At 43.0% G+C, this 121,896-nt stretch overlaps 3 protein-coding genes across 5 annotated transcripts in view; 1 reads left to right on the forward strand and 2 right to left on the reverse strand.

Annotated features, from left to right (window-relative positions):
- CCNYL1 (cyclin Y like 1) overlaps positions 1-26,945 on the forward strand; it is a 33,591-nt gene extending 6,646 nt beyond the window's left edge. For both annotated transcript variants that reach the window (XM_041403187.1, XM_041403185.1), the window contains exons 2-10: positions 6,183-6,257; positions 8,492-8,526; positions 9,909-10,009; positions 11,453-11,488; positions 12,221-12,272; positions 15,623-15,742; positions 17,745-17,911; positions 22,284-22,446; positions 25,204-26,945. In XM_041403187.1, coding sequence (XP_041259121.1) covers positions 6,183-6,257; positions 8,492-8,526; positions 9,909-10,009; positions 11,453-11,488; positions 12,221-12,272; positions 15,623-15,742; positions 17,745-17,911; positions 22,284-22,446; positions 25,204-25,320 — 866 coding nt within the window. In that variant the 3' untranslated portion in view covers positions 25,321-26,945. The remainder of the gene's footprint in view (positions 1-6,182; positions 6,258-8,491; positions 8,527-9,908; positions 10,010-11,452; positions 11,489-12,220; positions 12,273-15,622; positions 15,743-17,744; positions 17,912-22,283; positions 22,447-25,203) is intronic.
- A 5,331-nt stretch (positions 26,946-32,276) lies between these two features.
- FZD5 (frizzled class receptor 5) lies at positions 32,277-34,658 on the reverse strand. The gene has a single exon (XM_041403342.1). It carries the CDS (start codon positions 34,574-34,576, stop codon positions 32,846-32,848), a length of 1,731 nt encoding a protein of 576 aa, XP_041259276.1. The 5' UTR covers positions 34,577-34,658; the 3' UTR covers positions 32,277-32,845.
- A 2,402-nt stretch (positions 34,659-37,060) lies between these two features.
- PLEKHM3 (pleckstrin homology domain containing M3) lies at positions 37,061-120,890 on the reverse strand. 2 transcript variants are annotated; one of them, XR_005952549.1, is made up of 9 exons: positions 120,036-120,890; positions 112,100-113,035; positions 99,799-99,944; positions 94,752-94,945; positions 83,146-83,209; positions 66,172-66,329; positions 56,303-56,365; positions 49,054-49,182; positions 37,061-37,199 (listed from the first exon to the last, which is right to left on the reverse strand). XR_005952549.1 is itself a non-coding variant. In XM_041403341.1 (7 exons), exons 1-7 carry the CDS (start codon positions 120,691-120,693, stop codon positions 56,188-56,190), a joined length of 2,334 nt encoding a protein of 777 aa, XP_041259275.1. In that variant the 5' UTR covers positions 120,694-120,890; the 3' UTR covers positions 49,995-56,187. The 2 variants fall into 2 exon arrangements, 1 of the variants encoding a protein (XP_041259275.1); XM_041403341.1 differs by lacking the exons at positions 37,061-37,199; positions 49,054-49,182 and having other exon boundaries at positions 49,995-56,365.
- Between the last annotated feature and the right edge of the window lie 1,006 nt (positions 120,891-121,896).

The raw sequence follows: 121,896 nt of genomic DNA on the forward strand, positions 1-121,896 counted from the left end.
AGACACAACCTGAGACTGGAATTTGTGGTACTCACCTGTTCTGCTTTCTGAACCATGGCTTGGAAGCGAGGCAGAGAACGTGTGAGGAGTGTTATGGGAAGGCTTTCCTTACACCTGCTGTTGTCAGCATGGATCTAAGATTCTAAAATTTGGTTACTCTTTAATGTATACCAAATTTTTTTTTTTTTTGTTTTGGTGGGGTATTTTTTGTTTTGGTTTGGGTTTTTTGTTTTGTTTCATTTTGGGGGAGGTGTGTGTGTGTTTGTTTTTTTGTTTTGGCTTATCAGTTAGAAAATTAGAGCTATGGACTTTGAGTTTAACCTCTGATGATAGTGAGTTGTGTTATGTGTGAAGGTCAGTGTGGGGAATAAAGAGTGACAGCATAGAACTAATTCTTTCTTCTTGTCCTTTAAATGGCCCTAAATTAAATGCAGTACAGGAACACATCCCTAACAAAACATTAGTTACTTCTGCGATCTAGCTTGTGAGCTACTGTCTTCCTTCTAGTTCAGAGATAAAATCTTAGGGGCATCTTGTTTACCACTGTTTTAACTTGTCCTGCTTTTGCTGTGGAATTTGGGGCACTCCTGATACCCTGTCTTAGCTAAAATCTGCAGAAGTGCTTATAACCCTGGCAGGTCCATCAGGAAACGTGTGGAAGCCTTCTGGGCTCTGTTTGGTCCCAGAAAGGGAGGGTGGGTGTTGTGTTGTGTTGTGTTGTGCTGAACAGATCTTGGGCGTGTTTCCCCAACGGGGGCTGTGAATGGGGTCCAATAGGATCATGTTGGGATGTCCTGTGGAGGCTCTGCAGAGTAGTGTGGATACTCCTGCACTTTGAGAAATGAAAGAAAACATATTAATATGGTATTGATTTTTTTTTTAATCCACAGAAATTAACAAATTACTTAAATCCTCGGTAGTCTCCAGTATTTAATAAATATCTGTACTTCTGCTTTTTAAAGTCTTCTGATTTTAATAGTAAATTTGAAATGTTTCCTGTGTCAGTTTCTCCAGCCCAGCTCTGGAGTGTGGTGTAAAAGAGCAAATAATTCCTTTCTAATTAAGAGAGCTCGTTGTGTATTGAAGTGATTTCTGCATCCTTCGAAAACATCAGTGTGTACCCAGATATGTGCTGGGTATTGGTAATGATATTACTGTTTCTGTAGTAGTGCCATAAAAATTAACTGGCAGCTATTAAATAGCTTTAAAATGTCTCTCTGTGTCTATTGTGTAAATTCACAATATTTAGAAATAATCTTTTAACAGTCTTTCAACAAGGAGGGTTGCAAATAGAAAGCAGCCTATGCGTGCCAGGCTCTCTGGTGCATTTGGAGTGGCTGGGACAAATAAAGCAGGTTAAATACAGAAACCAGAGTTGTAACTTTCCTAAAACGTTTTGGAAAAAGAATTAGAGTAACATAATTTGAAGGAGAAATAATTTAATATGAAATTATTGTTAGGAATAACAGACTTTTGAAATGGATTGGCAGATTTGCTTATCTAATTTGTTACAGTCTTTACATCTTTATTGGCAGGGTTAAGTGGCTTGCATCTTTATAGCATAAGGTAATGAAATATAAGGGAACTCAAGCATTAGTCACAGCTAGTAAGTCATTGAGCAAGTGACAAAACACAGTTTACAGCAAAGAGATTATTGTATTGTTTAATGCTTTAAATGTGTGCTGTAACAAAATGTTAGTGCTGTCCAGCAGAGCAAAGGATGGGGCTAAAACTGTTGAAGGAAATGCAATAGTTTGTTCTGAAGTAGTGAAATTGTCAAAGGGCTGCTACTTAGTCTCATCTTTGACTGTCAGCTTTATTCACAGGATAATACATGTAGCACGATGCAATGTGTAAAATGTGTTTGTAATAATTAGAAGTCACCCGTGGAGGTGTGTAAACCATAGATAAGTAGCTAGCGTAATAAATTCCTAAAACCTACACACATTCTTACATGACATGGATAAAAGTAAAGTCGTCATGTGGATTTTGTGTTGTGGAAAGGATGCAAGATCCTGAGCTAGGGCAGAGGATTGCCTTTAAAGTTGATGTGATCTGCCCTGTGGGGGTCTGTGTGTGCACAGCAGCAGCCGAGGTGGCTGAGATTGTCTGAGTGCAGGTGAGCTGCAAGGGATTCCTCTAAGGGGCAACGGTGGCGCAGGGAAGCAAGTTCAGGCTTCTCTCTGCTCCACCTGGAGGCAGGGTTGATCTGACAAGCTTGGTAGTACACATGAGTAAATGGCTCTGAGAGATGCAGAGAAATACGGGGGAAGGTTGTTTCTAACATGCTGTTCTCAGACTGGTGAAGGGCCCTTGTGTAGCACCATTATTTTCCTGCTCTCATAGACCTGATTTCTGGTGGGAATCTTCCCTTCTCACCTCTTTATCACTTAAGTGTGAGGGTCTGATAGAAAGTGTTTTGATTTCTATTGAGTTAATAGCCTCTAGAACAAAAGTGTTCTGGAGCTGTTTTCTTGCTTTTTATATCATCCTGTTGTTCCTCTCATTTCTCTCATTCTTGTTTCTGCATGTTTTAATTCCTATTATTCCTGTTTATCCTGTGGCATACATGCTTTCTTTTTCACATATTAGCTTACTGTGAAGCTTGAGTTTTCTGTCATACAACTTGTGATGCAGCTCCTGCTCAAGACTTACCCTTACTATCTTGGCTTTGGACTATGGAGTGCTACCAGGATGAAGTATTAGGAGTTATGCTTGGTTGTGAGTCAGATTGTTTGCAGACAGATTTATCTCTTCCTCTGCCTTTTCTTTTGCTGTTTCCCATTAAATTTTACCTCTGCTCATGCCCTTATCTGCCTCTTGCCTTATGTTTCCTTCAGCTGTATTGCTGTTGCCTTTTGGTATTTCATGAACAACATTGGCAGTTTAGGACGAGTAAATCACATAACTGCTTTTTCCATTGCTTAGAAAAAAAAGCATTGTCCAGGGAAAATGGCACAGACAGGATGGTTAAAGTTCTCTGGCAGCTTCTAAGGGGAAAGCTACAGGGAGGTGGTCTGTGAAATGCATCTTTCTTTGCAGACTCTTGCTAGGCCAAAGCAGGTACACTGTGTGTGCTCAGGCCATGTTACCCTGGAATACCAAACCCAGCTGCAGTGTGCTGATCATTTCTGGTGGGATTGCTTACTGGGAGCCGTGTGATGTGTCTTGGACTATTAGTATCTTAGTATTAGTAACTCTGGTTGTATAATCTGTGCTGTGGGTGCTGATACACCTGGTTTCATCCAGCAGAAAGTGTCTGGCAGAGCCAGTACGGAACTGGAGCCAGTGAAGTCTATGATCCTTTCCGTTCTGTTCCTCTCCTTAAATGTGTGGGTCTGCTTGGCTCAGGGGTTGACTCATGTGGCCTTGTCAATTTTGTGTCACTCAGTGCACGCTGCAGTGCTGTGGATCTTCTTGCCTGGAATTACAAGAAGACATTGCACACACTTTTTGTCTGGGATGAAAGTTGGTTATTCTTGTGCTTTTAGTCCTAGACCTGATTTCTAACATGTAAGAGGCATGGATATAGGGACTGGCAGAGCACAGGGAGAGGCAGAAACAATGTAAGTGAGCATTAACAAGTCACATGGTTTCAAAGTAAATCAAAACCATAGGGAAGTCAAGATAGTAGTGTATTTTTTTTTTATGAGGTGAGGGAGGATGGGTGTTATCCTGTGTTGTCTCTTCCCTGGGGAAAAAAAGCATCTGTCCATCTATCAGTGACCTGGAGGAGGTGATGGAGGATGCCCAAATTGCAGATGACAGCCAGCAGTCAATGTGCTAGAGGCTGCTTATTCAGAGGGACCTGGACAGCACTGGGCCCTATGAAATTCAGCAAGGAGAAACATGGAGTCCTGTGTTAGGAGTTACTCACTTCAGTGCCCTTTTCCTTCAGTTTTCCTGTGCTTTTTCCTCCCCAGTTTTCCTTGCTGCCTTTCCCTAAATATGGCCCAAGATTTATCCAGTCCTACAAGTTCTTCCCTACGATTCCACAGTGAGTCTCACAGCCCTGTAGGCATTAATCCCCCAAATGGGAAAGGTGATCTAGGCTCTATGGATCCTCATTGGAAGTTTTCAAGGCTCAGCTCAGTAAAGCCTTGAGCAGCCTCATGTTCTACCAAAAGCTGACTCTGTTTTCAGCAAGAGGTTGAACTGGAGACCTCTGAGGTCCGTTCTAACCTGACTTTCCCAGTTATTCTAAAAGTTGCTGCTGAGCTGTAAATAAGTTCTGAATCATTTGCTCTGTTTGCATCATAACTTGCTGATAACAATCTGTATTTTAAGTCTGCACATTACAGTCTTGTTTGGCCTGTTGATGATACTTCAGATACTTACAGGCTGGCAAAATACTTCCACTTCTGAACACTGTTCGTGTTGAGTTTGTTAATGCAGTGCTAGCATTAGAAGCTGTATAATGTCTCTTAAACGTGATTTTGTTAAATCAGTGTTAGAAACTTGTCAGACTTGTGGACAAGTTTTAAGCAAGTTATACTATTCTGTTAAGATGCTACAAGTGGTACTTAAATTGTGGCAGTATGGCATGCTATTGCATGCTGGGGTTTTTTGTTTTTTTCAGAGAATCAACTGTGTATCAGAAGTACTTGAGGTAAATTCCACTCTAGGGCATCTAAGCCAGGACTTCTTACATTTTACTGCATGAATAAATTCAGATATCTGTTCACTGTGTGCTGTGAATGAGTACAGTAAGGTGACAATGGAAATACTGGTTTTGTAAATTAACTTTTTAAAACTTAACAAGATGGTCAGCTTTCATGGCTGACTCTGGCTTTTTGACAGGAGGGGGGAATTGCCTTTTGAACAGTCTTGGTGTTCCTAAACAGATGTTGGCTACTTAAACAGTAGAGATTCAAAATTACAGTGGTCCACATCCTGGACCAGTGCCAGAGCAACAGGGCTGGACTAAGATCAGCAGGGTTGTAAAGCCCAGTACTTGGCAAACATGGAGCTCTGGACAGCAGTGTTGTGCTCCAGTGGGAATCTGGAATGAGGAGTTTTGGGCTGTCATGCACTTTGGCAGTGACGTTCCCTTGCTGGTGCATGGGGCTGGGGCTGTTGTGGGGAGGTGCAGTAGCACAAACATTCACACAGTTAAAGCCGCAGCACCCAGGCAGCTTGTGGTTTGGCAGAGTTCTGTTGGTTTGGTGCATAAAGATTATGTTGTTTTTTTTTTTTTAATTAAAAGGTGATGACAATTCTTAGATGGCTTTTCTTTTTAGGGGTGTGTCAGCTGTGTTGGTGGCCCACGTTGAACACTTCAGAGTGCAAGTGCTCGTGTACGAGTGTGTGTGCTTGTATGGCTGGCATGGCATGACAGTGACAACTGTAAATGGATGCAGAATTGCTCTTTCCAGGACTTAGAGGGTCACAGTGCTACAGTATTCTGTTCATGTGTTCACATAACTCACTGTGTCTGTAGCACGACTTCCTTGGAGCAGCTGTTTCTTCTGTCAAAGCTAAGGCAGCTCAGAATTTCATCATGATGGTCACAATTTCATCAACAAACTTTTGTGATCACTTCCATCTTAATCTAAGGCAGGAATATATCCTCTTCTAAAGCCATCACTGCTCTGTTGTGGCGAAGGACTAAAGCAGTCATTTGGTTATTCAATAACTCTATTTTAGCTTTACATGGTTTTATTTGAAATTCCAGAAGAACTCAAGAGTGTAAGCTTCATGTTTTAATATTTATCAGCACCATAAATGTTACTTATTAGGTTCTTTTGTAAGACCACAGAGGTTGTTTCCTGCTGTATTTGGTACATAAAGCGTAGACAGAAAGATCAGCAGTGATAATTTTTTGTTAGTTAGTTTGGTATGTTTTTTTTAAATTATTCTCTTGGTAAAGTTCTAGCTTTCTGCTCACTTCTGAGCACCTGCCCCACAGCCAGCTCCCCTAACATGCAGGGACACAGACTGACTTTTGAAGATAAATGGGTTTATCTGTCCGGTTTTGGTTGGTTTTTTTTCTCAGAGGGAAAAATATAAAATTTTTATTCATTTTGGCAAAAGTACAGTTCTGTTTCAGAGAGACAACCCATTCTGTGTGAGTTTGATCTTGTTTCCTTCACTGTGCTTGAGCACTTTGAGGATGGGTGGGAATTGTTGCAGTTATCATCTTTTATTAAAGGTATCTCCTTTTTTTGTCCTTCCTATTTCAGATTTAGCCTTGGAATCTAATCCATCTGATCATCCCAGAGCAAGCACAATTTTCCTGAGCAAGTCACAAACAGATGGTAAGCTACGGTTTTTTTCCAGTTTAACAAAAAAACAGAAAAAAATGGGAAAAGTAACCAAAAGTAACAGCTCAAGAACAGTGCTTCAGTTCTTTCAAAGCATAGGGATTAGTAATTTAGGTTTTTACACAGAAACGTGTTTGTAGACCATTTTACTTAACACTTAAAATCACTTGATCTTTAAAGGCTTAAGTATCAGATTTCAGAGTGCAGATCCTAGAGTAGTCTGAAGGAGAAAGGCTCTCTTCATTAGTGTAATTCAAGTTTCAAGCAATGTTGGGTTTTTTAATGACCAAGGACTGTTTGAAAAATTGTTTTAAAGTAAAAAAAATGTAGTTGAAAAAACCCTAAGTTTTCTGTAATAAATAATAAGCCTAAGCCATTAGTCTATACCAGTTGCTTTTGAATGTGTTGTTTTAAATTATTTGAATAGTTTCAGAGGATAAATATTCTCCAGTCCTGGTTTTAATTATATAGATGTATTTGGATTCTCAGTTTCTTTGCAGATCCTGTATTTACCTCATAACTCAATTTTGAAACAATTGCTATAGCTTGTGCATTCCAAAAGGCTATTGAAAAGTGGAGGCATTTCTGTAATGCACATATAAAAATTCTGTTGTCAAATTCTGACAGTAGGACATTTTGAAGTTGCAACTAAAAAAAAGTTTAAGATAATCTTTTTAAAATGCTTCTGTTTCTTTTATAGTTGGTTCTTGTTTGAAGAACTGTTTTGCTAAGAAAGTGATGCACTTGTGGTTGCATGTGCTGATGGAAAGCTGCAGTGTGTCTTTTAACTTGGCACAGCTTTGCCACAGAAAAGAATTATTTTGACAGGTCTGTCAGTTGCTGTCCTGCTATTCATTCTTGTGGCAAGTGGTAGAATTGTCAGTTTTATCAACTTTGCAGTGCTCAGATAATCTGTGAGCAGCGGGAACAAGCACTAGCCCGCTTCTCCACAAGAGATGATACCAAGGAAGTGTAAAGACCTCTTGTTTTGGGGCCTCTGAGGTCAGTCTTCAAACAGCCAGAGGGCCTGGCCTGCTCATTTGAGACAGCTCTGAGACGAGCAGTGCTGAAGGTGCAGCTCACACACTGACAGGGCTCATGAGCAGTCACTGTGCAGCCTTCCAGCCTTGCTGCAGAAATGCTCAAACTATGAACCGCCTTGGTGGGGGTGGTATTGCTTCTAAATGTCATTTGGATTTCTTCAAATGTATTGAATTGTGTAGACTTGTGTTCACGTAGAAAAAGGGTCCTCTAGGTGAGCTAGTAACTGTTAAACTATTCTCTGAAGTTTGTATTAAATTAATCAATTTTAATGGAGAAGTCAGGCAGAATAATTTATTTTCTAATTTCCCTTGTTCTTCTTTAGTTGACCTTCCATAGAATTAGCAGAATTAATAATCTATAAATTCTCTCTCAGTGAGATGTTATCAGGGTTATGAGTTTTGATTTATGAAGAAAGACTAAAAGAATGTGGATACTCTTTTCCAATTGTCAATTTTTCTAAAAATGTAAGAGAATGTGTGCTGCTAAGGAGTGGTAATGATGTGAGGTTAGAACTTTGGAGAGGTGTCTGTCCATGCTGTCCCATTTGAATACTCTGTGCATGTGTGCAGCTCTCCCTAGCACACTGTTGTGTTGCTGCTGTCACAGCTGGAAGTTTAACCTTGCAGTCTCTTTTGAAAGACTAACACAGTTTAAAATGAGCAAATGGCATGGCTGCAGTTACATGATAAATAGGTGCACAGCTTGTGCCAGCATCCTCTGTATAGTGAAATTCCCTTTTGCCTTCTGCTAACAGGAGCAGAGAGAACACCTAAATAATGCTGGGCACCTCACTTACTCCTTGTGTGCCTTTGGCAGGCTCAGGGTGGTTTTGCTGGTTTTGCTTCTGTTTGCTGTTGGATGTTGGACATTGTCTGTTTGAACTATCTGAAATCATCCTGGTTTTTTGATACACAGCATCTTTTCAAAGCTGAGATGTTTTTCCCCTTAGTGTGATGGGAAGTAGTGGTTGCTAAATGTACATGTGGGTAGACAGGAGTATGTCTTACTAGATAAAACTTTTGATAAAACATGGTATTTTTTCCTCAAACTACTTTCCCAGACACCTAAAATAAAATTTGAAACTTTTAATACTCCCATACTTTAGAAAACTAGGTTAATAGAATTACTTTATTGAATGTAAATTGGGAAACCTTTCAGTTCACATTATTTTTCCTTTTTTCTAGTGCGAGAGAAGAGGAAGAGTAACCATATAAATCATGTAAGTAAACTGGATTTTATGTAAATAATATTAGGATATTGGGACAAAAATTCAAGGAAACAACTGTAGTAGTTCTAGGTACATAGTCTTACACATGTTCCAAGTCTTCCTTGGAAGGGTAAAACTGAATTAACTTTGCCTGTCTCTAAGCAATAATATCCAATATCACAAAGCATAGAATGGCTGATGTCAAAAGAATAAATTTTTTTTGTTGTTGTCAGTTTTAAATATTTCAGAACAGTAAGAAAGAAAATATAAGCCAACCTGTCTGTATTTTTTGAAACAAAAAATAAAACTGCATTAATTTCTCAGCCAAGATGGCAGGTCTTAAATGGCTTGCTGATTGAGTCTTGCTACAGGGCTTATTTTAAAAAGTGTATCCAGTGTGAAAAGAGAATAAGGAACAAATAACATCAGTATGATAACCAAGTGATACTCCATTAGTTTTAAAATCTGAAAATATGCTCTGAGCTTCTTCCACAAATATTAGTTAGTTTGGACACTTCACTTACCAAAAAAAACCAGCCAAACCAAAAAAGATGCAATGTCATTAATAGGTGGATAAAAAAAAAATCATTGTCTAGTAAAAGTAAGAATGGAAGTTAGTTTTGAAGGGTGTCAGCATTTTCATATTGTAGACTTCAAAGTTTTAGACAAGGCATTTAAAAAATTCTGGTGAAAACTAATGAATCTTGAATTGTTTGATTGAAATTCCTCCCTCAATTCCGATGTCCTATCTCTAGTGCAAGGCATTCTCTGAATGTGCTCAGGGAAGCCTGGGTAGGGTTATATTGGAAGGTTTCTTACAGTACAGAATGGACAGAGTTAGGATGGATGATGGAGCATATTGGTAGCTCTAAATAGTAATAGTAAAAGTAAGGGTAATAGCAGTACTCTGCTTCCAGATTCCAGATGCTAAACAGGACATGTGTGAAGTGAGCCATGTCAGGAAAAGGTTTCTTTCTTTTGAAAGACATGACAAACCCCCAAATGTTAAACTGGATAACCAGAAACTGTAAAGGTGTAGGGTGTAAAAGAAGGGAGAAGGTGATTATGGAGTCACAGGGAAATCTAATAGAGTACATCACAGAGAGCAGACTGGGACACAAACTGACAAGAATGGAATAGGAGAGAACTGAGAAAATCAGGACTTGATGCTTTGGCTCAGCTATTTCTACTGTTAGTTAGCTAAAATCATGTTGTGTATTACAAGGGATGGTTTATAAATTTATCTTACACAAAGGAACTAGATGGCTGCAGGATAGCTTACGCTGCAGCAGCAACCACTGGAGGTGTAAAGCCAGTATTCAGCGTGCTAAACAATGTTCTTGAATGTATTTCAGTTCTTTTTTCTTTTTTTTTTCTTTTTTTTCTCCCCCAAGGTTTCTCCTGGGCAGCTTACGAAAAAATACAGCTCATGCTCAACAATATTTATAGATGACAGCACCGTCAGTCAGCCTAACCTTAGAAGCACAATAAAGTGGTAAGGACCCTTGTCACCAACGAGGGCTTGTAAGGGTGGCATTGTAAGGGTTATTTGGGATTTTCTGGGCGTCTTGTCTGTCCCGAGGCCAACTGCACTCTTGAATGGGAGAAGCACAGCACTGCTTCTGCAGGTTGGTCATGGAAGGGGTGTAGAGCTCTGGGTAATTGACTGCTGGAGGGAGCTCTTGTTTCCCTCACAGAGCTCGTGGACTCTCTTGCAAAGTCGTTCTCATCCTGCACTCGAGGCAGTGCAGAGGTGTGTCAGCACTGTGGGCTTGAAAGTATGTGTTGAGAGGGGAGTTTAGGTCACACTGAAAGCCAAATCAAGAAATTCTTGACCTGGGAAAATTGGAAATGGATTTTGTGTGGAGTTGCAGGAAAACTTGTAGGGCTGTGTTTGATACTTTCCAGTGATATTAGTCTGCCCTCTAGTTGTGGAAAACCAGCATGTTGCTGACTTAGGGTTTAGTTCTGGCCTTTCTGCCTTTTCTTCACGTACTTGTTATTTTAGGTAGGTGATACTTATGTTCTCCAATGTAAATGGCTGCTGGAACTATTTTTCTGGGTACCAGAAAGTCAATTATTTGCACTTACATGATACCAGCTGAGAATTGAGAAGAGAGTTTTATCAAGTAGATTGAGGCCCAGAAGGCTTTACTGATTTAATAGTGTAGTAGAGTTTGGAAATGTCTGCATTGATTTGTTACTTTAAAATTTGGTTTCACACAAAGGTATGCAGCATGTCACTTCTCCTTTTCTAGAGAAAAAAAAAACAATAGCCTAAAAAAATAATGCTTGTGCCCATTTGAAGTGACAGTGCACATTTTGTACAGCTGACAGCAGATCAGAACTTCTCGTGATAGGTTCCCATGATGTCAGTTATCCTGTTAGCACCATGAATAATTTGCCACAGTAGACGAATGTTAATGTATGAAACCTGTTGCCTCACTTAGCAGAGACTAAAAACTGTTCTTGTCCACTTCTTGGATTATGCTGGTATAGTGCCATCTTTATTATTCTCTTTCTTAGACAGTTCCTAAATTAGGCAACTAGACAGGGTTAAAACATCTGCAGAATCTCTGCGATGGGATATGTAACAGCAAGAACTTACATTTCAGTTGGGAATTAGTCTACATTTTCACTAAATATCACCTAATCAGGAAATGAAGGTATATGTTGAAAATGTCACTTAACACTTATTTTGTTGCACAAATATCTGTGCAATGAATGTAAAAGTAGTTTGGCAGGCAGATCTGATTTGGCCAGATTCTGTTCAGACAGTTAGACATCAGAAATGAGATGTGTAGTGCTTGGGGATGGGAGAGGAGGTCACTGCAAAATGGATTTGTAACATTCCACTGAATGACAGCTTTTGCAATGGAATAGTGTGCATGGAAAATGCTTTGTTAAATCTTTTTTTTATTTTCTTTTTTTTTTTTAGTGTAACATTAGCAATATTCTACCATATAAAGAACAGGTGAGTGAACTCTTCCTTTGCTGAAATATAATGACTTTCTTTTGGAACTAGGGATATAAAATCATAGAATCACTAAGACTAGAAAAAAAACTCTCAAGATCATAGAGTCAGATGTGGTCTTGGTCACTTCAGTGACAGCTGGTGAAACTTAAAAGAGCTGAAAATCTGGCACTGTATGCTGTATGTGTTTTCTCTTTGTACCCCTCTTGAGCAGCTGTGGAAGGGTCAGTAATGCACCCATCCAATGGCACATACAACTCCAAAACAGAGCGGGAGGAAAACATGCTTAACTCACCACAAATCAGCCTTTGGACTTTGTTCAACTTTTCCTGAGTACAGGGGTATGGATTAGTTTTGAAGGGTGAAGGAACACTCTGTCCATGTACAAGTCACTCTTGCCATTACAGCTAGTTCCAGCATATGCTTCTGAATTACAGCTGACCTTTTGAGGTAATGCTGTTGATGAGTTTCACCTAGTTTCACATTTTGGGGAGAACTTCAGTAGGCATAATACAAGAACATGGAAAGCTATTCATTGTTTAGCATCTTAAATATTTAGTAGTAAGGACTCATCATTAAATGTTTTGCAAAAATACAAGGTAGCTCCATACCATTTTCTAGGAAAAGCTGAACTATAAAATCCTTAATCCTTTTTAATGAACAATGATTTTTAGTAGAGCACAGTATTACCAATTAAGTCTTATTGCTAAACCAATGACTTTTGTTTTGTAGAGATTCTGACAGATCATTGGATATTTTTGATGAAAAATCTCACCCTCTCACAGTAAGTAATTTTTTGTTCTCTGAGTGTATATCAGTAACATACTGGTTTATAAGTCATAAAAATGTATTAGCACAAGGCCACAATCAAATTGATCTTAAATTGTGTCTTTATATATAACACAAACAGGGACTTTTGAGATCAGCTAGATCAGGAATAGAGCCCAGTCTAAATGTTACAAACTATGTTTGATTTTTATGCTTTGACTATAAATAGAAACAATCATGTGCCCAATTCTTTGGTATTCCATGTCTGAAGTTTCTTGCCAGTCTCTTTTCTCCCCCTCTTTAATAACTGCTTTATTAGAAGTGTTTTCTGTTTCTTTAGGAAGACATGGTTAGTAGGTATGTGCCTAACCTTTTAAATGACTGCAGACAGGAGAATATAATACATGAAGCATCACACAGAGTAGGCAGCAGTGAGTTTGGCCTTTAAAACACTGGAAAGGCAACATTTTAAGGCAAATATGCATGAGACTGCTTGCAGTAACAGCAAGGAGCATTCAGGATGTGATTTTAATGTGACTGGGCGTGGTACACCTTTTTAGACACCCTTAAAGATGCAAAACTCATAGTACAGGGAAGCTCAAGAGTGGAGTGTGTGCTTTTCACATCCAGTTTGAGCACTCCTAGCTTAATGCCTGTCCTACAGAACCACTTACTTTGTTTTTCATGTGAAATCAATTTAGCAAAGATCCAGCAGCTTTAAAAATTGAATTTGCTCTGGGACCTACCTGACTGAATGCAGTATAACCCGTTCCGTGGATCTCAGTTGGTAATAAACAGATTTTAATAAACAAGTTAATATTTTAAGTTTGCTAAAGTTTCATCCCTAAATATGACCAATTGTGCTAGGAATTGTGCAGTGCAATATAAATAAATACAACTTTTTTCTCAATTAAAAAAAACCAAAAATTTAGGACAAGAGCTATATTCAAGATTTCTTGTATGGATTGTAGCACTTAGGAGCAAAAAGGGCAGGCCAAAACTATTTTATGTTGTGGCTGAGATGGTCTCAATGCAAAGCAACACTCCATTTTCCAAAGGCTTCAAATCCTTTTTTATTCTAGCATGCATGCTTTTTATATATTCTTTAAAAACTCCTAAGTTTACACTTCACTCATTGGTCAGAAGAGACAAAGTGCTTATTGGAATAGAAAGTTGCAGGTTTCTCTTACTTATCCTTCTCTCTTTCTTGGTTTCTGTGTCAACAACCTTGGTAGGAAATTCTTCCAGGGATAAACATGGATCCTCTTATCAAACTTCTCTCTTGCTCAGAGAAGTTGCTGTAAAACCTCTTCCACAATTTTAAATGCCTGAATCTGTTGTTTCCCATTCAAAATTATTTATGTAAGATGAACTCCATCAGACAATTTCTTTATGTAACAACCTGGCATCCTTTGATCCTTTCATGCAGCCTCCCTCCTGTTTAATGAGAAGAAAATCATTGTGTCCTCTGGGGAACACGTAAAGGTCTCTTCTATCTCACTGCAGCATACAGACAGAAACAGAGTTAGGGCTGATTTCACACTTCTGAGGGAAAGGCACACATGGCTTCTTCGTTTCTATAGCAGTGGTGTTTTGCCTGGGTACCTACTGTTCCTTCAGAAAGGTTAATCAGCAGGAAGAAATCTCTGAACACCTTGTCTTCTAAAGATGCGGTCACAAGGAGTCCAAACCCGGCTCTGTTGGCCCTGATGGGACCCAGGTACCGGCATCATGGATTTAGTCACAAATACAGTCTTGGTGCTTCCTTTCTCACCTCCAGTGTCTTGATTTAAGACAATTTAAAAGGAGAACATTCTGGAATAAGTTGCCTCCTTATATAGGTTCAACCAATCCCTTTCCACCAATAAGGAATGAACACAAGTAGATGTAAGTGAAAAAAGCCAGTTTACTGACAAACAAAACAGCAACAGGCAAAATCTAACAGTAAATAGCTGCTAAATACCAAACTGCTGAATCTCACATCCTGGGGGACCAAGGAGAGCCCCAAAATGCCAGAAATACCCTTCCCAAGATGAGAAAGCCACTAACAGCAGTCTCTCTGAGACCAGGGAAAAAAAACACCAAAAAGAGAACCCAAAATGGGCAAATCTTGTGCTCAAGGCAAGACCAAGAAGCCGGGAAAGCCAAGACCACACAGCAGCAGGGCCCAGCTGCCTTCAGAGCCAAGTTTAAAAGCACCCACCCATCCCCAGCTTCCCACAGCAGGGTCCTAGAGACAGTGACAGGTTTTGGGCACAGACAGATGAGGAATACAATACCATTTTGGGTTACCTCAGCACATCCATTCAGCAAAAATGTACTTCCAGATGTGCTTTTGTACCATGTGTAGCACAGGAATGAGCTCATGCTGTTCCTGATGCTGCATGTCCCCCTTGCAGAGTAACCTCTGTTGGTTAGTGGTGTATTAGAAGGCTGTGTGGGCAGTACTAAGTTAACTTACCTCTGCATTTTACTTGACAATGCTCCCTGGCTATTTTAAACTACAAAACCACAGGAAAACGCTGCTTTGCTTACCTTACAACTACTAGGCTCGTATCAAGCAGGTACGCTGTTCTCAGCTGCTGTCCTGACCATGCTGTAGGTCTGACTTGGACTGTAGACAGAAATCTGTTCAGTCTTGCAGAACCAGTGTGCAGAGTTGGAGCTCTTGAAGTTTCATCCCTCCAGAAAAAGTGCTAAATATCAGAACGTATCAAACACTTACTTTAGGATTGCTTTTGCAGACTGTTTATTTCTGAGCTTTTCTTCTCCCCTGTGTTTAGAAACAGTTTAGCACTGTGTTTAGTGTCACAGTTAAGTCTTACAGTTCATTAGCTTTGTTGTCTTTCTGGAGTCCCTCAAGAATGAGTCCTATGAAGACAGTGTAAATTACCTTCTAGTTCTACCTGTGACAGAATTATTGCCATGTGTTCTTCAGCACTTCCTCAGCTGGAAGAGGAATCTCATGAAGTCTGTTTATTTTGGCTTTTGAAGAGCCATTGTTTCTCTGGTGTGTATATACCTGTGATTTTCTTGCAGGGAGAAGCTTTTTTTTTTACGTCTCTTTCAGTCTGAAGAATGTTCCATGGACAGTAGTTAGCACCTAGCAGTGATGATAGTGGTTCATGCTCTTTCCTGTTGGCCCTACAGATCAAACAAGTGTTCAGAAGAGAGATACCAGCTAAAGCTACTGTGTTTTGTTCGGAATGTTTGCAGCATTGCAAGGCTGCTTCTTTCAGGGTGTAATTCTGTTCTGCCTCTGTGACAGGAAATGGGTGTATACACCTCAGTGAGAAGAAACAACCTGTGCTTTAGAGTCAGTGTTAAGTAGACAGCTTTTCAGTAATTCCAAGAACTTTGTTTCAGCGGGAGGAAGTCCCAGATGACTACTACAAGCACGACCCTGACCACAAGCACATCTACCGGTTTGTGCGGACGCTCTTCAGCGCAGCGCAGCTGACAGCCGAATGTGCAATAGTCACACTGGTAAGGGCAGCTCCAGCCTTTGGAGCACTTTCCCTCTCCTCGTTAAGAGATCTGGGCTGAACTGGCATTTAAATAGTTAAGAGTATCTCATGAAACCCTATTAATGAAGGCACAGTACAAGTGAGTTCATTATAGATTTCTAAGCAGTCACAGAAGTGATTAAAAAAAGGGCAATTCCCTTTTCTGTATATAAATATGTAATGCTTAATTACTTGCCCAATAAAACCTTGTTTGTTTCATTATACATAACTCGCTGGAGAAGCTTGAGAAGAGCAGAACAGTGGGATGCTGTAAACAGTGGGGTGTGCTTAGATCATGCACAAAGACATTTTTTATTTCAGCTACGTGCAAGGGAGGGTGTTAGTTTTGAGTTCATATTAACCACAACTGTCTCAAGAGACCAAGAGTCAATCCTATAGGAACTCTAGGAGAGGATCTTTCTCATTATTATCTCCTTCAATCATTGCCACTTTTCTACCAAACTTTTTTTTTCAATCAAGCTGAAGAGGCTATAACTTTTTTCCCCAGGTAAGATGGAGGTGCTTAGAATTTAAGAAAAATATTAAGATCATAATCTCATTACAGTTCTTTGTTTGATTTCAGCAAGCATGATGGATTAAAAAATTTATCAATGACAATGATTTTTTATTTACATATATGTATTTGTGTGTGTGTGCATATTATGTATATGAAAGGAAATTTAAATATCACAGCGTGTATAATTGCTACTTCAGACTGTTTGTCAAACTGCACTTTGTTGCACACTAAACTTCAGTCTTCATTGTGGCTTCTTTCTGAAAAACAGTGTGAAAGAACAGAACTGTCACCAAAAAGACAGTATAGCAATTAAGCAAACTTAGCTTGAAGGACTCTCTTTAATAAGAAAATGAGTAATTAAAAAAGCTGAACATTTACAAGCTGTTGAAACTCTGAAAGTAGTTGGAGGTTTTGATTTTTCAAAGACAGGCAAACAATTTTGACAGAACAAGATGACAGGTAACCCAGGGCAAACTATGGGAAGTGTTTACAAAAAATGGAGTTACTTTTTAAAGTGAATTTTACCGCTAGATGGCCCTGTTATTATAGGAACACCTTTGGGCTATTTGAAGGCTACAAGCCAAGGATGGGAAGAAAGCATGGAGAGAACTCAGTGACAAAGATTAATCCTTCCCTTAGACCTTAATAGGTCAAGTTTCCCTTACCCACTAATTTATTTGAAGATACATTAGAAATTTGGATTTGGATGAGGGAATATAAAATTAAAAACAATTTCTATTCAAATTTGAAAGTGCATATTTCTTATTACATGGATCATTATAGGAGTGTGAATAGTAGAGAACTTTCAAGGAAGAGAGAGATTCAACATCCTGGAGTTGGTTTGAGGTCTCATGGGAGGAAAAGACCATGGCACACTTTTGGACTTGGGCATGTCTCACTGCCTAAGCAGTGGGTGATGGAAATGAAGGGATTGAAGTCTGTTCTATAGAGAGTGAGACAGAAATAGCACTAAAGGCCTTTCACTGTGGAAAGACAGCGATTAACACATCTTTGTCCCATCACTAGAGATCAAATGCAGGTTTTAGCACTTCCTGTTAAGCTACAAGTGCTGAACCTTAACCAGGATGAAAGGCTAATGTGATGGGATCTGCTGTCCAGGTGGGCCCTAATGAGAACCTGCCGGTGCTTGTGGCTGGGTGACAGAGCTGTGGCAGTGTCTCCTGAAGGAGCAGTGCTCGTTGCTCAGAACTCTCACCTCACTACCTATTGTGTACCCTGGTGCTCCAGCTCTTGGGAGAAAATAAAAAATGGAACCTGTAGCTCCTGAAAATTTTGATTCTTAAGTGTAAATAATAATCACTGATACTTTGTTGACACACTTAACAGTAATAAATAATCCTATTGGACTGGCATGTTTGCTGCTCAGCTCTGCTCCAGGTCTTAATTACACACATATCATTGTGGGGTTTTGTTGTTTGGTTATTTTCCCTTCTTCTTTGTATAGGTTTATTTGGAAAGGCTTTTAACCTATGCAGAGATTGACATATGCCCTAGTAACTGGAAGAGGATAGTCCTTGGAGCTATTCTGCTGGCTTCTAAAGTCTGGGATGATCAAGCTGTGTGGAATGTGGATTATTGCCAAATACTGAAGGACATTACTGTTGAGGACATGTAAGTTGCAAGGTTTGGGTAGTCTACAGTGGTGGGGTTTTTGGGGTTTTGTTGTATGTGATTTTTTTGTTGTTGTTTATTTATGGTTTTTCAAATAGCACGTGATCATGCTGAAAAAAATCTCTCTGTTGCTATGATATATATATATATATATATAAGGTGTATATTTAGTGTCTGGCCTCATTCTCTTTTCTACCTGAAGAAACTGTGGATAATTACCCTACATTGAGACAAGTCTCCATTAATAATTTTAATGACTTGCGTGAGTGACTTCGAAGTTAGTTCTTAATCTCAGTGATGAGCCATGGAACTAAACTGCCCAATTTATAGTCTTATCAGAAGGTTTTTTAGAAGGAAAAAAAAAGTGAACTAAATTTGTCCCCTGCCTTTTCTGTTTTAGAATTTGCAGAATTGCAAGGTAAACCATAACCTGGGACTTTCATGTGTGCTTGTGTATCCAGTTAAGGCCTAAACATCTCAAGTCTGAACTCTAGTGCTGCTGCTGGCCAGCAGGTGTTTCTATGGGTAGCTGTGGTTGCCTGTGTTACTCACAGCCACTGCTGCAGTTTATCCTCTCTGGGTAGGTTCTTTGATGTGCTTACAGTGCTGAAAACAAAGTCCTCAGTCTTATTACTGCTTGTTTTGTAAGGCTGTTCCTTAGATGTATTTTTGACTTAGATGTCCATTTCAGTTTTCCAGAAATTTTGAATCTGCTGTCTTTTCTTGCTGCACTCAGCTTTAAGGCAGATTCTGCAGTATGGGAAGATATTCTTCCTCATGGCTCCAGGCTCATACTCTGGGCTGGAGGTGTGTTTATGTGAACTGTAGTTGGCCCATTAGGTTTTCTGTTAAATTCCTTCCCACAAAGTTCTATCTCAGAGCTTTAAAATGTCATTATTTTTGTTTTAATTCTGTTTGCTAGCTTGTTCTCCTATCACAGGTAGAAATTATACAAGTCCAGCTTGAAACACCAGGCTTTCTAGCCTTGCTTTCATGAGATGCTTTGTATGTGAGTTAATCACAGTGCTTGCCCTGAGCATGTGTCCAGGGCTGTGCAGTGGCAGCCACTTCTAGCACAGGAGCAGACTGAGCTGGCAGAGCTCTGCACACAGCACTGGGAGGCTGCCTGTGTCATGGGGCAGTGTTCTTGCCCCAAGCTTTCTTCCCTGGATTCAGCCCAAACTAATGTTTCAAATACAGTAAGTAATTATTCATTTGAGACTCTTTAGGAAGAGGAATATCTAGTTTTCTTCCTTTTAGGTAGGGGACTGTATTTCTAAAAATGAGGGAGTTTTCTGCACCAAAATAATTTTTATTATTCAAATTAATTCACATCTCAGACAGCAACCACTGTCACTTGTTTTATACATACCCCTTGCCTGGGAGTTCTTTGTCTCAAAATGCAGGACACTGCCAGCCCTTCTTTCAGGAAAGCACAATTAGTGATTTTATACAATGTACATCTCCACTTAGCCTGGCCCCGAGCACTCATCTATCTGAGGAACATGCTTTAAGCATTGCTGCAAGTAACTCTGAGATGGCTGAAGTGGGGTCAGCAAAGCCAGAAGTGCTGGAGTGTACATCTTGCTCTTTTTGATGTCTCTTCTTCTAGCCCTATTTGGGACGAATCAAATTGATAGCACAGAAAATATCTTTAACAAGCAGGATATTAATGCTCTATTGCCAATGCTGGGTCTCTTGAAATTGTCAGTACTTGCATTTTCAAAGCAGTAATGGTGGTAAGGAAAATAGATGGAATTTAGGCTTTTTTTCCCCCTCCAATTTGAGGATGGGATTTTTGTAATCCCATCTCATTTGAGATTATTTAGACCTTTGAATTTAGGTATGGGCAGACACTGTACTATCCCCTTCCTTACAGTGGCACAGGATGTTCATCCCAGGCTCTGCAGCTGGGCAGACTTCACCACTCCTTGGCTGGATAACATCACCATTATAGAGACCTTGGAAAACTGCTTCAAATACTTGGCAAAGTTGTTTTAAGTTTACAAGCCTACTTACAATTCATGGTTGGTACATAGTTACTGTGAGTTTTAGCAGTTGCAGTATTTTTAAACCAGTCATTTGATAATGAGTATTCCAAATACAAGAGTTAGTGAGAGAAAATAATTGGCAAAGGATTTTAGTCGCAGTTGCATTCTGATGTTGGAGATGGCTGGTGATGCTGCCAAAAAATCCACCCAAAATCCCAGCAGCTCTGCAGCTAAAGACAGCTTGGCAGGACTCTACCAGGTGTCACTACCTGGGTGGGCCATCCTTGTGCAGGAACAGCCCATCTACAGGAACTGGTGGCAGGTTTGGTTTATGGGCTCCTCTGAACTCTCCTCTTGGCTCTCTGTATCTAGAATGACCTCACTAACCTGACAGATGCTCTTGTTGACCCACTGCAAGCCAAGCACAGGGGCTGCACCACTCTGGAACTGGCAGAAGGTTTTAGATCTGATTTAGTTCACCAGTTTGCATATCTCTTGCCAGGCAGCCCTTGTGAAGCACCTCCTCCCCACCAAACTCTCCCCTTGCTGCTCGGAGTTGTGCTGGCAGTGCCCCCAACAGCTTTGGGATTTTTTAGGAGCTGGGGGCTCTCAGGTTCTGAAGGGATACAAGATCCAGGCCTGGCAACAGCCACATGTGATCATTTGCCTTTGCCTCATCCTACTCAACATAGCTGAAGTGTTTATCTTAATTTTTCTATCACAAGCCCTTTTCTGTTTGCCCAAGGCAAAGGTGGGATTTTACAATGAAAGACATTTTTCTTTCGGGTTTTGGGGGATAGTTTTTTTGTTTGTTTTACTTATTTCTAATGGGAAAGAAAAATCAAAGGAAATTCAGTTGACATTTGGAAGTCATCCTTTGTCAGAACTTGCTAGCTTTGATGAGACCGAATCCATAATTGCTGAAAAATTAACAGTACAGCTGCTAATCTTGCCATGATTGTTTGTAAGGGGACACATGCTGTTCATTCTTTAGGCTACATGTATTTGTAAATAAGGCACAGAAAAAACATGGGCATTATCCTTTCCCAGGTTTTAAACCACTGTTAATAGACTTGTTAATCCAATGAAGAATTGAATTTTTACAGAATTAAAATGTATTAGCCTAGTGAATACAAAAGGGGCAGTGAAGAGCATTTACTCACAGGGTAAATCAAGCTCTGATCAGCTGATCATCAAAACATTATCTGATTTACATTTCTATAGCTTATGACCAAATGAACAGGAAATTAATTTTGGCACTAGGTTCAATGATACTCAAGTCTGCTATGCTAGGAAGAAACACAAAGCTGCTATTCATATTGAGATCCACCACCCAATACAGGACAACACAGATGATTCCTTGATTTATTTGCCCCTGCACTGATCAGTAAAGCATCCATTTTAAAAGCTCCCAAAAAAGCAGTAACAACCTTGGCACTGACTTTGTGCAACTCATCCTCTGGTGTATTTGCAGTTGGCCTGTACAGCTGCTAAATTCTGTTGGAACAGATTTGCTACCTGCAGGGGCTGTTGTTGAGTTGTTGTTGAACTGAATTGCTGGGTTTGAGTACCACCGGTTTCTTTTTAGGTTAATTTGTAAAACATTGGTTTTCCTCTGTAGAACATCTCTGCTTTAGCTGACCACATTACAGTAGCTGAAGCAGTTTTTTTCATGTCATGGCACTCTCCACACTTTCCTCCGAGTATTTTGCCCAGTGAAAACAGACAAGAGTAAAAACTGGACAGTGCCCTTTGACATAGTACTTTGTTATCCTGCCTAATGCTATTGAGGAGAAAATTCCTTCTCCCACCTAATGCTGCTTATTTATTTATTTATTGGAGATGAATCCATGTTGCTTCAAGAGGCTTTTTTCTGTGAGATAATAGCAGCAGCTCTTCATAGATCCATTTGTTGCCGTGGTGATCTGCCTACTCCTTTTGTTAGTCCGCCTCTGCTTCAATAAACCCCCTTCCTGTTATCAGCCTGGTGAAAATGCCTGCAAGTTCTTCAGAGCTAATAAACAGCATACATCATTCCTTTCATCTGATCACTATAGTGTGGGGCCGTATGAGAGTGAGAATGGCGCATGAATTGTACAGCTGCACTAATGGAACTCCGAAGAATGACCCTCCCCGCTCAGCCGAGCGAGTGCGCGACAGGGCACTGCCTTCCGAGCCGAGCCGGAGGTGCCCGGCCTCAAAAGCTGCACCTTGTTTTGAGCACCAGGGAATGACCTGTCTCTCGAAACTAATAATGCAGAGCTCTCGGTGACCTGTTTCAAAGTTGCTGGGTTTAAAACAAGCTTGAGGTCTCTTCAGTGTTTTCAGCCAGCTAAAACAATCTTTTTTTTCCTTTGTCTCCTGTCCCTTATGCCTCCTAGGAACGAGATGGAAAGACACTTCTTGGAGCTACTGCAGTTTAATATCAATGTTCCTGCCAGTGTTTACGCCAAATACTACTTTGATCTTCGCTCCCTAGCAGATGACAATAACCTGAGCTTTCTGCTGGAGCCTCTCAGTAAAGAGAGAGCACAGAAGCTGGAGGTAAATGGTCTGAGAGTGGGTGAGCAGGGGACTCCTCTCTCTTGTATGAGTAGTAAGAGCATCTGTTGCTAATCATGTTAAGTGGCAGTTAGAAAAACTAAAAAGCTTTTAGATTAGCGTATTACAGGGTAATTTAACCCTTTTATAAATACAGTTAGCACTTCTAAAACCATGCATAGGCTAAGCTAGAATTCTGAGGAAAGGAAGGGTTTTGGAAGAGATTACAAAAGTCTGGCAGATAGCAAAATAAAATGGATGTTATTTTGGGAACCGTAGTTCAGCTAGGCTACTTAAGATTGAAAGGATTAGTGTCATATGTAATGGATTGTCTTTCCTTGCTTGGTCACAGTCTGTATTCCAAGCACCTAGAGACAGTCACACTCAGACCCTTCTAAATACTACCAGCTGAAGGTTTCCCACTGCATCCCACTGCACAGCCGCTTTTAGATTTAGCGGGAGCGCTCTTACTGCTCTCATGGTTTAAGAAACAATTTGTCTGGGGGCAGCTGCAGAAATAAGTTGTGGCTTCCCACCTTTACAGAGAAACGTTGCTTTAAGATAAACTTTTGGAATAGCCCCTTGTTGGGAGCCCTTCAGAATGCCCAGAGGAGTGTAAGCACAGGTTACTGTCCCCCAGAGGCTGCCCTCGTGGGGAGGCCCCGCAGCCTTCTTGGCGCGAAGGCTCATTTTGAAAAGCTTTAACTTCCACAGAGTCAAGTTGCTGGAGATACGTAAGACATTTTGAAAATATACAAATTACCTGGGTTCCAGGGAAATTTCTTGTTGGATCAATGCAACCTTTCATCTGTCCAGGTTTAATTGATGACTCTGCATGTTGTTCTGTTGACCTTTCAACAAAAGCATTACCACAGGCCCTGTACACACTGATACCACAGTCCCTTTCAGAGAGGGGTGTGCTGCAGATTCTTGGCTTATATTGTTCCATTGTCCACCCCCAATAATTCTGCCAGGGGCCAGGGATTTTGTTTTGTCCCATAAGTGCCTGAACTTCAGGAGTAAGTGGGATCCCTCCTCGTCCTTTGGAATGAGAAGTATGATATGCCTATGAATTCCTCTATTTAAAGTTAAGCAATGCAGCTCTTCTGCTTTGTCTCACCCTTGTTACTTGCACTTTAAGCTAACACTGTCACTAATTGTAAATGTGGTTGTAGGGCAGTTCATAGTCCACAGGAAATTGTTTACTGAACTGCTCAGTGCCAGGGCATAAGTGGATGATTTACAGATTGTGAGCCTGTTTTGTTTCTTCTTTCTTAGTATTTGGGGGCTTGGTATTTAAAACCAGAGTAATTTTCAGACCACTATGTAATTTGCTATCATGCACTTACTAATGCATGTATATTGGACATTTTGGGGTTTAATTCTAAAATGTGATAAATATTTAGACTATTTGCTAAAATTTTTAATTCTACTTTTTCGTTAGAAGCATATAAGCAGCTGATAGGAGCCTGTATAAAGCAATGAATTAGTGAATTCCAGAAACTGAAAACTGATTTACACCATATGGGCAACTGGGGCTAAATATATGTCAACACAGGTTGCTGTGTGATTGATGTGCTAGCATTAAAGCAGGATGGAGAGTCTGTCTGGTCTTGCACCAGGAGCTCATGCCGCCAGTGTCTCAAAGAATGCCACTCTTGAGCCAAATGCATGCCTCCAGAAGGTCGGCAGAAATAAATGTAAATAATTATTTTAAAATACACTTAGAACTTTATTCATGCTCAGAGTGCTGTTCACCTTTTGAACTTGCAGAACACTGGGCTGTGCTGAATGGGTGCTGCCTTAAAGGGAAGGTGTAGGCTTGTGGCTGATCACAGGACTCTGAAAGTTCATCTGGTGATAGGTGGTAAATTATTAATGGAAGTAAATGTTCAGGGCTGAAATTCAGTTTGACTTTTTTATTACAGGTATCCTTATTAATTTGCATTGATAATGCCTGAAGGCTCCAATCAGAAACAGGCCTTGCAGGGGAGGAGACACAGTATTTTTTTTGACAATTGTGTTATTAGAATTTAAATAATTAGGCTTGTTACTAGAATAGCTAGATAAGCAGGGCAAAGGCAAGCCAATAAATGGATGAAAAAGCAATTTAACACCAGATTGTCTACACGTGCTAATATTTAATTGCTATAATAAAGTACCATGGCTGCCCTCCCATCTCAGATCATGGGGGTGATCCTGGTAAGAAAGAATATGTTGGGAGTGAGGGTGTAGAGAAGGTAAAGGCAAAACAGACACCCTAATAGAAATTCATTTCCTTGGCTTGCTTGCCCTGAGTGGCCAAGGGTACAATGCCCGAGGGAGCACAGAAACCTTTTCTCTCAGAGAAATACCTATGTGTGTTTCTGAACTGTTAAAATAAAATTTTTGTGCTGCTGCGTGCACCAGACCCAGCTACTGGGGTGATTTTCAACGTAACTTACACAAACTTAAGTCTGCAATGGATCCAAGTTTTTCATTAGATAGTGAGACTAGTAAAATAAAGAAGATACTTGCATGTGGAAACCACTCATCTGCTTTTGGTCTACCCTTCTGATGGCTCGTGTTTACTTGGGGACAGACCCCATTACTATTTTCCCTCCAGAGTAGTCCTTATTTATTGTCATTCGGGATAAAAGCCAGAAGTGTCACTGCTGCAGAGCACCTGTGCTGTTGGAATTGCACTTGTAAAACCTCCCTTGGAGCGGTCAAACTTTCCTAATGCAGGCTTTCCATTTTGTGTCTGTCTGTGGTGTCCAGGCAATCTCCCGGCTGTGTGAAGACAAATACAAAGACTTGTCAAAAGCTGCTATGAGACGATCTTTCAGTGCTGATAACTTAGTTGGTATCCGCCGTTCCAATGCCATCCTCTCCTGAGGAGAGAGCAAGGTGCAGCACCAGGAACCAGCATGCACAGGAGCCGGAGGAATGCGCCACTCCCTGCACGCAGCCAGCGGTGATGGTGTCTTCCAGCAAGGGCAAGCCAGAGTCAGCCAGCCAAGGGAGCCCAGGGCTTGAGGAACACACTTGGTGCAAAAGACAAGACCTTTGTCAAACCAACTCTCTCCTCCTTCTAATGTATCCAGAGGTGCAAAAACAAACTTATCTCCTTCTCTCCCCCACAGACGTTTGCTTACTATGTAGGCCTATAGCTGTGAACTCTTGAGGTTTTTAATAATAAGTAGTTTTAAATTTTAGAATTTAAACACTAACCACATGACTATAGTTACAATGTTCTTCCCTCCTCTCCCCTGTCATCCAGAGTCTTCACTGCATTTCTATTTCAGGTCAATGCAGTGTTAACAAAAACAACACATGGGACTCTTAAAGTATAAAGCCACTCTGGAGCTGAAAACAGTAGCATAGACACGTGTTGATGGCTTTTCCCTGGTTTGGCTACTAAAAGCTGCTATTATTGGTGATGTGTTCATACCAAGAAGCTGCCCAGCAGGAAGGAATTCCATCTCTGCACCCACAACTTCACTCCAGTAAAGATTGTCAAAAGACTTTGAATGTTTTGACTGGGGGCAGAGATAGGGTTTTATGTATTGTTAAAATGTATAGGGTCCATGCTGCATTTCTTGTGAATTATGGTGCTTCTCTCATTTTCTAATACTTATATTGCTCTGGAAGAGATGTAATCTGTGTATTTTTCTGAGGCATTGAATGAAAAAGTTGGTCTGGAAACATCATCACCATCCCAAACAGTGTAGCAATCCAGTGGTGAATGGCGTGTGTGCAGCACTGCTTCTCTGAGTTCTACTGCAGATCTCTTGTGCTATATACAGTGAGTTCCTAAAGCTGATATTGTGCATCCATCTGGCTCTCCTTGGGTTTCAGTTTCCTGGGAGGAAGTTACATTCATAATGAGACAATAATGAGTTTGAGAATCCTGGACTATCTATCAAGGTAGATGGAAAAATATTGTGTTCAACTGAGAATTATCAAAAAGCTTTCTATAAACCTTTTTTTTTTTCCCAAAGTGAATTTTATCTTGTGCAACTGCTCTAGAGGCTTGGGGTTTGCTCTTTCTGAGACTTTAGAACAGAGCTTACTTTCAAGCTCTGAAACTGAACTCTAAACAGGATAAGTATTATTGTAGACTCTTCCTGTTACAAGTCTTTGTAGTATCTTCCTTTCTTGGATCCAGATAGGTTCTAGGCAATGTCCTAGGAGCAATCTCCTTCCAAATGACACGGGTTTTGTGCACTTCCTCTTACGGCCAAGGCCCAGAAACTTACACTGAACAACAAGTCCATCTGCCTTTGGGAGTGGGGCTGTGTGAGTGCCACCAGCAGTGTGGCTGCACTCAGCTGTTCAGAGGATGCATACAGCCTTTTGCAGTATGCAAATGTGCCAGCTCCTGGCTCCCAAACCCACGGGACTTGGCACTTCAGGTATTGATCACAATTCAATACTGAAAATAACACTACATCTTCAGGTGGTTTTCCTTTCTCATGTTTGTATTAAAAGAAAAGCTAATAAACTCTATTTTAATTAAAGTTAAAGGTGAAGGGTGTGTTCTGTACAGCTGTTGGATTCCACTGCCCCTCAAAAAAGGAGGGGAAAAAAAAGAGAGAGAAACCGCAGTGGTGTGTGTTAAGGCCTCTCCATTCCCCACACCAGCCTGTCACCTTCATTTGGTCCCCATGGGCTGGCAGTGTCTGCGAGGAGGCAGCAGACTCCTGGGAAGGGTGCAGCCCTGCATGGCTGCCCAGATCTTCCCACATGCTCTTTGGATTTAGAACTTGCCTTGGGCTGCTCAACTAAAACCACTCACTGACAGTTTCTTTGCACTTCAATGGGCTTTAAGTAGGGCCAGTCTCTCTGGAGGCGATTTGATGGTTTTTAAGTCCTCCCTTGAGGAGCACTCAATTGGAAGCTACAAGTGACCAGCTCCTGGATTGACTTGTGACCTAATTGCTAAGGAGCTTTGCTTCCCTCAGCACGGCCAGGTGCCTTCAGCTGTGTGGAATCAGTCTGGTGCTCTCTGCTGTGGGGCTGCTCCAAAAGCAGCCACTCACTGTGAGCTGCTCAGCAGAGACTGGGGCCACTCGCTTCCCTTTTTTGCCAGATGAGATGGAGACTCTTCCTGATGATCTGGATGGCAGGTGAATGACATCTCAAGCTTGCTTCTGCAATACATCCTGCAGGACGCAGCTACTATGAACCTAATTTTGATTTGAATATTACCTGGCTTTAGTTTTGCTGTAGCCCAAAGCACACTGTCAATGGGATTTTGATCTGTTCAGCAGATACTAAGCAGGCCTGAACTCCAGCTCAGCTTCTTGAGGAAAAAAAATAGCAATTCTGTTTACCATTCTTGTACCCCTAAAAGAGTTAGATTCTGGAAAACAAAGTTAGTGTATTTCTTAGCTAAACAATAAAAAGTAAACCATACAACTCCCTTTTGAAGTGCTGGGCAGTGTTTCAGAAGGAATTGCATAGAGGTGGTTCTGCTGGACAATGAACTGTGAAGGGGAAATACCCTCCAATTTGCACTACTCTACATGCTGGCAACACTTTTCTCAAGGAGGCAAAAGAAAAATTACAATCATGATAAGAATACTGAAATTACAGAGACTGTTACCAATCTCTGCTCCCAGGGGAGAGCAACTGGCTATGGGATCAGTGTACCTTGTTTTTCTTAATCCAATAGCTGAATAATATTTAATCTATGTTGAGGTGACCTCTGCCTGCTTTCAGTTCCAGGGTAACACTCCCCATCTGGCAGTAAATGCTGTTTGCAGAGACAATAGCTATGTTATTGCCCAGCAAGAGTGATGTGAGCACCAGCCAGACCAGCAGGAGCAGGGTGTGTTAGCAGTCAGCACGGGCAGGAGGGCATGGAGGTGTTAGTGGGCTACAACCCTACCCCTTCCCTTTGTGTACAGGGACTGTGTATTTTGTTTCCAAGGGAATTTTATGAGAACTACTTCAGTTTGGGTTTGGCAGTTAAGAGGACAGGCACTTGAGGGATGGAATAAATGTCAAGACCACTGCTCCTGGATAAGAGTATAAGTGTCAAGCATACCCTGAGCAAGCAGAATTGGACAGAAGAGCCATTGAGGCAAGAGCTTGCACAGGAGGTTGGCAGGAGTGCTCAGGGCAGGGTGAGCTGCTCTGTTCACAGCGCAGCACTGGGCAGGCTGCAGCCCCCATCCTGTCCTGGGATTTCCCACAGCACCATAGTGCAGGACTATGACACACCTGATATTCCATATTATTACCTGGGAAAACTGTCCTTGCACCAAATAAGTTGTTTGTCAGCATAGAGTGAATTACAGGGTGCTGCCAAAGTGACTGTAGTGCCCTTACTAACACCCACCCCCCAATGGACTGGCAAAAGAGCACTTAAATGGCAGAGCATGGGCCTGTTTGTCTTAGCATTAGGCAAGTCTCAGGCTGCCTTCACAGACAAGGCATTTTCTAGGTGAAATATCCACTTTGGCTTTTGATCAATATTAAAACCTATTTGAAGAGCCACATGGTCCCCATGCCATCAGACACTGCCATTCCCCATGCCACCCAGCCTGAACTTGTGCTGCATTTGCACTATTCAGCCCTAGGGAAGCCAGTGACTGCCTCGAGGGTGACTTAAGTTGACCAAGTGGAACCTGGAGAGCACAGGAGCACAAGCATTAGGCCAGCTGTGTGGGATCACCTGTGTGCTCACGGGGACACAGTCCTGCAGGTGATTCACACACTGCCTGCAGGAGAGACCCTTCCCTTGCTCAGAAACGGTGGCTTGAGGTAGGCGGTGCATGGCAGTGCTGCCAAGCTCCTGTTTACCGAGGAGCTGAGGACACAACAGCTTCCTGGCAGGCAAGAATGACAAGGCTGCCAGCGAGGTGCTTGGGTTACTTCCCAGAGCCGGCAGTGAGTGTCCACAGCTCCCTGAGAAGAACCTGATGCTGAAACGGTTCATGTCCCTTCCACACCCCAAAACTGCTGCCCTTCAAGCGATAGGATCAGCCCAAATGGTGTGCTTTGCCTGTACTTGAGCATGGGGGGCAGATCCCTGCAGAATCAGGTGAGTCAGGCCCTGGGACTGTCAGGTTTATCACTGGGTGCTGGAATGCTGCTTCCAGGTAAGAGATCCTATCTGCTGGGACCTGGTGTGTGCCTACACACCTAACTAGATAGCAGAGTCCTGCACCATTAGTCACCACGGAGCCAGCCTTAACCCCTTGCTGTCCCTCCCCAAGTGCTCCTGGCAGATGGAAACACGGCCACCCAAACGGGCCGGCGTGCAGCATCCTGCTTGGCTAGGAGCTGTCATCTGCTTGGCCGTAGCAGTATCAAAGGGCAGCTCCTCAGGGCCTGATCTCAGCACAGGGCAAGGGACATGTACTGTGCAAACCAGAACGCCAATAAAAGTTGATAGTTAACCCTCTTTTAGCAGCGAGGCGTGACCTTGGCCCGTCAGGGAAGTCGCTGTCAGCGCGGTCACGGGCACAGCCAGCGCGGCCGCCCCCGAGCACAGAACCCAGCCCAGGGCAGAGCCTGGCACTGAGGGCACGGATGTGTGGCATCCTCCGTGCCAGGGCCAGCGCTGCGTGGGGCTCGTGCACACGGAACATGCTATTCCTGTGCCACGCAAGTGCAGTTGCCTCACCAGTTCCCCACGATCCCCAGCGATAAGAGTCCTGCTTGGCCCTCCAGCACACGCCTCCCCCTCCCCCCACAGGTAAGCTTTTCAGGTAATAAACACTCTAACAGAAGCAGAAGAAAACAACACACACTATTTTTTATCCTCATAAATAACTAATCTTGATACTTCTCTTTGAATAAAATTTCTTCAGCTTTTCACATAATATAGTACAGTTATTTAAGCAACATTGAACAGCATCGGTAACGGAAGAGGCAAAACCCAACATGTAAATTGGCTACAGCAGACAGGGCACACGGCAACGGCTCCTTCCCCCCTCCTGCCACTTGTTGCTGAGAAGCCAGGCTCAAACACGAGTTGATTGTATTACCCTACCATTACATCAAAGCTGAAAATGCTCTTGCATTTTTCAATAGGCAACGGTTTGTAGCTAGTCTTGCATTTCTTTACACAGTCAGTTGCACTTTGGAAAAAACAAAAACAGCAAAATACCACCTGTGACATGGTTTTGTTCATTGTATTGCATGATGTGTGTTTAGCTGTATCTACAAAAGGCACTATAGGGAGAGAGGAGTCCAGCAAGGTGTGGACTGGAGGAGGTTGGAATAATTTAATGCCCTGGATTACAGCACGAGACTACCCACGGTGTCTCTGCGCCTGACCTGCCTCACTGCTGAGGCACCTGTCCCTAACCTGTATCAAAGGTCACTACGGCTTCTTTATGTACAAATTAGGCTATAATACAACTATTTACAGTGTGTAACACAATATGGTGCAATTCTGTCCACAATAAAGCACTCCAACATGCTGGAGGGGGTGAGCCCTATTGCAAGAGTGCAGATGGGTACAGCTGAACAGTCCCTGGTGAGCCCTCCATCCTTGCATCTCTGTCTCCTCTATCCAGGACTCCCCAGAGACACCCATGCGGTACCTTTATCCGGTGATGACCTTCAGAATTCCCTCACTTCCCATGTTTTGGTTTTAAAATGAGGTGGAAACCTTTTTAACTGAAGTGGTCCAAAGGTGTTAAGAACAATTTCAGATCCTTGCAGTCCTGCAGGAGCAAAGCCAGCAGTTGTTCTCCAGTGCTTGAGCAGCTGGGTCACAGTGCCACGCTTGAAGGAGGGCAAAAAGGACTCTAGTAATGGCTGGGTAGTTACATACATCACCTGCTTAGGGCAGGTGGAAAAAAAAATTAAAACCCAGGTGCTTTCACAAGTGGCCAGAGGCAGCCAGCCTCATTCCGTGCCACAGCTGGAGCCCCTTGCTCTGGCTGCATTTAGTGACTTTGACAACAGGGCCCCCCCACCATTATTCTACTTACTGAAACCCAGCTGTCACCACTGCTTAATGCCAGGCAATGGTTTTGTCAGTGCTCAGCTGCTGTCTGATCCAGGGAAGTGAAAAAGGCTTGGGAAGTTGGAGGAAAAGACATATGAGTGCTCAGCTAAGTTTTCCTAAATTAACTGCTCCCTCTCAAACCTGGTACTCTCTCTAGCTGAGGCAGAGCTTTGAGAAAAGCAGCAACAAGTATTGAAGCCGATTGACTGGAAAACCCGGCTGCTGCTCCGGAGAGACAGCCTGCCACCTGGCTGGGACACCCCCGTGCAGTCACTGCTCACTGCAGGTGTGAAATCACCCTTTTAGGGCTGGTTGTGCCACGCTCAGCTGCTGTGCCACATGTCACAGCTGCCGGGCAGGACACAGGGCCTGCCTCACTCACCCCAGGTAACCCACAAGGGACAGGGGGACCGAGGAACTCACCCAATGCAGAGGCGAGGGGCGCGAGCCCTTCCCAGGGCACAGGAGAGCCCCGCTCTCGGTCCGGAGCCAAACCCGTGCTGGGCTGGCAGCCTCACCGCCCGCACGGCCCCTTGTGCAGCCCCCCGGGCTGAGTGGCTCCATAGCAGAGCAGGGAGCCGGTGACACCCAGCTGAGCCCACCCAGGCAGCTCCTGCCCGGTCTGAGCTCCTGACTGAAGGGAGCCAGATGTGCTTGCCCAGGGCAGAAGGGACCGCAGGGAGTCACCTGGTCCCTGCCTGCCCTGCAGACAGCTGGGACCCTGTCCCTGCGGCACATGCTCTCCACGGCCCCTTCCTCCTGCACTGCCACCACCCATGAAGCCCCCGGCCTGCACAGCTCCTCCCCTCCTGCTCAGTGTGCTGCTGCCTGAGCAGGGACAGCGGCTGCCTCACACCAGGGCCCCCAGGCTTCTCCTCCTCAATATGTGGTGTGCCTGGGGGCTCTGGGGGCACTGAGGGCAGTCTGCTCTGCCCAGGGCACCCAGGGAAGCAGCACCTCCTGCTAGCTCTCCCCGACCCACTCTCTGGGCTTTAATGAGGGGCTCAGTGGCAGTGCCAGCCCCCACCTGAGGTTGGGGGCCACCATCTGCCCTGCCTGCTACAGCTCTGCCTTTCACCCTGGAACCAGCAAGACCTGCCCAGAGGCTCATTGTGGGACACAAATCAGTGCTTGAGGACCGACGGCCACCTGACTGGCCCACAGGCAACAGCATCCCAGGACCCCAACCAGGATGTGGGACCCCAAATGGGGCATACATGGCAGTGCCAGGCTCCAGACCACCCTGTCCCTCTGCCTCCACATAGTTGGCAGCACCTCTTCCTGCCCTGCCTGGCACTGCAGATGCTCTGTGCCCGTGGTCCCAGGCAGCACCACCACGTTGGGACTGAAGATGCCAGGGGTGGCCCAGCTGTCACCCCCGTCTTCTGTGGCCCAGGGTCTTCTCAACCCTCTCCTCGCTGTGGCTGGGGTCACCGAGGCTCCCTCTGGTCACACATGGGACAGTGGGACCTGCTTGTGGTAGGAGGCCATACTGGGCAGCACCGTCCTGCCCACCAGTGCTGGGCTGGCCTCACCGTACACAGAGGCGCCCACGGGCTTCCTGGCCCGGCAGCAGCGGGTGCTGAAGCGCCTCCAGGACTCGAGTGTCTTGCCAGACCAGATCCAAACGCCAGAGGTGATCCCCACCACAAGGCACATGAAGTACTTGAGCATGAAGACAGCATAGTCAGGCTTGGGGCGGTGAGCGTCCCCCGGGCAGGAGCAGTTCTGCGCCTGCTCCCAGGCCTCCCGGTTGTGCTGCTCGTAGATGTAGCAGGCGATGACAATGGTGGCAGGCACGGTGTAAAGCACGGTGAAGATGCCGATGCGGATCATCAGCTTCTCCAGCTTGTCAGTTTTGGTGCCGCCCTGCTTGATCACGCTGCGGATGCGAAAGAGCGAGATGAAGCCAGCCAGCAGGAAGAGGCTGCCGGTGAAGAGATAAACCACTAGTGGAGCCAGCACAAAGCCCCGCAGATTCTCCAGGCTCTGGTTGCCCACATAGCAAACCCCAGCCACTGGGTCACCGTCCACAGAGCTCAGTGCCAGTACAGCAATGGATTTGGCACTGGGGATGAGCCAGGCAGCCAGGTGGAAGTACTGCGAATAGCTGGCAATGGCCTCATTGCCCCACTTCATGCCAGCTGCCAGGAACCAGGTGAGGGACAGGATGACCCACCAGATGGAGCTGGCCATGCCGAAGAAGTAGAGGAGAAGGAAAACCACGGTGCAGAGAGCAGGGCCTGTGGTCTCGTAATGGATGTGGTGGTGCTCCGGGTTGCAAGCCACATTGGCATGCCCTGCCACCAGCCGCACGATGTAGCCCAAGGAGACGAAGAGGTAGCAGGCAGAGAGGAAGATGATGGGGCGCTCAGGGTACTTGAAGCGCTCCATGTCAATGAGGAAGGTGGCCACAGTTGTTGAGGTGGAGAGGAAGCAGAGGATGGACCAGAGGCCGATCCAGAAGGTAGCGAAGGTCTTCTCATCCTGGGTAAAGTAGGGCTGGTAGCAGGGGATGGCACAGTTGAGTACCTTCCCAGTCCTGATGCGGTTGTACAGCGGATGGGACTCCTTGGAGATGGGGATCAGGGGTGCCTTGCACTTGCAGGTCTGACCACAGTCCAGCCCTGAGAGGCGCTGCCCATCGAGTGGCGTCAGGTTTTTGGCCATGTCCTTGGCAGGGCGCGTGGGCTTCCCGAAGAAAGGCGGCAGGGTGGTGGCTTCCGTGTGGTTGTATCCCATGCAAAGCACCTCGGTGTCCCCCAGCACCGGCAGGCTGTCACAGCTCATCCTCTCGGGCCAGGCAAAGCCGTACTGCTGCATGATGGGCGAGCAGCCGGCCTTGGCCCGCTCGCAGACGGAGCGGCAGGGGGGCAGCGGCTTCGAGTAGTCGGACAGGCAGATGGGGGTGTACATGCTGCAGAGGAAAAAGCGCAGGTCCGGGGAGCACTGGATCTCCACCAGCGGCCAGAACTGGTGCACCTCCAGCCCAGCCTCGTCCTGCGTGTCGTGGTTGAACTGGTTGGGCATGTAGGTGAGGTTGTAGCCGATGCCCTTGCACATCGGCACCGTGATCTCCTGGCACACCGGCGCCTTGGAGGCGGCGCGCCCCGCCGCCGGCAGCCCCAGCAGCAGCGGCAGCCCCAGCAGCAGCGGCACCGGCAGCCCCCGGCCGCCCATCGCCGCCGCGCGTCCTACCGCCGCCGCATGTCCCGGGCACCTGCCGCCTCCGCGCCGGGAGCGGGGCCCCGCCGGGAGCGAGAACGGGATCCCCGGCGGAACGCCGCGCTGCCCCGGGCCCGCTGCTGCAGGCGTCCCGCTGGGTCCCCTCCGCCGGCGCTCGGAGTCCCGCGGCGGCCCCGGGGGCAGGCGGCGAAGTGAGAAGATGACGATGCTGCCAAACCACTGACTGCTCCGCATCTGTGCATCGCCTTCCCCTCCTGCCCGCCGGGCCCCTCCCGAGACCCGGGACCCTCCGCCCTCCCAGCGCCGCCACGGCCCGGCCCGGCTTCCCTCGCTCGGCGCGAAGAGCCAAGCGGCTGGAGGAGGAGGGCAGGCGGTGCCCGCGGCGCTGCTGCCGCTTCTCCCCTTCCTCCTCGGGCCCTTCAGCCCCTCTTCGCGGGAGGGGGCCGGGGCCTCGCCCGCCGTAACGGGACTGGGACGAACGGGGGAAACCCTGGGTAGGGGAAGGGGAGACGTGAAGGGGTTCCGACTGCTTTGCCCTGCTTCGGCCATGGCACATCAGCCCGGGTACAAGGGGCACTGTAGCATCTACCGGCGCTGCCCGTGCCCGAGCTGCCCCGTGGGGCAGCGCTCCCGACTCCTGGAACGCTGAGCCTCGGCGGGAAGGAAAACCGCCCCTGCCCGAATGCAGGCGCTACCACATTCCTGGCCCGGATTCCTGTCGCCATCCGCGCCGCCAGCGCTTTTCTTCCCGCCCGGGCGAGTGGCCTGCGCTGCAGCGCTGCGCGAACCAACGACGAGACCGTGCCGGGGCACAGGGCTCTGCCCAGCGCCCTGGGACCGCGGGCTCTTGCCAGAGCCACCGAGGTGGTCACGCTCAGTTGCCGGCAATTCCAATCCTCCAGTCCATGCATTCATAAACACCGAAAATGCCAGCCTGATTTTCAAGCGCTTCCCTGAAAGCCCTGAAGTCCACGGCATGTTCAGGGCACACAGGGCAACAGACCTGCTTCGGAAGCCACATTCGGGGGTCCAGACTGCAGCTGCTATGGCAGAGCCTTATTCTGGCCAAGGTAGAAGGCTGCTCCTAAGTCCTTGCACAGGAGCTACTCACTCCACCTCAGTAGATGTGGATGGAAGGGCATTTTAGACCGGAGTAGTTGCATCCAGCCCTGCATCTACTAGTCAAGACATACCTACAGCACATCAGATACAGACACCTTGCATTCAAGGCCTGGTGCTGGGGAACACCAGCACCCAAAATACCCCTAACTGCACCCAAAGCTCACAAAGGAAATACTCAAAGCATGACTTAGCTCCTGCCTTCCTCCCAGAAGTAAAACCTGACTTGCTTATTGCTCCGAGGCCAGTGGCTGCTGTACCCACAGGCAGAGCACTGACTGCTGATGACCAGTCATCAGTCATTTTAAGGCGAGAGACCTGACAATCACCTCTGAAATCCACATCCACCCAGACTAGGCATGCATATTACTCGGCACTGTCAACTTTGATGATTAACATTTTTTTTAAAAAAAGGAAAAAAAAAGAAATCTCACATCCCTATACCTCTTTGCTTTACACTGTAAGTTTTTTCTGTAATAGAGCTATACAGAAGAAAATTATAAGTCACATGTTCCTTTGGAAGACAGTGGCATATCCTTGTAGCAGGAGTCATAACTTTTAATTCTCCTCAACAATGACTTCTGTGAACTAGCAGCCCAGCAGAAAGCAATCACAGACAGTTTCATTATGGCTGTCAGTTGATTATCCAAATTATAGCTGAGAGAAGAGGGCAGCCTTTTTATTATCATCATTGCTGTACAATTAGAAAATGCTGATGAAGCTCCATAAGAGCAGAAACTGTCTTTTTTTGTTGGCATTTTTCGTTTTTATAAGCATTCTCTTGGGCAACATCTTCGTTTGATTTGACATACAATGGGGAATGGGTACATAAGTGGGAAGGGAGAAGATAAGAAAGGGAAAATGGTGCAGCTCTTCATTTCAGTTAATCTATCAACTCTTGCAGCCTGGTTCAGGTTTTGCCACTCCTCCAGATGTATCTAATTCTTAGAGCCTGGCTGTAAATAATGCTGTATTTGCTACACTGGGGACACATAAAATCCAATTAAGAGCCAGGTAGACATCTGTTGGCTTGCTCTGTGCTTCTGTTTCCTTTTTGGTTTTTATGAATATGTAGCAGAACAACCAGAGCAGGATTAAATATGGGGTATGTGCAAGTGCAGTTGATAGGTTTGTTACTCATCTCTTCAGTACAGTGTGAGAGTACAGTGCTAATGCATCCAGCATTATTAGTAACAGAAGATGCGTCTGCACAAAATTTACCGTGTCAAACACTACAGACAAAAAAGGAAGTGTTTCCTGGCCCTAAGAAAATGCTTTTGTAGCTAAAAAACTCTTAAATTATTAAAAATTGCTTTACCTTTTATCCATGTGCAGAAGTGTCCACGAAGCTCCACCGTGCTAGACTGGTCTGCTTGGGAGTACATCCAACCCCTGTTCCTGGCTGCAGCCCAGAGGATTCAGGCATGGACTGGCAATAGTGTCCTCACAGACATACCTTCCACCCACTGAGGCATTTTCAGCTGGGATGCAGTGGTTCCTGGTAGGAGCAGAAAGTAAAAGGGTGGTAAATATTTCTGCATTTGGTTCTTTCATTGCTGATTGTCAGTGTACACTGTTTACCTGGACAAATTGCTTTTGTGAAGGATACCATGACTTTTAAAAGACTTTAGAAAAGGACTGAGTTTCCTTTGTAAAGACTGGCTATTGCCCTTGCCCTTGTTAGAGGACTCAGCAGACTTTTGCAAAGAGCTTTTCAGCCCAGGCTTTGGGCAGGGACAAAGCCAGAGAGCACTGATCTCGCTCTTGGCTTTGCCGGCACCAAAGCAGGGCAGGAACCTCCTGCCCCTCTTGTCACAGGATCAGCACACCCCTTGGTCCTCGACCCTTCTTGCTTGAAGCAGCAAATCGTGGTTTTGTCTGCACTGCTGACAGGTCTCCAGCTCCCAGGAAGGGAGCAGTGGGGGCCCAGAACAGGTGACTCCAGTCTCCCGGTGCTGGTGGGCAGCCTGCCAGTCACCCCAGCTGGAGGCTGTGCTGGCTCAGGCATTGCTCAAATTAGCAGTGACCTCTGATAACAAACTGCTTGAGTGAGGGGGTGCTGGGGACCATAAGGTGGTTTGCAGCAGCACAAGACTGTGCCTTACTGCCCGTCACGAGTACAGGAACAGACATCACTTTTGGCAGCACCAGCACAGCAGACCACTGTATACTGGTACAAAAGGATATCAGTGTTTGCCCCACACTGAGGACATGGCTGCATGCTGCACCAAGGCAGGTGTGCTTCTGCTTCCAACTGTGGCAAGTGTTTGCCTTCCCACCTGAGAGCTGCAGCTCCAGGCTGCCTGTGCTGCAAACCCCAGCACCAAGACTGACCTCGTGTAACAGCACCTGGAGCTCCTAAATGAGACCAAGGTTCTTGCTGCACTGCAGGCAGGAGGGACCTGACAGGCAGGGAGACAGAGGGACTCTTGGCCCTTTGCAAACAGGCAGAGCAGAGTGAGAATCACTGCCAGCATTTGCAGAAGGACCCTGGCACCCAAATCCTACTGAAGTGTAACAGCAGCGGGGGTGAACATATCTCATGTGCCCGGATGAATTAAAGGCTGTGGCCTGGGGACAGGAATTCAGATTTAAATCACTTGAATGCTTTTCACCATGCATTGCTGAAATTCCCTTTAAAATCCTAGCTTACATCAATACAATTTGGTTTTATATACACCTGTGCAATTACACACCTTAGCATATTGCAGGAAAACAAAACTATACCAAACTGTAGCCATATCCAAAAAGTTACATGGAACTTGAAAACTTCTGAATGAATTAATCCAAAACTTAATTTCAAACAGTGACACAGACTTTAGCAACACCTAGCTAACACAAGTGCTGCAGTTTGAAAAATGCCACCAGAAGTTCAGGTAAGTAAGACGAAAGTAAAATCAGGAAGAGTGGCTGCACATAAAACTAATCTTGCCAAACTCATCACTTATTAATTAACTATACTTATACATATAAGTGCACATAAAATAGTGTAATAAGCTTTCTTTGGCCTCCCCAGGTAGTGGGAACCTTCCCATGAGCCACTGTTGGAATACTGAAAGGATGTTCCTGTCCTGAGGTGCCACTATCCACAGCATGGAGAGGCAGGATCAGGGCCCTGGCCCAGAGCTGCAGGAAGGTTGGTGGTGATGAGGATGGGCCTCTGCCATGCTACAGCCATGTCTGATCTTCAAATCTCCTTGCTGTGACTCACAACGCTGAGATAAACAGGAAACAGTGAAGTTCCTTACATCTAATTTTCTTGGGGGGTATAGTGCAGCCTGAAATGTCTGAAACTTTTCAGATATGTAGTTTTCTAAACACAGCACATTATGCTTTTTTTTTTTTTTTTTTGTCTTTTTCTCTCAAAAGAAAACAGTCTCATAGTGAAGTTGACATGATAAATTAGTATGGCCCTGGCAAAGCCCTCACTCTTCATTTGGCAAATACTTATTTATGGACTTTCAATTTGTGGCTTATGTAACAACAGGGTGAGTGACTTTCAAAAAAAGCTCCGCCATGTATTGACCTGATACAGCCTAATGGGTCCTTCAGAGCAATTAGGATTTATTGTGTTAGCGTCTATTGTGTGTAGAGACCATTTTAAAAACATGTGTTATTTACCCAGAAAGCAGTAATGACTGTTTAAATACAGTGAGATCGTTCCTTAAACTCTTGTTGCTCTATACATTGCAAAGAAGTTACTCCAAATATTTTTCAGTTAAATACTTTGCTCCAGTGGGATTTCCAAGCCGGATTATTGTATGGCACATATATTTGTATGCCTATAGCTGTAAGTGAACGGAGCTCCCAGGAAAGCTGCAAAATGAGCAGCCTTGAAGCATGGAATCTGAGATTTTTTTTCTGAACCAAGGGGCCAGTGCTTGCCACTCTAGTGGTCTGAGCACCTCAGGCCTCTTCCTAACTTAGAGAGCAGAGCATTTCTCATGAACCACATGAGTTTTGCCTTGTCTACCCTGAAAGTCCAGCAAAAGTGACCTTATGAGCCATGAAACTGTGGTTTGCATCACAGCACATCTAACCCTCTACAAGCACATGAGGTAGGACCATCACCACTTCCCTGTAACCTCCTGGGGGCCAGCATGCAAGAACTCAAGTGTTGGTTTCTGAAGACCCATGCAGCTGTGAGAAGCCAAACTCCTGGCTAGGTCCCTCAGCAGTCCTGAAGGAGCCCAGCTTTGCAGCCCAGCAAAGATCAGCACTGGCTTAACCAGCTCTGACTGACCACAGAGTAAAACAAACCCCCAGCTCATACATGGGAGCCATCAAGCACCTCTATGAAACAGTAACAATATAGACTAATTACTGCTTGACTTGTCTTCAAACCAATGCTGTTTTGATCAGCACTATCTCAAAAGTAGTTCTTTCCCCTTCTGCCTTTTTCCTGCCCTCTACTTTGCTGTGTGAGACCTTCAGGGTGAAACTGCTCAAAACAGTTCTTCTTTGGCAAAATGCTTTGCCTGCCCTGCTTCAGATCACAGCCTTTGGAGACTTATTTCTATCTGCTTGTTTTACACCAAAATTGACATATTATCTGTTACAGCTGCAGAGACAGAAGTACTAAGTAGTTTTTTTATTCCAGCAAAAAGAGGGACAGGTTTTTGTCTGAAAAAATTGTGGCAAGTATTTCAGAGTTAGGATGCAAGTTTGTAATGGCCAATCCTCTGGAGAGCAGTCAGGCAGCCTAGACTGAAGCTGGCTATAACTTATGATTTCTGTTTTGTGGAAAATTCCAACATTAAAAAAACAATGTAAAACACACCAGTTTGTTCCAAACAGGGCAAGCTGCCCATATTTCTGAGCAATCCTGCAGCACCAGGAAAAGCTAGAAGGTTTCCTCTCAAAACATGGAGAATTCCTAGAAGCCCCCTACCCAGGAAAGCTTTAGCAGCAAAGGATGGGGGAGGAGCTGGAGTGGGGGACATGGAAATCCTGGAGTGATGGTGATGGATCTTGCTGGCAAACTGGGCAGACTTCAGGCAGGAATCTGCCTGGTGAGCATTTGATTCTTAGGTCCTGCCTGATTGTCAGAGAAAGTTGGTCAGTGAAACCAGATAAGTTTCCAAGAAATTTTCTGTCTCTGCCGAACTGACACTTTACAAAGAAACTGCTCTCAGTATGAACATCTGCAGTTATGGGTGGTCTCTCCTGGCCTTAAAATTCTATGAATTGGTGCAAAACATATGATAACAACTGTTGCTGTTATAGCAACTCCAGTCTGTATTCAGAATAGTTCTAGTTCAGTCTGTCTTTTCCTGAAAATACAGAGTTTACTTAAAATAGATCTCAAACATATAAGCCAGTTTGACTGCATTTCTCCACTAACATCTCAAGATGTTGTGATCAAGACCTTCCAGATGCAGTGATTCTGGATGCTCTTGAGGCAACATTTAGAGATAGTTATTTCCAGAAACTGGACTCCTTTACAACATGCCATATTGCTCACTTAAGATAAAAAGCAATTAAAAATTAAGCATTTGAAAGCGTTATCCTGTATGTGTACTTGCGTACATTACCCTAGAGGGAGAACATTCACAAACATTTTGTGTTTCTACAAACCAGAAAGTGTCAAAGCCAGAGACCTCCTGAAACAATGTCTTCCACCTGACCTTTTAGGCATTCTTGCTAAGATCAGGCGCTTCAGATTTCCTCTATCTGCTTTTGACATCCTTGAAGTGCTTGACACAGAGCTAGAAGAATATTAGAACTAAGATTTATTAAGTCATGTCATTCAATCACATGAAGGAAACTATGTTGAAATACAGATTTAAATCCCTGCATAATCAACATTTATTGGACACAATAAAAAGAGCCAGAAACAGATGAAAAGGCAATTAGCACTAGCTAGAACTATACACATTTTGATTACTTCCTTCTGTAAGTCATTCATGACATAATATAATACACAGGTCAAAGTGATTTTGGAAAGGATGTTGCTAGCAACCTTCCCGTTCAGGTATTAGTCAGATGTGAAGAATTAACACATGCAAGTGACCTTTACATGCTGTAGTGGAAAGGAAACAGGGAGCAGAGTCTGCAGCAGGAGCCAGAATGGTCTTTTTCCAGCTCAAGGCTGAATGGTTGATTTTCCAGCTCTCTGTGGCCATAAGGGCAGGGACTAATGTTAACAGAATTGGAGCAAACCAAGAGATTTTCTGGGCAAAAGCAGGAATCCATTCTCTAAATCCTGCACCTCACTGCCACGTACAGCAACACTGAGCATGCAATTATGTTATCCAGCTTGGGATATGTCCTGGTGAGGCAAGAAAGTGCTCCAAAATATTCCATAATTGTTAGCATAGAGTTGTCAAAAATATTGATGACAAGGTTGTGTAGTCCTCTTACAGGCCTTTTTTTTTATCAAACTGATACAATCAAACTAATTTTGTAAAAGCAACAAGCTGACACAAAGGGAAGCACAATTGCTGCAAAGATGGGGCTCGTGTAGGTCAGCACCTTCCTTATGGCATGAAAATACTGAAGTAGCTTGGTTCAGCTTTTAGCTCAGAGAAGTCTGTCTGACTGCAGGAGAATTCATGCTGGATATGTATTTCCCTTATGCTGGTGAATTAACTGTCTCACTATTTGTGACAAAGGAGAAGCTAAGCTCTCCTCCATGTCTCCTTCAGGCTGGCAGTGCCAGACCCTCAGCCATTACACCATCACGAGGCAGACAGAATTCTACTGGGTGCACTCACAGAAATTCCTGCGCAAGCTTCCACCTGTGCCTGCAGTTCAAACTGCTCTTGAGCTGAGCAGACAGGAAACACAAAAAACAGGAGAAAGGAAAGGTAATTCTCCTTGTTTTTGCAGACACAAGATGTTTGTGGTTTGTCTGTATGGCCAGAGAGAGCTGTGAAATCAACTCCACGGTGCTAAGCTGGAAAAATACCATTCTGGCTCCTGCTGCAGATGCTGTTCCCCTTGAGCACACGAGACTGAGAACCTCTGCTCTCTGCTGCAGGGAGGCAAGGCTGCACCTCCCTTCAGTCAGGGCCAGGCTTAGAGTCCTGAAGATAAAATCCATCTGGTAGATGAGCAGTCTGGAGGAAAACAAGGCAGATTCCTTACCTGGGCCAGCCAGCTGCATCCTGACAGGACCAAACATTCCTTTTTCAGAGAGGAAGGGATAGAGCAAGGTGAGAAGACAGTGTAATCCTTTCAGCTGAGACTTTGCCAAGGATGTTGCTAATTAGCAGAGAGAGGATGTACTGTGGCTGGTGAGAGACAGACACGTTCTGTGTTGTGAGACACTGCCTTCAACCAGCTCTATCTGTGAGACAGTGAGCTCCCTGATTGTGTTTGTACTGCAGGAGCCATCCCAGCAACACCAGCTGAGCCCTTGATGCCCGCTGTGCTACCCACAGCCTCATACGAAACCCTTGATGGGATTCCAGACAGACAAAAAGTCTTGGTTGTAAATCTTATTTTCACTGTTCTAATACAACCAGACCTATTTTGTATAGACACACAGAGCGGCTGTGGCTTCCAGGTCATGGAAAAAGACTGGTACTGGAGCAACATCTGTATTTCCTAGGCTTACTTGGATATCTAGGAGACAGGAGAGTGTTGTAACTACCAGAGCAAACAGGGAGGAATTTTCAATCTCTACCAGCACTGAGATGGTGATCCAGAACTGTGTGTGTGTGTATCTCACACACTGCAGTTTGGAAAATTTCCAGCTGAGACTACTAAATTTGGTCAGTTGGTGTCTGGTCCAACCACACTGAGATTAATCTGCAAGAGCCCAGTTTAAACTTGTGGGACTGTATGTGGTTGTGCTTGAGATGAGCACCAGCAGCCCTGTATTCAAGGACAGCTGAAACATACATCCATTAGCTAAGAAGAGCCAATAAACTAACCATCAGACCCCACATATTTCTTCCACAGATTATATTTAGATTCCCTGACAACATAAAAGGAATGATTCTTAATTTTGTGCCTCTGTGTACTTTTCATCAGGGCTAAGATGCCCTGAATTTCTCCTCAATACTTAACCACATTTATTTATGTAGGGTCAAACCTGCCTTGTGGCTCTTTTAACCTGGCCTATTACCAAGACACAGCTAACTGGATGGACACATAGGCTCCTGACCAAACCTAGTACAAGAAGTTCAGGAGATGAGCTGAGACTGATAACAGCAGCAACCTAATCTCTACAGTAGTAGGGATTAAACACATTCAGCTGCACCCTAATGCAGCTGTTTAAGACAATCCCAAGGTGTGCTGGGCCAAAATGTTCTTTAAGAATTTCTGTATGTACTGATGAAGGCCTCAGTGTGACTGAGAGCTGGCAGAGATATGAGAGATCTGAGGGGAGAGGTGGAGGCAAGTGCTGTTTGCACTGTGCAGACTTTTAAAAGGATGGGCCAGGTTTGGTCTTCAGCCTGAGCAGATTCCTCACCTTTACTAAGCTGACTGAGGTGTTATCAGGCCTTGCCCTAAATAGATCATAAAACCCCGTGCAGGTGATTACTTTATGAACAGAGGGGAGAAACAACAGCAACAAAACAACAGCAGTGGCCTCCAAGTCTCTGCTGGGGAAAGGGGGACAGGCCACAGGCAAACAGCCGAGCCTCAAGGTGTGTCGTGGCAGCTGCAGGAAGGGACAGGGCTGTTTAAAGGTCCTTGACACGGGCACGGTGCTGACTCTGAAACCACCCCCCTGCCCTGGCTGTAAAGTACCTCCTGTAACCGGCTCTGAGCTGTAGAGGATGAAATCCAATTTACCTGCCACAAAGAAGAGCTTGGCGAGGCCTCCCCAGAGCCGGTGGGTAAAGGAGGGCTGCCAGTTCCCACCCCCGAGCTGCCCCCTCCCAGGCGGACCGGAGGGAAGGGGGAAGGGGCAGCTATGGCAGTAAGTGCAGGAACAATTCACTGGAGAGCCACGGTGCGCTTTGCAGTTTGCCCACTAATTACTATTAAGCCCCGGTTCTTTTTTGTGTTCCAAGGGGCGTCTTCAATGTGGCACTGCTTCTTGGGCCTTTCATGCGGCTGGGCTAACCCCTGAATAGCGGGCTGCCCCCGCCCCTCCTCGCTACCTCTCCCTTTTTCTTTCCCCCTTTTGCTTTTCTGATAGTATTTTCTGTCCATGTTGTGTAAGGCCCTAAATGAATCTTGACTGCCCCTACAGCCGACTGGAGACGCACAAAAGCGGCCCATTCCAGCGGCCACGGCGCCATTGTGTGCCCTAACAATGCACTAATTGGCGGCGACAATTGTGCGGCTGGGGAAGAAGAGGGGGCCGCGGGGGGGTGGGGTGGAACACGGGACATGGGTCCTTTCCAATCACTGAGGCGGGTCACAAAAAAAGAAAAGTGTGAGGAGCGAGAAACGCGCTCTGCTCCGCGTCCCCCCGCGGGCACGTCCGTGCCCGTCCCAGGCAGCTTGCTCCAAGGCCCCCCCCGCATTCCTACGTGGAAGTGTAAGGCGAAAAATTGTAACGCGTGGCTATGCAGAGCGAGAGATGTGCAATCTGAAAGGGTCGTCACAATCTCCCAGGCTGTCTCACCATGCCAGAGGCTGAAGAACTAGTGTGATGACACCACTGAGATATTCATGGGAAAAGGTCACACACACACAGCCAAGATGCTGGTGCTGCGGCAGTCTGTCCTGGGTACACACGGGAGACTGCTCACCTCTTTCTAAACTGAGCTTAACATATCTGTATTTTGCAGCAGACAGTGGGATGCAAGGACAGGGTGTCCTACAGCACTCTGCTGGGGTAGGTGCTGGTCCTGTGGAGTAGAAGCCTGTGGTGCTGTTGGGAGTAGGGGAATGAATCTGGGCCACATCTCCAGCACCGGCGAAGCTGAGGGCTGGAGGGATGAAAGGGACAACAGGTGCCATGGGACTGAAGATGCTCATTGCCACTGCGACACCACCCAGGACTCAGGAGGGACTAACTCAGTCTCACACTGAAATATGAGCCCATGATTTTTGAAAGCTGTCCCAGTATGAAGTTAGGCCTGGAGTTTTAAAGCTGATGTAGCTGACAAGTGAGGGACAGATTTCAGCTCTACTCATTAGCTTTTAAGATAAAATATGAGACAGGAAATGGCATGGCCAGTGCTTTTGAGAAAGAAGTATGTAAGGCTCATCCAGTTGCGTTGGCTCAAAATTAATTCAGACAGTTGAGAAACATGGGGTCAGATGCTGAAGTGCTCAACACCCACCCATCTGTTTTCCAAACAGCTCCTATCAACTCCCTCAGAGAACAGTGAAGACCAGCAGGTGTGGAACACTGTGGTTCCTGACAGAGAAAGCAAGGCTGGCAGCAATACTCAAGTTTATGAAGGGCTCTGAAATAGCTTCTGGGCAAAGATGTTTCTCTTATTTGAAGCTGACTGACTTTTGAGAAGCATTGTCCACAGCAGGGTCAGGAAGCAGGTAATTCTCCTGCCCATCTCAGGACAGCTGTGGGACTGCTGCGGTGGGGGAGACTTCACCAGATGTTTTGATAAAGAATTACTTCCTGCATCTGGAAAGAAGCAAGAAAACACTGTCCCATACAGTGGCATCTAAACAGGGAACAACTCCATAGGAAGCACCTCTAGTGGAAGAGCAATACATTTCTAGTAAGTCCCATGTATTGACATGGCTTAGAGAAGCAATCTTGCCATAACTCATGAAGGGCAGACACAACAAGCAGAGAGGACACACTGGAGCTACAGACCCATGGACAGGCAGGCACCATGCCTGGACCTAAACTCCCTGGTGCTCTGAGTGATTGGAACTGGCGTTTCAGTTTGGTCCACTACATGTAAACACTAAACTCAGATGAGAAGTCTGGTCCTGCAGCCAAAATGCTGAGGGGAAGCCTACTGTGAGCCCAGTGTGAGTAGCAGAGTTGCAACAGCCAGAGTGCAGGGTACACTGTGTAGGGACACTGGACTCTTGTTCTTTTCACCCCACGGCCACATGGAGCACAGTAGTTCTCTTATTGTAATCTCTCAGATTTTATGGTTCAGCATTTCTATGAAACACTGAAGGACATCCCTGCTGCCAGGAGGAACCCTAATCTCTCCACTTACTGCAAGGTAGATTTATCAGCTGTGTTAGCTCCTAGAATTTGGTGGTGGCAACATCCTCCCCTAGACAAAATCATTAGTTACCTGCTCTAAACATAGTAAATGTGCTTCTGCTTGCACTCCTCTAGCAGGCCTCCACACAACTCCTGCTGACAACTATGGAAACATTCCCATGGATTACCACAGATGCAGGAGGAGGGCCTTATATAGTGAGACTTCTCTGCCTCCCCTTTGCCCTAAGCCCTTCACAGAAGTACTTTATTGTTTTATGACAGTGCAGTTAACACTTGACATAAATCTCTAAGCACAGCTAACAATGCTGATACTGTGTAAATACCTACAGCAGAGACCTGTATTTTATTATACTTTTGCCCTCTTTTACCTATTATCACCCAGGGTTAACTCTGTGCTAGATGCACTTGTATTTCACAATGAACCTGCCAATTTTATACACTGCTACAGTTCCTGCCTCTAAATACTGAGAGCCCAACTCTGGTTCTTTGACAAACAGCAGTTTTCATTGGAGCCAGCAGATCTTGGATCTGCTTAAAGGATCAAACATGCTGTCTGTCAAATCCAAAACAAGTGTCCTTCAGAAGTGCAGAGTCCAAGGCAGAACAGGACATTTTGCAATATGTACACAAGAAAATATCCACCAATGTCACAAACCATTGCGTGACAATGTCTGATGACAGGATGGTGCTGGCATTTGTTTTCCACCCTAGCCTTGCTTTTGTGGGCATTTGTACCCTGGCTCTCAGAAATCATTGCAGGGGAAGACACAAACTGAGGGAGAGACAACGGAGCACAGAATAGCTGATCTGGAAGGGACCACACAAGGACTAGGGACTTGAACTCCTGGCCCTGCCCAGCACCATCCCCAAGAGTCACACCTGTGCCTGAGAGCATTGTCCAAAGACTTCTTGAATTCTGCCAGGCTTAGAGCTGTGACCACTTCCTTGGGGAGCCCATTCCAGGGCCCAACCACCCTTTCCCTAATATCCAACCTAAATCCCCCCTGACACAATTTTAGGCCATTTCCTCAGGTCCTGTTGCTGGCCACCACAGAGATCAGTGCCTGCCCCTCCTCTTCCCTTCACAAGGAAGCTGTAACTACAGTGAGGTCTCCCCTCAGTGTCCTCTTCTCCAGGCTGAACAGACCAAAAGACCTCAGCTGCTCCTCATATGGCTTCTCCTCAAGGCCCTTCACCATCTTTGCTGCCCTCCTCTAATATAGCCTAACCTCTTACTTGTATTGTGGTGCCCAAAACTGCACACTCCTCCTGTTTCATTACTTTGTTGCTGCACTTCAGATATTTGCCTGCAGTGTCAGAAATGAGATTAATTTATAATCTTAAATGTTAGGAAAGCACTTTAGACTGAACTGCTCCATCCATGCTGATTACATCTATTACTTTCTTACACTGATTCAGTAATTTGCACCTTCTTATTTTTAATAACTTTAATAATAATTCCTTCTTATTTACCTCTAATGCTTCATATTGTACCTACGTGATAAACACCTGAGAATGTTCAAGTAAATTAAAGTTCAGTCTTTTAACACAAGCTCTTATGTGACTTGTCTTGCTTTTCACACCTTCTTTTTTAATATCTAAATGAATGCTAATACCTTGAAACTAAACAATAGAAAATTGAAACTCACTATAAACAATGGACTGTCTTTTTTAAAGCATGTTTGCAGCTTCAATGCCAGGTTTTATATTTGTCTATGCTTAAAATGGATGGAATTTACTCCTGCTTGCCTTGGAGACTTTGTCTGGTTTTAATTGTAACACTTGATTATCTGAGATGCTTTTCACCACCTTCTCATAGTGGTAATACTCAGGCCTTTAAATGGGACCACTATTTTGGAGAGTATTTAGTTAAACAAGAACAAGACAGTCCAGAGCTATGTACACAGACTCCCAGAGTATTTTCATTTGCCCTCAGCATGCTTTCACTGAAAAGGTATGGTGAGCCTCACAGCCAGAAGGACCCCCTCAGTCCCTAAGGAAAGGAGGAGGTTGCTAGCTCCAATCTTTCAGAAAACCAGTCAACTTCACATATTAACCCAAATATTCTTCATTTTGGTCTGAGAGCTAGAAGGGTAGCTCTCTTAAAATGAATTATCCTGACTTTAAAAGAAGAGCTAGAGCTTGGACTGGCATGCTCTTCCCAGGCCTCCACAGACCCCGTGGTCTCTGCTCTGTGTGGATGCTTTTTCACACCACCTCTTACAGGGTGAAGTGAGGAGGGGAGGTGGCAGTGAAAGGGAAAGGAGATGTCATAACAGAATTTACTCACCTTGTAAAGCAAATAAGGAGGAAGAGAAGGTCTTGCACATTGTTTCCTTGTGCAGCTTGTGTGGTCCTGGTCAAACATTAACTCATTGCTTGTAGCTGGTTTCATCACAGGGATGAATTCCAAAGGTTCCTGCAAGAGAGAGGATTGACATTCCTGATGGACTTCTGGTCTTTCTGAGGAGGAGCAGGAAGATAGTGAAGGAGGGGATATATCCTTCTCTTTGAAAGCTACCAGAGCACAGGGCTGGGTGTGGAATGCTCAGGGGAGTCTCAGGCAGGGGTTTTAGGCCCATGAGCTCCACAACAGCTCTGTGCTGCAATCTTTAGTCATCGAATCCAGACTCAAGGAGCTGCAGAAACTCCTTAGCTGGTGCACTGGAAGAAACAACCAAGAAGAACAAGAATCTTACCTGCTCCTACATCCATAGGTATAAGAACCCTCATAACATGGGCAAAATCCTGCCCTTCCAGCCCCTAAGTCCACCTGGGAGATGCCTCCCTTACTTAGAATTCAAGGCCCTGACCTTGGACCCTCCTGGCAGAGGACACGTGGCAGCCATACAGTAAACAGCTGGCTGCTGCAAGCTTCCCAGGAGCTCTGTTTCCAAGAGCTCTGTTTTCTGCGCCTCAAAGCCACAGTAAGCTCCCCTGGGAGCTTGTGGAGGGGTCAGCACCATCAAAAATCTAGGAATTTGTGGCTTTCCAAAAACGCAAGATTTAACTGGGAATCCAAACCCCCAGAGCCTGATGCAGACATCAGCGGTACTTCCAGAGGCCCTCGTGGCTAAGATCTGGGAACAGGAACTATCATATTTTCTTAGTTTCAGAAGACTTTAACCAGCAGAGAGGCATTTCTAAGGAAACTATCACTCTTTCAGAGCTTGCCCTACCCATGGTACAGTATCCACCAGAAGGCAAATTCAAATGGACGAGTAACATTTTTTAGTGTTTATTGAGAGTTGCCTTTATACAGGAGGGACTGGTGCTCCGATGCAGTCACAAGTGAACCCAAATAAACCCTGCTCAAGTGTCAACAAGCAATTCAACTCAATGGATTTAAATTATAACATCATTACACATCAATAATAAATTAAGACTATTGCCCAGTAGTTGCAGATAATTTAAAAAAATATCCTTGTCAAAAGTAAAAAACCAAACCAACAATGCAAACAATGAAACACATATTACAATGTTGCAAATAAGTTAACACAGTAGCATACACACATAAGGGTATTCAAAAAAACTCAGGGTGCACTGCCAGCAATGCTAAAATTCATGTAAGTGGTGCAGGTGAGCTGGTGCTCTGGCAGGAAGGAAAGCCCAGGGACCACATCAGCCGCTGTGCTCTGCTGCTCACACCAGGCTTTCCCTGGCTTTTAACTGCATTGACTGAACTAAAGTTGATTTGGAAGCTGCCTTTATCACTTAATACCTATGAAACACACATTTTGCTCAGGAATTTACTTTTGCTTACCTCAAGTATAGCAGGGACTCATGTAAGGTAACTTGGTATCACAGGTATTAATTAAAAATCAGAACTGAAAGCCCAGTTTAGTTTAAGCAAAATCAACTTGGTGGACAAGTGCATAAGCAAACTGAAAGAAATCCTTTTTCCACCAAAACAATGCTGTGTATTCAAGGATTCATAATGGTTTAACATGTGGATTAGACAGGAATAAATAAATAATTGAGCCACTTGTGCACAAAGTCTAACACACATTGGTCCTAGACAGTTGATAGCTCTCCACATCTAGATATCTCTGATGCTGACCACAAGTGGCACATTTGCAATTTGGATTAATGGTCACCCTAAGGAATTTGGGTGAAATTGGCATTTTAACATATGACTCAAGCCATCACGGTCACACCAGGGTTTTCAAGTAAAGAAGGACTTTGCACATTGTTATCCATGCTGTCTCCTCACTGTACTGCCAAAATGCAGTAACAGCACCGCTGCTGTTAAGGGGATTCCTGCTACTGGTGTCAAATGTGGACTTACAAAATCACAGGTAGTATGGGCTTGTGCCCCAGGCTCACACATGCCACATACATTAGCAAATACTGCTAAAATTTCAGTGGGTTAACCCTCTACGGTGAGGCTGACCAAACCGTTAATGGGTCAGGCTTCAGGGAGCCAGGCTGCATTAAAATTGAGCTTTGAGGAACACCTTCACTCCCACAGCACTGGACCCAGCTGTGCAAGCGAGCAGGGGGCTTGGTATGGGAGTCCATGGCCGCATTGTGTGGACCGGCCAGGGGTTCCAGGAGGAGCAAAACTGCATGTGACCTGACCCTGTTTTACTTCTCTGTACCTGACATTATTATATATGCACGGCTTCTGAAGGTCTTGCACAACTGCATCTCAGGCTAAGCAGCCCAGCAAGTCTCAAAAATACACTTAATAAGAACCAACACCATCTCCATGCTATCCTCTCTCACAATGGCCTCACAAAGCATAGACAGTAAACAAATTTTATGGTTACCGTTCCTAGCACGATGGAAACTGTCACAAGCAAGGATTTTAAGCTCCAATGCCAAACACACTGCATCATGGCAGAGCATTTCTAAAAAAATCATTCACTTCTCAAAATTTAAGGCACCAAAATGAGCAAAAATGAGGAGTTCCCACACAGCTTGGTGTCTCCAGAGCTGGTATATGAAGCCTGTAGAGCTAACTTCATGAGAGCAGAACAAGCAAAATGATTTACTCAGCTGCTCCTGCAAAAGAGCAGGCCCAGCCACAGAAGCGTTTCAGTTTAAGTCTACAAGTTAATACAACAGCAGATGCAATCAGGAAATCCAAAACAGGAAGAGAGACACTAATATACTGTACTGTAAGGCACTCCTACTGGGAAGGGAAAATTGGAAGGCAAATTACAAAGGAGAGAATGACTGGACTCAACTGGTTCAAAAGCAACACGACCTATGAAGCTCCAAGCCTGGCTGTAGGCTCAGTACTGTGAGTAAGGAGAGGGACAGAGACAGTGGAGAGAGATGGGAGACTGGCTTGCAACTCAGTGGCAGGAAAAAAAAAATAGAAGATTATGATGATTATTAAATTACTTTTTTTTATACAGATCAACAGTCAGCTGCAATCCAGGCAGTGACCTTTGGGAAGCTCAGGAAACTCAGTGGCTTCTGATCTGCAAGGAAAAAGCAAAACTCAACTGGGCAGCTTCCCCATTTCATTGTAAACAGACATTCTCTGCTCATTTAAAAAATCTTTCAAGACATTATTATCAATCTATTATAATACACACACTATCCTAATAATAAGAGAAGCCTTGACAGGAGGAGCTCTAGAGATACCCTGATGATTCATTCCTAACAGGGCCATCAGAGCCTGTGCAGTACTACAAAAAACTTAAATTCCTCTCAAAAGAGTACCTTCCCTCATACCTAAAAATTCCTATGGATCCCAGCAGTGAGCTCATATTGGCATGTGCCAGCCAAGATATTTCGTCACATCAGGAACACATCATTTTCCACCACATAAGACAGACAAAAACCAAGAAAAGCAGTAGGAGGATTCCTACACAAGAAATACAAATTTATCTTTTTATAGATTGATAATACAAAAAGAGCTGCAGTTTGCATCCCCTAAGTAGGCCCATCTTCCCATTAAAGGAAAGAGGAAAAGAAACTTGAATAAGGGTCTCAATAGTGTCCTAGATTAAAATAATATCAGACTAACAAGTGTAAGTACCTGTAGAGAGTGAAGCCATGGTCCACTGCAGTTAAGCATCCTATTTTTACACTGACAACAAGTTCTGTACAAAGCAAAAGCAGTAACTGGATTACAGATCAATTCCTTCTTAGTCAGTTATGAAAACATCTTCTCTTTGAAGAAGACAAACAGCATATTTTATTCTTGATTCACAATGAAATGGCATCATTCAAATTTATTTCATGCGTGCGTAGGACAAGACTGAAGTACTAATGCATAATTTCACCTGGGGTGGGGAGAGGGTGCAGGCAGAGTCGTGCAACCTGCAAAGCCCCCAGGAACTTCCCCAGCTGATGCTCATCCAGAAATCTGCAGAGCAGAGCCACATGCAGGCTGTGGGCTGCAGAATGGGCAGACAGTAGCAGTGGGGACCAGCACAGAGCACTGGTCATACAGCAGAGACAACTATGTGAGGGTACAGCGCTGTCTGAAACCCAAACCACCTGCAGAACCCCAGGCTGAGGCTTCTGCTTGCAGATGGCTCCTGCAAGAAAACCAACTGAGGGCAGGACTAAGCCTTTCTTTATGCTTACAAAAATTGGTGACAGAATACTTATCTTACCCATTCATAAAGAGTAACTGGTTTTGGATAGGAGCTAGGCATCCCTGAGAGGACATCATCTTTCACATTACAGCCTGCTCCTAGAGCTACTGTGAAGCTGTATCACTTTTCCAAAGTAGAAATGAATGTCTACTCCTTTTAGGAACTAGCTGGTTTACAGCAACACTGGATTTTAAAACAAATAGCATGATCTGTATTGTACAGTATCCTTTTACATAAAGCTCTGGGCACTGACAGAATATCATAACATGCTCTTGCTCTATGTCATTTGTAATGGTAGTGGTTTCAGACCCATTACTAATTTCAGCAGTTTTGCCAACATTATACTTTTTTATCCTTTAAATCTCTGTTAGCAAAGAAACTGTTCTGTAGTACCTGTACAAACCCAGAGCAACTCCAGTGCTGTCTATGTTGTTATTCTAGCATTCAATTCCAATATCTAACCACCCACATGACTGGTACTTTGGAGATAGGACATCTGTCAAAGTAATATTTTGCAATGTCTGAACCTTGATTCCTTGACTCCACATGGTTTTTGACAGTGCACTTAAGCAGCCTTCTCCAAACTGAGCTGGACATGAACAAGCACTGGGAGGTATTATGAATACCAGAGCACGATGATCAAAAAACATCACCATTTTTTCTTTAATGACCTAACATTATGTCTACAGATAATTCAAAATAGTACCTGCCAGATGCTGACAGCTTCAGAGCTACTGGCTTTGCCACAGCAGTAATTGTAGTGACACAAGCTGAAAAACATGGGAGCGTTCTGTTTATTCAGCCAGTACCAGTGCAGTTCCTGTTTGCCTGACTAATTCCACAATACTTCCCCAGTGTTTGCATTTCTGAACACACAGGGAATTCTTTGCATGGGAATGGATTTGCAAGGAACATTATACCTTTAAGGGTGATAGCCAAAAGCAACTCATTTCACATGAGGAACAGTGAGCTGAGACAGAGACACCATTGTGTATGGGAATTATTCATTTTAGTGACAAAGGTGCATGATTCACCAGCTTTACTAAGTATGGGAATCCCTACAGCACTTTGCCAAGCACATGGAAAAACCCTCACTTCCTTCTAAAGAATCCCAATGAAAGAAGGATTTCTGCAAAAGAAAGGCACTGGTTGTCTAATGTATAGAGATATAAACATGTTTATATATATATATATAGTAGTTGCACTCAAATTTGAAAAAGCTACTTTTTGCTTTGACTGGAGGCTGGAAAAGGTAACCACTTATATTCTAGTACAAGGTAACTCATTGTAGCATTTTACCTTTTAATGTAAGCATGACGTACCCTGTTCTTTCATTTAAAATACTTCAGCAATTAGTGAGATGCTTCAACAATCAAAACTGTTTTCTGTCTTGAATACAACAGTCTGTAGATTATATAGGAAGCAAAAATCAGTATTCCATATTTTCACAAACCTATGTGAGAGGAAAGGAAAAATACACATGCAACTGGCATTATTCTTCTGAAACCATATTTACTTTCTATATATAGATGTGTGTGTGTGTGTGTATATGAATGCTTTCATAGGTATGTAATAGATCACTGCAGCGTGTGGAAAAGAGTCAGGAATGTGAAATGGGGGGAAGACAATCTAACTGCTCATTGGAAGTGAACTCGCCATGAATTAAACATACTGCCAGTAATGACACACACCTCCCAAGTTAAATTCATCATGGACTTCCCTTTACAAAATAATTCACTGTGTTTTATACTTCCCTGTGTTCCAGGTGTGTGAAGCAGAATCATGCCTCGAGGAACTTCACTGTCCACCATGGAAGTCATTACAGAACTATAAACGCCTCAGAGGTCAGAGAGAATGCAGGACACAAGTTGCATATGAAAACAGCAAAGTAGTGTTTCACAATTTTGGAGGTATTTGCTAACTAAAATGGGCAAGACCACTTTCCTGACTATCAATTTAACAGGCTCAGATTAGAAAAACATTTGAAGTAAACTTCAGGAAAGAAAAAGAAAACCAATGTGAACACTTAAAATGCCCTAAAGTTTCAGACTGGAAGGAGAAGAACCAACATCATGTTACTACAGACAAGGACATCGCCTCCCATAAATCAAGAGTAACCAGCACAAATCTCAAAGGACTTCAGTGACAGAGCTTAACTGATATTTCCAGCCTGAACAAAAAGAGTAGTAAGTCCCATGGTTATTTGAATATGGAGTAGTTCACTGGGGTGGTTATAAATATATAAACATATCTGAAGGAATTATTCTGTGTCTCATGTTTGCAAGCACCCTGAATAAGGTTTAATGGGAGATCCTTTAAAATGTGAATGCACTGATCCTTTAAGATAGTTCTCTGAAAACACGAGGAAATGGAACCACATGTCCATATCAGAAGAAGACAGTGGATTTAAAATAATTCCTGCTCTATTGGGTTCTGTCAAACACCTCACCAGAACCCCTGCCAAGGCTACTAATAAATAAATAATACACATAAATAAGTAAACGATTCACCAACTCTAAGTGAACAACATAAAAAATAATGCAGTCATGGCAGCAAATATTTTCTACCTTGAGATAAAGTGTTCTCCAGAGGTGGAAAAGAAAATTGGGTACTTAATTAGCTAATCCTAAAGCATTTCTCATAAACCACATTTTATATGAGAGCTAAAGGCTGGACTTCAATGCAGTTTAGCCATTGGTATTTCAAAGCCAACAAGGCTTTATGGCCACTTTGGCGCTCTTATTTCACAGATTAAGAAGGTCAGGTATTTTTCAAAACAATTTCTGCCTGTCTAAGCAGAGAATTTGCTTGAGCTGACAGCTGGGAGAGGGATTCTCTTCAGGCTGGCCACTGCCTTAAGGACCTCATGTGTTCTGATATGACAATTCAAACATGTTGCAAGACTCTTCGAAGTTCTCGTCCATATTCAGTTGCCTCCAGAAGGATTTCTGCTTCTTCTGCAATTCTTTACGCACACACCTGGGGCATGGTACAGCCTTCACTTTGCACTCAGAGTGGAAGACAGCACCACAGCTTTCACACCTGCAAACACAAATGAGTGTCAAAATTGAGTCACAACACAGGACCAGAGCATGCAACGGGCTTCACGTGGGCTGTGGGCAGTAGTTATTCCTTGACATTGTTCTTGGAGCTCAAAGAACATTATGCTTCATTAGAGTGGCGTTGTAAAGGACACTGGTATGGCCACACCTCTGCCGGTGTAAAGCTACTCGGGAGTACTAAAATAAATTGATGTGCATTCATTTTGCAGTTGCTGAGAATCTGTCCCAGCACTTCTGCTTCACAGACAAGTTTTTAGAAGGATTAATACTTATCTTCTTAGTAACTAGTATTCAGGTATATCACTGAAAAGCCACCAACTTTGTTTTATGAAAGACAAGTCTTTCTTTGTTTGTAAATGAGGTGTGACTATATTATTTCCCAATAAAGTATATTTCAGCATTTGCAGAAACAGATTCTGTGATTTGCAACAGCCATGATATGACATATTTCTCATTGAAGCTCCAGTGGTCAGCTGTTCTGGAAAGAGTAAAGAACTGTCCACTTCAACAGCAGAACTGTAATTTTGAAAGTAAAAATGAAACAGAGGCAAGTGATGTTGTCTGTGCTGTGTCCTCTGGAAGACTAGACTAGATGAACACAACAGATCTATGTTGATCAATTGATCAATACACTGAGCTATGCTTCTGGCAGTCAAAGCTGTGATATTCTGTTCTCAAATGTGACATTTGGACTTCAAACAAATCAACTGCTCAAACAAGATGACTGGTTTACTTTTGGGGCATTGTGAGGCAATGAACCTAATGTCACAGCAGATCAAGCCCCAGATGCAGATGGATGTTGAGCAATGAAATATCTGGTCATCATGAGTGGGCTACAACTCAACAGTTGGACATTCTCAGCCTTTCAATGCAAATATCTGTCTGTAGTGATGAGTTGTCACTACAGCTTTGTAACCAAAGGAAAAAGTAAAAGGAGGACTGTCAGAGGTAAAAAGTCTTAGATTTAAGTTGGATAATCAAATAATAATATCAACAAAACATGAAACTTTAGAGTAATCCTGATACACAAACAATGGGTGTTGGTCACCCTTGGTGATTCTGTAGCACATCTTGAAAAGCCTTGCACTTTTTTTTCCTTTCTTGTAGCTATTGTAGTCAAATGACTACGTAAGAATCCAAGTGCCCATTGTTATAACTTTAGTGGGGTTTTTGTTGGTGTGCTTTGAACCTATTTTTCATAGAAATAACGTTCTTGTCTTCAAGACTGTGAAGAAAAATTAAAAACGTGAAGAAAGAAACCCCCAAAAAGTGAGAAGCCATAAGGCATGTGGTCTGACAATACTGAGAGAAGTCCATAAGCTAACACAACCTGTTAGCTATATTGGCTGCATCTCACCTCTAACTTTTAAAAAAACTGTTCCTGGTCTGGCTGCACTTGAAGTTTTATACATGGGTCCAAACATGGTGTAAATTGTAATAACTGCAGAGCTTTAAGAAGGCTGTGCAGAGATTTAAGGAGGCACATTTCTACCTAGCATAAAGTGATATATCTACTGGCTTCTGTGCTCTCTTGCAGTAAAACTTGACTGTTGCATTTCTCAGTCCAGCTACAGTCTAAATCTGGTTTTGCATCAAGAAACTGGCACATGCAGAGATATTTACAATTTCTGTGCTCAGAAAGTGTGTTATTGCCCTTATCCACTGAAGCACACACATGCATGCTGAGGACTCATATCCCACTGATTTCTTTGGGATTACTGATCTGCCTTCCATTAAGTGTGCTTACGTGCTTTGCTGGGTTGGGATCTCCACAAACAGACACACTAATGGGCAAAGAAGAGACAGAAGACAGCAGTGTCTTTAAAACTTTACACCACTCTGAACTGACACTAATGGTGATTTTATCAAGCTAATTCTCCCTTGTTAGTCAGCAGTTTACAGTGCCCTGGAAGTTGCTGGAGGGTAATGATTGATGAGGAGAGTAATTTTGTGCTCTCACATTACCACCCCCTATGCTAGCCTAATATTTCTCTACAGCATGCATGGAAATGACAGAACGTATCAGAAATTACTGCTGAAATGGATTGAGCAGGATGAGAGAGGAGCCAGCACACCTGGTCTCTCAAGTCAAAGGCCATCAGCAGAGCAAACAAAGATTGATGGTGTTCAAATTAATATGAATTAATTTTTCAGAAATAAGGTCAGTGGAAAAGATTAACAAACTTTTTTCCCATTGCTTAAAATCAAAACAGAGAAAAACTGTCTGAACTGTTACTCATTAGAGCTGGTGCAGTAGCTGAAGCTGTGCCCAGGACCCCACACTGTCAGGCACTAAGCAGAGGCAGAGCAAACAGCCAGCCCTGATCTCACAGTCCCTGCAGTGGCACCACTGCTGCCATCCTGGGTCTATTGTGGTGCCCTCTGACCGCTGATCTGAAGACCTATTTTCTGCCTTCTCTGGTGAAGATTGGGCCCAACCAAGGGGTCCAAATGACAACAAAGCAGCAGCCTAGAGGAAGGGTGCTCTGAGCTGGAGAACAAAGCTGCACAGGAACAAGTAGAGAGGACACCCATTTCAGCCTTCACTGCCAAAGTCACCAGGGCAGGAGGGCAATGCTGATCTTGCCCTGCCTTTGTGCAGCTGGCAAGTCATTCCTGTTAAAGTGGTGGAGCTATACTACCCCTAGCTACCTACACAGCTCTGCTTTTCCTCATATCAAATACAGTCAATCCTAACTGGCCCTGGAATGCCAATTGGTTGACCATTTCTAACCTCACTGCATTACAGTGATACCAAATCCTCCAACATTGTATTCCTTTTCAGAATATTACAAACAGATTGCTTCCTAGTTAATTCTGAGATCTAATTTTATCTCCACATGTGAATTTCATAGGGTCTTTTGTTGTTTTCAAGCCTCAGTATATTAAAATGATTTTATTTCTCTGGAGAAATAAAATATATTTTGTAGCCTATGAAAGGCTCACTTAATAGTTCACTACACCTACTTATCTTTCCCTTAACCCTTGTTGTTGTCACAGGTAATTCACAGTTCAGGTGCTATTTCTGAATCCTGACTTATTCTTTGTCTAGAGGCCAAAAAGTCCCTACATCCTTTGTGAGAATGCTATTCACCACTGATAATAAGCTGATGAGCCCATAGCCATTCAGGCCTTTCATGTTTCCTTCTTTAATGAATGATATTGTGACACTGCACATTAATAGCATCTTGCTATTTTTCAAACAGTATTTGAAGACTTACTGAACACTGCATGTTGTTTTCACACAGACTTGCAGTCTTCTAAGAAGGCAGCTGAAATAGCTTCCTCTCTATTTTGGTGTTTTTTGGTTTTTTTTTCCTCTTTCCTGACCTAACTCAATTTCTGTTGAGACTTCAGGGGGTGTTTTATGTTTTAAGGATTTTTTACTTGTATGGAATAAAAAAATGCAGAGAATAATTCAGTTCTCTAATTAATTTCTATTGCACTGGAAAGTGTAAGAGAAAGGGCAAAGCTCTCCACAGCCAGAAAGTCATTACAATGCTCTTATTATTATCATCACTAGTGACAAAAGAAAAGGCTTTCTACATTAAAAGCATATAATCATTCCTTGTATGCTGAGGAAATGACAAAGTTAGTATCTCCCATTAAGTCTGGGCATTTGAAAAATATCAATATTTAGTCAATGGCAAATTCTGGCGTGTTCTTTTCATGCTTCCCATCTATTTTTCCCAGGACTATAGCTCAAGTAATTCTAGATGCTGCATAACCAATTGATTATGCTCATATTTATCCCCTGTACTGCACCACCATTAAGTGCCACCATTAGGTGCCTGAAGTGGAGGGCACAGCACGAAGAGGCCCCGAAGTCCTTTCACCTTAAACAGACAAAAATGAAGCAGAGATGAACAACAGGTGGCCCAGGATGTCATCTGAAAGCCAGGTTTTTGTCTCATAGGAACCATACTGGTTGACAGACTTACCGATGTGACTGATATAAAGGTGGGATGAAGCTGCTGGAACCACCAAGGTTTATTAGGATACCTTCAGTGCCATGCACAGGGCCTGGCTGTACAGATACAGCACCATTCCCACCTCACAACAAGTGAGAAGTGAACTGGCTTGCTCAAGGTCAGCCACGATCTCCTAGCAGAGCTGAGAAGGGCAAAGAGCTCCCCTGTCTCATTGCAGTGCCATATTCACCCACCACCCTTTCTTTGTAATTTTATATATTAGCTTTCATTTTTTCATTTTAAAAACTTGCTTTCTTTGTGACAGACCTTGCACACCTTTGATCAAGTGAGTAATCCCTTGAAAGGAATTTCAGCAAGGATTTGATTTAGGGCTGAACCCTTCATGCATAAACTCTTCAGTTTCTTCGTTCCTGCCATGAAGAGTAAAAGCAGGATTAAATGGGGTTATTCATTATGTTTTCCTTAGATGATGCTAAACATTCACCAGGCACCCAAAACACAAAACCACCTGTAACTTGGCTATTAAAAAGCCCCAAAGAGCAAACCACACTGGCTGAAGTAAGCCCTGGCTGGGGATTCCAGCATGATTACCATCCCACACTACACACATGTGCCTGTCTGCAGGCATTTCGGAATTGCTCAGCTGTGAATATCATAGACAGGCCCTTCAAACCCTGAGCCTTTAGCAGAACACAAAGAAAAGGAAAAAGGACTGGCCTGTGTTCACTTACAATACAAAAAAAGCCCCAAAGGCAATCAATGCCTGACACACACGTGCAGCAATATTATTCCAGTTGCCTAGGAACCAATGCAAGTAGCCTGCCTAGGGAGGGATGCCCACATGGTAAACAAATGGAAGGAAGTTGGCACTAATATGACATTGATTGAACATTCTAGTTAAAAACCACTGTGACATGAGGCAAGTAAAACCAACCTCTAAAGCTAATTCAGTTGCAAAAGACAATACTTGATGAAAAAGCTGGTATACTTTATTGTTTTCTGTTTACATCTTCCAGATAATATTACTGTGCTACCCTGCACAAACAAAAATAAGACAATCTGGGCCAGAAGATTTTGATCAGTTCTGACATATTCAGGTGAAATTAGATTACCAAGAGAACTTAACATCTACTTCAGTGTCTACATTTCCTCGAAGAACTGCTGAGCAGATCACTTCAGAGTGCTTTGAACTAGCTATCAGCGTCTGATAAGCTAAACTCTTTCAAAAATTAGGTACTAAACTACTGGCACAACTCAGGTGAGCCTGGGGAAGGCTTTCTAGCAAAAGACAAACCAATGAAAGCAAGAGAGAAAATGATGTACTTTGAGTGATGCCTTTGACTTGTGCCAAGGTATTTCCTGCAAATACTATGTACTGCATATTTCAGTCCCTCCACCTAACATCTATTTTCAACATTCTCCCAAATGCTCAAAGTTACATTTTTCCAGTGACACAGCATCCATAACACAGTAAGCTGTAAGTTTGCACAGCCCCAGAGCCTTTAGTAGGCCTTGTCACTATGTGCAAAGTACATTCACAGGTCTTATCAGGATGGTGGCCAAAGATTATGGAGGCATCCAAGCTGGTTGATACAGTCAAGCCTGTTCTGTGGCACGTCTATTTTAAACTTGGGGCTTCTGGTTTGCATCTTAAAAGGTCTACATGTCTTAACTGATCAGCAGAACAAATTAACTTAAAGTGAAAACAGTTTAGCCTTGATAAATGAATATGAACACAAAAGACCAACTCTCCATGGTTCACATACATCTACAGTCAGCACATAAAAGGAAAGGAATGGATTAAATTGTTCTTAACAAGCAAGTAACTTTACCAGCAAAACACAACAAATTTAATTGCCTGTGAAAGTAATCATTAGGACGATGACAGGCATGACCAAAACTTTATTAAATGGGTAACATAATCTTAATCATAACCATGATTGCTTAATTATCTGATGGGACAGAAAGCATGTTTTAACAAATTCTATTCTCATTCCAAAGGTAATTTTCTCAGTATTCCTTAAGATTTGAAAATTGTTAAAAATTGTTCTAAGTTATAAAACAAATACAGCCACTACTACAGACAACAGCATCACTACCCAGACTTCACTTCCGTTGTTTGGTTGTTGGGTCTTTTTTTAATTTTAGGAGAAAGAAACAAAACCTCTTCCCCACATTAGTGAAGAACAAGCAAAATCAGCAACTTGAGGGGAAGTGCCTGCTTGCTAATGGATAAGGATAGCTCTAACAAGCCAATTTACAGTCAAGGATATTTGAAGTCATTGCACAACACCTGTAAATATAACATAAGTGATATAATATGATAATTTTATATGTTTACTCACTAAATTTACGCCCGGGGCAAATTTAGCCCAAGAAATACAACAGTATTTCAGTTTGTTTAAGTTGCCAGAACTCCAGCAAAAGCAGAGCTCTCAGAGTTTACATTAGCTGCAAATTTGGTCTGTGAAATGTGCAATTAATTCAAGAGGCTTTAAATAGTTCTCATAATTTAAAGGCCTTCAAAAACAAGGTGAAATTGTGAAATTTTGAAAGAACTTTGATTAAGTATTATATAAATATGGGTGAGAGAGAAAAGAGAGAAATAAGGGACAGAAGAATCAAACTGACTGGAAGAGGCATCAAAAGGATGGGACAATTTTTAAGAAACTGTTTAACTACTGAATCACAGCTTTCATTAAGATCTGTGCAGAATGGCCACCTCCCAAGAACAGCCAGAGAAAGGATGTATCATTAGAAAGCTTATGACTTTGTGAGCCCACCCTTACATTCAAGGCAGCAAACTGTTGTGCTGCATTGTTGAGCAGGATGTAAAGAGCCTGCCAAGCACAGCCCACAGACCCGCTAATTAAGTGAACTGATTGTGTTTGTTTTGGAACCGTTTGCCAACAAAGGAATGTGTCACACTGATTAGTGAGAGAAGGGTATGTAATATATGTGTATTCAAACCCTGAGGAGTGCATAACCCAGGTATTCACTCTGTTTGCCCAAGGACTGACAAAAATGACTCTCAAGCAAATAACCAGACCAAAGAGAAACTCCAGCCCTCAAGAGGGGCCCTCTTTTTCTCTCAGCTGTATCTATCTAAAGAATACCCATCCTTCATAAATTCCTACTGAACACTGTGCCAGAAACTGCTGAGAATATTTTGGAGAGAAAAAATCTCTTCACCTCAAAGCTGACCTAAGAGACCATGAGGATGGAAAGTTAACAGCCAACTGAGAACCACCTTGGAATTGTAAAGGCCACTCTGACAGCTGTCACTCTCCTCTCCAAAGAGCAAAAAAGGTCAGGGAGGTAGCCAAAAATCCAAACACCAGCTCAACATAGACATACATATATACATACACACATGCACAAAAGCAGGCTTCACTTTTCAAACATGCAGTAAAGAACTGAAGTTTGCAAAAGATGTCATGCACCCGCTTTTGAATATTTCTAACCTAACAGCCCAGCTTGCTGGTAGAGTTAATAGCTCAAAAGTGAACAAACATTCAAAATGCAAAAAGAAAAACGTGGTCTTCAGAGTTCAGCAGCTCTTTCCTCCTCAACTCACCAGCATCAGCCAGGGTACCTGGCAGTCCACTATTGTGAACAAAATATGAATACTGTGCTGTACATAGCAATTCCAGAAAACAAGGATGGAGAAAAGGGAGTTGTAGTCAATTATCTCTGTACACTGTGGACTCAGAATAGTACAACTAAATCACAAATCTGAGCTGTTTTACTCAGAGCTCTGTATGACAACTGACAATGAAAAATTCTGAACACATTATCAGAATTTTCAGGTATAATTGCAAGTCTTCACATAGACCTTTTATGACTTGCCATTCCATTTGCTACAGGTTACTCTGTACATCCCTCTATTTCTAACTGGCCTCCTCACCTTACCTTGTCTTTTAGTGGTCAGTACACCTAGTTCAGAAATCTCTCTCATCTTCAAGAGATGGAAACAAACACAAAATTCCTCCACCTGGCCTTCTCCCTCGCTGCTTTGGAGCTGATGGAGCTGCACAGTAGCTTTACTGTAAAAGCTCCTCCATAGGCATAACTTGCCTCCAGAGCAAAAATATGGAACTGAAATAATCTGGTGAGTTCCACATAGGTGCATGTGTAGTAACGAGAAAACTAACTAGGAAGGGAAACAGAAAATGCTGGGGATAAAAACAAGGTTTAGTTATAAGGAATACAAAAGGAGTAAGCAGAATGATGAAATAAGAAAGATAAATATTGGAGAACCTTTCATGCTGATTGTGTTTTAATTAAAACCATTAACAAAGACTGCTGTCTTTGGCATGACATCAACCATAACTTCACATTTGTGAACATGAACACAAGTCCTTTCTGGCTTCCAACTCACATAAACACAGGAGCTAGAGCAGCTTCTGTTGGCTTGAATTGCTGACAAATTCTATTTGATTCCAGAGGGTTTTGAACTCTGTAATTGCAAGGTATGTCTGATCTCAGCTGAAGGGCATAGAAACAATATACAGCCAATAATGCTTTTGTGACCAAAAATCCCCCAGACAAATAAAATTTTAATGTAAACTTGTATTCCCAAATGTTCTTTCACAACTCTTATTAATCTTTTGGGAATATCTTCAATCACCTATTATGCAGTCTCCACAGACATCTTATGTTTTATGCCATCTTAGTCTGTCTTTTAACACAGCCTATCTCACCATGCACCTAGATGCATTCTTTCTCAAAAACTGTTTATAAACTCAGCCACATACCTTGTTTGGCTTTTATCCACTGCTTTGTCAATATATTTTTTAGAATAAGACTCTGGAAAAACAATGTGCAAACAACCTTTGAAACTCAGATCAGACTGAAAATCCCTTAAGAGTAGTCCTTGGTTACTTGTAATTTAACATCTTTGTGCATACAAGGGAACGAGATTCTTAACAAACCCTTTTAATAGGCTGCTCCTGATTGTTTCCAAACGTGGGTCCTTGTTTTTTAGCCCTTTCAAATGAACACTTTGGAGAACAAATTATAACAACTGTATTTGAAACAGCCAAAAAAAAAAAACCTTATCTGTGGATGAATGCTGTGCTGTCAGATGTACTGTCTTTCTGTTAAGGGTGGAAGAAAGTATATCTCCTTTATTCAAAATCCAAGACACTACTGAAAAAGAGTAGTAACACTGCTGTGTTGCCAAGTCTGCTTTGGTTTCCTGCATTTTGCTTCTAGGATTCCCATGTGACTCCTGTCCCTGACCTGGCATCAAGTACTCTACATGATCAAAAATAAAGGGGTTTTTTGTTTAGTTTAGGACTCACATACACTTACTTTGCTGCCACCTGAGAATAGCAATATCATTGAAAATAACCTAAAAATCTTGCATACACAGGCACAGAGGAACAAGCAGACAGAGCAGAGAACTAGCCATAACATTTCATGGGGAAGACACTTCAGAATGGATGGTTATTGTTTTATAAGGGATAATCCCTGTACATTATGGGCCCAGTGATACCAGAGAACAGAAAGATGTCTGTGAACACTCCAGAAAAGTAATTTGGCTTTTCAGGACACTTTGCAAACTCAGAAGAGCTTTGGATAAATCACACAGTGTGATGATACTGTGAGCTCTTCCCTTTCTGAACAGCTGTTCTGAGACTTACAGAATCTTGGGAAGTAGCACTTCTCCTTTGTTCCCACATTTGTCCATGGTGGCCTCCCTGGAGCAGTGATCTACTGTAGCTACCCAGAAATGTGCATTAGTGGACTCTAGTCCCTAATTATTTAAATAAAAGGTCACGAGGCTGATAATCCTCCAGGCTTTAACACTCAAAACAAATGTATGACTGACATTACCACATTGGAGTACCTGCTTGTAGAAATGTCCTCAAAGGGGTAAAGGATTTCTCCATTGTTGCAAATCTCACAGATGAAACCCTTTTGGCTACAAAGGCTGCAGCTGTACACATGAGAGGTGGCAAATTTGATCACCTTCCCCAGGAAAGGAGCCAGCTTTCCTTCAATGACCTGGAATGAGAATTCAATACTGAATGAAACCCCACAGAAATAACCAGAATGACCTGAAAGACAGACAATACTTATTACTACAGAAATGTAGGTACATGCTGTTGGTTAAAACAAGAGGAAAGTTACTTCCCAATAATTATAGCTCCATGAAATAGTTGTCATTGAAACAGCAATGATCTAAACATGAAAACTACTATCTATTTGTAAATCTCTACATGGCAATAACAAAATATTGTATGAATATGCATTCATACAATAAGGCACAAAGAAGTAAACAGGAAATAAGTCTAAGGCTTCCACATTATCTCTGACAGCTATGAATACTGCCTTACAATTTTCACTTCTTACTTTTTTACGCACATATCACTGTTTTGGTTGTTTCTTTTCCTTCAAAGCACAAGGTTTTGCACACATTTTGTGAATAGAGTCCTGGCTTTAGTCCTTTAGTAGGACTGTGTTTCTCACTGAGAACCATTCAAATATAATGTTCTGCTCCTTGCCAAAATAAATAACTTCTTAGGTAAAGTCTTAAAGAGAAGCTTGTTGGGTTTTTTTTTTCCCCTTTAGTGTCCAGCTCTCAAATCAAGAAGTCCCAGAGAATTCTGCTAGACCATGAGAAGTGATTAGCACTCCTCATGTTGGTGTGGAAAAAATGACCAAACCTTAAACCACAACACTCATCTAAATTTGTGACTTGCAGACAATGTCTCAATAAGGGGTGCTATTCAGGCAAAATACTTTCCATTCAGATCAAACTTTTAGAGACTTTAAGGAATTCTGCTGCTGAAGGGAAGAATGAAGATGGAATAAGGCCCTAAGTGTATATTCTTCTCTTCTGGGCTTCCTGTGGTCTGAATGGCAGCTTGCCAGATTAGTGATAGAAATGTATCATGGGATTTGATAACAACCTCTCGTAAAAAGGATAAAGAATGCAGTAATTGCTGACTGAAGAGTTGCACGGGGCTGTGCCCTGGAACCCAAGAGTGGGGAGTTTTACACTTAAATGAGTGTCACATTCAGTTCAGGCGCTCCTTCCCTAAATATGGTAACACACCACTAGTAATTTGGGTTAGGTGGAACCAAATCTAGAGAAAACAGAGATATCAACACAAAGAACAACAGAGAAGCAAAGCCCAGGTAGTAAGGAAATAAATTTGTGTTCCAGGGCAACTTCCTGCCCACTAGCCAAGAAAGCCACTACTAACAAATACAACTGGAAAAGGAGGTGCATGGGGAGTGCTGGTGTTGATGGCAGCGAATGGCACAGGCTGAAATGTGCCCCTTCTTTGCCTTCAGCTCCAGCCTGCTAACAACACCTGCAACAACAGGAAGCAGCAATGTTATTGCTACTACTGCAGATAGGACATCTGCTCATGTCAGAGGAAAAATGACGTTCCTATTGCATCCTGGTATAGGAAGATCCCCTTCAACCACAATATAAACAATGCAGAGAAGCTGCTGCATGAAAAAATGAAAATGAAGCCACAGTTCAAGGTAGTGATACTGCTAACCTTCTAACAGATGGTCAGAAGCTAATTTAGCTCCCCTAGGCTAGGGTTTGTTTTTCATTTTGAAGGAAGAAATATTTTGCTTGCAGACTCCACAGTTACAGAGGGGAGACATGGAAGTTGACAACATTCAATAAACAGAAAGAAAGAAACAGTGAAACCAGTCAGCTAGTGACAAGGCTACAGTCACCCTCCAAAAACCCACTGAGGCACTAATAGATGAAATACACATAGAAAGATAATAAATAAACCACAATGCATAAAAATTTTCCAGAGCATTTTCATGCTCTGACATGCTATAGCAGTCACCTCAGGCCACAACTGCTCAGCTTAAAATGTCAGGCTAAAGACACAGTGCAAACAAACTCTCTGAATCTGAACTAACGTCACTGTCAGCAACGATTTAAAAGTTAAATATCAGAATAGAAGTAACACTTTATATAATGTAATAAACACAATTATCATAATCTATTACCTTCCTAAGCACTGGGGGTGAATTTAAAACTACAAGGAACAAAAACTTTCCTGTGCTGAAGAGTTCACAACCTAAGCAAGACACATCGAGTGGGCAGCTGCCCTGAGGAGATGATGTTATTTGTCCCTCTTTTTTTATTTATTTATATGGCTTGTTGTAGCACTGTAGAGGGGGGCTTGTTATTCTGGCCACTGCAGACATACAAGGAAGATGATATCTTCAAAGAGCCATGCATGCCAATTTTGCAATGTGAATTACAGGCCATTTTACTGTATTACAGGAGGAAGACAAAATGCAGCATCAAATCGATGTTATCACTGGTTTTAGCATCTGCAAATTTTGTGTTATTTTGTTTCATCAGAGACCTCAAGGCTATACACAGGCTGATTTTTCCTTGCAGCCTTATCTCATTCCTGTTTGTAGCTAATAAGTATAAAATCCTCATCTCCATTTATGCTAGGCAAGCAGAGAGGAAGATTCCTATTTGCTGTCCCAAGTCTACTTGCTGTCTACTCACTGTTTTGTGGTAACAGTTTCACAGTGAGTGCTTTATAGCTTGGGAAAAGGAGCACAGAACGTATCACCAAAGGTTTTAAAACTTCTCCTGTTTTAAAACAGTTTAAAACTGCCAAAGGTCCAGAGTCAGTCAGTTTAGACATCCCAGAACTATGATGGAAGAGTTCCAGGATGTTCCCAGTTGCTAGAATCTGATTTTGAGTTTCAAGGAAACATAAGTGATTAAAGAATAGAAGTGTGATAGTCAAATATAATGCATTATCCAGATATCATGGAAATTATGGGAGGAAAAGAAAGACCTCAAGAGGCTGTCTTGGCAGAGCCACTGATATTTACATCACTCTTTACAGCTGTATCTGTTCCTCAAGCCTTTCAGTGATGAAGACTTCACAGCCCCCATGCAGTCTAATCCAGCACCCGTCTGTTCTCACTGCTGGAGCCACTCCTAAGCTTTGACCCGAACCTTTCCTGAGAACATTTCAGTTTACAAAATAAGTTTATGAAACAGTGAAACTCTGAAATCACACACTACAAGCTGCAGAAAAGTACATCACATTTCACAAGTGTTGCAATTTAGCATAAAACTAAATTAAGAGTATGCCAAAGGAACAGAAACCAAAATTTTCACCCTTGACTAATCTCTTCAACATAGGGGATGCCTCAGCATACACCTGGCAAAGGATTAAAAATATATGCCTGTCTCTTAAAAAGAAAAAAAACATCAAGCTGACATTAAAATTTTGCTGTGTTCAGGTTGTCTTCTACTTACAGCACACATAAAGAGCAAGGTATGTTTCTAATCCAAACTCTCTGCAGAGGAAGCAATTTTTTAATTGGTCAAAACTATGGGTGAGAGGTGGTTAATGATGGCATCCCAGTCAGCAAATGACAGAGGGTACAATGCAGCTTCTTCTTCCTTAACTGGTCAAGGAATCCATCCCAACATCACTGCGGACACAGGGCCATGCTTATCACTGCTGTACCTGGAATACACTGGGGTACACTACTTGGTGACAACAGAAGGAAAACAGTTGTGTTCAGAAGTCCAAAGCAAGCTGTGTCTCTGAATAGCCCCAGTGTTCAGATCAGAATCACTGTTCGTCTCTCTGGATCAGGAAAAACATTTCTCTAAGCTTCCACAAGACAGAAAGCCATGGCTTTGCACACAGCAGCTCCTGTGTGTGTCACATTAGGGATTGTATAAAAATACACACCCACATGTACATACATAAAAGCCAGGCCCTGCCCTCAAAGCACTTACAATTTAAACCAGCAAAGCAAACACTGCTTTTTACAGTAACTGCCACATATCTTCCACCTGAAATGGGACAAGCTGTGTTTTGGAGGAGCCTCCCATACAGGTTCCCTGCCCACACTGCAGACTATCCCTCTGGCCAGAGTTTGGCTTCAGATGCAAGAGCTGCCAGGAAGAAAGGAGAAACCAGGAAATCCAGCAGGAGCAGCTACCTGCCCCACTGCCCAGCCTCCTGAACCCAGCCTGGGAAAGATCAAGCTGTTCTGAAGAACAAGAGGGGAAGGCAGAGACTTGTCTGCAACAATGGAAGAAACAAAGGGGTACAAGTATCTGAACACATGCTGAAAGGGTGCTGGCACAATTATTTTAAATGATTTATGAAACAGAGGCTTCTCATACACGTCAATGTTATGAATAAAGGTAAATAAAACTTTCTTCTTGGAATATCTTTGTGTTCAGCTGGGGAGCAGTATAATTCTGAAGAAACAATTGCACAGGATAAGTGAGGTGAGGGGAAAACACAAGGACTGTCAAACAAGCCAGCGCTGGCAAAGGCTGTGAGAGTCTTTGTGCAGTGGGAAGGCAGGACACATGCACTGGGCTATGTGTTTCCTGATTCACCAGCAAGACACAAGATAAAAGGCAGCAGTGGCTGTGCTACAAGCTGAAGTCCCTTTGGATACATCACATTAATATGATTATGAGGGCAATGCATGATCAGTCCAAATTTAACTATTTGTCAGGAGGGCTGCTCAGCCCCAGAGGCTTCCTGATCCTTCATTCAAAGACTGGAAATTCCTCATAGTTCACTTGCTCTATCAAGGTGATGTTTTCACAAACAAATGGACAGCCAGGTGTTCCCAGCAAACAATACCTGCAAAGGCCATAGACCAGAGCAATCCACCAAGCCAGAGTGGCCCACTGTGTGCAGAACAGGGCTATTGCTCACAGACAGGTTTCAGGAGCAGCAGGTGTTGCCCAGGGGCCTGTGACCAGAGTCCCTGCGTCTGACCTTTACAACACATTTCTGAGCCACAGCACTGCCCTGCGCTGCAGGGAAGGCACTCCCTCATCTCTGGCACATGCTGAGTTCCAGATTTGTCCTGACTCCATCTCTCATCCTGGTTCCCTGGGCTGAGCACAGTGCTGGCAGAAGTCCAGCTCTGAAGGTCCCACGGCCCAGACCCTGCTGTGCCTCCATGCAGCACAAACCCCCAGCCCCCATCACACACAGCAGAGAAGTCAAGTCACTTTGTCTTCCCTGTTCAGTCAACAAAAACTCCTTGTATGAGAACCTACTTACCAGGATGAAGGAGGATTGCACAAACCAGTTCCATGGGAGAGCAATGTCGTGAACATGGTGTTGCAATATATGCTTTCATATTAAAAACCAAACTAGAAAAGTGGCCAAGGGAACAGTGGCAGAACTTCTCAAGTCTGCTGAGAGTTTTAACCCAGAGATGGTAACCTAAACTCATGACTTGTAATAACTTTCTGTTTGGGAAATAGAGCAATACCAAAAACTAGGCATGAAAAAACCCTATTACAAAACTAGAGTTTGTTCCAGTTCCTGAGAGTTGTTCAAATTACAAAAGACATTAATAGAAACCTCTGGCTGGGACTAAGTTGACAAGCAATCAAATAGTGATTAGACAAGGCAAGCATGCAACACCCCTCCTAATTCAGGCTGTGTCATTTCCACAGATGTAATATCCCAACAACTTTAGCAGGAACTAGGGAGAGATGTGTAAAAACAGAAGGACAAATGAGTTAGCTGTAATCCACCAGCACTTCAAGTAACACCTGCAATAGCCTTCCACCCACCTAGCAGATCAGGGCCACAGAAATACCCAAACTTTGCATCATGGCCACATAAATCAGCACTGAAGTCTATCAGATATGATGAACTTTCTGGACAGGAAAGAAAAACAGTACAGTTTTCAGACATTTCTGAGGTCAGTGAGTGTTTGTTTTGAGGGCAGGGCTCCTGTCAGCATTGCTAGATAAGAAGCAAAAGGTACTGAGTAAGACCTCCATCCCTGCAAGAGTCTATGTTGTGAATTTGAGTGAGAGTCATCAAAACCCCTACCCTGTCTGTGCATTTGTATCCACTTCCAAAAGTGCAGTAGATGCTTACATAGAATGGAGGTCATAAATACCTTTGATCACCCACATTAGGATTGTCAGAAGAGACAGTAAAGGGAATACAGCTTGCTGAGCCTTCAGATCCACTCTTTTGCTCAATGTGAGAAACTGCAAAGGTTAAGAAGTCTAGATTCTCAACAGTATCACGATATATTACAACCACACAAAGTGTTTCTGGATTAAAATACTTTTAAAGTTTTTAAATTTGCCACTCTGAGTAATTCCTACCATATGACAATAAAAGAAAAAATCTGACACAGTCTAAACAAAAAATCCCTTATTAAGATCCAAGATAATGGAGAATCAATAGATGAAGGATATTTTAACAGAAGCTATCCAGAATTTAAGAGTAGGAAGATAAATCTACACACATCTTTGGGTAGATATTCTGCTAGCTCTAGCAGAAGGGGCAATCAACCAGAGGCATCATGTAACAGTGTGCCTGTAAACACTGTCAGTTCACTGTGGCGAAGTGATCAGGGAATAAACACTGATATGGGAACTCATGAAATGTCCCCAGCGCTCCTGAATCTTTAGATTGAGACCTGCAATTTCCTCAGGTATCAGAAGCACTAGAGGAAACTCTGGTTATTATCCCCATAAAGGAGAACCTGCTGCTACTGCTCTGCCTAAGAGCCTGGCCACCAAGGTTAAGTACTCCAGGTAAAGTGGTAAAAATACTGTAAAACTCAGGTTCTGTATTCCTGCCACTGTGAGACAAGCTAAATTTGCCAAATGGCTTTGTGACCCCACCCTTGTAAATCAGCTTGTTAATCATTATCGTCATAGAGATGATAAAGTTGTTTTATGAGCCAACACTGAAGCAGTAACATTAACTACTTATGCAGGGACTGGTGTATTTCTCTGCAGATAACATTTATTAGAAGCCACTTTCTTTAAAGACACAGGTTTGTTCATAACCTCCTTTTGGAGCACTGAGCAATATGTCCCTCTTATTCCTCCAGTCTGATCTACATGTCAGACACAAGTGATGCCTGGAGGGTATGGGTTAAGTGATATGAAATCCCTAAAACACCTTGAACTACTGGTTCAAATCTAAACTGGATTGTCCTGGCCTCTCCTCCTGACAGAACAAAATTTATGATTATTTCTCAAGGCCAGACACACACTTGGCTCTATCTGAGAGACAGACATAGACAGAATTTGCCAGGAGGCACTGACGTAATGCAGAAGAGACACGAAAAGCCAAGAGGCACTGAGAAAATAGAAGGGGTGGTGGACATGAAACTCATTCATGATCCCCAATTACGTAAATTGAAGAGATAGAAAGTACTTTAATTCAGAGGAATAATGTCACAGGCATGTCTGGCAGAAGGCAGCTACCTGAAGGAGCAGACAACAATTGTGGACAGCTTTCCACCATCCTCTACAGAAAAGGTTTCTGCCCTCATTGGTTGTTTTCTTTCTACCTCTCCAGAAACAGCTAGTCTGAATAATGCCTTTTCCTAACAAATTCAGAGGTAAGCTCCAACTTTGCCTGGATGTTAAAGCACCACAGAGAATATGCTTCCTGGACTGAATGAAAGGGCAATAAAATGTCCTGAAGAGACTGTCTTCAATGCATCACTTGGATGCTCACTACCCTTCAAATTCTACCAGTGGAAGCTTTGTGGAGGAGGACTAAACATTCAATAACCTTTCTTCACCTCCAGGACAGATGAGAAACATGCTTTTAAAGGAGCTACCAGTGATACAAGAAAACAGGTCTAGAAAAAACACCTTTAGAAACATCCAGTTTGTTCCTCTCCCTCCAGCACAACCAAAATGTCTGTCAGACTTGCTTAGAAACTTCTCACCAGAGAGATACCACAACTGTCAAGTACTCAGAACAACTGGAAAGTTGTTCCTAATGCCTGCCTCAGATCTTTTGCTGTGGTCAGGATCTTTACTTTACACTCTACCTCCTATCCTTACATTGCAACATCTATTTCAGAAACCATTTTCTGACAAATTCTCTTGTCTGTCACAGGTAATCTTTGTCACAAACCAGGACAAGCAAAAGTGGACTGGGGTGCAGGAAAAATACAATGATTGCCTTTCCCTATTTGTTTACTGGATAACAAGCAGGTATTTTCTGCATTCATTAAACATGCAAGTTGGCCATTAAAGCCGAAATGGTAAATGCAAGCTCTGCCCCACGAAGATTTCAGTGGGTTCAGGACTTCTGTGATAAAAACACAGACTTGGAAACAAGCATGCTACAATATGCTTAGCTAAGGATAATGCAAGTTGCAGAGAAAATAAAGGGAAAACATTCCCTGGCTGGGAAGTTCCCAGTCATTTATATCTAGGGAACAGACAATGCTTGTGGACTGCTAATTTCCTTGAGGATTTTTTCTCTTCCGTTGGCCAGATTCTTAACATCACAAATTCTTGTTATAATTTCAATGCACAATTAATCTTTAGTTCAGAGGAAAAGGAAATGGAAGGAGGAAGGATGATCATGAGGTAAAAGTTGCAGAGGGACAGATATCAGATCTTTTGTCCAATATACTACTTAGCTGGTTTTCCTTGCTCCATTTTGACTCTCAGTCACCTCTTTCAGACTGCCTGTCTTGTTTATTTAAATTACAGGTGATTTAAGGGAAGAATGATCTCTTACTATTTGTGTGCATGCACGCTACAATCAGTCACTGTGCACTGCTATACAACAAATTAAAGAAGAATACAGCAGTAACTTCAGTTGTGACAGACATGCTACGGGCCACAATCCCAGCTCCCAACAGCAAGAGTGATACCACCCCACCCTCTCCCTCCTCTTCCCTTTACATCCTCCACAGGTCCCTTGCTGTCCCAAAAGCCTGTTCAGCCTGTGGTACAGGTGGCAGCAGGGTGGGCAGGAGCAGGTGAGCCAGGGACTCCGTTCACCCAGTGCTGACACCAGCATGCATTGTGCTGCACTAACTCATCACCCACACAGGGCAGAGAGCAGCCCGAAAGGAAACCCTGCAATAAACACTGCAAAGAACAAAAAGAACCTCACAAAACCAACTGCCAAATAAATCAAACTAAAGCAGAACAAACTAAAGGAGTGAGATTTGAATAAACAGAAATCAGAAGCCCCCTTTGACTTGTTTGCATCAGGCAGTCTGCACTGAAGGCAAAGCCATTTGCTGTTCACAGTCCTTCTGGAGTAAACCCCTAAATATGTTTGATTTGCTGTTAGAGAGATACTCCACAAACTAGCCCCTAACTAAAACAGGCACTGGGAAGAGGAAGGAATACAAGGTCAAGAACAAACACTGCTAATCTCTGAAAAGCACACATAGGCAGGGGGCAAGGTGAAGATGGAGTTTTACATTGGCTGGGGGAGAGGAAAAACAAACTGGTGACAGTTCAAGTCAATTTATAGCAGGAGAGAGAGGATGACAAGGTTCCTTCAAGCCCTCCCCCACTCTTCTCACTGAAAGGAAGAAATGCCCGAGATTTCAGCAGGTCTCTGGATGCAAGCTGACACAAGTGAAGAGGAGATGGAATTGTCTCAGCATAAACAACATGACTGGAAATCACCTGTGCCAGCTCCCCTGCCAGCTCTGCAACACGACACACACTCACTGTGTTCCAATCATCTGTCCTCCTTTCTCCTTCCCTCAAGCTTTACATGTCAATTTTGTCACACCCCAAGCTGCAGTTGATCTTGTTGCAGGGATGAATTATAGGTTGTTTTAAGAAAAAGGTATTCAAGCAAAGGTTAAAGGCTGTTTTAATCAAACAATGTTGAAAGAGTACCAGGAATTTGGCTGGTAGAAAACAGAAAGCACATTACTTAGGCTTAAAAACATACAGAAGCAAATATGCATTCAGGCAGAGAGTATATATACACTTTTTTTTAAGATTAAGCAAGCAAATGCATGCAGAGATATTAACTGACTCTCCATGCCCACTGAGCAAGATGTTATTTCATGAGTGATAGCACAAAATTAGAAACTTTCCTGCCTTGCATAGGACTGAATCTGGGCATTTTAAGGAGGAGTCCTCTGAAGGATTTTAGAACAAGAAAGCAACATACCAAGAAAAAGGCTAGGGCTACTCTGAAAAAAACCTCAGTGAGTACAAAGTATATTTAAAATAAAAATTTAAAAAAAGTTCTTCTCTCATCCAAGCAGGTAGCCCTGAAATAGTATTTTATTTATTGGGAAATCTGATTTTTCAGGATGTTAGTCCTGAAGCAACACCCAGCTGGCTCTCCCAAATCATCATTTTAAGTGAAGTAGAGCAATGAGTTCAGAGTCCAATCTTTCACACTGCTAACCTGCATCTCCAGTACTGGGCTTTTCATTCTGCACAGCAGAAAATAACAGAAGAAACCTGTTTAGCACAAGGCAGCAGAAAAGGAGTAACTTATATTAGTGCTGCTGCTTCTACAGGCTGAAAATAAGTTAAATATCTCTGGAGATCTCAACTCAAAAGCTCCTGTGAATCCCTGGCACAACTACTGGGCCATTTTAAACAGAATTTCATTCTAAAAAGCCACACTTATCCCAATTGGCCTAGATGACATATTCACAAGGAAAAGGACTACAAGTATTTAATAAACCCTGTTAAAAATTCTGGTTCCATGCAGTGCTGAAAGCAGTCCTACTATTAAAAACATCTACTAACAATCTTGCTAGATCTCTAGACTTTGCCTGCAATACCTAATTCAGATGAACTTGTCTTCCTGACAGCCACTGCAAAAAGGCTCCTAGCCAGCTTTTCGTCCCCTAGCCTGGCTGGCTCTGCCATGCTCTCTGCCTGAAAGCCACTCTGAATGACAGCAGCTCCCTTTCCCAGCAGAGCTGAGGTAAAAGGGAACAGCCAGGAAGATCACTGCCATTACCACTAATTGTAACCAGAGCTGTCAGCACTTTGAGAATTACACACACACACCGGGAATATCAGCTAACCTGAAGCTTCCTGTTCTGCTGAAAGGCAGCTCAGTGCTGGCAACCTCCAGGGAGTGACAAAAATAAATGATGTGCCAGGTGCTTCAGGATGACCCTGCTTGAGCAGGGAGGTTGGACCAGATGACACACTGTGGTGCTCTCAACCTCACCCACTCTGATTCAGTGATAAAGGAGCCACAGCCACTGGAAAGTAGACAAGCTGTTTAACTGCTGCTTTGCTATCAGATATTTTAATACTTATGAAGACAGATATTGTGTGTTTTTCCCATCCTAGGACTATTTTCATATTCCTCTGCTAATATACTTAGTTTAGAACACTGTCAAGCAGGCACAGGTCATAAAGACAGCTACTAACATTATGCCATTGTGGTCTAAGATGCATCCTTACATGGTTCATGTAGAGAACTATCTGGCAGTATTACACTGCAGTAACACACTGCAGGACTTACACCTCTGTCACACATGCTGTGTCCACCCTTGCCTGGGAGGCTGGAGCTGTGAATCAATGTGCTCCCAACAGTGCTGAACTCTGAGCTGCGGCTACTATGGCACAGATGATGTGTCTGGCATTTTGCTGCCCTTGTTGAGCACAGACAGTTCCCACAGAGAACTGTGACAGACAAATCTTCAGTCATCTCAGCATAGCCAGGCCTGCCCAAAACCTAATTCGCCTTCTCATTTTCTGCCCCTTAAGCAGAAAAAGGGCTTGCCTAAAATTAAAAGAATTTGCTGGTACAGCTACATTGATAAACCTCTTTGGTAAACAGAAGTTTAAGGTGATACAGCTTATACTGAATCACTGAATGACACAAATGACAACAACAGACTCTCTCATTGATATAACTGAGTTTGCACTCATGATTTCACAGGCTCAGCTACATACACTAAGAGCAGGAGGGTGTTTGTCAAGCACCTAATTTAGTAATACTTCTAAAACTACAGCAAGCCCAAAATATGTTAGCCAAATCCCATTTTTTTCAATCAATACAGCCATATGCACAGGCTCTATGTGGGTTAGATGCTACATCCCATCCTTTTACTGTATCAGTAAAAAGGAACTGCTGGGCAGGGATACCACCACTGATGGGCTTGGAATTTGTCAGGCTGTATGTTACAAATCTATACTAAGCATCTATCAGCAATGCTATGAGGACTGAGTTATCAGAAAAGAAGTCTTACTTCTGAAAAAAACAGCAAGTAAATGGCAAAAGAAGTCCGCATCTTGCATTCTTTGCTATTGTTGGGACTGATTAAACAATTTGTCTAAATCAACCTAAAGCTTTGCATATGAAAAATAGCAAAAAGAGCACATCTGATCTACTTCTTCACTTCTGTCTGGGAGGTGCAATGAAAGTACAATGTGGGTTAAAAACCTGGAGGAGTGAAGGAGAGCTAATGATTTCTTTGCTGTTCTAAGATTTTCTAATCCTAATCTAACAATGTATTAGACTCAAATCAGGTAGAACTTTTGTTTCATTGAAGCTCATTTTTATTTCCCATACTCTTGTTAGGGAGCCTTATATGCAGAAAAGCTTGAGCAGAAACATGAAGATTTGCCAGTGAGGAATGCTGCAGTGAGACCAACAGTCCAGCAAGCCCAAAATGCTCACAGGAGCTGTAATCAGTGCTGTGTGTAATCAGAGTTCCAAACGTCAGAGGAAGATTAAATCATTGATCTGTCTGTCAGTAGGGGAGACATCTTCCTAATCCCTTCAGTATAGTATGCCTAGTCTGAAATCTTATAATCCCTTTATTTTATGTACTGTAACTGTGGATATTCTCATTATGGATACTTAATCCTCTCAAAGATGATACATTTCTGGCCTCAGTGACACTATTGTGGCATTAAGCATCTCATACTCACTGTGTTTTGCAAAGAAGCATTTCCATTAAGGATTTTTATGCGTCCCTCATACTCACTGTGTGATCTGTGCCATATTATTGTGAGAACAGGGCTCTCCTGTTCATCCTTTCTCTGCACTGTTCTTCACATTATTTGTAGGTTCATCTACAGGTAGTCAGGAAAGTTGATCTGAAGTCAATAATGTTTTAACTAAATTTCAACAGATTAGTTTATCTACAATGTTAAAATGGATAAATTATACAACATTAAATCCCTGTATGGACATACACATTCAGAATGAAAATGGCCTTAATGCAATTTATGTCACTTTGTTTCCAAAGTAAATGTAGATAAACCAAATGAAAGCCACTCATATTTTCAATAACAGTATTTACACAGTGATTTAAAGTAATTCAACTCATCTTTTTAAATTCCCATATTTTGTCACTTCATTATTTTTCCCTGAGTATTCCTGTATAAACAAGTCTTCAAATTATCATCTTTTAAAATCAGCCATCTTGCTCACAATTTCCATCCTTGACATCTAGTAATTTTTGCCCTTATGTGGATCTTTTCCATTTTACTGTATGTTTTAGATTGGTATAACCAGGATGAAATAATTGCAATAATTAAGACAGTTTCTACAGTAAACACCATCACAGAATCACAGAATGTATAAGGCTGAAAGGGCCCACAGTGGGTCATCTGGACCAACCTCCCTGCTCAAGCAGAGTTATCCCACAGCATGTGGCACAGAACTGTGTCCAGGTAGTTCCTGAATATCTCCAGAAAGGGAACCTCTGGGCAACAGGTTCCCATGCATGGTGACTGCACAGTCAAACTCTTCCTCATGTTCAGGTGGAACTTCCTGTGCATCACTACAATAATTTTTGTACACTCGTGTATCTTGCTACTTAACATAAAAAAGAGGCAAGACATTACTTAACTCTCTATGGATGAACCATCTGAATTTGGAAATCAGCACAATAGTGCCTTCTAGTCTTTTACTTCAACAGCTCCCATCAACATGTTATGTAGTGTAAGGAGCCAGAATTACTTTTCGTAAGAAATACAAGACTCTTGTCTGAGTCAAATGTTGGTTTGGACCGAAGTTAACAGTGTAAAAATTCAGTTTCAATAAAAGCAGCCCCATAATCACATCTGTAAAATCTAAATGGACACTTTTTAACTACTGTTGCATGAACTTTGTCCATACATGCACAAAAGTAGCAGTAATGTCCGCAGAGAAGAGAGCTCACATCTCTGACAGGTTTAGGATGAAAACATCCTGGACTGTAACAGCACATCATGGTCTATAAGGCTAATCCATTTTTCCAGTATACTATGTCTGCTAAGACCAGCAAATTCAAGAGTGAATACCTGCTTCCTACCAAGTGGAGATCTCCCTCTTGAAAGCTTTAATTGACTGGAATAACTCTGGATAAACTGCCTAACAGAGATGCAGAGGGGTATGGGTGATGCAGGGCAGATGACACGAGGTTACAAAGACGAACACGTGCAGCCAGTGAGGCAGAACAGGCAAGCTGTGGTGTTTGTGCCTGTTAAATCACACTTGGTATTTGTGCCTATTCAATCTGAACACACCTCATCAGTTATCTCATCTGCTGACACCAGGATTCTAAGAACATCTACCCCACAGGAATGCCCACAGATAGACTGCTGTAAACTTTAATGTAGCCCCTGGGGCCTTGGGCTTCAGCAAAACCTTCTAGAGTCCATGTATGCATTTGTGTGTACACACAAATAAAGACTGTCACTTGCTGTCTCTTTGGTTACTCACATTTGCCCTACAAGCATTTGTTAACAACACAAGTACTAGCAAAAACCACTGCATCACCAGAATTGGGGAAATTTCAAATATTAAGGCCACTTTTTTCCAATTTTTTTTTTTTACTCTGCTTTTAACCTCACAGTAAAGTCTTCCCCACTAGAGCCCTATCCAAATGGATCCAAGTGACAACCATCCCCAGACCACCAGATAGCCCAAGTATATACTCTCCTAGACTCATAATATCTAGGCCCTGTTAAGCTTGGAAAGAGATTTATATTGGATTTTATTTCAGAATAGTATTATAAGCTGCTTCACCTACTGGCAAACAGGCATTTCAACCTTTTTGAACTAACAACAGACCCTCAAACCCCATTTTTGAAACTCAGCTGCTAGGTAGGAAACAACCATGTTTTCTAGGATCTTTAAAAGGAACTTGGCCAGGAAACAAATCAGAATTGAACTGGGACTAACCAGGGTAAAGGTTGCTTATATCTGCAGATTACCCCTCTCTGCTTTTCTAATTCACTCACTATGCCTTATCTTTCCATTAATCTTTAATAAACCTTTTAGTTAATTCCCCAAACACATGCAATCTACATGACAGCAGGAAACAGTGCAAAAGCAGTCCATGGATATGAGGAAATAGGCAGCAGAGGAATCAAAAGGAGGAAAACTTTCAGGATTAAAACTACCCAAACTGCAGGTCAATGGAAAATGATGAGCAACTGAGAGAAGGCAGCAGTAAGGGCAAAGCAGACAGGAGGGAGGGGCTGTGAAGGGTATTAGAATTTATCTGACCATTGGATTCATTCTCTCAATGGGGCCCTCCTCTCTTTTCTACTCTGGATCCACTTCGACAAAAACAGGCAATCCGATTTCAAACTTGGAGCCTCTGAAATGTGGAAAACCCTCTCCATGCTCACAACAAGGATACAGCTAGATTAAAAGGGAAATGTAATTTAACCCACCCCAGCAGAAATGGTAATCAAATTATATTGCCTCTAAATATGATAAGTTTGGGACTGGGCGCCTCAGGGGAAGAGAAGGTGTCTTGCAAACACAAACACAAAGAAACATGTTATAGGCAAGTGCTAAATCAATGCATGAATTATGACTAATACCCTCCTTCTCTCCCCCAGGGTGCTTGATAAGCTGCTGCTTGCTTCTAAAATATCTACTACCAATGTTAGGAACTGATTAAGCAGCTTACAAAGCACTGGGGGCTAATAGACAGGCCCACCAGGGAGACTGCAGCTCTGGAGTTAAGTAGCTCGCTTTTTCATGGCTTGATTATTAAAGATGAGATAGCAGAACATGCTGAAAAGATGTGGAAACAGTTTCAGACCTCAGGCAACTGGCCTTTTTATTTTATATACGGAATCATTTCTACCCTGTGATTTTACCAGCCAACAAAAGCCACGTTTCCTGTTGTTCTGTAGTCTCCAGCTCTGAGGGGCATCTGAACTACCTCAACTTTATGTGTCAACTGAACATCCAGAACTGACTATGCTACTCTTATCCTGCAGAAAAGGCACCACTAGAGAAGGGAAGCAGGTGAAAGAAGCTTAAAATACTGTTTTACACACCACTGGCAACAGCATTAGTGTGAACACAAAGGTGCCCAGGTCAGCCAGCACACCTCACCTCATTGCTTCCTCCACTGTGCATCTGAGCACTGCAGCACATTCACCTTAGATTCCCTATTTTCCCCTTTTCAGCTCTTTTTTCCAAATTCTTCTTGTTTAATCTGTTACATAATAAAATTCTGCTGTTTAGGTAAATGTACTTCAAGGTCCTTGTTTAGCTGAATCAGTAACAATGCAAAGACAAATTCTGCTGGCCCATGACCTCTTCCATGGTCACATCTGTCATGGTAACACTGCATGGCTCAGCTCTGAGTAGAAGGCTGGCTGAGGTTACGGGGGAAGGGGGGTGGGGGTTAGGCTCCTTTCCTCTCTCCTCCTCATGGCAATGCTCAGCACATTTGTAAATAATCATGTTGAATTAGGGACTTTATAAACTTCTAAATTCCTGAACAAATACTCTTTCAAGCCAAGAAAGAAATACCACTTGTCACCTATGGGCTGAGACTGATGAGAATTTATTGAGCAGACAAAAAATTTGTCCTAGCAAAGTTCTCTCTACAGTTTTCTTTCACAGTCTCTTTCTATCCCTATTTGAACACTGATGCTCTAGGCTTTCATCCCTAATCAACACCACTGTTAACCCTTTTTTATACTAAACTACAAACCACAGACACAACTTGGAAGTGCAGGTATTTATGCTATGAACAGCTACAAGGGAAATGTGTAATTAGGTCTGAAGATGAGAACAGGCTCCATGTGTAACAGGTAGAATAAAGCAAAGACACTCACCTGCTGAAGGTCTGCCAGAGAATAAAGATGGATTTGTTGAAGAAGATACTCTCTGGGAAAGATCCTGAAAAGAGACAAATGTGTATGTGTCACACCTTTTTGATTGGGAAACTCCTAAGCTTCCTCTCCCCACCAAAATAACGGCAGGACAGTGATGTTAGAGAGAAAGAAACTAGAATTATATCACCCTCTAAGCACCAGCTATTTTATGATATGAACTCACAGTTTTCTGCATGGGCACCATAGTCCCACAAGAAAAATAATTTCTGTGCCAGTGTCACTCTCATGTTGTCAGGTCATATACTGAGACATTAACAGCCACTGAAAGCTCTTTCTGACCACAAGCAATGATTCTTTAAACAATTAATGCAACAATAAAAATAAATAATGTAAACAACACATCAGAAGTATTTCTTATGGTCTCAGACAAGATTCCTGGTCTGCTACAAAGCTGTAACACTTAGTTTCACATATGATTTATGGTTTTGTAACTGAAATAACTATACTGTGGAAAAAGGCCATGCAGATACTGTTCTTCCAACATCAAGCTGACTGATATCAATTCCCCTTTCCATACAGAAATATATGTATTGGTATAGACTCTATAATGACTCACTTAAGAAAGCAGTATTTACCTTACATAAGCCAATGTTTCAGGCAAGACCATTGCTTGTGTACTGACAGACCTGATAAGTAAAGCTAAATTACAGAAAACTGAACAGAGAAGAGATGCCCTAATTAGACTGATTGGCAGTCAAATGAAAAACTGGGTTAATATAAAATCACAGAGAAAAAAGGACATTGGAATGTTAAGTGGATATTAACTAAAAACATTTATGAAAATGTATGTATCTGCTATAAAGATGTCAGGAACATAAAAAGAACATCTATCTTTGTGTCCACACACAGAGAAACAACAATCTGACCAGCTTTCCTTTCCATCCACACAGAACAAATAGACCACCACACTCAGGTCTCCTGGGGAGGGGAGATTACTTTTGCAAAAAAAAAAGCAACCAAGTATCCTAAGAAGTGAAACTATTTCCCACTATATGTTCTCTTTCAGAGTAGAAATTGTAAATCCGGTTCCTAAATCTCCATCACATTGTTTTAAGGCAATACAGAAATGAGACTCTTCATATTACTAAATACATGAACATAGCTCTGGCAAAGACTGGTTTGTAATGGTAGAACTGAATGGCAGTGAACAGAGAGACCACTGCATATGTTCAAAAATACCCCAAGACAGTGAAAGGCCGATATGAACTCACATGATATCTTGATATGAGACTGTTGAGAAAGCACACAGTAGCTCAAAGAAGAGATTTTAGAAGCTGCAACAACATAACTACATATCAAGAGAAAAAGACTACCAAATGCAATCTCTCCATAGAACACGGATTCTAATAAATAATGAAAATACCTCTGTTTCTGGTATTCCATTAGCTGTCTTAAACAACAGCCTTAATACTGATAGTTTTCAAAGCTGTATGTACTGAAGGGACTAGGACCTCCCACTGCTGCTAAGGTGGGCAGTACACATAATTCATAATTCTTTGTACTTTTGAAAAAAATTTAAGATTTATTGGGGTAGGAGCAGAAGAGTTTTGCAACCACGGCACTGACAACTGCAGACCACCCTTATGGCACTCTTCTGGAGCTGGACTGTGCCATTGCTCCTTCTCACTCACCAAGCATATCCACTCTACCCACCCAATTCTCAGCTGCAATCTCACAAGGGCATTTCCATTTTTCCCTCTCAGCTCTGTAGGTTATACTATTGCTGCTTTTTCAGGGGACTGTGTTGCAGTGGCTCTACTGCATCACACCTTCAGAATACATTTGGCACAATGTCAAAGACCACAGGAAAACAGTCAAAATCCAGACATCAGACAACATATGAGACTGGAATTGCTCATTTGCACTTAGCAGACTTGTTAAAAGATAAGGAGTCAACTCTGAACAGCATTTTGAAGCATTAGTATTTTTTCAGCTCAGACAGAATTTATTTCATTAAAATTTACTCATCATTCTCCCCTGCTCATACAGGCAGGCACTAAACAGCTTTGCCAGAAACTGCATTATCTGCTGATGCCCTTACAGCACTGCTAAGGAAACAATTCGCTAATAAAACATTTCTTTTTCAGGAAATAGCCTGAATAGCCCGTAATGCAAAAACTGTAAATGACTAGTATTGATGACTAATATCACACTCCCCTGCCTTCAAGGATGGCATTTTATTTCCTTATATCCTGCAAGTTCTAACTCCTAGTAAAAACTGTGCAGGTGAAAAGCAAACTCATGATCAACCAAATTCCTTTGTCAGGCGAGTCTCAGCCAGCACAGGCCCTGGTGACAAATCTTATCCCTATACCTGTCCTCTTTCTTAAAACATGCTAATTTGCAGCAACAGCTCTGCAGAGCTGGTATCCAACGCACCTCCTCCCTTCCAAATCTACTTCCAGGAAAAAAAGCAGGCACTGCCCTCCCAGTTTTATGCAAAACACATATATACACATATATATATATATATACACACACACACCCCCACACCCACACATATACTCAGCAGACAAGTGAGAGGAGTGATTATTTCCTTTGCTACAGAAACAGACACTGAGGCATAAAAACCCCCTCAGTAAGTAAGTCAGGTCCAGCTTCAGATGCGCAGTCCTTCTATTGACTTGAACAATTAAAATTGGTTCTCTGTGGTAGGCCACAGATGAGCAGCTGGGCAGCCAAAGCTCACAAATACAACACATTTACAGAAGTTATGAAGTGACCAGGCCAGTCCCTGCATGATTCCCAGTAAATGTGAGGTGCAAAACACTCCTTCAACATTTGCTCACACCACCAAAGATGGAAACCATACATTCCCATGGCTGTGAAACCATGAAAGTGCCTAGAAGGAGGCAGCTCAGCCCCCACTCATATAAATGAAGTGCTTTCACCACACCTGTGGTGAGCTGAGCAACTGCTTCAAAAACAGGTCTTGCTGTGCTGCATGTCTGCAATTAAGTTCTTCTCCAGAAAATTTCTATTAGTCCTGTTTGGAAAGAAAAACCCAAAGCTCAACAGCTACCTGAATGTAACTGGTGAAACCACCTCCCAGAAATGCATCTGTTCATTGCCAGTTTTTGTCAGCCTCTAGTGGGTGGGGAACAAGAGTATAACAGGCACCAAAATACCAAACCCAAACACGTTTTCGAAAGAACTCATAAAACACAAGCAAATCAGTTGGGGCAGGAAATCCACACAGACGCAGTCCTCCAGTGAGCAAGAAAATGACTGATGGCCAGTTTCCAACTGCTTGCCTGCACAGGTTCTCTGAGCCTAATGAGGTCATGGCTGATATAAAGTCCTTTTCAGTAGGAGGCACACAGGACTAATTCAGAGCCTCTTGCCTCCCAACACGGATGCCTCCTCCCATGTAGCCAGCAGGAAAGTAGTGTCTATACTATCTCTGTCCCTCTGTCACCTACAAGTGAAATTGTTCAAAGGAAACCAAAGCCAGTAGAGAACAGCAGGCAACATGGGACTCACACAAACACCACACCACGGCATTAGCATCCAGACCAAGTACTACAAGGCACCCAGATCAACCTAAAATCACATTCATGTCCAAAAATCTCACAGAGACCCAGAGCAGGCTAAGATAATGACACTTAGGAACACTTCAGTAGAAAATATGTGTTTAGTTTCTGCACAAGGTTGCATCAGGAGCTTTGAGCATGCTTAGATTAATAAAAGGCCTTGATACAAAAATATTTTGTGCCTGAATATTACTTTTCCCTTAATATAAAGGTCTTTTATAAACACTAAAGGGGAAATATCTGATAAGTCATTTGAAAGCAAAATAAAATGTCCGTTTTGTAAATCTTTTGATTGATGTGGTACAACTAACTAGATTTTTTTTTAATTGGTCAATTAAGAGCATTCAATAAACAGTGGCCTTTCAGTCAAATCTTAACACAGAAAAGAAACTGGAGTGAACCAGACAGAGTCAAACACAAGACGTTAAGACTCATCACAATAAAAACTCAAACCTCTGCAGCTTCAGAATGTGACCTGTGACCCTTGAGAGCCAAATGGTATCAAGGGTACGTCCCACTAAAAGAACCTCCTAAGCTTTCCCAGCTTGGAAACTCCCGGACCAGTTTCACCACTGATGAGTCACAGGACTGCTGTGCTGTAAACCCTGGCTACCAGTCAGGGTTTAACCTGCAATGAACAAACCAAGTTCAATGCTAACCAGCCTCTAGCTTTGCCAGTTACTGTGAACAATGAAATCCAAAGTCCTATTGGTTAAAGGTCTCTAAATTGCTTTATTGTTTTGTACTAGATATAAACACAATCAATGCAAGCAGAAAAACACATCATCTAGGACTTTTGATCCAACTAAAAGAAAGAAGTGAGCATTCTCAGTTTCTGGTTATTATTCTTTTTTTGCTTGATACTTTGTATCTGGTATAACCTACAGGCAAGACAGAAATTTCATCTGTTCCTTCTAGGATGATCTTATCAGGTAAGTATTTGCACAAACAAAGGTTATCTTTTAGTGTCCTCCTGCAAACAGAACCACTGATAAGAGTTTGCTTTTTGCATTTGGATAAAGTGTGTAGCCATGGTGCTTTGTTAGCACTAAGTAATTGCTCTGCATTTAAAGCCTGTTTATCACCAGCCTAGGTAATTTTTCTTCAATGGGTTAAATACCCTGACAGCTCTGCTAAAGCTACAACCAATTAATCTGCCTATGCCTGACACTATAACCAAAGTACAAACGTGATAAGCAGGGGGAACTCTTCTTTTTACAGTGCAATCAAAAGAAATCAAGTTAGGTGGCAGGTGGGCACAACCAAGTCTTCTTTATACCAAACAGCCTCTTAAAACCTAGGACGAGAGGGGGAAGGGAGGGAAGGTGGCACCTGGGTTTCATGTGCCAGCCAGGAGTGTCTGGTTTGACCAGGCTGAGAACTGTAGGACTGAGCTGTGACTCACAGGGGACGCAGATGACCCGGTCCAGCACAACACTGCATTCAGCCTCCTCTCCACCCCTCTGCAGGAAGCTGACACACCCACAGCTGGCACAGCACCAGGGTACCAAGTCCGCTTCCTCATCCAGCACAGTTCATACCCCAGCACTGCAACTCACACCTTTGGAGCTACTGCACTGCACTGCCAAGTACAGCAGCTGAAGTCCAGCACGTGCTGATTACCTCTGTTCCCGTGGGTTTTTGGCCCTGAACAAGGGGCAAGAGCCCTCTTTGGTCCTGACCCTGCAGCCATGCACCAGCTGCAGCCACATGTGGAGCGGGCAGGCAGGACCTGTGTGCAGCCCGATCTGAGAGAAGCTCCCACTTTTCAGACTTACTATTTGGTTCTAAAAGTACAGAGGGGTATCAGTGAGTTGCTAGTTATCCCAAATATACATGGCAAGGTAAACAACATTTCTTGCTGGATTTTCTCTTGCAATTTATTTGATAAGGACATTGTCAATTTGAGGTAGAGAACGGCATCAGAGGAGAGGGGAAAAGGCAGGACTTTTTCTAGTGTTGCTAATTCCAATAGCTTTCTTCAGGCTTTTGATTTTGTATTTCCTTGGAAATCTTAGCTCCTGGAAGTTTGCTGGGAGAGAAAAAGCCAAACTTTCCAGCCAACAAAAGTTACTCAGAAAGACAAGGCTTTGGGAACTTAGTGATTTTAAAGTCAAAAGGTAAAAATAAATGAATGAATTTAAACCAAACCAAAACATTACTTATTCATTTAGTTTTTATGGCATTATACCAGATTCTTTTTTTTTTCCCCCTAGTTCTATGAGCTTATGTAAAAAAGTGTTTGTGAATCATTTCACATTCATGAGGTATGAACACTTCTGGTTATGTTCTGGGAACAGTCACTCCCACATATCTTCAGCCCACACTAAGTGCTAGATTTATTAGCAAGCATATCCAGGTATTATTTTATGTTGTTATGAAATTTCCCACGAGCACCCCTATGTTAAAACTGTTACTCTTATCATCCATCAGCAACCCTGAACCAGTTTACAAACTTCCTACTAAAATGCAGTACACCAACTCCCTCTCCTTTGTGGTTCCTTGAGCAAGGTAATGGTAACATTGTGAAAGACAAGAACTACGACTCATGAATCAAGTAGCACTGTGACTAAAAGCAGAACAGAGAATTAGAGACAGAGTTTCATTTTGAAATCAAAATAATTTAGAGCCCCCAATTAACCTGAAATTAAGAATAAGGAATTGGTCTTTGCTTTTGTCAGGTACTCTTGAACCTTTGCACTTTGCTGCTGGAAGTTCTGATATAAAAATACAGGGACAAAAATGGCACAAATAATATTTAACATGGTGTCCACATCTAACAGGAACTTGCTTTTAAATCATTGTTTTTTTGAAAGCAACCTGGTCTCAAAAGGCGAATGGAAATTACCAACGTGAAAGTGATGTAATATCACTGATCTCTTTGACAAGGAGATACAGGTGTGCCCCCTAGACCATAAAACACTAACGTGAACTGAAAGACCCACCTGTCTTCTGGAAGACTTACCATGGAAAGCTCTGGCAGGTTCCTCAGCTGAATGCTTCCCATGATAGAGCATTAGCTTGTGCTTTTGACCTTCCCTTGACACGAACCGACAGCAGCACTGCCTCCACCCTGGCTGCTCTGGCACACATCTCAAGGCTTCAGCTGTTTGTTACCTCTAGTTGAAATGAAAGCTCAAATTCCACCTTAACACCATCCCCTCAGTTTTAGCCAAACAGTTTTTAAAATACCAATTTGCAAGATCCTGCATGCAGGGTTACCTCTTCCAAAAGAGAGGAGCTGAAGCGAAGAGGTGAAGGTAGTCTGTTTGTATGAGCTCCATCAACAGGCAATTTTATTTCAGCTACTGCAATGACTACAGGCATGCAGGATCTAAATAAACAAATGGCTTGTGCATACTTCTCTGCATTTATTTTCTCACCTTTCCTCACTTTGGGTTGTTGTTTGTTCTTAACACTGGTTCCTGTAAGAATATGTAGATATCCTCTTTGAATGATTTTCTCTCTCACCCTCTTTCCAACCACCCATGCAACAAATTTTCTTCTTCTGTTGGTGTTGCCATTATCTCAGAGCCCCGAAACCACATCCTTCTGTTTCTTCCCTGCTCAAACTTTCTTTTTGCAGTTTACTGCTTTCAGGATCCTGCTTTGGAATTTTCCACTGCCCAAATGGTCTAAACATTGCAAAGAAAATGGAGAGTCTCCTTTGACAGTCTGGAGATGACTTAATGACCTTCTGTTGTCCCTGGTCTGAAAGATGACATAGCCCCAGCTTCACATACAGGAGGTATTTGGAGGTATAATGATTGCATTAGATCAATCAGTATTCCTGTGATGTGTTTAGACAGATTCCCCAACTGCCACACAAATATTTTGAAAGTAATCTATTCCTGTGTCAGAAGTGTTATGTCTAAGGCCTCCCTGTAGGAAGTGACAGGACTCTATTGTTCAGCATAACTGCATCTGGGCTTGTTCCACCTCGTGCTGACAGACCAGCAGGCTCAGCCAAGACCACGGGTCGGCAGAACTGGAGGTGTACCTTTAACCTCCTGCTGCTACACAGGAAGACCAAACTAGAGCCTGCTAAGTGATGCATCTAGCACTGGAGTTTTGCTGGGGTAAAACTGATGTATTGCTGTTCTGGAGCTGAACAGACAAATGGTACCAGACCAAGATGAGTAACAAGAGGGAAGTTTTTCCATACAGTTTCTCACCACCATTCAGATTTACTTACAGAACCAGGGCACTACAACAAGCACTAATCCACAGGGGAATCTGCTGCAAAACACTTACCTTGTGTCACTGCCATCTGTCTAAAGTATCTGGGCTAGCAGCACCTGAACTGCAAGTTTTGATGTACAGCTGAGAGAGCAGAGCCCAGAGGGCTCCCCAGATGGAGCTCCAAGGTTGGCCTAGGTTACCCTACCCTACAGTAGATATGCAGGCATCTGAAAACTACCCCTAAAATCATTCTGCCAGTTCCTTGACTTGAAGAATCTTCAATCATGACAAGAACAATGCAAACCCAGAACAGAACCTGCATCACACAGCACAGTCTCATAGAATACCCTAATTATTTAATGGACTCAGAGATTCTGTTTCCTTCCCAGCCACCCATTTTATTGACTCCATCTTGGTTTCTCTGGGCCATTCATACACCATCTGCAGGTGGTGGTGGGATCTCTACAGTTCCACTTGTACTAATTCTGTGCTGGCTCTAGGTTTCAGCCCTGTATGCCTCTGCCTGAACAGTATCCACATAAGCAAGGCAACAAAAACAAGTGAGAACTTGTTCAGTAAAGACGTTTGAGGCAAATGATGTGTTGCAATACTGAGGTGACAGTTACAGCTAACTAGGCATAACAACATCCCTTGTAAAACAGGGAGCTCAGCAACAGGTTGGGAATCTCATCTGGCTAATATCAGAGGAACCCTGCTCATACGTGCTGGTGGAGGGCCTTATTTCACCGCCCAGTCAAGTCCACGTTCCTTATTTTTTTCCCCCTGCAAATATCAAAGTGTAGAATCCAGTAGAGCAATAGGTGAGAATAAATCACTATAACTGACAATGACCATTTTTACTGTGAGCCTTCTAGCTACTTTAAGGAGTTCTTCTGTCTTTTCCTTCCTTCCTTTTCTTCTTCCTTTTGTTCTACTTTGTCACTTGCATCTTCAAGGTTCACAATGTGGTTTCAGTCCTGAGTTCCCTGCTAGATGCCAAGTTTCAAAGTTCTCAAAGTACCTATCTAGGCACACCAAACATTATAAACAACATTTCCACATTTAAGCTAACTAGATCCTGAGCTAACCTGGTTTATAGCCATCTGGAATCCTTCAGAAAAAGTGACTGTAAGCATTGTAAACAGTTTTGTCTTCACAGAGGACACCAAGAGTTTCCAACTTCATTGCCATCTTCATTTTGTGATCTGGGTTGAAGAGCAAGGTATAGATTTAAAGTAGATGATAATGCAAATAGTATTAATAAAAGAAACCTCAGAGTGATCTGCTTTTCCCTAATAAGGCAGGCTCTATCAGTGTCCCAGAGGCAGCAAGGTGCCAATACAATTAATCAGTCTGTTTTTAGTTCTCCGTAGACAGCAATATTAACAGTTTGTTTCAGTCTGTTTATATGGGTCTGACAGGTCTTCAAGATGCTGTGTTCACTCTCTTGTGATTAATAGTTATTCACATACTAAGGTGAAGACTAAGCAGAAAAAGAATGTTTTCAGAGGAGAACAGATAACTGGATTCTCTCTCTCCATCTTTCACTTTTAATTAGGAAACAGTACTAAATTTAGGAATGCTGTCTCACCATATTGTTTAAACTCCTCCTTTTCTTGCAACTTGCTCCTGGGATGAGCCAAAGGAAAATTTAAAATCACATCTTTTCTTTGTTTACTTTTCATCTGTGCTCTATAAAGTCATCACATTGGTAGTGAACATCTGCACACTGGGATACTAGATGAAGGCAGCAAAGTCATTGGGAGCATTTTGTGCAAGGAATAAATCCTTATGGGAAAAGAACTTCCTTCTCATCTCCACACACCTCTTAGGTGACATCTGGAGAACAACTGAGCACCAAAATCACCTCAATGGAGACTTCACAAACCAAGAGGGAGCCAGACTCTAAGGTGTGTAGTGTACATTCCTTCGGGGGCTTTTACACTTGTAGCAAGTCCTATCGAACTGGAGATGCTTCCCCAGTACAAAACCAAGCCTTTCTTGGGCTGGGGCCCTTCTCTTCATCACACAGCTTTAATTGGAGATGGTAGGAAAAGGAGCATCAGGAGCACTGTTTCCCAGTTTTTCCTTCTAGCTGTTTCCTTTTGACACAGAGATGTCTTCTCTCTCCTGTCTGCTCCAAGAAAAGAGCACACTCACATTTCTGTCATACATTTTGTCCATTCTGTCTTCTATTTCCTTAGCAATTGTCAACTCCCAATTTTGGATTGTTCCTCTTTTGTCCTGATTTCTTAATTAACTCAATTTCCTGAGATTTCTTCCTTATTTGAAACTCCTTTTCCTGCCTTTCGCTCATCCCTTTTTTATCTCCAGTCAATTGACTGTTATGTTAGGCCTCCATTGAACTCTCTTCTTTTACAGTCTTACCCAAGCCCATTGAGTTCCTTGCCTCCTTCTATTTTACTAAAAGAATTACTTTTTTCAATACTAATCATAAAGCATAATTTCCTTTCTTCTACTTTTTCTGAACAACCCTCAAGAATCTTATCTTCCTTTTAGTTTTATTGAAGAGGATGGCATAGAAAGCCAGCTCTGCAAGAAAATACCATCCTCTGGAATAAAAGAAAGCCATCCTAGTTTTTAAAATGCTGTAAGCTGCCCTAGCAAATAATAGGAATTGAGTAGTAACATACAAACACATATTAACCCACAGTGCAATGCTCTCCATAAACCTGTTATTGTATCCTTCTCCTACTTGTTCTAAGTAGTTCATCAAAGCAATGACATAGGTTATTGCAGCCCAGCTCTCCTTACCTGGGATGAAGACACCAATGCAGTCTCCTCTCCCTTTCAAAGAATTCAGGTCCCTAGAACACCACATTCAAAATACAGTCACTGATGTCACCTGCTTCCTTGCCCTTTGGCAGCTCACAATTTCAAAGCAGTGGCTTTCCTGCTTGAAATCTTGTCTTAAAAACTGGGGTATACAAATGCTTACAGATCCATCAGGTCAGCTGCATGTCCCCAGAGCCACTCACTTCACAGTATGGCACAGGCAGAGACATCTCCCCATCTCTTTTGGAGATCCACACCAAAAACTACTTGGCCTTTTTAAGATTACAACAGTGGCTTGACTGTTTTAAGAAAATGGTTCATTTTTAACTTGTTAGAAAAATGCAGCAGCAGCTGAATGGACTAAGATACAGCACTTCTAAAATGAAGTTCACCTTTTATAAAACTCCTATTTTCACCACAGCAAACTCAGTATGAAACACCTTTTGCTGTGCTGTGATCATGTGTTTGCCAATAAACAAAACATTCGGTGCAGCTATGTCATGGACACTGGCTGAGCAAGAGACCAGCATAAATCATAAGCTGGGTCTCGTGCCAGGGAACTACAGTGGCCTCTGCCTTTGGCTGAGCTCATACCACAGAGGAGAGCAGAAGTGCTGCAAAGGTGGTTGGCTCTGCCCTCCCTCATGCTTTGCCACACTGTGAGGTGTTTCAAAGGTCCCAGCAGTGGCTACCTCACTGCGATGCCATGGCTGGGGGCACAAGGTAGCAGGTCTGACTGAAAATACTCACATACAGCCAGAAAGCCTGAGGAGGAGTAAAAGATGCTCACCACAGCATGTGATGAACCAGGGCTAATAGCTGTCAACAACAACTTCAGATATTCAGACCCTAAAACATAATTTTCTTCAGCAGAGGATAACCCAGCTTTCCAGGGAAGTTAGATACAGCGCAGCATCTTTCTAAATGGGTAATGCCTTCAGAACCAGAGTGTGAGAGAAAACAAAACAGGCAGCAGGAGAGGCAGCACACCAAGGACACTCCATCCTTGTGCAGCAGGCTGGCTGTGGTTCTTACCTTCTACGCAGATCTTCAGCCACTGCTGCCCTGCAGCTGAACAAGTAGGCTCGCAGGGATTTCAGCTGCTGTCTCAGGCGGACAACAGTTGCCAGAGGTTCAACATGATTGTACAACATGGGATTTTCCTGCTGGATATCAATTAATGGCTCTTCATAAACATATTCCAGGAACTCTTTGGCTTGCTTCGATACCTAAAAAATAAAGCAGTTTAGTTAGGCATTTCTCCAAACTCTTTTTAAGCAGATCTCCCCCATTGTGATATGTCAGCTATTCTATGCATCTGAAAACTTTGTCTGTTAACAATTAAAAATGGAGACAGAATTTAGAGAGATCCAACTCTCTCTGCTTATAGCCAAGTCAAACTTCATCAAGCCCTTCAAAACTGAATGTATGAGACAGCTACTTACCCGACGTACAGTGATATCTGCAGTCACATATGGTTTTGCTGCACAGTAATATAAGCTTACTAGATTTTTTTAAAGTCTAAAATCTGAATAACCAGTTTCTTCTCTGCTAATATTTTTATGTTTGTTCACTGTTTTCTTTTTGGCAGGTTGTTGTGCTTTTTAAAATACAGATAAATAAAAGTGACTCTTATTAGTATTACTCCCAAAGTTCTATCTGCAAGAAGTTTTTCACACATTTTTCATAATAGTGCCCTGTTTTATCTCCTGCAAAAAGCTACTGTAATCTTGATAAATGAATGGGACTCTTGGTCCTTAAGTGAAAAGGCCAAATTCACTCTCATTCCTGATTTCTGCATTTTATCACAGCTGGAAAAGAGAAGATGGGATTACAAGAAATGAGCTGTAAATCACCTGAAACTCTGCTACAGAAATCATACTGGTTCCACAATTCAATTAGTCCTCCTGGACCTCTAAGTCAATGTTTACACTGAGACAAGGGAGGGATGAGTTAGGCTAACAAAAGTAGAAAGGGCACACACGCCACAGCCTCTTGAGATTTAGGAAGTTATTTCCCTCCTGGTGCTGAATGTAAGAACAATAAATAGCCTTATAAATAGCACCACTTCCAAAACCAGCACAAGCAACTAGCTACTGACAGGGGAAGCTAGCTGCAGATGTAACCTTTTCACAACATTTAATTTAATACAAATCTAAGAAATATGCCAAGGCCAGCCTTCCACCAGTAACTACACAGATAACAAGATGTGCAATTTTAAATACAGCAGACCATAACTCTACAGCTTTCCCAGGCCCTGAAGCTATATTAAATATCCCACCTATTTAAACACTCCACTAACTTAATTTTTCTTTGTTTTTTTGTTTTTTTTTTTTTTTAATATCCTGCATGTACAAAGAACTGTGCCATCTGAGTGTAATCAGAGCTAACATTGCAACACAAGCACCTCAGATTTTGCAGAACAAAATTCTATAAACTCCAAATTTGTCAAGTTTTTTAACACTAGCAACACTGATATTTTATTATACTTACTACAGTGCAGTAAAAAACTGCAGTTAAACAACCTGTTTTTACAATCATTAGCCAATGACTGCAATATCTCAGCAATCCCTTGGCAGCTTCTGTACCTATAGTAATTATTAGTCCTCTCCCACCAATGAGCAAATTAAAGCACTTATTCCATGATTCCCAAGGAGGTGTGTGAATGCTTGGCACAGTGACTAGCTCCTCCCACCAGGAGGACCAGGTGCTCAGCTCTTTGTCCATCTCTTTGCTTTAAGCCTCTGCTGAGCTGATGGGCTCCTCATCCACCTGCCCTGCTGTCTTAGGAACTGGAGGGTGGTTCCTGTCCAAATACCGCTCTCACACCTGTACCCCACATTGGGCATCTCTCCTGAGGCATCAGGAGCACAGAAACAAAGAGAAGCCACAGCTGAGGTCCCCTGAGTGACCCTGCCATATGCATGCACTATGGTGACCAAGCACTACTGTGCAGCACTGGTGCTGTTTGGTCTGAATGCAGCCCTTAAGAAGAGAAGGGCAAAGCAAACCCTTCCCTCTCCTTGCCAATACAATGCAACCATGGAGTGCTGATTGCAGGAAAAGTAGCTTTGCCCAGCATCACTGGCTGACAGGTGTCAGTCCACTCAGCATGGCTGACACAGGAACACACATCTTGTAAAACATTAACTCATATTGCCCAACACAGCAGTGCTACAAGAGGCTGAAACACAGTCTCGAAACAGGAAGGGTTGGGCATCCACAGTAATTCAATACTTTAGTATATATCCTAGCATACACACAGTCCCTCAGTTTTACTGGGCAGTAAAACAATCCTATTAAATCAGCCAGAAGGAGTGAGAAGATGCAAAGTGCAACAGGGTTTCAGCTTTAAATGTCATAAAAGGATGGATGCTAACATTTCCAGACCTTTCTAAAGCCTGCAAACTAACAGTCAAAATTCAATTTACCATAAGTCAGCTTCTCCTGAAACCTTCTGGTACAGGGAGTTCATTTCCTACTGTGTTTGGCACTTTGTGCAGGCTGAAAGCCACCTGAAACAAACTGCAACATTTAGTGGGCTTTGCATGCAAACAGGGAAAACACTTGGCCTAAGCAAAAGAAAGAAAGAGTGTTCACAAAACTGCCTCTTTTCTTTTGTCTTCACATAAACACATGAAAAACACAAATACGAAAACAGTAAGAGACTGGGGGGAAAAAGCAAACCTGGAGACTGAGCTGCAGCTTTGGTTTGACAGAAGAAATATGTCTAACTGCCAAGTCCTTTCAAAGACCTCCTATTGCAGCCAAGAAGATTTCTCTTTTCCTACCTATGTGCTACCAGATGTTAAGTGCATTGTTGTTTTTCAGGATCCTGGGTATGGGAAGAGACAGCTCTAGAGAGGTTCATTGTTTCTGATTTTCATGACCCATCTTGCCAAATGCAGACAAGAATCTCTCCATTTCCAAACTTAATTGATGCCACAGCTTATTTTACAGCTGCTGCTCAGATGCTGAGCTCATGTAACATAAAAAGAGAAACATGCCCAGTTACACTGTAAAAGATCATGCCCTACAGTACTTTTTGGTGCTTGCTTTACCAGAGACAGGACAGACCCCAGAAACAACTGAGGAGGTGGGGAATAGGTGGCAGTGGAAAGGAATGCAGATTTGCAAACTCTCCATTCAATTTTGCTTCCAATTTGGTGGACTTACAGACACATTTCAGACTGTGTAAAACAAAGAAGCTTTTGAATTCTGGAGCGCTCAGTCCTGAATCCTCTCAGTCCTGACCATCAAATGTGGTATGTGTTTATTTCCTGCAGGACCTCTTTGGGGTGTGCAGCCAGAAGTACAGCCAGGAGCACGTCCCCTTCTGCAGAAGCTCCACTTTCAGGCAGAGCTGTGCTACCTACAAGGGGCAGGGCAGAGTGCTTATCTTCACCTTCCCTCCCTGCCCTAGTTCCTGCTCTATTAGTTGGGGGTGATGATGTTTTTTCCTACCTGAGGGATTGCGTTACTTTCTTAAATTCAGCTCTCTGAGCACTTTCACAAAAAGACAGGTAAAGCAGCTGCACAGAATTTGCTTGTGTTTCCAAGGCACCTCACACCTGTTCTGTCTACAAAAACTGCAAAACAAAATTTCTCACTGTTACAGTGAGATGACACTAGATTAAGTTTTCAATGAATGCTTAAGCTTTAAAGTCCTGCTTCTTTTTGTGCCTCAGCTGCCTATACCACAGGAAACGGACTAGAGCACAGTTTTTATGCTGCAGGTTTAGAAAAAAACCCAGTTAATTTTCCTGTCAGTATTACTGACAGCTTGATATGAGGTCTTTGCCTTACTATCCACTAGCCCCATATCAGGTCTGCTTATACCATGTGGTAGCAAGTTTAGTCCTTGGTAAAAGATCCAAAAAAATGAACTTTTAAATATTCCTACCTTCTAGGCATAGGAGGGCTTTTTGTCTCCACATCTTGGAGCTTTGCAACTTTGAAGAATCTTGCATTTCACAGAGCAAGACTGTAATTTTCCTGATAGCAGGCTCTGGCTACCTGTTAATAATCTCCCCATCTGACAAATTTTCTTCAAGAGACCTGCTCTTTCTCTAATAGGGCATTTACTGGTTATTTTTTCCCTTTTCAAATAGCACATAATAATAATATTTGCAGACACAAAACATCAAACAGCCTCTCCTAACAGTGGCTGCTAGGTCTGAAGCTCTAGCATGGTCTGGATTCCTTATGAGTTTGTTATTCTTTCAGCATATACTGCTTGAGATGGCAAAACAACACTGTTACTGTGTTTGCTGGTATAATGCTTTGAGGCGTGTAATCAGTGTCCCTATCTCGCAACCAGCCACCGAGGCAGCAGCAAATAGCAGATTACAAAAGTTTTAGAAAAGCTCTTGTGTGGCAAGTGAACAACTGTAGAATTTTCTTGTTATGTTACTTTCATCTCTTTGGTTCAATCAAGTGCTGCAGCAATGTCCTTCTAGTGTCCTCAAAATGCTCATGCCAAGAGACAGGACACACTGGACCTCACAAACACTGCACTTGTGAGACAGGACACACTGGGCCTCACAAACATTGCACTTGTGAGACAGGACACACTGGGCCTCACAAACATTGCACTTGTGAGACAGGACACACTGGGCCTCACAAACATTGCACTTGTGAGACAGGACACACTGGGCCTCACCAGCATTGCATTTGGTAAGCCAGTGTCCTATAGGAATTTCCACAATTTAGCATCCATCAGTAATCTATGCCAATCCTTAGTCACTGGTGGTCATGAAACAGGTACTCCTCAAGGTTCCACTAACTCTAAGAATTAGAGCTGCTGTTGTGTGCTACCTCTCCCTGCCCCTTGAATAGCCAGATAAGCAATGATGAAAAAGATGCCACCCAGAAGGAGGAGCATGGCTGCTCCTGTGGAAGAGCACCTTAGATCTGGCCAAGGAAACTGATGAAAACATGTCTTGTTGAGAGAGAGTGGCTCATTTTGTCAAAAGGGACAAAGGAAACAGTATTAGCAGTCAATGCTTGCGACCTTCAGGCTGTTGTGTTTCTATCAGCAATTCAGTTCACTTGCTAGCACTCCAGGCTGCAGGGAGATTACCTTGTATTTGGAAGTGTCCCAGTTATGAACCAGCCGTGCAGGGATAAGGAAGTTGTCATCCACATGGCAGGTGCTGCAGTAATACCATCCACTGTAGCTGCACACCTTGGCTTTCCCATTGGACAAACCTATGGAGCGCTGACAGCCTAGAGAAAAGAAAGGAGCAAAAGTCTGGGTTTGTACACCAAGCCAGAGATACACATTCAGGATGGAGTCAGAAAAGTATTCCTCCATTTGAGATCCTTCTAGTATTTTATTTATTTTACCCTACAGACATTTCTCATTCCATAAAAAAATCGAGAAATAAATATCAGTATTCTTGAACTAGCACTAAAAAAGCACACGCTAACTTGGGCGTCTGCAACAAAGAATTCAAACAGCAGGCAAAAGACAGTTAGACTTCCCAAGAAACAAAGGCAGAAGACTTTCTTGTGAGACACTGGGCATTTAAAAGCCATTTAATGGCCATCTGAAAACCATGGCCTGAAGCTTAGACAGGCCACATTCTACTGTGTGCTTGCTCCAGAGAGCTCCCATTTTCCCCACAAGAGAACGGGCCAGCATTGCCTGCCTGCAGGAGTGCAAGCCAGCTCCCGCTGACAGCCAGAAGGGATGCTGTCTTGGCAGGTAAGACTCAGCCACAGAATTAGCACAGCTGAGGCAAACCACAGTCAGATCATGAATAATAACTGAGCAGCAGTCACACTGACAATGAGTAGTTCTTGACTAGCAGTAGTGACACAGCTTAGTTTCCAGCAGGGTTTTTTTTTTTCCTTACAATTGCATTACTCTGTGTCTTACAAGGTCTGAGGTCTGCTTGACACTTTTTTCACAGCTAGATCCCTTGCCTCTTCCCATGCCCTCTTGCACGGAGTCCCTGGGGAAAAACAATGTATTCAAAAGCTGCTGCTTTAGTTAGAAAGAACTAATGCAGAGATCTCCTTCACCTGACCACCTGTTTTCACAAAACACATAAAAACTCAACGTATTTGACACTTCTGTCTTTCAACAGTGACTAAAATGAATCAGGAGGTTCATATGATATTAGAGTGGATGGCTGAAGACAGACAGCACAGTCACATTAAACAACCTGCTCAGGAAGTAAGCCTAAAAATGTTTGTGTAAGGTACATCAAGATGTCTGTGGTTGTTAACAACACCTCTAGACACAGCATACATGACAGAATTCCTGCGTTTCCTTCAAATGCCAGTGTCCCCACACGACATGTATAGTTTCAGCCGGAGCACCAGAGCTCCACTCTGGCACATGCTGTATGCTCAGATGGTCTCTGTTGTAGCTGGTTAGAAATACTGAGTAGCAGAATCCTTGTACATCACTTTTACTGCAAAAGCATTGGTTAAACAGTTTTTCAGATAGAAGTCAACTGACTGATTGCTTTTGTCAATATAATTAAGTTAATTTAGTGTAATTATGTGACTTCTTCAGCTGAAAGCATCTTTTCTCCACAGTAGAAGTTACACTGATTTGAGGAAAGACTGCAGGTCAGCTATTCTAGGCATAAACTGAGCTCCTCCTTTCCCACATCAAATGATGTCACAAATTATGTCCCCCTCTGCTCTAATAAAAATCATTAGAATAACCTAACCAACACAATTAGCTCATTTCTGCCTCTTTCACACTCCAGAGCCATTTGGCTACTGATTCTCTGCAATACACACTACCAAGTGAATCAGTATGGGACATGTCCTCTTTCCATCTCCCTCTTCCCCCCCCTTTTTTTTTTTTTAAGAAAGGACATGCAGCTTCTTGGAAGAAGCAAACATATAAACTGGTTGATAAAAGTTGATAAAAGAGATAATTCTGTTCATATCTTCTCCTTTACTCTTCATAAAACCAGAGCATAAGTATTAATGAAGGTCTAGTGGTAAAGCTGTGTCTGAATGCAAATAGTCTCCCAACTCAATGTCATTGAAACCTTCTAGACATTCCCCACTACCCAGCACTTGTCTGGGGATGAGGATGGGACAGGACACACTGATTTCACCTAACTAGCACCATGCATTCCACTGGCTGCTACCTTGTCTTAATGCCCTAACTCCTGTCTGTTAGACTGAAGGTAAGAATAAGGAAAAGTCCAATTTGACCTGCCAAAATTCTAGACTAAAACATTTGCAGTTGAGAATTAACCACTTTAAGGCTTAACTGCTTGTAGCCTCCTGGAGCCAGAAACTCAATCCAGTCCATGGAGACAGTTTTCTCAGGAGAGGAGTGGCAAAGCACAGAAATGCTGGGGAGCTTCTCTTCTCTTCCCTATATTCAACCCATAAGAACTGAAGTCTCCTTTCAGGGTGAGGGGAGTCTCAGCAAGCAATCTTGGATCCCCTTCATCTTCAGAAAGGGTGGTTTTAGGAAGAGAAGGAAGTGGAAGAAATCCATACCCAAGCAGCATGCATTGCTTTCTCCCTCGTTACAACCCTTTCCTGAGCCCGCATTTCCTCTTTACACCTAGTACTTTTCATTCCTCTTCGTATCCTCAAGAAAATATGTTCTGCAAAGCTACATAACAGTTGTGTAACTGGGATTTGTTAGATGATAATGTGGCAGTGGCATCCACTTTACATCTTCCCCTACTTTCCAAGCTTTGCTATTTGAAAATCATCATCTTTTCCATTCCTCTCTGTTGTGATTCATAATGATGGCTATTTCTACAACCCTTTCAAATCAAGTTATCAAAGCACTGATTTTCTTTGATGTTATGCAGTTCAAAGTGGTGTAGTGTGACAAACATATTTCTGTGGCATAGACCACTTATGCTACTTTGGTTTTTTTTAGATGGAAAAAATAGATCAAGAATGAGAGAGAAAGAAGAGAAAGAAGGAATAGTCATTGGCCTAATGACCTTGGAAATCCTACACCTGGGCATTCAGGTACATCAGCTTGCCATGATGTTTACCAGAAGCAAATCTAGTACTGGTTCCTGGCTTAAAACTCTTGAGCACCTCTCCCAGCAGGACAATCAGATGTAGCTGCCACCTCCAAGACTGATAATACAATTCAACAGATATAGTTTAGGGTTTGGAAAGGGACCATGTTTGCAGAGAAAACACTTAATTGCCTACATAACTAGAGAAAGCACCTTGCACAGGATGGGAGAAAAAAGCAGCAGAACTTTCACCAAACCTCTCCCACCTATTCCTAATGCTCACACAGAATATTATCTATATAACATCTGTACAAAGGTTTGGCAAACCCGGAGCTTAATGCGAAGAGATCATCCCTCTCTAAAGAATGTTACAGAGCAAGCTACAGAGGGAAGAAGTGTAGCTGTAAGGTGTACTGTTAGCAAAGAGAGTGAAGGAATCATCCCAAACCTTTCATCATGGAAAATACAACAAAACAGCCTTGGAATCAAGGAAAGAAAATAGGGGTTAGAAAAAATAGCAGCAAGAAAGTGCACTTGGGCACTGATGAATCTCTCTCAACATGTCTGTGAGCAGAGCAGAGTACCAACATCAAGAGGCTCATGTCCAAGTGCAAAGCCTTCAGGAAGAAAATAGTACAGAAGGTGAGGTTAAAAAGTTGTAACAAAACTCTCTCCTTGACTTAAGGTGGTAGTCTAGTATGGAGGAGGAATCCAAGACCTCTGAACACAATTTCTCTTCTCTGAAGCATGGAAAACACCACTTTCAGGTTGCTGCATACTCTTGTGGTCAAGGAAGACACACACAACTATCCTTTTTATCCAGATACCTTTCTCTTTAATCTTTTAGCAAGAAAAGACTGGAGTAGCTCCACAGTGAAACAGAGAAAGTGAAAGACCAAATTAGTATCAAGTACACAACTGTTTTCCTTATTCAATAAAGTTCCTTGCTCAGTAACAGGAAAAGCAAGTCCCTTGTGATTGTGTGCCATAATTAAATCTGTGACAGATTAGCTCAGAAGCTAATTCATTTAGAAACAACATACAATACAAAGAAAAGAAAATGATCCACAGACTTCAAAAGGCTTTCAGCTTGATAAAGGCATAAAGCAGACTAAGCAGAAGGAGCATAGCAACAAATTTTCAGTAGATCAGACACACAACATTGCTCTATCAGCTCAGCACAAACAGACATAAGGTGAGAATTACTTCAGTTGCTTACCTTCACTCCCGTGCATCTATTCCAACTCACTCCACCACAGGAAAACTCAAACTCACAAGGAAGGTACACTAACAATCCAACTCAGTTCTCTCTTATGCCTACCCAAGTTTGCATTACACTTTGTCCTTAATTACTTTACTTTCTAGAGCAATTTTTTTTCAACTAAATAATTAAAAACTTATAAACCTCCAAGCAAAGTCTGACACTACTCACCTTTCCTACATTTTCTGTGAACTTCTTATGAACTTAAAAAAAAAGGCAACAAAACCTTAACAGATTAAAGTAAAAAAAAAATCTCTGTTGAATCCATGTGGGTTTCACCCTATCAAGTTATAATTACCTAAGCAACATATAAAACTCCTATCATGTCAGCAATGTACACATCCCACTTTAATTATAAACTAGATCAGCTTCTCCAGAAATAAGGAAGGGTTCACACATCCCCAGTTGACTCCAAAGGATGGCCCAGCTATTCCAAGTCAATGGAAACTTGACTATCAGCTATAGCTCAGGACTAAGTGCTAAAATAATAGACTTTCCATCTTCCTTAGCATCATTTGAAGGTACAATGCCTGTCTTTCCTGTCTTAAACATTCCAGCTCAGCTGACTTAGCCTACCAGCACAGGCTTGGTGGCTCTGGGCTGTGACTCCAGACAGTGACCCATCCCACCCTACTGGAGATGTCTCACAGGCACCCAGCTTCAGAGCAGCTCTCCAAGGCACATGAGAGGAATTATTCCCTAGGCACCCAGTCTTTCTTCAATCAGCAAAGATAGGATTGGTGTAGACATCCAATATTTAGATGGCTGGGGGTAGGTGAGGTGGTTAAAACCCTTCACATCAGTCATGCTGAACACACAGAGATGTGACTTTCTTCGCAAAGATGAACAATCAAGGAAAAAACCCCATGCTGGAAACAAGTCAGGTGATAGCACATATGGGTGCATACACAACATTCTGCATGCCTGTATTGTACATGTCCTTTGTAGAAGACAGCATACAGGCATGCTGCAGCTTACACAGCTAAATTCTGCCTTCCCCATAAAACCAATAGTAGTTAAGCCTGCAAATATAACACCAAAACTTAAAGTCAAAGTGTAAGTTTGCATTTCACATATCTAAGTCAAGAGTAACATCTCATCACTAAATGAGAACTAAAATCCTAGCTGTGTCAAATGACAAGCAACAAAACTATACATTTGGAAACTAATTTTTTATGTGCTTGGATTTCCCCACCTGAGTGTCATCAGAAGATATGTTCTTTTACCTTTTGTGTCAAATTCTAAGAGGTGGCAAAGTTATAAGAATATAAAGTTATATTCTTCCCAGAGAATATGCTCTGAGGAAATTACAAACAGCTTTGAAGACATACTTTACACATAAGCTGTTGTTTGTGACCCTTTTAACACATGGCCAGTTTGCATTCTCCTACTGCACATTTTCCAATCCTTTCCCTGTGTTTGCAGGACAACAGTGCTCAGGTATAATACCATGCACCTCAAACTAATCTGGTATTCTTTTCCCCATACCCTTATTATTCTCTGCAGGATTACTCTCTGCAGTATCTGGTGCTTTGTTGAGACTCTGAACTGTTCCCTGACAGAAGGAAATGGGATCTACCATGGAATGACTTATTGGTAGGATTCAGCAATTCTTCTCTTGGATCAGGAATGGGAACTGAACACTCTCTGGGCCAGCTCTTGAAGCCTGCCTGACAGCTAGAAGTCAGGAGATAATGTAAGCATAATTAATAATGGCATTCCCACTTACACAGTCAATTACATTCATGTTTGGTTCTACATACTGAGAAGGCAGAGCAGAGAACAGAGCAGGCCAGCAATTTGTGTGATCAGAGCAAACACTGGTGCCAGCACCCTCAGCCAGGCCATTTAGCAAAATGAGTCTCTACTTAACCCAGTTTTCACTTCTGCTCTGCAGTTAGGTTGAAGACCACTTACCCCTGCACTGCTGGCTCTTTGACTTACACTGAAGGCTACCTGCTTTGCCAAGTTTCATTTATTTGATACAGCATCAGCATACCTAGAAATAACCAGCTCTGTTTCTGTTTGAATACACAACTGGTTTTGTACCTCCTTTTAACAGAAGGAACAACTGTGCAGTAAGCGTGGTTACATATTTTTACCAATGCTATTTGGCTGAATTTCTTCTTGGTCACTCATCACTACCACAGCACTGCCTTGGGTATATGAACTATCCAGATTTAGACAACACAGGTACATGTCAGAGACTATAGATGTTGCAGAAGGCCAGACAGAACCTAAACCCTTCCTAGCAGGTGGCCTCTGCTTTGTTCTGTAATTTCTTTTACGTTGCCCCTGATTTGATCCACATGCAATAGTTTTGCAATAATACACTGCTTTGGCATGTGGCAGAAGAGGAAGAGCCTTGCCAACACACACACAAATGCCTTAGTTTTGCAGCAGTGGACCCTAAAGCAGCCATTTTCCTTCAGTGTTTGTCCCTCAAGGCTGCACATCTGCAAGGACATTCTGATGCCAAACAAATGCACAGTACACTTCACAGGATTTTTTTTCCAGAGCAGCATTAGGAGGGGCTCCCTGTGATGCTGGCTTCTGTGACACATCCGAGATGCACACATCTTTGCTTGCTCTTCTCCTGCATCAAATTTTGTTAGAACATTCAGGTAGATCCAAATGTTATGGGCAGGAGTAAAACTGAGCAAACAGCATTGGAACATAACCTTTGCTTTCTTCGGAAACTAAATTAATGGCCATGGCCCAAACCAACTCAGGAACCTGGTATAAATTGCAACTGCAGAGAAAGTGCTGTGCTGATGCCTGTGCCTTTCTGGGAAGGTAAAGTCTTTAGTAGCAAAAGCTGGACTGACTGATTTAAAAGATGCTAGCCCAACAAATAAAGCTCTCTCTTGCACATGAGAAAGAAACTCTGAGTGTCACGAAGAAACTCTGAGTTCTCCAGAGAATAACTGTGGGGGTGTGGGGGTGATGTACAAGTGTTGGGAATTTTCAGGTCTGAAAAACACCTCCTTTTGTCCAGATGTAGCTTTTCTCCATCTCAACAAAGGTGAAACTTGGACATTTAGTCTGCCTGGTTTGGGCACTCTTTTCTTTCAACTCTACGCCAAAAGATCCTTCAAGACTAGTTTCAGACAACAAATGGACCAAAAAGGTCCGCAGACAACCAAGAGTTCTTTGGAGGTAGTGAACACATACCTGGCACCCACAAGCCAGAAAGAAACAAGGCATAGCCAAGGACAGCCTATGCTTACAGTAGAGACACGTTCACACCCAGCAGAACTGAGCTTACAACAGGACAATAAATTAGCACATACCAAAAACCTGCAGAGCTGTTGGCAGGGGCAGATTAGAGCAATGGGGTCACCTATCCCCACAGAGGCAGAAAAGGCACCCTTCAAGGCTGCCAGGGGGAATTTGTAGATTCACCAGCCAAAACAGTTGTATCAGCAGTTCCTCTTGCAGGGCTGAGACAAAGAAGTCACTTAAACACCAGGTAATTGCAAAGTGCACATCAGGGCACAGAACAGGCACTGAACTGATCAAGTACTTATCTAAACTGCACTTCCAGGCAGCAGCAGGTCAACTCCAAATGAAATCCCATGAAGACAAAAATCTCACTCTGTGGAGGTGCCAGCCAAATCCCAGGAGGGTGAAGGACCCAACTTCTACCAGACAAAGCTGATAGCTTTCACTGTCACTTCCTCTAGTCATGCCATCCTAGAACTGCGCTGAGGAACTCATCAATGAAGATTAAATGGCCTCTGTGATCATAACTGATCACTGATAAACAGGTTTAATCAACCCAACTATGTGGTACCTTCCTATCTTTGTCCAAAATGAGCTGTCATATGGTGAAGCACTGTGGCCCAGCAAACTCATGTTTTGAAACATGTAGGTCCACTGCAAATAAAATGCTCCCTGCCACACAAATTCCAGTCACCCTTGTTTGGAAACTCTTCCCCCACTCCTCCCAACAAGTCAGTGACCTTGTTTAAACATGGTGTATTTTCCAAATACTAACTTAGACCATGCATTTTTCTGCTCAGCTGGTTTAGAAATCCTACTGCTAGCAGTGGAAGTTTTACTTTTAAACGAATAGAAATAGGGCCTGAAAGTCACACACAACACTAGAAGACTAAAGCCTGAAGATACCTAAACAATGAAACCTTTACAGTACAAAACATTCCTAGGGGATTTTACAGAGTCTCAAATACAGGGCAGGTAAAACGCTGCTGAAGCCTTGGAAGAAAGAGATCAATTGAAATGAAACCAAGCACAAAACAAATACAGCACTTAGAAAAAGCACAATCCTAAAAGCCCTGGACAGGTGAGAACAATGGTTATTGAGAACTAAAATGTGACAAGAGTGCTAAACACCTTCCAAAGGACCTTATGGTATTTTATTATTGTGTTGCATTTTCTAGGTTTATCCTCTAGCGTTTTTATTTCAGTGACATGCTACAAGTAAGTGTTGGGTGTAATGACAGTTCACTAAGTATTTGCTAAATTCAAGGATGCTTCTCAACTATCTGTATTTGAGAAGTTTCAAATGTAAGGCTTTTTGAGAAGCTGAACAAAGTTGACATTGCACATGACTATTTTGTTTTGTTTTTAAATTACACTTGTTGGCTTGCAATCTATTAGGAAATACTTTATTTTCACTAAGGTGGGGGGGGGGGGGGGGGGGTGGGGGGGGGGGGACGATCCAGGAATTTTATTTTTACTGCAGTAGGGATTGAGTCCAGACCAAGGGGCTGAGATAGAGCAGAGGTTGCATGACCCGTGCATGTTGCACTGGGCTGTCCCCCAGCAACACACAGGATCACAGCACTAGGTGCGGAACGATTCCTTGAAAGACAGCAGCTCTCCACCTGCTGCTTCATTTGCCAGGGCTGCAAGCTCAGGAAATAGCACATTTACTAACCCCGGCTTCTCTGCACCTAGTGTTCAGCTCAGCCAGCCAAGTCATTCAAGCCCTAATAGCAGTATTTATCGTTTTGGCAAGTGAGGAGACACGGAGAAGCAGGGAGGAAAAGACAGAAGGCACCCTAGAAGAGGAGCATGGAAAGCCACACAGACAAATGGAAGCACAAAATGCAGAGCACATTTTCCAGAGGCAGAAATTCCCACATCCATTAGGACTTGCTGTCTAAGTAACAGAGTTCCTGGCAGACACAACTGACTTCTCTGGAAAAAATGTCTGTTTTAACAAAGGACGGAGAGAAAGAAAACAAAAGGTGAAACAGAAGAGAGCCATGAAAAGAACAGGAGCTATGCAAAAACAGGAGGCAAGGGCAAAGGCCATTTGTCTTCCCCATCTATAGAAAAGTGATGCCACATGACAAAGAAATAACGATAGTGAAGGGCACCTGGGGGTATTTGCTCCTTACAGACCTCTAGGAGAGCTCCTCCAGGAGAAATGCCTACCTTTCCCTAGATGCCTTTCTCTAATCAAAAAATATAAATAATGGCCACAAAACTAAAAGGGTTTATAAACTCCCTGCCTCTCCACTGCTAATCAGTGGCCTGTTCATTCATTTTTTTTTCAAATTACAACAAGTAATGCCCTGCCCTCTGCAGTAAAACAGAGTTAGAAATGTGGAGAAAAGCTTTTGTGTCTGCTGATCAAGCAAAAGAGAATTTTTTTCCAACTGCCCTTCTGACTCCAGGGTATCAACACTTTGTCCTCCCTGCCCCATGACTACATCTGACACCACTGCCCTGGCTTATATCACGAGTTGAAAAGTGCTAGCCAGACTCCAAGATAAACCTGTCAATAGCGAGGCACAGACATTCACATTCTTCCCTACCTGCTTGTGAGTATCAGCTGTTTGTCTGGGACCAATTCCTTAAAAAGCTTTTACTGAGGGAGAAAAGGAAAAGGGGATGCCGAGAGCATTTCAAACAGGAAAAAAAGAAAAAAAACAAACGGGGAGGGGACCCCCACAAAGACTGCAAAGAGAAAATAAATTTTAAAAAGCCTGTCCCCATCAGGTCCTCCCAGCAACCTTCTTTATCAGAGGTTCATTGTCAATCAATTAGCCAAGGCAGCAGGGGTCTGCAGGAAGGGGGGTAGCTCGAGAGACAATGGTCTGCCCTGTTGTATTACTATTTAATCGCTTTTCCTAAATAAATAAAGCAGCCCTGAGGTGCTGTCATGTCAAGGGAATTTATAACAAAAAAACCCTTCATTTTTCATTGGTCATTACTTTTCCTTCCCTCCCACCCCTGCAGGACTAGAGAGGGTTATTACTGTAGCCGTAAGTTCCATCTTTGTGTTGCTTGCCTTTGATTCCCACTCGGACCTTGCCACTTTCTGGCACTAATTTGTCAGGCTGAACAAAGGAGGGATTTGTACCTCCTGTAAGGTCTCAATTAGGAAAGGCTTCTGCTGTATTATGTGCCATTGGGACAGGACACAAAGACGGTAATTACAGGAATTTGCACTAAATGGCTGAAGAATTCACAGCAAAACTTTTCTTCCTCCCCCCTCCTCATCTTTCTCCAAGCTTACCCCTCCCAGCAGCCCTGGGGAAAAGCGCTCTCAATGCCTGCAAGCCGTAATTACCAACAGCAGGCCCCTCAGGTTAAACAGCAGCCCATGCTGAACGGCACAACTGCCTGCAGGGAGCAAGGAACAAGGAGAGAGGCTCAGCCTGCCCGTGTGCCTCCTCAGCACAAACTTTACTGAGCCAAACAAGTTTCCCCAGTTTCTCCCAGTTATAACTAAAATTATTTCCTTCTCTGCACCATGGTAACAGCTCCAAGCTCCAGCCGGCCCTAAGGGTCTCAGGAATGGCAAAGGACTCGCTCCTACAGAAAGTGCTGTGAATCCCCATCCTCGGGGACAGAGAATCCCAGTGACCAACTTCCCACAGACCTGCCACAACTCAAGAAAGAGTTTCTCTCCACAAGAACATTTGTTCAGTTTGGCAGACTAAAAGGAGACCACAGGAGTATTGAGAATGCCTCAGGTGTATCAGGAAAAGACATCATGCAACCCTGGTCAGAGCACCTTATTTTTGTGGGGAATGCATGAGTGAGTGGATATTAATCATCTCACGTTTGGGAGAGGGAATCCACGCTTTCCCAGAGAAAAGTCTGCTCCCATACTACATAAAGCAAAACTAAAATGTGTTTCACACTGGATACATGTATTTTGTTGCCATCCCAGGGCCTGATCCTATTTTAGAGGAGGTAATTGAAAACATTCACTTGAAACTCTCCTGAACCTCAGTCAGAAGATTAAACAAAATATAAAACAAATTAAATCAAGTCATACAAATGTGGCCAAGAACAGAGCTGAATTCAGGCAGAGGCCCAAATACTGTGACCAAATCATTAACTGCAGTGATGCCAACCTTCATGATGCTCCAGCTGCCAAGGTGGATTCCATGCACTATGGAGAGGTGAGCAGGAACACGACCTGCAGATGGCTACCAGAGAAGGACAAACCAAACTGCACCACAGACAATTTTGAGGGCAGCCCAGTACTTCTAGGGCCCAAACTGATACTCCCTAGAGTCATGTGTAGTTCCAGAGCAACATAAGAACCACACCCCAAAGCAGTATGGAGAAGAGGCACGACCACCACAGCTCACATAATACAAGAGAAAAAGTCTCCAAAAGAGCTGTTTCTGCTTGAGCTGACAATTTCTAAGTGAGTGTAACTAAAGCAAGTCAGATAATATAGTTTAGGCATAAGGTGCCCAAATTTGCTCCACACAGGTACCCTTGCTAAAGTAAAAGGACAATGTACTGCATTCAGACACATCCTTTCTATTTTCACTTCCTTCCCAAACTGGATAAAAACATGATCTTGCCTACAGGACTCGAGTCAGACAACAAATGAATTCAAACCCCTTTGATCCTTTGATTCTGCACCACCTTTACAGTGTCCTGAATCAAGGAAACAGCTCAGCCACCTGCAAGGCAGCCCTGGCCCATGTAGTGGTGTATGTGCAGGATCTAATGTTTCAGCACTGCTCATCAAAAGCAGATAATCCTCTGACTATCCCATAGGTTTTTCTCCACATATGACAGAGAGAAAGGCTAACTCCAGCCACAGTGAGAGGCAGGGAACAGCTGTGCTGCTAAAACACACACAGGCTCTTTCAAGTGATTTACTTTTCCTGTAGAGGGGATGTAGGTGCAGATGCTGCAACCTGGCTGCTCACCTGCACACTTGAAGCTCTGAACTGTGAGCCCTCTCTCTAGAGACAGTGTGGTCAGGATGCTCAGGAAGCTGGTGGTCACAGACTGGCGCTTGGTCTTTCTAAGATCATTTCCAAAGGGCCGATCTCCAGGCTTGCTCCTGAGCGTGACCTGTGGGTTCTGAGTTAAACTTCGAGTGGCATTGGCTGCTGCTTTCAGTGCCTCCATCCACTCCTGGGCCCTCTGGCGCGTCTCTGCGCGCAGGCGCAGCACATCCTGGGGAAAAATGACCTGAAAGCAAGAGTCACAGCCGTCCTGAGTATCTGTCTGGACTGACAGGCACACATCCACATTGTAGCTCAGCAGGGGATCTTCATCAAGCCTACCAGGCTGGAATGCCATGAGATAAGACCTGTTCAAGACAAAAGTAAATGCCTTCCAGTTATTCTGGACAGTTAACCTGTAAAGAGTCCCTGATTTCAGAATATTTTGGTACTCTTTAGTGTTTTCAGTCAAATTCATGGATAGGAAGAGCTCCATAGGCTTCTCTAATAATCCGTTAGTTTGAGAAAGTTCACTGTTGTTTTCAGGCTTTGGCACATTCTCCAGTTTCTCCTGCTGTCTTGTAAAAGCAGGCCCAGAAGCATGTACCGCTTCCCAAAGTTTCTGTCCCCAGTCCAATGTCTCCCACGAGGACTCAGCCTTCAGCTGTAGCTGTGAGCTGTCTGACAGGACAGTGTCCACCACCTTGGTTTCAATGCCACCGGTGACAGCGACCCTTTGAAAACGCATGAGTGGATACACAGTGGGAAGAGTCTGGTTGCCACTGCTGTCCAAGCAATAGAGGTACAGTTTGTACTGAGACAGTTCAGCGTAACAGGTTTGCCAGTAGCTGTCATTGTCTCTTCTAACTTCCAAGTATCCCTTCTTCAGAAGATTTGAGAACACTGTCTTGTGTTCTGGAGGAAAAAAAAAAATAGATTATTACATTATTTTTTTTAAATTGTCTCAAATTACTACATCATTCTGGCTTCTACATCTCTCCTACTCATACATGGCACATCTGAAGATAGGATCACAGAAAGAATCTTCATGTAATAGGTTATAATTATCAAACACAAGCACTAACTCTACTTTTGAGCCACTTTGAGAACACAGCACTTTTGAGAATACAGCACTTTTTTACCCAGAGGTATCAAAACACCTTACAAAAAGAAACAAAGAAATAGAGGAACAGAAAAACAAAGCAATTTTCCTGAGAAAGCAATTATCCAGGACAGTAATAGCAGAGCAACAAAACACTGCAGGTCTCCCAGAACCTAGTCCAGAAGTGGACAATACTATCAAGTAATCTATTGCCAGCTAAAGTAAGATTTTGATAGTGAAAAACACATAAAAATTAAAACACCTTACCCCCTCTTTTCCTGCTCCTTCCCAGGCTCAACTTCATGTTTTCACACACACCACCTCCGCCTCCCCCATCTTAAGCAGCTCAGAGGCAAAGGGCATAGTGGTATCTGGTCAGCTCCTCTCTGCTGCTCCTTCCTTCTCACACCTTTCCCCTGCTCCAGCGTGATCCTCTCCAGGGGCTGCAGTTCTTCAGGTTAAATGTATCCCTGTATGAGCTCTCTGTGGCTACAGTTCCTTCAGGAAATCTCCACATTCTCCACATGGGCCTGCAGGGAAATCCTGCTCCACCACGTTCTCCCCAGGGGCTGGAGCACATTCTCATCCTCCTACCCTCAGCTGCTCTTGACACAGCTGCCAGTGCTGTGCCCCTCCTGAGATGTGTTCTGCCAAAGAGGCCCCACCTGTGGCTGATGGGCACAGCTGTGTCCTGTGGAGGGGCTGCTGGAACAGCCCTGCTGCCAGCCCTGCCTACAGCACTGGCACCTGCACCGATGGTGAATGCAAACCTGCGCCCAACACAGCAGTTTCCTACTGCATTTCAGCACAACCTGGGACCAGAACATTTTGTGCAGCTCTGTTTACTCCAGAGTTTTGCTGATTTATGAGAATCAGGTTCAGGAGTAGCAGACATGACCAAAAATTAAAAGTGAGAGGCTACCCAGAAGGATTCAAACACATACACCTGGAGCATCCCAGCACTTCAGGTGCTTTGGAGCAGACCATTTCACAAACCCCAGCCCAAGGCAAAGGCAAAGGGAATCTTCTTTATCTACAGAAAACCAGCTATACACAAGTCACTCCAAGTACTAAAGTGATGCAAAGGTGATTCCTTTTAAAAGGAATTATCTAAAGCATTTCTGAGTTTTAAAAAAAGGTTTCCATACAGAATTTGTTCCAATCTGATTTGCACCACTTCAGCCACCACAGGCAAGATTCACATTTTCACCTTGGGTTAGGCATGTGGCTCTAGGCAATTTTTGTTGGTCCCTGTATAAATCCAGAGGCATTCACTACTACACTGTAATACAAACTGTAACACTTGGCATCCCAAAACAACGCAGGCCTGAGGAACAAACTCTTACTCCCTTTTGAGTTCTACTTTACCCTTCAACTAAGGGTACCTGTGCTGGATCTTGACTCACAAACAGTGACAGAATTAGCAGACACAACCTTTACTTCACAAGTAAAGGTTTCTGCCTCTAATTGTCTGTCTCCCTTAGAGTCTGCTATTCCTGGCACAAGAGCAAGGTAGCAACCTGGAAACAGCTCCTCATCCACTGTCCAGCAAATTAGGTCACAACAAAATCAGCATCAATTGACTTTAACACACAGCATTACAGACCACAGCAATACAAGAACTGGTCTGCTCAAGATTTCCACCCTGGGGCTGACAGCCTTTGAAACAGGAATAACTGGAGGCATAAAACATTTCCAGCATCTCAGCTTAACCAGTTACACTCATGTTAACAGACCACACTCTAACAAGCTTTAGATATCATCTCTGAGTATACTGAGGATGTCTGCAACACAGAGCTAAGAGTACAGAAACATCTAGACTGGATGAAGCTTGGAAACAAAACCAAACAAAAGTATAGAAACTACATCCCCATGGGCTTCCCAGCTAATATGGCCAAGATTGCTGGCCAAACTGCTCTCACCACTGCTGGATAAGGGGTGAGTCTGCCTGTCCTCCTGGAGCACAAGGAGAGTCAGGGACTCTTGAGTATTTGAGGAACTTAGTTACTGTCCAGGGGCTTCTAACACCTACTGGGGCAACCTTGGGCGGTCACCTTCATTTTAAGAAGACGCTCAGCCTTTGGCTGCAAGTACTCCTATAGCTAATTCTCAGTTTCTTCTATGGGCAGGAGAAAGAATCAGAAGAGAAACAGTGTAAAAGTTTTTGCTAGCTCTTCAGCGAGGACCAGCTTTTAAGGATTTATAAGGATTAAGCAGACAAGCTCCAGGTAAACTTAATGAACATACATGGAAATTAATTGTTCGATATACTTAATGCTGGTATAGAAATCTCACGGGGGTTAAAAATGGGGGAAGGATGCTACCTTGCAGCCACCCTAACAAAAAGGAGGCACTTAGATTTCACCTTGACAGCTCAGCCTCAGTTTCCCCATTTACCCACACACTCAGAATGGAGCCTGTTTTTAGCACCATGCTCAAAGGACTCCATCTACAGAGATTTCCTGCAGATATGGCAAAAACCATAACAAATTCAAAAATTGCTATTTTGGCACCAGGTCTAAAAAGGTCAGCATAACTATACCTTGCATATCAATAAACTACTCGAGGGTATTTCAGCTAAATATGAAAACTGAAAGCCTAATCTATAACCCAAAATGGTAGAGAAAAAGCACACTTTGATAGCCCAAATAGACAGATGTGCACACACATTGGACACACTGAAAGAGAACCAATTTTGTTCACAGTACATCTCTGGCCCTGACATTCATTAGTATTTCTGCACTAACTCAAAAGCCATTAATTTCTCTGAAACCCACACTAATCCCTTTGTAGTGCAGATAATGGACAGCCATTCTAGAGTCATCTTCCCTTTCTATTAATCCAATCAGGGAGGCAGCGCTTCTGCAGCTCCAACTGCAATCTCTCTCGCTTCCATCAAGTACAGATGACTGTTCAAGCTTCTCCATAATAAGACAACTCATAACCTTCCCCCAGCCACCCCTCCTTCATCCACACACAGGTTTGCTTGTCTTTTGTTGAGTTAGAGAAAGGCTATCTCTCCCTGTCTTTCACAGAGACATCCCCCTCTACCTCCTTCACCCCACTCCTTCCCTTCAAGCTCTGTGAAATCGGCTCCAATGGCTCTCGTTCAAACTGGGACAGAACAAGCAGCCACCTTGATTAACATTCAAATGCCTCGTATTGTTTAGGCCAGGGCAATAGATGCTGGCAGAGACAGGTTGAATTCATATGCTGCACATACACACACATCTCACAGCTCTGCTCCTTTATCTCTTCCACATGCACTGTGCCAGATAATACCTTTTTACTCAGAGAGCAAATGGTACCACCTCTCTATCCACCTTCCAAACAGAAACTGCATCTCTTTTCCTCCTTATGGAGACAGGCAGAGTAAATTGAAGAAGAGTAAAAAAAAAAAAAAAAAAGAAAATAATCACAGTAAATGGCTCACATCTGAGCCATTTGGAGTTATAATTTCAAGGAAAGAGGTGAAAGAAGGCAGAGGAAAACAAAGAGAGACTCAGCAGCTGGGGATAGAGTAATATCTTCCTCAGCATCTCTCCTCTCCACTGGGAAATGCCCCCTTGTCCCAGATAGGAACGCTGCACATAGCACTGAAACCAGGACAGCCCAGCACCCACCTACCACTTGTCACACTTGGGGCAGCTGGTGCAACCACCACCCCTGGAGAGAGAGGCCAAATGTTGTAGCAGCATGTCCAGAAGACACACACTCCAGAACAACTGACTGTACTTGCATCTCAGTTGGCATGGCAGGAGAGCTTACTCTGTTTTCCACCACTGAAGCATTTCTGACAACAGTCATTCCAAGTAACTTGGAAAATAGCAGAAGGAGAGATGCCTAGTTCGTGAGGAGTTTGAAGGGGCACTCGTCTCTGAATTCTCTGATGCTTCGTAAGTGATGAATGTAAGTTACAGAGTTTTTGTCAGTAGTTTTCTTCTCGGATTTTTACAAAACAGAACATTATTAAAAAACATATTTGGGACCTAAAATTCTCTCAAATTGGGTGGGGCTAGTCACCTTCTTGGAGGGATTTTCTAGATCAGGGACAAACTGTGCCTCAGATCCACAATGTCCACTATCTTCCTACTTAAAAATACAGTCTTTTCTTCCCACCTGTTTTCCCACCAGGGTCTGCAGATATGTATCCTTCAGTCAGTCAGCGTGCAGGTGCTCAACCCAGTGACAGCTCTAGAGTTCCCCAAGCTCACAGGCACAGCAGGCAAACAAAACAGCTACCTGGGAAAAGTACTGTAGCACCCACACTGTCGGGAGGGGCAGTGTTTGAATAACACCCACCTGACCATCAAGCCATGCTGTGTTTAAAACAATGTGTTTTAAAAATCCAAGCCAAGCTGGTATATTACATGAGCAGTATTCTCTCTTTGTCTGCCAGGCCACATGCCCAGAAACACAAGAGCCTGCCTTGAATTTGCTTACAACTTTTGTCTTTGCTAGCTCTGCTTCCTGCTTGTGCCCCATAGCACAAACAGGGTTTATTTCTAGCACATGAGTTCTTTCACCAGCAGGCCAAAGATACTGCCCCAAAAGGCACAGCTTCTTTTCAGGTCCTTTTCTTTCTCAGCACATGGAAAGGATTCTGTGCCATTTTATTTGTATTACGGTTTAGGGGTAGAGTCAGCAGTGCTGGGTTAACAGCTGGAGGAGATAATCTTAAAGGTTTTTTCCAACCTACGTGATTCTATGATTCATAAAAGAGCAAGCAGCAGGAACAGAGAAGCCCACAGTAATGGGTATACTATGATGGTAAGGAAAAGGTAAGGAAAAAAACCCAGTGAAGAGTTCATGTATGCAGTAACTGGGACAGCTTTGGAGGACTGGGAGACCTCTGCAGGCTCCAGAGGGAAGTCTTTTACAGCAGTGAGGACTGACAGGAGTTGCTGAAGGTCCTCTCAGTATCTCACAGCATTCATTTAATTTTGATTAAAACCCTGAAAAGGGATGTCTTCTAAAGAGGCAACCACTATGACCCTTTCAGCAACTGCAGTAGGTTTTATCCAACCTCCAAATACATTCTCCAATCTTTTCTGGAGAATAATTAGTAGCCACAGATACACATCTGCAAAACCTACTTTCTTGCTTTTGCACTTCTCTTTTCAGGTCAGCTCACAGTAGCAGCAAACTCTTTGTGAGGCTGTCCTGTAAACACAGAGGGAAGAAATAGCACAGCTACCTTGTAAAACCTGCACAGCTGCTGAACAGAACAGGTAAAGGAAACAAGTTAAAAAAGTGTATTTTCAGAACACAGAAGCTCTCCTTCCTCAAAGGAGGTACCCCTGCCTTCCAACATTCCATACAGAAAGCTCTTGTAGGGCACACAGCAAGCACTGACTACCTCGAGAAGTGGGTCCATGGGAATTTCATATCACAGAATCACAAATTAAGCTTAAAACACTATCAGGGACATAGATCTTCAATGGCTACATTTTAATGGAGCTTCTGTGGGCATATGAAGTTGTTACACAGCAAACCCAGGAGATGCCCAGGATACAGCTGACATAAACAAAGAGCTCTGTCTCCAGACTTGTGAGTGCATTTCTGTTCTGCATCCTTTCCACAGAAAGATACAGAACAGAGACTCCACTCTACAAGAAGCAATATATCTCCCTAGACAAAAGTAACAGCAGGTGCACTTGCCTTTGTCAACCAAGAACACCCTTCCTTGGGCTACAGCAACTGTGTCACAATAGAACACAATAACCTAAATGTTTGTACCTATATATACACTTACACATACTTACATGTTATATATATTTATACACACACACATCTCCCCAAACACAAACACTTAGGCACCTGCTTTACATGTTCCAATGTCACTGACTTTACTGGAAAACCCAACACAGAAAGTTTGTTTTAACCCTAAACAGGCCATCTATTCATAACTGGAGTCAAGCCACCATATGCATGCATGCACCCTTTCACAATCCCTTGATTTTTAATTAAGCCCTGCCTTTATTTAGATTACAAAAATCTTTGTGGCACTAGCTGCTGTTCCTCTCCAAGTGCTCGGTCCATTTCTGGCATCTCCAAAATAAATCATGGAGATGGAGACACGGGGTGAGTGTTTCCAAAGCCCTGAGCAGAACCTCTTCAGTGCAGTGCTTGAGGAAGGAAAAGGAAGAAGTATCACTTGCTGAAACACCGCTTCATACGGCTCACTGGAGATGCCTGCCTCAATCTGATAACAACACTTCCTGTGCCCCACACAATGCTGGCAGGAATACCTTAATACTGACAAATTGAGTGCTTTAGTTTCTGTTACTTGCTTATGGACTGAAAATTCAGCATTATTTAAAGAAAGAGAACAGAGATCTTGGGCCTTACAGTAAAGTTCTGTACACTCTCTTTTTAATGGCTGCTCTTTCACTTTATGAAAACTGCTTTTGTTTGGATTTGCCATTCTCCCAATAGCTTTAGCATTCAAAGCTTTTTTTAAGTTTGGGAAAATCATTCAAGGAAATTATCAGAAATACACAGCAAATAAATCATTTTTTCCTGAGTCAAACTGAGTGAGACAGAAGCAAAAAGCAAAACAAGCTTAGATATTTAAACCATAAAAAGAACAGAAATCAAGGGAAGTTTAAAAAATTATCCTTAGGCAGGCAAACACACAGTTACATCAAAGACAAAAGAGCATTACTGATTTCTCTTCTTTTAAGAGTTACCTCACAGTTGGATTGGAGTGGGTTTTTTGTGTTTTTTAACATTCAGCTCCTCTTTCAAGACAAATATTAAAATCAGATAAGAAACTCCTCCTATAAACATAAACAAAGTACCAGCACAAACCTGTGTTTCCTTGGATATCCTCTCCCTTGGTTAATGCCAGGTAGGAAAGCAGAGCACAGTTATTGTCCTGACCAGGCGCAGGTGGCTGCTGCAGGGAGGTGCCTGTGAAGACCACTCTCCAGTTTACATGGCTGATATCAGAGCGTGACCTGTTGTGACCTGGTTTGAACATGGAGGCTTCCTCATTCTGCACCAGGATGTCATTCACTGAGCGAGGCCTATCTCTCCGCCGCTGGCAGATCTTGAAGATATTAAAAGCTGTGGTCTCCCCTTCCCCTGCCCAAGCAAGGTTGTCAGCAGCTGTTCCCCTCTGCACCCTGCACTGGTCTTTGGCAGGGAACACTGTCTGAGCTTTGGTTTCCAAGAGGCCATTTTTGCAGTGATCCCAGATGAGGCTACTTTTGGCCAAGGAGGCGACGTTCCTCAGGTTCCTGCTCTCTGTTATCTGATCAAATACCTCATGCCCAACCAGTTCTGGGACCTCCTGTACGCCATACACCTCAGAGGGCTGCACAATCTTTTCAAGCTTAGTATCAAAACTATTGAAAAAGTCTTCAGTCACTTCCAAGGCAGGGCTAATGTCATCCACTTCCAGAGCCTCCATATCCTGTGCTGCCGTGGGCTCAAGGCGTTGCGATGAGTTAAGAAGATACCACATCAATATGGAGCTAAAGACCTGCTTCACATCTATCCTTGGCACACCATTAACTTGGACGTGGTGGGCAAACACAATCACCAACCCCAACCCATTGTGGTAGGAAGTAACCAACTCAATTTGTCTTCAGAGGGAAGATCTAACACCCACTGACCAGTGAGCTCTGGTCCCTGTATGAAACAAGCTCATAGGGATGAAGAGTGTCTGTAAAGAAAAGCAAAACATCACATCAGTAAGAACCTATTCCCAGGTAAATATGTTTCATCACATCATTCCTTTCACAGTCATAATCCCCTTCATTCAACTTTCTCCTTCAACTGGCACAAAATTATTGCATATGAAGAAATCCTTTGTGGCTTCTGTTGTGCACTCTGTATGAACTCTGTGTACAATCACTTTTTGAACTGAAAGCTGCAGAGAGCAGGATGGGACACCAGCTGATGGGAAACCAAAGTGATACCATTTTTTAACCAAGTTTTAGAAAGCTGCATTGAGAGGTAGCCATCTAAAGAATGCTTCATAGAGTTTCCCTTAGGCCTTTCCCTTTCCCTTCCTTTCTTTTTTCTAAGAAAAAGTTTATAAACTCCAGGGTCATAACATAGGCCAAGCAGCCTCAAATAGTTTGCCTTTTCATCCAAGATTGCTTGAACTCGCAATTTTATGGAGACCAACATGAGTTTTACAGCAGCTACCTTGCCTACCTGTCTGCATAAACAGAACTGTGACATTTGCCAAAATCAAGCCTGCTGCTGTCTTGAAGCTCCACCACAGTGCTGCCATGCTGAAGGGAAAAGCACAGTATGTATGTTTAAATTGGGGTAACCTGTCAAATGTCTGCAATTCTTGGGACCTGGAGCTGGGCACTTGTACTGGCAGGAGAACAGCCCTCAAGTCTCCTAAGACAAAACACAGTACCCAGAGCCTGTACATGCAGAACAGCTTAAAGTCAGAGTTTTGAACACATCAGCTCAAGTTCTAGAAGCAGCAAAGCTGCATTAGCTCAGAGCTCTACCTAGATTAATACACTCTTAACAAAACCAATTAGCCAGGCTGGGCCAATAATTAGCAGCTCATTAGTTTGGAAATGCTGCTGAAGTGCTACCAGGACCCATGAAGATTTACACTTAGCAGGAAAAAACATCTATTAAACAGCATCAAAAACAGATAATACTTCTATTTAAGGTAGGTGTTTTTTGGTTTTTTGTT

The sequence above is a fragment of the Onychostruthus taczanowskii genome, unplaced genomic scaffold, assembly GCF_017590055.1.
Source record: "Onychostruthus taczanowskii isolate IOZ18803 unplaced genomic scaffold, ASM1759005v1 scaffold20, whole genome shotgun sequence".
Lineage (NCBI taxonomy): Eukaryota > Metazoa > Chordata > Aves > Passeriformes > Passeridae > Onychostruthus > Onychostruthus taczanowskii.

What these genes read in the sequence shown, in the direction of transcription:
- FZD5 (XM_041403342.1), bottom strand. Translation starts at nt 34,576, where the DNA reads ATGGGCGGCCGGGGGCTGCCGGTGCCGCTGCTGCTGGGGCTGCCGCTG.
- PLEKHM3 (XM_041403341.1), bottom strand. Translation starts at nt 120,693, where the DNA reads ATGTGGTATCTTCTTAACTCATCGCAACGCCTTGAGCCCACGGCAGCA. An exon ending in CTCTGGCAGACCTTCAGCAG is followed by an intron (nt 66,330 to 83,145) that starts GTGAGTGTCTTT and finishes TTCTCATTCCAG; the next exon opens with GTCATTGAAGGAAAGCTGGC. An exon ending in GAGGACATTTCTACAAGCAG is followed by an intron (nt 56,366 to 66,171) that starts GTACTCCAATGT and finishes TTGTGTTTGCAG; the next exon opens with GTGTGAAAGCTGTGGTGCTG.